Source organism: Leucopleurus acutus (assembly GCF_964270905.1).
Source record: "Leucopleurus acutus genome assembly, chromosome: 5".
Lineage (NCBI taxonomy): Eukaryota > Metazoa > Chordata > Mammalia > Artiodactyla > Delphinidae > Leucopleurus > Leucopleurus acutus.
This window is the reverse complement of record NC_139147.1, coordinates 6,560,752-6,704,930: the sequence shown is the minus strand read 5'-3', so window position 1 is coordinate 6,704,930 and position 144,179 is coordinate 6,560,752.

Below are 144,179 nucleotides of genomic sequence, written 5' to 3'. Positions count from 1 at the left end.
TTGTTTATTTAGGTCGTGTTACTATACCAAAAACTAGCAAAAGCCAAACCGCTCAGTGTAGTTATCTGGTGTTCTACAAACCTCTTCCCCAAATCCACACACACATTCTTTCATCCTTCACCTTTGAAAAGCCTTAAAACTTAAGGTGAAAATTAGTTTAAAACAAAAAATACTTCTGAATGGTAATTTGGCAGGACGCATCAGAAGATTAAAGACAAGGCTTCCCTGGTGGCGCAGTGGTTGAGAGTCCGCCTGCTGATGCAGGGGACACAGGTTTGCACCCGGGTACGGGAAGATCCCACGTGCCGCAGAGCGGCTGGGCCCGTGAGCCATGGCCTCTGAGCCTGCGCGTCTGGAGCCTGTGCTCCGCGACGGGAGAGGCCACAGCAGTGAGAGGCCCGCGTACCGCAAAAAAAAAAAGAAAAAAAAGATTAAAGACACACACCCTTGACCCCAAAAGTCCACTTCCTAGAATGTATCCTAGTCTTTGGTAAACTAGACCACTGGTTTGCAACAGTGACCTTAGACCCTCAGAGAATGTCAGAATACTGATTCCTGGGCCTCACCCCCAAGACAGCCTGATTTAATTGGACTGTGATGGGGCCAGGGCATCTGTATTCAGCAGCCAAGATGGAGAGCTCTTGGTTTATAATAAAGAAAACTGGAAACAGCCTAAATACTCAACAGAGAGGATAGGTGAAGTCCATCATGATAGGGCCATACAATGGAATCCTAGACAGTGTTAAAATAATGTGGCAGAAAAAAGATATTTCATTAAGCATATTTATTGACATGGACAGATAGTTACAATGTTAAGTAAAAACACAGGTTATAAAAGTATATGTGATATGATCCACTTTTGGAAAAAAATGTATACAAAAGAATTGCCACCATTCTGGAATTAAATGCAACATTGTCAGTAGCTATAAGGTCTGAGTGTGGAAAGATTTAATTTAAATATTTTTGTCTATCTGTATGTTCTAATATTTCCACAATGAAGAAAGTATTATAGAGACTGCCTATTACAGACATCGCCTTCCAAAGTTCAAAAATGCTTAGACATGTCATTTGTACGTTTTAAACGTTTTAACACTGTTCACATAGATTTCACCTCACGCCCCACTCCTGGTCAACCAATAAATCTATACACACACCCAAACTCTCACCCGAATCTTTCGGGGCACAGTGCTCCCTGCCAAGTCTCCAGGGTGAGAGGACAACTTTCCATGAGTTTCATCTCTCCTTTGTAGGTAATAAAGTTTGGCTGCCTCAAACCCAGAATATCCTTGTTAACTTCCTTACACCCACTGACCTTCTAAATTCAAGGGACGAGAGGGGAGCTGTTTTTACCATAATAATATCAGGAAACCAGAGAGTGGATTTGTGACTCTGAGACACACAATGAGGAAGACACAGCCCACCTCCAAATCCCCCCAATTCTAGCCCTGCTAAACCATTCGTGTAATAGGGAAGAACAAATCTGACTCCATATTGGATCTGTTTCTTTTACTTTAATCTTTGTATTCTATCGCTTTTGCTGCAAGTTAAGAATGTTGCCTATAGCCTGAAATATACAGGATAGCTCATTCTCAAGGCTCTGACCTTTAAAGGTGTCACACTTTTCCATTCATATCGAGATTAAAAAGTTGCAGAACAGAGAATAACATTTGTCTTGTTGGAGGTTTACAGGAACATCGTGACCTGACCCACACGGACAGTTGCAAGAATATAGGATCTGGCACCAGAAAGGTTGCAGCAAACAACTGTAATCCCCTCCCTTTTTAGTATAAAAGCAGCCTGAATTCTAACTCAGGTAAGATGGTTCTTTGGGACACGAGTCTGCCATCTTCTCGGTCAGCTGGTATTTCGAATAAAATCGCTATTCCTTGCCCCAATAACTCATCTCTCGATTTATTGGCCTGTCGTGCAGCAAGCAGTACAAGCTTGGACTTGGTAACATTCAGGATCATTGGTGGAGGCTGTTGGGAGAGGTAGGAGGGATGAACTGGTCCCAGTAGGCATTCAGAACATGCGTGTGTCTTCCCAAGAAGCTTTGAGCATGAGGAAGGGGCTGAGTTACAGATCACAGAGCATGAAACACCTGCAGGGGACAGACCTTCATATTCTGAGCAAAAGTTGCAAAGGCCTTCACCCTTCACTTTACCCACCCTGACACCCACTGCCTTCTCCATGCCCCCTTCCCTCAGTCTTTGCATCAAAGTTGTCCACTGAAAAGAACCAAGTAAGCTGCAGAGTTCTGCAAAACGCTATCTTCTGAAGTTTTTGAAACTCAAGATAAAAGCAGTCAGGGAATGAAGACCAAACGCCAAATATGTGAGAAAAAGGCTTGAACATGTGGTGCAGTGTGAAGCGTCTGCTCCCCAGGCCCGGGGAGCAGACTTTTGCCAACTAGTAGCAAACAAGCAGGATACTGGAGCAAGCAGGAAATCTAACGTTAGGTTTTACTACCTATAATGGAGGATTTATTGAATGGTTTAATTGGTAGTCTCAGGACAAAACCCCAAGGGGGGAACAAAAACATCTTTCTGGACATACCTAGTGAGCCTGCATGCACTCCATGAACCTCACCTACAGCCCACGGACCTGCAAGTCTGCAGGGGGACAGAGCCAGGACACAGCTCTTCCTTCTTCTAACCTTGACACACCCCAGAGCCAAGAGCACGGTAGTCCCTGGTTCTTTATTTAAGAGGCAAAATGCTTTCTTATGGTAGAACAGGCCTTCAGACCACACACAGAAACTCAGGTGTTCTGTGGAACAGAGGACCCATGTGATCAGCCCGCTCCTGAAATATCCCAACCCACGAGAACAACGCTCAAAAGGTCAAAGGTAGATTCGACTCAACCAAGATTGTTCCATTTCAGCGCTGGCAGGATCATCTGAAAATTTTCCCAGGTCCATTTTTGGTCAATGTAGAGAATCGTGACATTGTGTGTTTATGTAAATCCCATGTGTTCCGAGAGATTTCAAGTCAATATGAGAAGAGAAGCACAAAGGCCTTGACTGGAATGCTGACTGGTGATGTAGGGCAGGTAACAAACCCTCCCCTGCAGGGGGTGACTCACAGCCCAGCACCCAAAGAAACCAGCCACTGCCGAAGGCTGGGGTCCCCAGGGACTAGCATGACCATAACAGTCCCTTCTGTCACCCTGCGCCCTTTCTGTCCCATCAGCTCAACAAACGTGAGTGAAGCTGTCTGTCTTCCCTGGAAGGGTCTTTCCAGCCACACTCACCCCCTCTCTGGGTGGCACCCTGGATCCACTGTGGATGGACTTGGAGTTGACAGCCTGAATCAAGGCCAAGGCATAAAGAGGGGAGGGAAAAGCAGGGACGGTGACTGCCTTTCTGACTCCAGTGAAAATGGGGCTCCAGTTTTTAGAGCGGCATTCTGTCTGCAAACCAACGTGATGCTATCTTTACCCAGTAGAAGAATCCCTTTTAAAAGAAGCTTCTATTTATTACAACATACTAGAAAATAATGGGAAGACATCTTTGCTTTTAAAAATCTTATATTTTTAAAGGGGATTCAACTCTCCAATGTTAAAAGAACTTTCCCCAGGTTCCACTAGTCTTGTGAAGGCTTCTGTTTAGGTGTGGAGCCTTCCCATACACGGACGGCAGGTGCCTTGACCTATAGGAGCCCCGTAGAAGGAGATCACATAGAACATGGTCTTCTTCTACCTGAGTAATTAGCAACAGAGTGAAATTCAGTAAGACTGGGGTCCTCCTCGGACCTCTCTGCATGTGGTCGAAGAAGAGACAACTTATCCTGAATTCTAGGCACTGGTGAGAGGTTATCACAATATTTACAGGATTATTGCAATATTGTAATCTATGCAATAGATTATATGTACAGTACACATGAAATCTACGTACTAGATTATATATATGTATGAACGTGTGTGTGTGTGTGTGTGTGTGTATGTGTGTGTGTATATATATATATATATATATATATATATATGTAATAGCTTATGTTTATTAAAAGATTTGGGGCGGAGGAATGCCATGCAAAAATCATGTTAAAGACAATTGAGCCAAGCAGTGAAACAATGCTGAAATGGCCTAGAAAACCAAATGGTATTTGATATTTACTTTTCTGGATACAGACGTGGACTTCATGTTATCACTGACCCTGGTTGGTTAGGACCCTCAATGTTTTCTAAATTCCTAGACTGCTTTATAGTCAACAGTCTCAATTAGTAAGTTCAAAGGGAATTCTCCAGAAAAGGTGGAGTGAAGTAAGTGTCAACGATGGCTACAGAAGATCAGATACACAGCTTGTAATATAAATAAGTGTTTAGGCATACACTGTGGTGCGTCATCTAATCTGGTCCTATTACCAAAAAAAGTAAATAACACTGTAATTTTACTATGGCACGTACTGTGAGAGCAGTCATAGTTTGAAGAGGCATTCTGAGCGATTTTTAAGGGCAAGCACTCATCAACTTCCAAATCTGTTCTTCATGTGACCACGTCATAGCACTTGGTCAATTCTCCTGTTTGGTTTTCAAAATTCTGACTGTGGATCACCAGTGACTCTAACTATTTGTAAGAAATGAAAAAGAAGCCTTGTGTGAAGAAGAGGGGGAAGGGTTAGGAGAGAGAGCTTTCATAATTAAATGTGACTTGCTTGGAGGTTAGCACCTCTTGAAACGGAGACAACAAAGACAAAAAGAATCCATGAAAATGCACCTTTTACCTTCCAGATGCACAGCACAGACAGCGTCAGGGGTGGGGCAGAGGAGCCGCCAGGCTCTGCATCACATCACGGGCTCAGAGATGCTCTAGGCCCAGATACCCGCCTGGATCACCTATCTCAACAGAAGCAAATTTCTTGGTGACATTCCAGAAAGAAGCATACTACCAGAAAATATCATAACTCCTCCTATACCATGAGCTGGAGGTAAGCATTTTTTAAAAACTTAACCTTTGTGCGCTCTGCACTCACAGTAATGTTATTTATCATTTGATTATTCTAGAAGAAAAGGGACTCTGGATACTATTACTGACTTTGAGAACCAGAGGATTTGGCGGGACTGCTGGCGAGGAGGGGAAACTCAAATACAATGTGAGCTTCTCACCAAACTGCCCTGGTTTCACAGCTCGCACGTCTCTCCCTTCCTAAGAATCTGGTTTTTTCCCTCATCCAGTTATTCCTATTTTTGGTATCACTGGGTCCGGTCCCTTCTAGTAAGTATCCCGTCAGCTCCGGCCAGGGGCAGGCTGCTCAGAACACTCCCCCTCCACCTCTGAGTCAGCTGCCTGTTCATGGAAATACTATACAGTGATCATTTTCATAAAAATTTGTGCTGGCTTGGTTTTGTTTCTCTTGACACTGGCCCAAATGTTTTTCTCTTCTGATTGATTTTTGGTTTCAACTTGGCGTGTTTGGGGGGGCTGTTTATTGTTTAATATATTTCCATTTTTACTAGAGGGGAAACCTTAGCGCCAAAGGGATCCAGCTGCATCCAATCGGCCACACAACCTGTATTTCTACATCTGAGACTATGGGGAAGCGCTGTCTGCAGAAGCAGAGGAGGGGTGCTCCTGCCCAGATGGGGAAGTAAAGGTGGCCTTTCTGGTCACTGACACGCAAGGGTTCCCTGGCCTCGTGGGGACTTGTATTTGCAACTTGGGTGTTTCTGAAGACTTGCTGATCGTGTATACCCTAAGTCTGATAAGCACCCCATCACCTGTTCTCGTGCGGAGTGTGTGGTTGGCAGAAATACATGGTCAATGGAGCCCTTTGAGAAATACACAAGGAGCTATCAACTTCATTTGCTTGAAATTAACCCAACACTGTAAATCAACTATACTTCATTAAAAAAATAAAATTTTAAAAAATTGCCCTTGCTTTAATACCGTCAGTTTTCAGGGCACTCTGGATACAAAGGAGAACGTAATTCCCCAGCATAATGTCCTGAGTTCCCTTGGATTACCCCCCCTCTGTCAATCCCTTCTAAGATCATGGAGTGGCATCGGCCATCTCTTCTCTAAACAATCAGCATCTCTCTAAGTTAAGCCATGCATTCCCAAGGAGGCTAAAATCTGTTCTTGGAGGAGGAAAAAAGGTCTCACTCTTTTATGTATAAAGCACAGATACACCTAAATGTAGATATACATGTATATGTATAATGTAAGATTCCTAAACCGATATGCTGTGTAACTGTGGTGTTAAATTTTCAGGTGGGAGAAGGGTGATGAGGGGAAAAAATGTCTGAAAAGACTCCTTAGGGGATTGGTTATGAAAAAAGGTTGAAAAATAATTTAAGCCTAAGGGTAACTGCATCACAAAATATTATGACTTCTCGATATGTTTAGCACCAGTGCTTCAGTGATAAAGAAATCCTGTGTGCATTTACTCCAGTCTGTTTACGATGTGCCCATAACGATTTCTTTGTAAACTGGGAATTGGAAGCGTTATGCTACACTGAGATACTCTTTAACCAACAATTCACACACGTCTCCTCTTGTTTTAGAAGCCAATGGGCATTGAGCGCAAGAAACAAAACCAAAGAGAAAAACAAAAACTAGAAAAGGAAAGAGATAAAGAGCTAATACGCTAATGCAAATGAAGCAGATGCTTGTACTTATTTGAAAACAATGACCTATTTTTTTAAATGTCTACGAACTAAAGATCTCCCAGAATATCTTCTCATTCCATATTAAATATCCAACGCAGCAAACAATCTTTGCTTTGCCTTACTCTATTAAGAACCTTACTTATTCCAGAAAGGAAGCATGCGTTTATCTTTCTCAAATACATGATGTGCAATTCTTTTTTTTTACTTGCTTGGAGCGAAGACTAAAAAACGGTGTTTTATCTTGCTTCCTTTGCCAGTGCCAACGTAACTGATTCTCATCCTCATGTCCACTTTCTGTATCTTCTTTCATCTGGGTTAAGCCGGAACTCATTCCCAGCCCTTTGGAGAGAGAGCCTATATTTCCAACAGGGCCATCCACGATGCTACATATTTTCCTAACCTGCGCTGCCTGTGCCCTTGCTGGAGAGAGAAATGGAGTCATTTTGACTCGTAATCTCAGAGGTTACGTAAGCCAGCATCACAGAATACAGAAGTAACTCTGTGATGACCTCAAAATGTAATTTACGGACAGTAAGTGGGGTATGTTTTTGGTGCTAAAACTCCCAGACTAGGGCAGACTTATGAATAATTTTCAAATATCAGGAAGTCTGCGAAAATCCTCCCTGTCTGATAAAGATTGCACGGTGCCCATTGAATCTCCTAAGGCCTCTGACTCCCTCCCCTCTTCGGAAGTGCCTGGACCAGAGTCCTGACAGCCGGGGCCAAAGAACGCAGTCACCTGCCTCCAGCAAATCCACTCCGATTCCCCCTCATTCCCAGACACAAATTTCCATGAAAACCAGACACAGGACAGAAACCAGGGGCAGGATATTCCAAAATCGCTTCACATCTGCAGCCTGATTTCATTAGACTCACTGCCTTGTTTCTTTTAGCCCCTGTGTGTGTCCACTGCAGGTGACACTTCGCTGACGCTCACCATCAAAACCGTGCTCTCCAGACACTTAAGGAAATAAGACCCGTGCAGGAGGGACAGGGGCTCTGGCTGCAGAGAGGGGGATCAGTGAGTTTAGAGACCACAGGAACAGGGAAATGCTTAGCAACGCCTTTATAAGGTGACTCTACTGGGTGTTACTGGTCCTGTCACTGAATCCACCCACACATCCCTACAGCATATGAAAGCTGTTCATCCCGAAGGGGAGAAAGAAAACACTCCACAGTTGACATTCTTAATCCAAGTTACCTAAATACAGCAGTTTCCAAGAGCACATTTTAGCCATTTCACACCCACAAACACCCAACCAGAGAAGCTGGTGGGGAATCCATGTGGGGATGGGCAGACCCGCTGGGTCCCTGTCACCTTCTCTGTGCCCCAGCCCACAGCTGCAGCCACGAGCTGTCAGAGCCGTTCAGCAATTTGCCTCCAAGGTCTTGTCTGAGGATGTGGCAACTTGCAAGGACCCCACACAGAAGCAACTGGACCTCAACTTTCCCTACCGAGCCGTGCTGCCAGTCGAAGGCTCTGGGTGCCCGTGACGACACGGTTTTTCCTCCAAGATTTTAAGCACATGTGGCTCGCATCAGTGTGGTCTCGTATTCGCTCTGTTTAGACCACTTGCCTCGCACGTTCTCATATTTACGCATGTTCACTGAACATAACCCCGAGTGAATTATTTAAGAAGGCTTAATGTGCTTCAGACTTCTCAAATATAATTTAGACTTTAAATTAAATTTGTACTCCCTTGGGAAAGTGGTGCAATGAACGCGGCGTATGGCATCGAGTGGACACGCCGTAGGTCCTGGAACAGAACTGCAGTTACGTTAACAGGATCTCACCTGGCGACCGATGCTCCGCGTTGAACGAAACAGGACTGAGCTACAAGATTTAACGTGTTGCCTGTGTTTGAAAGCAGCAGAAACATACACCGCACAAACGCTCTCGCTTTTTGGTTTATTCCTTGCTGACCTAAAATGAAGCATCCCGACAATGAGAGATGCGGAACGTCTAGACCAGCACACAAAGCCACATTTGTTAGTTCTGAGTTCTCTGGGTTTTTTTAATAAATCGCAAAATCCTTTCTATCTGTGTTGGGATGCCAATAACTGCCCTGAATTAGGTGTTCGATTCTGCACAGCAAATTCGACTTGAGAAAAGGCACACATATCTTATTTAACACACTTTTGTTCTGTTTACAGTAAGCACTGCCCACCAGCAAAAATAAACCAGAACAATGGAGTGAAATGCCCTCCTGCACGGGTGGTAACGAACACAAACTATCTAGAAAAATGTGCAGACGAGGAGTTCACTGCCGACCGGGCCCTGAACTGAACACACACTTCTTATTCAGGGGAAGGTGAATGAGTAAGAATCTGTAGGGAAGGTTTTGACTTTGCATAAAAATTAAATTAAATCAGCTCTAAAACATGCAGACGGTAAAAGGGCTAAGTTATTCAACAACACATTACACATAGTACAACGGCAATAATAAGCAGCATGTGACTGACTTGGCTATGAACTTCAGCGTTACAGGAGAGGGAAAGGCCCACATTAGATGCAATCTGTCATCACCAAATTGTGCGAACGTGTGCTCTGAGAAGTTAACTCTGCAGCAATCCATCTGATGGCTACCCTTTCTTTCTCTGGGATTCTAGCACCTCAAGAATGCTACTCCTCAAAATGATAAATTGTATTATCCTCAAGACACTGTCCACGGGCAAAACAAGTAATGTGTCATCCTGCCGGGATTACCCTTAAACAGGGAATACTCAAATAAGATGTTTATACAAGAAGCTGTCAGAGCATGATTCCAACAAAAGCAGCACTATTTGTCGCCAGGCACATGAAGTTTCAGTCTGAAAGCAGATATTTGGCTTTGCCTCTTAAAAGCATGAAGTGAGTCAACAGGAAATCATACATACGTGATCTCTGCAATCTGAAAACTGCAGGTTTGATACAGAACATACCATGCTAGCATTCACTTTTTTTTTTTTTTTTTTTTTTTGCAGTACGCGGGCCTCTCACTGTTGTGGCCTCTCCCGTTGCGGAGCACAGGCTCCGGACGCGCAGGCTCGGCGGCCATGACTCATGGGCCCAGCCGCTCCGCAGCATGTGGGATCTTCCCGGACCGGGGCACGAACCCGTGTCCCCTGCATCGGCAGGCGGACTCTCAACCACTGCGCCACCAGGGAAGCCCGCGTTCACGTTTTTATTGCTATCATTTCTGGCTCCAGCGTGATATATTGGGCGATATTGACAAGGGGGACACGAAGTCACAAAAATTCTATTACTGTGATCAAGTTATACAGTAGACTTCACAGCTCCTAATTATATGAATCCTGAACACCTATGCTGAATAGTGTCGACCTGCACTGTCCAATACAAGAGCCACATGTGGCTACTGAGCCCATGAAATGTGGCCAGTGCAAATTGAGATGTGCTCCATGTAACCCACACACTTGATTCTGAAGATTTAATACAGAAAAAAATGTAAGAGAGCTCATCAATATTTTTATATAGATGACACTTGAAGTGATAATATTTTGGACATGTATTACGTAAAATAGATTCTTAATTTTTAATAATAGTTAATTATTAATTTCATGTTTCTTTTTCCTTTCTAAAAGTACACGTGAGACTCACATTCTATATCCCCTGCCCAGCGCTGCTCTGACCTTCCACCCCCCCTGCCTCCATGTCACCCTGCCCCCTTCTTGTCATTTCCGTAAGTGGACCCTCTGTGCTGACCAAGAGAACTCCCCGTAGCAGTGGGGATCCAGGGCCAAACCCCAGCTGGGTTCGGACTCTGCTCTGGCTCTGACTATCTGTGTGACTGTGGGCACATCACTCAGCTCTCCCAAGCCTCACTTTGCTACTCTGGAAAATGGGGCAATAAAACACCACCTTCACAGAGCCGTGGTGAGGATGCCCTGGGGCAACAGGGATCCCATGTCTGCAACGCCTGGTGGAGTCAAGGTCAGTGACCATGCTCTAAACATCACATCTCGCTTCTCCTTTGCAAGATTACTTTATTCCCTGCCTTTTAACTTCACACTTGGTGTCTAGCTTGGTCCTTCCAACACCAGGGGTTGGGCAGTTCCTGTGCTGTGTCCCCCAGCTCCCAGGGGGAACTTCCCACACTCCGAGCACCGCAGTGCCTGACTCTGCCACGCGGCTGCCTGCGGCTGCCCTCCCACCCCCATCCCTGCCTATCTAGAGCCAGGACACGCCATGGTGCAGGCCCAACGCACCAACCTTCGGGAAGCATTTTTTGGTCTTCCTCTGGCATGGTCTAGATCCCTTTTCGATTGTATGATTCTTAGGAGGTGGACTATTTTATTTACAATCTATCTTGTTCCGTAAAAGGATTTAAAGTGATCCACAAGGATACAGGTGATATAACAAGGTTTTTTAAAAATTCTGAAGTAGATGCAAATTAAACAATAGAGATGAGGCTAAAGGGAAACAAGGGCAAGAACGGGAAGAGGAGCTAAGAACATGGCAGCCCACCCAGGAGGTCACAGGATCCTGCACCCGTGCCGGAGCTGGGGCACACGCACACCTCCAAGCTGGATGAACGACATCCAACTCAGACAACTACTCCTCATGCTGAGTCGACCCAAAGTCTTGATAAGACCCAAATCTTGATAAGATAACAAGCTTGCCCAACAGCTGACCTACAGCAGGCATGGGGACGGTCTCTGTCATGGCCCCGAATGCAGCACATCAGAGGCCCCTAGGGACCACTCCCTCCATCACTGCACAGCCTAGGACCCTGGCTCACTGTCACACCGGCCTGGTTCAAGCAGGTGGCACTGATGAATGTGCCATTTTTGTTGGCCTGAGCATTCACCCCCTTTCTAGAACCCATGGCCTGTGTGTTCATCCCCCTTCTAGATCCCATGGCCTGTGTGTTCATCCCCTTCCTAGATCCCATGGCCTGTGTGTTCATCCCCCTTCTAGATCCCATGGCCTGTGTGTTCATCCCCTTTCTAGAAGCCATGGCCTAGGCTTTCATTCCCCTTCTAGAACCCATGGTCTGTGCATTCACCCCCTTTCTAGATCCCATGGCCTGTGCGTTCACTCCCTTTCTAGAACCCATGGCCTGTGTGTTCATCCCCCTTCTAGATCCCATGGCCTGTGTGTTCATCCCCCTTCTAGATCCCATGGCCTGTGTGTTCATCCCCCTTCTAGAACCCATGGCCTGTGTGTTCATCCCCTTTCTAGAACCCATGGCCTGTGTGTTCATCCCCCTTCTAGATCCCATGGCCTGTGTGTTCATCCCCTTTCTAGAACCCATGGCCTGTGTGTTCATCCCCCTTCTAGATCCCATGGCCTGTGTGTTCATCCCCTTTCTAGAACCCATGGCCTAGGCTTTCATTCCCCTTCTAGAACCCATGGCCTGTGCATTCACCCCCTTTCTAGATCCCATGGCCTGTGTGTTCACTCCCTTTCTAGATCCCATGGCCTGTGCGTTCACTCCCTTTCTAGAACCCATGGCCTGTGTGTTCATCCCCCTTCTAGATCCCATGGCCTGTGTGTTCATCCCCTTTCTAGAACCCATGGCCTAGGCTTTCATTCCCCTTCTAGAACCCATGGCCTGTGCATTCACCCCCTTTCTAGATCCCATGGCCTGTGCGTTCACCCCTTTCTAGATCCCATGGCCTAGGCTTTCATCCCCCTTCTAGAACCCATGGCCTGTGCATTCACCCCCTTTCTAGATCCCATGGCCTGTGCGTTCAGCCCCTTTCTAGATCCCATGGCCTGTGCGTTCACTCCCTTTCTAGATCCCATGGCCTGTGTGTTCATCCCCTTTCTAGAACCCATGGCCTGTGCGTTCACTCCCTTTCTAGAACCCATGGCCTGTGTGTTCATCCCCCTTCTAGATCCCATGGCCTGTGTGTTCATCCCCTTTCTAGAACCCATGGCCTGTGCATTCACCCCCTTTCTAGATCCCATGGCCTCTGCATTCATCCCCTTTCTAGATCCCATGGCCTGTGCATTCACTCCCTTTCTAGAACCCATGGCCTGTGTGTTCATCCCCCTTCTAGATCCCATGGCCTGTGTGTTCATCCCCTTTCTAGAACCCATGGCCTAGGCTTTCATTCCCCTTCTAGAACCCATGGCCTGTGCATTCACCCCCTTTCTAGATCCCATGGCCTGTGCGTTCACCCCTTTCTAGATCCCATGGCCTAGGCTTTCATCCCCCTTCTAGAACCCATGGCCTGTGCATTCACCCCCTTTCTAGATCCCATGGCCTGTGCGTTCAGCCCCTTTCTAGATCCCATGGCCTGTGCGTTCACTCCCTTTCTAGATCCCATGGCCTGTGTGTTCATCCCCTTTCTAGAACCCATGGCCTGTGCATTCACTCCCTTTCTAGATCCCATGGCCTGTGTGTTCATCCCCCTTCTAGATCCCATGGCCTGTGTGTTCATCCCCTTTCTAGAACCCATGGCCTGTGCATTCACCCCCTTTCTAGATCCCATGGCCTCTGCATTCATCCCCTTTCTAGATCCCATGGCCTGTGCATTCACCCCCTTTCTAGAGCCCATGGCCTGTGCGTTCATCCCCTTTCTAGATCCCATGGGCTGTGCATTCACCCCCTTTCTAGATCCCACGGCCTGTGTGTTCATCCCCTTTCTAGATCCCATGACCTGTGCTTTCACCCCCCTTATAGATTCAGTAGCATGTACACTCACTCCCTTTCTAGATTTCAGCTCCTGAAGGCCTGACCCGAGGCTTCCCCACAGTGCCTTGCACTGAAAGATCAGCTTGCCCTTCTAGTCTCTTCCTGGCGCTTGCCTCTCTGTGACTCAGAATGCCCCTCCTCTGCTGCAGTCCTGAACCTTCCAAGTCTGGGTCAAATCTGACCTCAGACAGGTCTCTCCCTGCTCGGCACTCCCTGCGTTCTCCTGCATGAATTTCCACCTGTGGATATCTATCCCAAGGACGTTGCGTTCAGAGTGAATGCTATTAGCTATTTGGAGTGGAAGGGGCTATAGTTTCCTTTACATGTTGTCAATACAACTAGTTGAGCAAAGAATACTTGAAGCAGGCCACTAATGGCTGGGATCAAACAGGCAGACAGGCAAGCTCTGAAATTTCTGGCTTTTCCATTACATGTGCAGTTGCTTTTCTAATCTCTAGATATGTCCAGTGTCTTAACAGTCCCTATGCGATCCACATTCCCATCTCTCTTTCAGGACAGTGCTCTCATTTAATAGGTGATCAATAAATTTTGATTGAGAAATGTGTTTCCAGGTTGCCTCAATTTAAAAAAGAAAATTCGACATGATTTAACGCTTAACGTTTGCAAAGAAAAACTTATATGCGTGCAAAACATAGTTACAAATGCGATCTTAAAATTAAAACAGATATAATCCCTTTTCTGCCTCCCAGGAGTTTACTGAGGGTTCTACATACTTAGGGGACGATTCTTCTGGACTTACCTCCAGTTTTACAATTTGGGAATAAAGTACGTAGGAGAAACTGGTCTTGTGGGATGTTCTGTTTAATCATCTATATTTACAAGCCTTAGAAAACTGCAAAAATCCATCAAATTTTCTCATGCGATGGGATTAGAAGCCATTTCGGACCTGATACTACTTCAGCTGTAAAACCCTCTCCCTTTGACCCTGCAAGCAACAATCTCTTTCTCTGCTTTAATGGCACGGTTTGGGGTGGGGTTTCAGAACTTAAATCCTGGTAATATGCTGACCTAACACCCCTTCTCCAGAAAAGACTCTCAGTATTCCCTGGATTTGAACTTCATTGTCATTATGTCTATTTTAAAACTCTGTAGAGAAGTAAATGTTCCTGCCAGGGTCAAACAGACTAGAAAGTACTTTTCACTACTGAAGAGGCAAATTTTTTCCTCCACTTCCGCTTATTCTGTCATCTTGCTACTGTAACTTGCACTCCAGAAAGCGCCAGCCTTGCTCAAGGCACGTTTAAATTTTGAGCAATTATAGACCCAGATCTGTAAATCCGGCAGCAGGCCCACAGCAGCTTCGGGAGGTTGGATATGATTTTAATGAGATTCCATTCTTCTTAAAATGCGATCTTCTTAAAATGTCCCTAAGACGCCAATTGGCGTCTTGTTTCCCAATAAAAAGAAATCTCGATTTTCTGATATATTTAATTTCAAGTTTTATGTTGAGATGGCAAGTGTGCATGGTTTGTGTTTCCAAACATTTCATTTTACTAGCACACACTTCAGCTATTATTTATATTCAGCTTGGTTCTTCGTACGTCCCGTGGAAGAATCCTGAAACCGTCCTTGTTCACTCCTGGGGTCCCAAGGTGCCACCGTGATCACCTCCCTCCCGCCAGCCTCCTCAAAACAGCTTCTTTCAACCTCTACTCAAAAGCCTGAGCTCTTCATTCTCTCCAGCACACGCAGAATTCCAAGCACCAGTAGCACAGAGAGGAGGGAACACTGCTTTTCCATTGCCTGTTCCAATCAATTGATTATATTAAGGCAACGGGTCGTTAACACACATAGTAAGATCTTGGGTTTCTCCTGTTGTTCAGAAGAGCACAGAGCCTGACGCCCAGCTTAGCTCAGACAGAAAGGTGCACGACACCAGTTAATCCATTTCCGCGATGGTGCTTATGACTTTTCGCAAACGAATCCTTCCTCAAGGTGGTGACACAAACCACCCTGCCTAGAGCACCGAAAAACTTGCACACGCATCTCTCTTTTACTTTGCAACTTAACTACTTTCGTAGAGCCCCGAGGATCCATAACCCACACTTCCACTCCCTCACGGAGGAAACGAATCTCCCCACCAAGAACAGAGAATCACTCAGTGGAAATATGACCAAACGAGTACATTACCGCTCAAAGCTGGGCCCCTTCATTCCCCTGTACTCAAACTAAGGGGCAAACACTCTTCTTCACTTTGAAATGAAGGTTTGGAAACCTCAGCCAAACCCTTAATCAAGTGAAAGTAAGGGTTTCCTGTTTTTGAAAAAATCACCGTAGATGTGCCTGTTTTTTTCTTTTTCTTTTTTTAACCATTCTTTAGGTTTTATTTTTCATTTATTTATTATTTTTTACAATATATGTTTTTCTTCCTATCCATTGCAGGCATGTTTTTCTCCCCCAGAGTAGGTTTTCCTGGGGGAATAATTATTAAAATAATAGTAGCACTAAAAGGAATCCGATATGAGACACTAACGTGTGAAAATCTCATTCCCACTGAAACAGTTCAAAATTAGGTGGTATGTTTTAACTACAGATCTAGGTTTTCAAATCCCTGAGACATGCTAACAGTTTGTTCTAGATCAGATCTCCCGTCTAATTCTCTAGGGTTGTGATTTTCAAAAGTGATAAATTAATTCAAAAGGCCTATTGTACGCACTTTAAGGAGATTGTAGGCTTCAGCCACAGCCATCCTGAAACGGGAAAAAGTCTCAGGACTAAACTTTCTTTGCTCCTGCTTCTGACCAGGCGCTGAGTCAAGGTAACTGAACCCCTTACTTTCATTGTTAAATTACTGCTTCTCACACGCAATCAGGGTCTCCCAGATTATGACAGGCCACTGTCAAAATAGAAGAACTTAAAAGTTACTTTAAATCTAAAACGCAGACCCAGTGCTCCATTTTTAGATGCACCCTTTAATTACTTGGTGGTGTCTACATCTTACTTATGCTTAAATTTAGCAAAGTAATTTTAGATCACTCGCCTTTAGATCACTTCACTACCTTCACTAGATCTGCAATGTTACAAACATAGAGCACCGAATCCTCTCTCTTCTAAATACTAAAGTGTTTAAAATAAAAGGTAAAAAAGTTAAAAGGGCAACATTTCCCCCTGGCTATTTTGAAAAACTGGTGCGAATGAGAGCCCAGCCATCGGAGACTTCTGTTTTTTTAATCTACAGAATAACTGCTCTGAATCTATCAATGTGAGGTGTATACTGACAATGCACAATGTACAGATAATTACCTGTTCCTAAGCCACGTGAGGGTGCAAACAAGCACCAAGGAAGATGCCATCGTGACGTCAACAACACAGGGGCAGCTAGGAGTCCGCCTGTGTGAGTGTCACCAACTACGGCAGGGACTTTCAAAGTCCCCCCCAGAACTCACACTGCTACCACCACGTATCAAAATTTTCTGAAATTGTGTCCAAAATATTTGAATCCCTCTGTTGCGTCAGCTTGTTTTTCTTACAAATGCAACTCAAAAGGTTTGAAGAGTTCCAAATTCAAGGTGCAGATCATAAACAAAGGCTGTGTTTTGAAGGACGATATACCCTGGGAATGCCCAAGTATCCCTACACTTTGGAGAAAGAAAATGGAACCCCTTTGGCATTCTCCTCCTCACTGGAAAAGCTTGTCCAGGAAGCAAAGGGTGATCAAGCCAGGAGGTGACAAAGAGACCTGCATTTAGAGAGATCGACCCCCAGCTTAAACAGAGCACTGACTTGCAGCATCACAAAGCCGGGATTCTGCTTATAATGACTTCCTTCTGATCTAAGTTACCTGGACCACTTCTTGCTTCCCAGGCTCCAGCAGTCTCACTAGAAGCGGGTGTCTCTCTGTCGACACCTCCTGAATGAAGTTCCATGAAAGAGTGAGTGGCACCGACATTTATTCAACACGACACTGTCTCCCCACCCTCCATATCATATGACTGATGCTGACCTGCTCTGGTTTTTCACTGGGGAAGAGCAAAAGATCTCAGGAACATTAGCTCCTCTGTCTTGTGAAGAACTAAATCCCCCTTTTATTATTTTTGTTGTTTTTGTTTAAGGACAGGTAACAAGGAAAGACCAGAGCTAATATTAATTTTAGAAAAAAAAGTTGAAAATTTCCTATTACCTACTTACAAAAATATATATTCTATATACGCACAATATATAAAATTTTAGAATAGTACATAAGTTAAAAATCAAGGTTGACATCTTTCAAAGAGGCTTTACTTTTTACTTATATATCCGGCACTCCACTGGGATCTCAGCCCTTACCACAAATAAAATAGCTGATTTTATGAGATGAGAAACTCAAGAATTTTCTTTAATACCAAAACAAAACAGGGGACTTCCCTGGTGGCGCAGTGGTTAAGAATCTGCCTGCCAATGCGGAGGACATGGGTTTGAGCCCTGGTCCGGGAAGATCCCACATGCTGCACAGCAACTGAGCCCGTGCACCACAACTACTGAGCCTGAGCTCTAGAGCCCGTGAGCCACAACTACTGAGCCCATGCACTGCAACTACTGAAGCCCACATGCCTAGAGCCCGTGCTCCGCAACGAGAAGCCACCGCAATGAGTAGCCCGCACACAGCAATGAAGACCCAGCACAGCCAAAAAATAAATAAATTTTAAATAAATAAATAAAAATTAAAATGAAGTTGCTTTTAAAAAACAAGAACAAGAAGTGGAGGAGGCAATGGTTATAAACACGTGTACATGCAGTCCTGTTACATAATCCAATGGTAAACAAGAATTCTCAAAAATTTACCTAAAGAAGGCGCATCAGAGTAAATCACCAAGAACTCATCATGAGAGAATAGATACATGGAAAATAATATATCACAACGCTACCCCAAATATTTAAAAATAAAATGAAGGAATTACAAAGTGTTAGAAAAGAGAAGAAACCAAAATTTTAAGTGTACCTGGAATTATATATTCTTAAATAACTCAAAAAGATATAATACCTATTTGCTAGCTTAGTGTAATTTCCAAAAGTCACTGAGTCAAATCGAAGCTGGGGTTACCAGACCGCAAACTGTATTTGTGATATGTGTAGAACTCATAATGCCTTTCTTCAGAATTAGAAAACTTTGCATAGTAGCCACAAATTTGCACAGCTCATCCAGTTTCCACTAGAATCGTACTTTCAATGGTATAATTAGCTCATTCATAATTTGACACATAGTGAGTTAATTTATCTGGTTGGATTTTTATGTAACTTCTAGTGCCTGGTCTTCCCACTGATGAAGCCAGTGCAAGCTGCTGCCAGCGAAGCAAGGGTTAACCCCAGGAATGTGACAGTTCTCCTGGTGATAAGGTGACGGGTAGCTGAGGCCAGGTCAAGGGCTCTAAGCTATTTGGAGAGAATTGAAAATACTCAAAAATAATCTCAATGGTAAATAAACTCTATGCCCTATGTATATCACCAGGGGAAGACTAAAAATTTTTTTAAATCACATTGAAAGTTTTCTGAACTACAGAAGCTCCAGAAACATGCACAGTGGGAAATCCGTGGAACATATGAATATGTTCTTTGGAAAGATAACGAAATTATCCCAACGAATAAATAAACAACTCTATGTATTAAGTTCACATCGGCATTAAAATTGTTTATCCATTTTATTGGGCAGTTTAGTCTGCTATTGGTAATAGCATCTAACTGCTTTAAAATGTTAAAAATAATTCTATGCAGTACCTTTTGTAAAGCCTCTATACAATATACAATAGCGATACATAGATGTTGGATTTCAGGTAGAAATCAAGAAGGCTAGCTGATATACATATATATATATATATAATTTTTAAACATGCCAAGTTTCCCAATTAAAGTGGTAAACGGGAAGCATATAAACATAACAGCTGCAAGCTGAGGTGTCAGAAGGTGAAAAGACAGAGACAGAAGTGCAGAGAAGAGACTAAGCCCAGGTTTAGGAACGCGCGGTGAGAGCGCCGTCGAAGGGCGACTCCACGCACAGAAGGACCGACCCGGCAGTGACAGCCAAGCCCACACCTCGTCTCGACTTTCAGCCAAGCGTGGGCTTTAATTCGAGCCTTATTTCTATTCCAGACAACAACAAATAACCTCTTTCTCGGTGTCCCAGACGAGGCCCCCGCGGTCAGCTTTCCCGGCCCTCGCCTATTGCGGGGGTCTCCACTCCTCTCCCTCCGTCCCGGGCGCGCGCGCCTTCCGAGGACCCGGGCAACGATGAGCCGTGCCTCCCGGCGTCCCACACCCCACCTGTCCCGGCGCCGTCGGAAGAGCCGGGTCAGCCCGCTGCCACCGTCCCCGCCGCCGCCTCCAGCGAAGGAGCCGGGCAGAGCGCGCGGGCCACGGGACTTACCGAGAGGCGAGCGCCGCCGTCGGGGGAGGGCGTGTCCCGCACGTGGGTGTCCGCGCGTGTCCGCGCCCGCGTGTGCCCGCGCGCGTGCCTGGCCGTGGGCGCCGAGCCGGGCAGCACTGAGTCCCTGGGCGCCGACGGGCTCAGCCCATGGTGTGGGCGCCGGCCTCCGGGAGGCTCTGGCTCCCGCCAATCGCCGAGCAGGGCTGCCGCCCCGACGCGCTGCTCGAGATCCGGGAGTGCACGCCGGGGGCGGGGCGGGGCGCGGGGGCGTGAGTGGCCCGGGGCGCGGGGGTGCGCGCGCGCGCGCGTCCAAGTGCGCGTGGGTATGCGGGCGCGCGTGGCCGTGAGCGCGCCCTCGGGCCGGGGAGCGCGGGCGGCGCGGGCAGGTCTGGACCCCGCTTGGCTTTAAGGAAGCATCTGGCGGCTCGGAGGAGGAAGAGGAGGAGAAGCGGAGCGTGGGACGGAGTGAGCCAGAGTCCAGGCCCCGGCGGCGCGGCAGAGAAACCCAGGAGGGGAGAGGAGCGAGGACCGGAGAACAGGCGAGGGGAGGGGAGGGCCCGGGAGGTGGGGGACGCCGCGGAGGTGCTTGCTCCTCGGAACTTGGTGAGAAGTAACTTTTTACCCAACCTCGGCCGTTACACACATTACAAATAATAAAAGTTAAAACTGGTTGTTTCGGGAGAAGTTTAAAATGACCATCGACTGCCTGGGATGCTGATCAGAATTAAGACGACGTTGCCCTCAGCGTAATGAAGAGACGCGGTGCCAGGCGCCACCGGCTTTCGTAAGACCTGGAGTCACTGCCCGCGCGTCCCGAGAGCGTTGGGACCCGATGGAGGAGCCTGAGGAGCAGCGGTATGCGGTCGCGAGGATGCCAAGATGTCCAGGGGACACCCTGGTCTGATGGACAGACGCGGTGACGGCGGCCCTCCTGAGAACAGTGTCTGCAAGATACAGCCTCCAAAAGGGGGAGCCGCGAGGTCTGGCTCATCGGCCCGGGGGCACTGCGAAGCCCCTCCAGATGTTTTAGTTTATAAGTGATTTCTGACATCAAAATCGCGCTTACCTGACTGCTGCTTCTCTTCACTCATGTCCCGCGGGGACCGTCCCTGCCTGATCGCTAGGAACCCAACCTAGAGCGTCCTCTTGCAGACTCTCCCCTTTCCGACCAAGTGAAAACTACTCGTGTCCCTCCCTCTCCAAACTTTAACAGCCAAGAATTTCAGCAAACAGCCAGAAAGAAAACTAAGCCCCCCCCCACCGCCTGCCACCCCAAGGGAAGGGAGGGAATAAGCACTTCTTTAATTTGAAAAATAATAATTAAAACTCCCTCAACGTTTAAGGCCGGGCAACATAATCTATTAATTGGTCGCTATTAACATGCAGTTTTATTGACCATAGCACACAGAAGTCTGATTGTGAAGGAGTGTTTTCAATGAAAGTGGAGTTATTTTAGCTGCAGACGTGTTTACATTTCTGTGGTTTAGTCTATAACTTTCTCTTTTTCTTGCTTCAGAATTCTGCTCCATGAAGCAAAGCCCTTAGCTCCCAGACATTCCAAAAAGTCTGCCAAAATAATAGAAAAAAAAAAAGAGAGGGAAGAAAAAACACACAGAGACCCCCAAGTCTGGGTCAGGCTCAGGGTTGTAAGTGGGCATCACCAGTATGCCCCCTCTCCACACAATTTCCAGTTTAAAGAAAAAAAAAAAAACCCTTCAGGCCTCCATTTCCTGTTTGCTGAGGAAAAAATAGGATGGGTCTAAGCAGCTGAGTTTAGAAACCGCCTTCTCCAGGACCTATAGATTCCGAGAGGTTCTTTAACCCTAGAGATGCCAAAATGAAATCATGGATATGAAAATCTACCATTCCACACTCTCCAAGGAAGTACCTCTCTTTTAAGTGGACAAGCTTCACAAACTACAAATGCGTTCCTAGGAAATTTCTTGAACAAACAGGCACACCATGGTAGATGGGATGCAAGCCCACCTCTCCATAGGTGGCCAGGAGAAGATACCAATAAAAATAAGTATGGAAAACAGATTAAGTTTCTGAGAGGCATGCAATCCTTTTCTTTCTGAGGATGCGGTACAAAAAAGCAGAATGCACATTAAAAAGTGCATATTTAGTACTAGGGTTATGTCAGTTTTCACAACCTGAGCTAGAATCAAAATCGGCAGAATTGGTTGACTCCTTTGAATTGCTCGCTAGTATCACAGAAGTCACAGTATTGCCATTCACACGATCTTCAAAAACATTCAACCTGCCTCCCCCCTAAACTATCAATTGCATATTTCGGTTCCTATTCTTTAGAACTATTCTCCAAAGATTCCAGATCCAAGAAACCTCCCTGTATTTTGAAATCTTCCTCTTAGCCACTCATGTCCAAAACTCACCACAGAGAGCCTTTGTCATTTAGGGGAGGGCTTTAAAGTGAATAGATTCTCAACCTGACCAATGAGATCCACAGTCCACGGCAGTGACTCTGCTTTGCAATACATTACCCTAGCAAAGTTCCTTCAACATCATCACTTGTACCGAATACTCTAATAATATAGAACCATGCCGAAAATAATATAATGTGTGCTAACTGACAAAGGAGCTTGCTTTATGAATTAAGAACTGTACTTTCATAGTAGAACATGATTTCAACAACCTGTTACCACTGTTGAGAACAGAAAAAATGAGTTCAGAAAAACCACAGTATTTGAAACAATGTCATCTGCGGCTCGTCCTTGCTACTCTCTCCCATTCCCCCAAATATACCACACGGGGTGGGGGGGAGGAGAGGAGAACAGAGAGAGAGAATCGCATAAAAGACAAAAGCACATACTAAGCCCACTCTCAAAGCTGAGGTTATTAACGTTGAAAAATCTTAGAACCCAGAATCCCAGAGTTTCACAAAGTTAGGACACCATCTCCTCCAACTGATTGTATCTTGCAGTTGCAGTTAGGAAGTTCTTTCTATTGTCTAATCTAATCCCCACCTTCTACCACAGCATTCCTTTGAGTCTGGTCCATAATCAAGGTCAAGTAGTGGGAAGTCAATTTCAACTAATTAAATCAATTGAGTTAATTTGAGAGGCCAGCAGAACACAAGTAATGGAGATACATTCACCATCTATCTGTGCTGCAAGACAGGAAATACAGTCATTCTAAGTTCATAAAATACAATTTAAGGGCTTCCCTGGTGGCGCAGTGGTTGGGAGTCTGCCTGCCGATGCAGGGGACACGGGTTCGTGCCCCGGTCCGGGAAGATCCCACATGCAGTGGAGCGGCTGGGCCCGTGAGCCATGGCCGCTGAGCCTGTGGGTCCGGAGCCTGTGCCCCACAACGGGAGAGGCCACAACAGTGAGAGGCCCGCGTACCGCAAAAAAAAAAAAAAATACATTTAAAAGGAAGGATTTTATAAAAACACCGCTTGACACGTTCCACAAGAATTAGTATTTTTAAGTATTTCATACATGAGATAATCTTTCTATGTAAAGTTTTGTGGTCGTCTTAATTCTTTTTGAAATCCCTTTTATCCAAAAGATGTTTTGGATTAATTTAAGTATTTGTTACTGGAGAATGTCAAGCTCTTGTTCAATGAAATGTCCTGAATTGGGTTGTCACACCTGTTAAATATAAGCCTCCTTTTCTTTTGATATTCTGAGAAGGGCCTTAAAAGGTTTACATCCTTCAATATGGAGATTTAATTGCTTTACCTATAATAAAAAATAATCCCTATAAAATTCAGATTGTGGATATTTCAAAGCTGAAAGAACTATTGGATTGGGATGTAAAGGTTGCAGTTCAAAAAGCCTTCCACGTTTAATATCACGTGCGTGGAGTTATGAGTTATAAACTCCTGGTTATCATTTTGTAAGGTCTGGCCTTTGTAGTCCTCGCAGGGAGTGTCTTTGAGCTTACTTTATGGCTTAGCAGTTCTGTGTGTGCACGTGTTAAATATGGAAAGGGGAGCGCATCCCCCTGCAGTAAAGGCTCTCAAGGGAGGAAGTCTCAGATTCCATTTTAAATGAGGTACTGGAGTGAGGTTCGCCACACTGACACTTTTCACATCTTGGGTGAGCTCAGACCTGGCAAGAAGGACAGCCCTGGTTTGAGAAAGGAGACAGTATGTGTGCTTCGGCCACTGGCCATTTCCCACTGTTCAAGCCCTGAGCATCTTCAGTGTTTCTCGGGGCATCCAGAGCCCCCAACCCAGCCCCTCCCCCCCCCCCCCCCCGCCACAGCCTCCACTCAATCAATTGGGACCTTCTTTTCATCCTGGAGGTGGTTGGATGGGGCTTCTACTGGGGCAACCCAAGACAGGAAAGGGAGGAGAATAAGCGTTAGAATTCTGGAGTTAGGGTCCTAAAGGTAGCTTCCCTGGGGGCCCTCTCCCCACCACCATCGTCATCCCATTCTCTGACTTTCTTCATTGATTGTAAGTGAACACGAGAGGGCAGAGGTGTAAATTCTCTTGGGAGAGTCTTCAACCCACCACAAAAGCATCCCCACTATCACCAGGATCTTTTATCATCAGCTGCTAAGAAGTCAGTTTTATGCGCTCCTTACCCTCCTAAACAAACTAATTTCATGCAACACTCTTATCCTCTGAAGCACTTTTTCAATCGCCGTCAGATGTAGTTTAAGCCTGCAGTATACACAGCAGTTCTTAATAACACGTGGTGACCACAAACTGCTCCATAAAATTGCATAATGCATAATTCCTATCAACTTGCATAATGCACACGACGAGTTGATATGAAACACATTGTACATCTGTCAGTGAGCTTTGGTGACAAAGGTTATACAAAATGGATCGGGAGACTGTATTTGCATTTTTAAAATGGAATTACATAGGACACATCAGGAGATTTGCTGCCGCTCTTCTGATGATTATACTTATTATACTTATTTGCTTGTGAGCTTCACATACATACTGTGACACTAATTCTATCAATGAACAGTTTCGTCATGTACATTTTCATCAATGGGATTACTCATGAGAGCGAGAATAGTTGCATTTTTAGAAAGTTGACACAACTCAGTGATTTTTTTTTGTATTGATAAAGGCCTTAGCATAACAGTGCCTCAGTGCAAATAAAATCAATATCTTAATGATTTTCTTTTGTATCCTAGAATAGAAAATTATTATTCTATGATTATGGGTGACCTGATATAATTTAAATGGGTGAAAAGTCTATTTCAGATAAAATACACAGACAGTTGACAAGGAATGAGTGAGAAGAGGAATCCAACACTTACCAGCCTTGTGACCTTGGGCAAGTCACGGCCTCTTGATTGAAATCTCAATTTTCTTATCTATTAACTGAGGCTACTGGAGTGGATGACCTCAAATAGGCTAAACAAAGGAACTCCCAGGGGAGAATTTGGGTTATTCATCTTTATCTCCCTGCTTTTTGCATTGTGACTAACTGATTGACTAATTGAGGGCACATATTAGAAATTACACCTCTCTTCAATAAGCCCTGAGCACACACTCCTGCTTCTCTCCCGTGCACCCATGCAGGGAGAACAGCACCCTCTGGGCAGAGGTTCCCTTACATTTCAGTCCAGGCGTGGGCGGAGAACTGAGGTCTACACAGCAGTGATCAGAGCCCTGCCTCTACGTCAAAACCACCGGGCAGCTTCAAAAATAATGCCGTTCTCTTGACCCCATCTCAGACCATGTGAATCAGAATCTTGGGGGACAGGGAGGTCTATGGCACCAATACAGATGTTTGAAACTCCCCAGGTCATAGGCATGGACCTCCAGGGTCAACGATCACGCTGTTGAAATGACAGCCATTCATTGAATAAGGACGGAAGTCCAGAATCTCTATCTAATGAGATAATTCAGAAAATGCGCTTCAGAGATGAGCTCTGTCCCCCAAAACAGTTGTCTGGCCAGACTGCCCTCCTTCTGTGTTTAGTGTCAATCTTCATTCAGTCCCCAAATCGTAGAACCTTAGGATTTCTTCCTCATTTTGCCCCCGTTTCCTGGAATGTTCTTCCTTTCTTCATTGTGGTCTACCATTCAACAGGCATGTTTATCATGCAGGTGCCTTTCAGTCACTTATGCAGTAGGAACAAGGCCTGAGGCACTCCAGTTCAAAGGGCTCCAAAGTGAGTCAAGACTCAGACCCAGATCTTGGGAGTTTTCACTGTGTGGCCAGTTCATCACCCTTCCTTATTCAAAGTCTCCTTCTGGACCTGTCTTGGCCAGCCCTGAGCCTAATTTAATTCCCGCCCTCCAGCAAGCCTTCCCAGCCTTGGGACAGCACCAATTTCTTGTAACTGCATCATTCACACTTTGGAACTGAAGAAGAATTGACCTTTGAACCTGCCCTTCACTTGGCCTATAGCTAAATGGTCACCATCGGCCATACTGAGTCACCACAGTTCCCATGGACAGCTGCTTTGTCTATTCCCAGGGTCCAGGCCTCTCACTTGAGCTTTTATAGCCGCTGGCCACGGAGGCTGTCTCCTAACTGCCCACCCACTCCCCGGCACTATGCCAAGTACCATCTGGCCAAAGGGCCTTCACCTCATCACACCACAGCTGGCTTCAGAAGCCTTCAGGAGCGCGTCTTGCCCATTGGGTAGATTCCAGATGCATTTCTAGTGCACCAGGTGAGAATTTGGAAATCATGGACAAGCCTTGCAGAGGGCAATCTCTTCACCTCCATGTCTACCTACCTGCATGGAGGGGGAAGGGGGATTAAGATTTGTTGCAGAAGAAACTAAAGGTAGAAGATTCTGACATGCAAGTAGGATTAAGGGACAGGACAAAAGCTCCTTTCTCGAAGACCCGCGGCCCTTATCAGCACTGCACAGGCCTGGAGCACCCCACTCAGGGAGTCCTCCCACGGTGGCGGAGATTAGAGTTCTCTTTGCCATCAAGATTTAGCTGGGCATTTGGATTCAGGAGAGGAGAACATAATATAGGGGAAAGCCCACCCCCTTCTGAGGCCCACGGATGGGTGAGAGATAAAGGGAGGAGTCGTGAATAAGAAAGTCTGGGTCCCTATTGCCTCATTCTGCTTCTGTGCAGAGATGCAGGGATGTGAGGCCAACAGTGGGGAAAAGGGGGTTCTGACACCCAATCCCTAATGAGGGACCTGGAAGTTCCCACACCCCAGGGCCCAGGGTGACAGAGGGGGACTCACATGTCCCCCCGTGTGGCATGGATTCTGAGTTGTGATCCCCGGAGCCCATGGTTAGGTAAGATCACTGTCACCATTGGAAGTTAACCTCTGGGCTCACAGGCCAGGTGGAGGTTTCGGCCAAGCCTCGGAGGTGCCCAGAAGGGGTCTGAACAATGGGCCCCACCAGCCACAGGCTCTGGTCATAAGGCTGCCAGCAGGGTGAGTGACAACCAGGAGGATAAGGGACCTTCCCCTGAAACCTCAGGGTTTATGTCTGAGAGCCTATCTCTTCCAGAAGACGGTGCTACTCCAAGTGTGGTCCCTGGATGGGTACCAGTCTGTGAAAGACTGGATGAGTACCAGTCTTTGGGAAGACCAGGGAGGCCTAGCCCTGTCTAGAGAAACTGTTTAATTTATTGGGTCAGGCTAGAGGTGCTTAACCACACCCACTCATAAAGCAAATATTTTTCCCGCTAACCAGCAGGTGGGACAGAGCAGGGAGCTCAGAGTCACTGAAGAAATCCCCTTTCTCTGAATGTGTAAATCATGGCATGAATTAAGATTTGTGATTCCTTGACATAGATATTTGTTTTACATAGATATTGACCCACAATCTGGGTCCAGGTTTTCTTTGTGATTTGATACCCATCACTTCCTTACATGAATCTTTCAATATACCCAGTCTCCTCTCCCACGCTTTTTTAACTGTGCACAGCCTACCATTTTCATTTTCGCAGCATCAAGCACAGCGTTGGGAAGATAGTCCATCTTACAAATGTCTGTTGATTCACGGACTTTAGCATCACATCCTAAATCTCACGCAGTTGTGACTTAACTCACCTCCTGGTACCTAAAGATGATCAAAGCAGTCTACACCCTGCCCTGGACCCCACCGGCCCCTCGAGCTCACCCATAGCCTGGTGGACCATTTCCTCCTGCATCCACAGTTTCTGTCTGAGCCTCTCTGGCTGCTTGGAGAAGCCTTCTCTGGGGTGCCCAGAGCTTGCAAGGCAGCCCAGGAGTGCCGGGGAGGCACAGATCCCAGCCCTCAACCGTGAGGGGTGGCACGTCATGGGCCAATGTCCCAGCTCAGAGACACAACTCTGAAGCATGTTCTACACGGCTCCTCAGATGGTTTCCATGGATTGGGCCCTAACTGCCCATTGGTGCAGAAATCACGCCCAGAACACGTTCTTTTCATTGGTTTGCCCTCCCCCATCCCTCTTCCCCACTCCCTCACTCTTGCTTGCTGGGATCACTTTCCAGATAAACTTCTTGAACCCAAAGCCCTGTCTCAAGTCTGTGTTTGATGGGAACCATACAAAACATCACCAAGGGGCCGTTTGTTGTCCACGTGTGCCCTGACCCTCATCCTGCCAGTGTCAGTACAGAGCAGACCTGTGGACCTGATCCAGGGGTGGCCCTTGCGGTACAAACAGCACAAGGTTCTAGAACCCCGAATGAGCCAGAAGGCCACGTCTATGGAGAATTGGACCTTGAGAGATTTGGGGCCTCACCCTCTCACAACCTGACTGGTGAGGATGCTGGTGACAAAGAAGGTGGCATCTCTGCCACTGTCTAAAAATGCCCAAAGCTCCCTGCTATCCCGGAGAACCTCGCCCTTCCAACCATCACCACCAAGGCAAACAGCACACCCCTGTCCCCTCACAGAAAGAAGTCCTGGGAGGTCAGGGTAAAATACACGCGGTGTCACCTGCATCGCCGACGGGTGACACGGACCGCATGACTCATGAGGAAAAGAGCCCCGCCTGGCACAGAGCACAGCTCCCAGTGCAACACAGACCCACCGGGCACTGAGAACGTAGGTGCTCGTCTTTCTGTGCACGTCAGAGAGAACATGGTGGCAGAGAGCGTCGCACAGGGCAGTCGGCAGTCGTGGCTGTTTCTCACGCCGCCCCTTCCACAGGCCAGGCTGCACCGTGTCCACCGTGGTTCACACACTTGTCCACTACAGAACTCAGCACAGGGCACTGATGACGTCTGCCTCTGTCTCCTGCCAAACAGGCAGGCTGCTCACTGCTTGGTTTTGTCCTATTTATCTTAGTATTCTCAGAGCCTGGCACATGGCCGATATTGAATAAATGTTTTTTAAATGGGTTTGAAAGGAATTAAATTGGATCTGCTTTGGCTTGGATTAAAATACACGAGCTAAGAACAAAGCATAATGTAGTTTGTGTGAGTTGTTTGAGAGATAGATAGATGATAGATAGATAGATAGATAGACAATAGATAGATGATAGATATGATAGATGGTAGACATGATAGATAGATATGATAGATGATAGATATAATAGATGATAGATAGATATGACAGATGGTAGATAGATATGATAGATGGTAGATAGATATGGTAGATAGACATGATAGATAGATATGATAGATGATAGATATAATAGATGATAGATATGACAGATGGTAGATAGATATGATAGATGGTAGATAGATATGGTAGATAGATATGTTAGATAGATAGATGATTGATAGATAGATATTATAGGTAGATAGATATGATAGACAATAAATAGATGATAGATAGATATAATAAATAGAAATAATATATGATAGAATAGATGATAGATAGATATAAATGACAGATAGATAAAAAGATAGAAAGACAGATGACTGATAGATTGATATAAATGATAGATAAAAAGATACAAAGATAAATGATTGATAGTTGATAGATAGATATTTAATAGATAGATGATTGATAGAAAAGAGATGATTGATGGATAGATAGATGATGATAGATAGATAGACAGACAGATAGATAGGAAGAATATATACTTCTGTGGAAACACACACTCTCTTCCAAATGTGTCTAAGTTGAGGCAGGTCAATTTGTGTTCATTCCATTAATCAATCAGGTCCAGATTTCTGTTCATTGATGATGGGGTTCAGCAGACAATTCCAAATCATCATCGTGGAAAGACAACCCCAGAACCCAGGGCCTCACAGCCCAGTTCCAAAGAAAAGAAAACGTGGACCTTCTCTCCAAGGCGTTCAGCTCTAAAGAGTAGTTTTCCCTGTGCCTATTGTTTCTAGGTCGGCACACGAGAGCCAAATTGCTAATGAATAGGCAGCCTCAGCTGTCCATTTACTCTTGGCAATTAAGATGAAAGTTACATACTTTTTATGATCTCCCCCCTAGAGCGGGTGTAAGCTGTGGCAGCTCTGCCTCTCCACAGCCCTGCCATTTCCCACCGCTTGTTCGGCCACTCCTGGGACTGAGCCCCTTTCATGAGCTCCAGCAGAGCCCCGCCAGCCCCCAGGTCCCACCGCGGGCCACATTGCCTCAGACCAGACCACGTCTGTTGAGCTAGCTGTCTGTTTCTATGGGGGCTATCACCAAATTAGTTACATTCTTTCACCACTAAAGTCACTGAGATTTTTTTTTTTAACAATCCTTGGAAATGATCCCAGTTTAAGAAGGAATGAAACTCAACTTTCAGCCAAGTACAACTTTTGAATAATTTAAATGAGTGCTACTTAAGTCTTCTGAAAACAACTCCAACCCTGTGTTCTCTGATGTGAACAGAAAAAAAAAAAAATATGCACCAGCATGCAGAATTTGAGCCCATGCAGATGGCATGCTTTGCACCGTAGGCTGTTGTTCCTGTCTTGGCAGAAGTGTTTCTATGACTGGCACTGTGGAGGGCTCCACGCCCGTCCGTTTGGCAAATTGGGTCTCGGGTTTTGCCGTGGAGAGATCTCTAAATTCTATTACAGTTAAATGCATCATCAGACTTTCCTGGGGTTTCGTTTCTCCTCATTTTAAATGAATACATCAGAGTCTGAGTTACAGCCAGAAGCCATGTTTCTCAGCCTCTGTTTGGCCAAAATGTCCTCTCACCTCCAGGACAATCTGTGGTGGTCATTTGACACATAAAGACAGAGTAGAGCATTTAGATATTTTCCAGAGAAAAATAAAGCTTAATCAAAAATTGCCTTTCTCTTGGCCGTGAGCACAGCACCGCATAAAGAAACACCCAACGAGATGACTTACTTCCCATGCACTTGCGACGTGCTGGGCAGACGTAAAAGAGAAATTCAAGAGATTATGGCCCCTGTGCCCACAACACACACTTTCCCATGCCTGGTGCAATGCGCAGTACAAAGATGTAGAACTAAATGATCCCAGTTTTCCCGAGCTCACTTCCTTATAAGGAAATTAAGTCGCCTACACAAGAATCTACAAAAAGGATATGTAAAATAAGGGCTCTAGAAGGAAGGCAGAGTATTATTGCAGAGTTTAGCTGCAGGCGAAATCTTTTCTGACCTCGGGAACCTAGGTGGGCTTCCTGTAAGCGGTTCAAACTGAGATTTATTGCCTTTGTGCTTTCTTCACTCCACTGAAAGTGGATCAGGCACCAACTGGAGAAGCACACATCCATTTAAGCACCTAGTGAGCGTATGCATCATGCCAGGCACTAAGGATGAAAAGATGATATGCCTTCCGCCCCCCAGGAATTCATGGTGTGATGGGGGAGAGAGGTATGCAAACTCATCCTTGCAGAGGACTGTGCTAAGTGTAATGAGAGAGAGAAATGGACTCAGTTCATGAGTCACTCTGGTGAACTCAGATGCAATAACAGATTAGATAAGAAGCTATTTAATTTTAAGTAGATGTAAACTATATCCATCTAGGAAGTATTTAGACATCCAAGCAAAATCACGGCAAGGCAGATGACAACTATTTTTTTTTTTTTTTTTTTTTTTTTTTTTGCCGTATCCGGGCCTCTCACCGTTGTGGCCTCTCCCATTGCGGAGCACAGGCTCGGGACGCGCAGGCTCAGCAGCCATGGCTCATGGGCCCAGCCGCTCTGCGGCATGTGGGATCTTCCCGGACCAGGGCACGAACCCGTGTCCCCTGCATCGGCAGGCGGACTCTCAACCACTGCGCCACCAGGGAAGCCCCGGATGACAACTATTGATACGAACATTATAAATAAAATCACTGTGTGCGTGAGCAGGGGTCAAAGCAGATAACTCTTGGAATACAAATTCCATAGATTAAAGTTAAACCCTGCTTTATAGACATATTATTATCCTCATCGGATAAAATCCAAACACACACATTTAAATTAGGAGTAAAGGCATAAAATGCATTCGACACAATGTATATGACACATATTTGGATTTTTGTTGTGTTTATTGATTCAAGATTTGGGAATTCAACCTGCGTTCTATAATCTAAGCATGAATTTGCATGGTCTTACGTAAAAGGCCAGCAGTGCCTCCTAAAGGGTTTATAATGTTTTTAAAGAAACATTTAGTGCTGGGGTCTAGCACTATTAAGAAAATTGGTCCTAAATTCAAAAGTGAAATTATGTTGTGGGGTGTTCCCGGACCTCCTTGGCCCACAAAACTCTCTTACTCAAGGTGTCAGAAACCCCCTTCTTCTCTTACCGTTTGTCTCTTTCCGCCTCACACAGCTGGCTTTTCATTTCTCAGATGTAAGGACTTTGGTCTTTTTGCTGAGGTTGAGGAGTTTTCAAAATCGAGTCAATTCTCCCCCTTTTTCTAGTTCTCAAGTTCTCTGGAACACTGGTAAATGCAGGAATTTTTAGTGTTGTTGGATCATTCGTTTCAGTTTAGTGGCTGCTGAATCGCCTTTGAAACAATTAAGATACAGTTGATTTTCTACAGCCTACATAGTACCAGCGTATAAAGCAGATTTTTAAAAAAATTGGCAAATTCACTGATTCTGAAGATTTGAAAATTCTACCCAAGTTCTATAATATAAGGATGATTTTGCATATTTTTAGTAAAAGGCTAGCAGTAATCCCTAAAGAGTTTATAACACAAACTACAACTAGGTTCTCAGGTTTTAAACCTCTAGTTAACAGCCCCATGGGTACCACTCTGTGGGGTGTATGTTAAAATAGACTAGAGAGGGGAGACAGAAAAAGAAAACATACAGAAGTATTTGAATTTTCTTATCATTTACTGATTGGAAGCTTATTTTCATACTGAGCGTTCACTACTTCTGTTTTGCTTTCAGTGAAAACTGAAACCCGTCTTCAGCTTTCTGAGAAAGTATTATTTTATTTTTGATACCCCATAAACAGCACGATTTTATTCATCCTTTTCTTTAAAAATGATTTTCTATATTATTATCTTTGTTTGTTGATCGCATATGGAAGCAGCTTGGTAAACAGAAGAATATGAACTTCATCTCCACAGAAACTGCAGAAGTTTGGGATGAGATTAAACAAGGCAGCTTTAAACAACCAAAATGTGAATCCACCCCAGCCAGTGTTGGTCAAATTACACGGACCTTCAACTACCTGTCTCATCTTTATAATAAGCATCTCATCTTATTAAATAAATTCAGTAATAATATGGGTTTTTTTAAGTCTAAGTTTTAAAAAATGACTTTTTTACTCCCCCCCAGAACAGGATACATAAAAATTCTTACAATTAATAAGTGGCATTAGTGTCATAAGAACTTCTCCATTTTCTTCTATTAAGTGACTAGATTTTAACCTGAATTATCAGCACACTCAACAAGATAGGCCCCTGGTAATAGAATGAGATGATTTTTTCACTCACCAAAAGCCCTTTTATAAGACAATGTACATTTCAGCAGCGGCATCAATAACGGCATTGTTGTTCCCCGCCTCTCTTCCTACCCTTCGCTCCCCAGCTCCAAACTGCACCACACCTCTCTAGAAATACTCTCTTTCTTAATGAAAACCATATTTAAAAAAAAAAAAAGGTTTGCATGACCCGCTGAAACGCCTGGACAATCTTTAATGCCAGCTTCAGATGACACGTGTCTTATGAAAGTCTGGGGCCCCTGCTTGTCTGGCAGAGCGAGCTCTGTCCCACATCTTTATGAGGAAGACGGACAAAACTTCTGTTTTTGGCATTTTATGTTGGAGTCTGTTTTAAGCAAGGAGGAAAAAAAAGTAGCAACGTAGAGTCTAGACAGAAGAGATGGGGGTGAAATCTGGAAGCCATTCACCCGACGAGGGCAGCGGCAGCCCGTCGGCAGCGGGGATCGCCTTACACTGCCTAATTACACATGAAAAATGTACACATCATTTCTCTCAACTGCTTGGAAAAATAGATGCTCAGATGGCGCTTTTGGATTGTGGCGACTGAACCAGCCATATATATTCTGGAAGTGGGATATATTCGTCCCTGCATTTTGCAATGCGAATTTTTTTTTTTTCAAGAAAGTCAGGATCCCTCCCAGCCCTCTCCCAACCAAAAAAAAAAAAGGTTTATCGTGTTCTAAATTTGGCAAGTGGTCACATTCTGTGAAGAATATTTCGATGTGAAAGTAGGTTATATGTGTGATGAAATGAGACACATTTCTATTCTAAAGACTTGCTCAAGAGTAAGATGAAGACTCAGAGGTCCGAAGGCTTATTTAAGGACCTAATTTATGGTCTGAGTTGATTTGTTGTTACAATGATAACTTCTAAATCATTAGCTTGGCCTGCTCACACAATCACAGCCTTCTTGCTGGGCATGGTTCTACAGTTTAGGCAGGATAATGATTTTTTAAGAATCCTTTAATATAGTGTCTCTTCGCAAGACTTCAAAGCATTTTTCAGGTATTAACACTTGGTCACATAATATTCTTGGGACCTGAGGAAGGAGATGGGGCTGTAGCCAGGAGCTGAATCTGCGGAGGGTGCTGTGTACGGGCTTTGATGCCATGGAGTCTCTTCATGCAGAGAATGAAAACGGGAGTGGGACTTAGACCTTAACTACTGTGTGTGTGTGTGTGTGTGTGTGTGTGTGTGTGTGTGTGTGTGTGTGAAAGAGAGACAGACAGAGGCACAGAGACAGAGACAGAGAGACAGACAGAGACACAGAGAAAAAGAGAGATACACAGAGAGAAAATGACTGGTTCATAAAATGAGAAATGAAATACGTTTCGGTGACTTGCCCAGGTTCACACAGTGGCCTTCATGATTGAGACCAAAATAACGTAATTCCTATTGTCTCCTTTACATTCTCCAGCCTCCACTAAGGAAACTAAACGGAAGAAAGTATTTCATGAGGATAACAGGATACGTGATCTGCCGACATGGATAACTGTTTTTTACTCTTTCTACATTTTCCTTCCTACCAACATCCTTTCTGCAAATCTTTGCTTTGGACTTAAGAGACTCATTCGTCACTACAGTTTAGTGTTCTGTTTGAACCTGATAGGAAAATTTGATCATCTGTCTTTATGAATTTAGTATTTGTCCAAAATAGTAAGGCTCTGTCTAGATTAGGGACTTGGGTGCCCAGGAGTGGCAGCTGGCTTTGTAAACACTTCCACGCAGGTGTCCTCACCCTGACAACCAGGGAAGGGCAAGGTCATGTGTCTCCCTCTATGACAGTAGCAAATCCTGGGAGGATACAAGGGGCCTTCATGGTGCTTAGTGGGGAGAGTTGGGGCTGGAATGGAAAGAGAATTGGAGGGAAGGGATGGGAGAGCTGACAGAAAGGCCTGGATAGGGGAAAGGTTTAGCTCCTTCATGCCAAGGCCAAGGTCACCCTTGGCCCAAGTCCCAGGACCTACCGGCAGCAAGGTTGAATGCGAGGGGCCGAGGCTTCTGGTCTGAAGGAGACCTTTTCCTCCCGACAGCCAAGGTTCCATCTTCTATCTCAATGGGACCCTCAACCCCATAGACAAGAACCTCTTCCTCTGTGTGTCGTGGATCCCCTCGGCTCTCTGGCGACACCTGTGGACTGCTCCTCAGGAAATGTTTCTAAATTCATAAAATAGAACACATAGGATCTCAAAGCAAATCAATGACATTGACATCAGATACCAAAATAGTACAAAAATTAATTTGTGGTCGACATGCTTCTTTATTAACTTGTTAAATAAAATGATCTAGTGGTGTCCCTGATAGTTATAACATGAGCAAAAAACAGATACCAAGATACCTGCAACAGCTATAATGTGCCCTGAAAACATGTGAATCAGTGACAAAATCACAAGTCCTGCCAATGACCATGGGGAGAGCTTAGCTCACATATAAGTCAAGAAAATGCTAAATATCAATGAGGCTGTGGTGAAAATGCAGATCATTTTGTTTCGTCATCCAAGTTCATCAACACCAGGCTACTAACCAGAGCCTTAGGGAGAGCTCTTCTAAAAATCCCTCGAGCAGGTCTTCCCTGGTGGCGCAGTGGTTAAGAATCCGCCTGCCAATGCAGGGGACACGGGTTCAAGCCCTGGTCCAGGAAGATCCCACATGCCATGGAACAACTAAGCCCGTACGCCACAACTACTGAGCCCGCGCTCTAGAGCCTGTGCTCCTCAACAAGAGAAGCCACTACAATGAGAAGCCCGCTCACCGCAACCAAGAGTAGCCCCGCTCGCCGCAGCTAGAGAAAGCCCGCGCGCAGCAACGAAGACCCAACGCAGCCAAAAATAAATAAATAAATAAAAATCCCTCGAGCAATAGCCCCACTCTGACACCCCCCTGCCCCGAGGAGGAGGCAGCAGAGAGTCACACGCCCACAGTCTCCCCCCGCAGGCCCAAGAGGACAGCCTCAGGCAGCCTTTTTTTTTTTTTTCAATTGAAGTATAGTTGATATACAATGTTTCAGGTGTATAGCAAGGTGATTCAGTTATACATAACTTCTTTTCCATCATAGGTTAATACAAGATATTGACTAGAGTTCCCTGTGCTCTACAGTAGGTCCTTGTTGGTTCTCTATTTTATATATAGTCGTGTGCATGTTAATCCCAAATCCCTAATGAATACACCCCACACATTTCCCCGCTGGTAACCGGCAATGGAGAAAACAAATTCTGGCTCTTGTGGAGTGTGCATTTGACGTTAGGTGGAGGGGGAGATAGACCACAAAGTGAGAAACAGGTGCCAGGTGATGAACGTTGAAGGAAGACCAGGCAGGTGAGGGGTCAGAGAAGCCGTGGAGGGACAGAGATGAGGGAAGCCCTTGGATAAAGTGACTGTCGCACAGCAGGGACCCAGGAAGGGTGGAGCCTCGTGGACAGTGTTCAAGGTGCCAGGTGCTCTGGGTCACCTCGTGGAAGGCTCCCTGGGGACTTCGGTGAGCAGGGACAGTGGGGCACCGAGGGGGATGTTGCTGCAGCGGCGCTGGCAGAGTCGGTGAGTCTGGACCAGAAGGAGGAAGGGTCTAGAAACACTTCCCTGACTCTGATTCAGGACTGACTCTGCTACCCCACCAGGACCCAGGGGTGATGCTGGTGGTGGCAGCGGCAAAACACCAAAGATGACGAGCCCCTTCTAACATTAGATTCTGTGTGCCCTGCAGTAAGGGTTGTTGAGTAAACTGGGGCAACCCCTGCCATTGACCACGCACTGTGTAACCACTGGAAACACACCGGGGGGTGGTACCCACACGAGTGCTGCACTGATCAAAATTCATCCAACTGTGCACACTTCATTTTTGCTGACATAACTCATGGTCCATTAATAAATAGCAAATTGATTAATTTAAAAAATCAAGCCTAGTCCAAGCCTTGTGCAAGCCTCTGAATTCCCCTGGTCCTCTGTTTCTGATTTCAGCAACAGCAATAGCTAACTCTTACATTGTCTTTGCAATGTGACCACCACTCTTCTGAACATTTGCATAGGTTAATTCAGTTAATCATCAGATAGATACAATTAATATCTTCATGTTGCTGGTGAGGAATCAGAGGCGCAGAAATTTCGTGAGATTCAGCCAGTTTCTGGTAAGAGAGTAAGTGGCAAAGCCATAAGCATCCTTGCCCTCCCTCACAAGGCAATTCCAAGAACCAAACGAGAAGCAGATACCAAAGGGCTCTGGGAGAGCCTGGACCAGCGAGCAGTAACCACATCTGGCCAGAATGCCCCCTTCAAGGACAAATTCCTATTTGTCTGTAGAGTTAGGAATCGCTGGTCAGTGGTCAGAATCCAGCCAAGACTCTAAGAATGATAGCCACCCCTTAACTTCCCTCCAGGAAACGAATAATCACCTTAATCCCCTGTCCTTAGAGGCCTGTTTTCCATCCTCAGAGTCATTACTTTTGTTCTTTTCTGAATTCTATCCAATTTTCCTACAACCCTCTACAATTTTTTTGGAACACCCTTGACCTTCAAAGAAAGTTTGAAATAGTTTACAATGAAAGACACCTGCAGTAAGACCGGCAATAAACAAGCCAGGTTATCAGAAGATTTTGACACCCAGGAGTGACATATTCATTTTACCAAAACCCTGGCTTAGATGCCAAACTTAGATCCCAAGGGTTTAAGACACCAACGCTGAAATGTTTCTGTTATGAGACCAGAGGTCCAGCGGGCTAGGAAGGTGGGTCAGTGATATGGAGGTTGCCGTCCAGGGTGGTTTTGGAGGTCGTGGCCCCCTGAAGTCTCCAGGAGAACCCAAGGCCTCCAGCGTCCTACCCCAGCTGGGGGCTCCACTTTCTAAGCGACCACTGGCAGGCTTGACTCTGGCCAGGCAGCTGCCTTAGGGCCACACGGCGTGACTGCAGAGGCCAATGCCTCCTCGACCAGGTTGGCAGGGTGCAGTGTGAAGGGCACAGGGAGACCCCAAAAGGAATTCTGCTTCTACCATGAAGCTGTGCAACGTGGGACAAGTTCCTTAAGCTCTCTGGGCTTTATTGTCCTTTTCTATAAAATGGAGATAGTAATACCTCCCTCCTAGGGTTTCTGAAGATCAGAGGTGATAAGAAGTAAAATGCCTGAGTGTACTAAGGGTTCCCCAACAGCAGCCTTTGTGATGATGGTGGAAATTGGCACCCCGTGTTCCATCCCAAGGTGTGGTTTCCAAGGGCCAGAACTTGGGTTTCCACAGTTGTCACTTACAGGCAGACACAGAGAGAGTGAGCTGACATTTCAGGCCTTTCCCACAAGCAGATTTTTCACATCCAAGAGCGTCAGAGATTGGATCACTCAGGCTGGGGTCGGGGAGAGGAAAGAGCATCACAGCACGGGAGGTACAGAAGGGCAACTCGGCTGAGCTGACATCCCGCCTGGGAGAACATGCCCCCTGGCAGCCCTGAGAAATAGCTCCCATGACGGCTGTTTTCGGGCATTTACTGAAAAGCTCCACCTGACCAGGGAGAAGCTGGTGGGTTTAGCCAGAGATAACCCTGCAGTTCTCTCTCTGGACCCTCAAGAGTGCCTAAGTAAATCTTAACAGTGCTGAAGTCTTAGGACCAATCATGTTTCTTTTTCTTGTACTGTTTTGATTCCAGTACACATAAGCCCAAATTTAAAAAAAAAAAAAAATGAAATAGATGTTATGTACTGACATGGCAGTGTATCCACTATTTGCCATGAGGTGGCAAATAAAATTAGTGAGTTGCATACAAAAGACGTTATCCGTGTTTATGTGTGGTATGTTTCATATGTTTAACTCTGCATATATATATATATATTTAATATATTTATTTATTTATTTATTTTTGGTGCATTGGGTCTTCGTTGTTGTATGCGGGCTTTTCTCTAGTTGTGGCGAGCAGAGGCTACTCTTCGTTGTGGTGCACTGGCTTTTCATTGCAGTGGCTTCTCTTGTTGCAGAGCATGGGCTCTAGGCACACGGGCTTCAGTAGTTGTGGCTCATGGGCTTAGTTGTTCCACGGCATGTGGGATCTTCCCGGACCAGGGATTGAACCCGTGTCCCTTACATTGGCAGGCAGATTGTCAACCACTGCACCACCAGGGAAGCCCAACTCTGCATATTTTCAATGTGGAAGAATGAATGGATATATCCCAAATGTTGAACAATGATTATCACACAGGAATGGTATTAAAGATGGTACTCTCCTCTGTTATTTATACACTTTTGAACTGCTGATTTACTTTTTACATGTTTGAATTTTATAATTAAAAAAAAATTTTTAATGACACCTATCAAGAGCTCCAGTCTTTTTTGTTCAATCACAGAACCAGAGGTGGTTATAGAGCTGGAAATGACCTGGGGATTGCAGTGCATCTACCTTCACGATTTCCTGCTTTCTCTTCCTGCTGGAAGGGGTTTATCTCATTGTTGGGCAGCCCCGCTCTCCCTGGGTGCAGTCTAACTCAGCGATCCTTTAGGAGGACAAGCGCCCTCTCCCAGGAAAACACTCAGTACCTGAGCCCTTACAGGTGGAGATATGATGTCTGGGGGGTCATACACCCCAGCTTAAGAACCTCTGGCGGGCTGTCTTGGAGGACCTGTACACTGAAGGGCCCTTTGTCCTTCCGTCCCTCTTACTCCAAACCTTGGGGGTTATTGCTCTGACCCACTGGAGGGCATCCTTCCCAAGCTGTCTGAAACCATCCATTTCAAATGCCACTTTGGCTTGCTTGTGGAAGAGCCATTGAAAACTTCCAAATGTTGGGTGACTAGCCAGTCTGCTTTTCAAATGGCAGTCATACGTATAGGATGGGGCGAGGGAAGGCCCGCAGGGCCGGGGACCAGACTGCAGTAAGAATAATCTACAAGCTCTTCAGAATGTCCCTGGACTTCTAGCTCCACCCTGTCCCTCATACTACGCTTCTTTGACTTCATCTGTGGGTCCTGCTGCCCTGTTTTTTTTTTTTTTTTTTTTCTTTTGCGGTACGCGGGCCTCTCACTGTTGTGGCCTCTCCCGTTGCGGAGCACAGGCTCCGGACGCGCAGGCTCAGCAGCCACGGCTCACGTGCCCAGACGCTCCGCGGCACGTGGGATCTTCCCGGACCGGGGCACGAACCCGTGTCCCCTGCATTAGCAGGCAGACTCTCAACCACTGTGCCACCAGGGAAGCCCCCCTAAACTCTTTACTAATGAGAATGTGGAATGAAAACACTGGTTTTTGTATATTGGATTTAAAATAATGCTTCTAATTTTTTAACTTTTAAAAATTATTTTTCCAACATCTCAAATGATTTGAACTTCTTTTTTCTCCTAATGGCCCTTGATGGATTTTTTTGTAACTATTGTGATTTGATTGCTCATTTCATTTCTTTATTTTTAATCCACCTTATTCCAAAATCTTCATTGGGTGATTTTTAAAAATCTACATTTATGTCTTTCAAAAAACTGTTCTTTACTCAAGACTTAAAGATTTAATAGAACAATAATGTGTGACACCCGTTACTGAGAATAAGAATAAGAAAGGAGAATTGAAGGCTTCCAGGAGCCCAGACCCACCCTGCAGGAGTCTCCCCAACTGTAGCTCACCTATGTTTAACATGCTGGGTAAAATCATATTTCCCCATTTTTCAGGCTGAGTGGTCCACAAGGAAGGTTCACTGTCAACCTGTGGGGTCTTTGAACCCTGTTCCCTTGCCCAGATAGTAAATCGAGTGTGGGGCGCCCATGACCTTCCAGAATTGATGCACACTAATGAGATCATGTTGGAGAAAACACAATCTGTAGATACCAGGCAAGGCTCAAGATTGTCATAATTATACTCGTCTGGTCATACCATTGTCTAAGAGAAGCAAATGGAGTCTAGGATCAAGACCAGGTAAAATGGTTTGAACCATTGTGAAAGGTTTGCTGAAACCGGATTGAAGCACACCAAGGACCACCGATGGGAACACACACCACCAACGTGAGCCCCCATCATCTCCCCAAAAGCAGAAGGGAAAGTGTCTCTGCTGCAGTTAAAGTCCAGTTTTACCAACTGTGCCAGATACACGCCAGAGTGAAGAATCAGGTTCCCGGGGTAGACGTTAAGCGTGATCCCAGACTTCAAAGACATACAGCCTGGGTGGCAAGCAGAAGCACATCCTAGATTGGGCTAGTCTCTGGCAGAAAGAAGAATCGAGAGATAGTGCCATGACTTTCCAACATGAATCCTTCCATTATTTGTATTTCTCTGGTCTTGGTAGGTGTCAGAGAAACCGACCAGAGGAAGTGAATCACTTCCTGTGGTCATTCCTCTGCCCACAGTTGCACTATTTTTAACAATCTGCATAAAAATAATAAATCCAACCCTGGGCGTGTATATTATTTGCTTAACAAGTACCCAGTAGGATGAGGTGGGAGTGGAGACAAAAATGGGCAGAATCGAGACGCTGAGGAGGCAGCAGTTCAGAAAGTCCCTCTAGATAAAGACAATCTTTTTGTTAACTTCTTCTGGAAAACTTGGCACAAAGAATGAGAATCAACTTTTTAGAATCACTTCTCAGAGTAATTTTCCACTCCCTATGGAAGAAACTAATGTTTAAAGCAAAACAGCTGCCCGACTTTCACAGTGTCTATAGTAAATTACTCAAAATATTCCAGCCTTCAGCCAGGATGACTTTTGAAAATCTCTCTGCCCTTTATCAGTGCTATTTCCCTCACTTCAGATATGTATCATCATTTATACAAAATCTGTGAATAATTAGACAAGAAATGTGAAATGATTTATGAAGAAATGTTTACATATTAAAAGGAGAATTTCACTCTAACATTGAATGAGGTGGTGTCTTCGTTTGCTAGGGCTGCCATGGCAAAGTACCAGAGACAGGGGGTTTTAAAACAACAGAAACTGATTTTCTCACAGCTCAGAAGGTCAGAAGTCCAAGATCAAGACGTTGGCTTGTAGATGTCATCTTCTCTCTGTGTCTTCATACCATCTCACTTCTGCATGTGTCTGTGTCCTAATCTCTCTTCTTAGAAGGACACCAGTCCTATTGGATCAGGACCCACCCCAATGACCTCATTTTAACTTAATTACCTCTGTAAAGCCCTGTCTCCTAATAAGGTCAGATTCTCAGGTACTGGGGTCAGGATTTCAACATATGAATTCAGGGTAGAGAGAGGGAGGGGCCACAATTCAGCCCACTACAGATAGAAAATCCAAGCAAGAGCTAAATGTCTCTGTTACATTGTAATTTCAACACATACCAGGGTTTCTTAGTCATTAAATATCTATCTAACCCCTCTAGGTTCTCTGCTTCAACATTTAGCCCCCAAGTAGATGTAGAGCGAGGAAAACCAACGTGAATTCTGGAAGGGGTGCTGCTGCCCCATCCTGCCCACTGCAGACACCATAATTCAGAGACCAGGTCTCCTCCTGTTAAACCGGATGCAGGTTCACGTGCCCGATGCACAGCGAGGCCAAACAATACCGAAACGTTGGAATTTGGAGCAGAGAAAGGTCATGCAAGGGGAATGGCTGGCTCATGCCCCACAAAACCCCGAACTCCCTGAAGGGTTTCAGCAAAGCTTTTTTTTTTTCACACACACACACACTGTATCTTATTTTTACAAGAGATAAATAAACTAACACCAAGCATTGTAAATGGATGACCGCAAAAAAAGCAACAATGATTGCAATTACCAAACACGAAACACACTCACACTATGTCATAATATTGACATTCAGTCCAGGAATCCTCCACTGTAACAGCACCTTTACTTTGCAGTGAAAATTGATTTGTATATTTTTTGCCTCTGAGTCCTTGTGGGATTTTTTTTTGTTTTTATTCAAACAGAAAGTCACAAAAATTATAATCATCCTCATCAGTTCACTCAGTCCCATGTAATTAATTTTTTTTATCTTGATCTTTTGTTAGCACTTTTATGAATTCATCAGTTTTCCATTAGAGTTCTGAAAAGGCTTATTCATTCAGTTCAGCAGTATAGTCAGTTACCAGAAACCTGTACTTGTCAGAGTCTTTTCCATGAATTCCTTGAAGATGAAACCCTTTTATAGGAACATATTTGCGAAAGCATCAGGGTACACCCAGAACTGTCTGTAAATGACAAAAGACTTAAAAATGACCACGGTTAAAGATTTGATGAAAGTTCATAATAATGCAATTGACAAGGAAATTTAGTTATTTCTGTGATATACATTTTAAAGTAATAACTAGAATTATGACTTATAACATTATACCAGAACATATAAGATTTTTAGAAATTTCATGTAATCTCTGAAACATTTATATTAACATATTTCCATACAAATAACCCAAAGAAAGTTTAGTATTAGTTGTTTTTTGTGTGTTTGTTTGTTTGTTTATACTGCAGGTTCTTATTAGTCATCAATTTTATACACATCAGTGTATACATGTCCATCCCAATTACCCAATTCAGCACACCACCATCCCCACCCCACCACAGTTTTCCCCCCTTGGTGTCCATACATTTGTTCTCTACATCTGTGTCTCAACTTCTGCCCTGTAAACCGATTCAACTGTACCAATTTTTTAGGTTCCACGTATGTGTGTTAATATACGATATTTGTTTTTCTCTTTCTGACTTACTTCACTCTGTATGACAGTCTCTAGATTCATCCACGTCTCAACAAATGACTCAATTTTGTTCTTTTTTATGGCTGAGTAATATTCCATTGTATATATGTACCACAACTTCTTTTTTTAATTTATTTTTTTAACATCTTTATTGGGGTATAATTGCTTTACAATGGTGTGTTAGTTTCTGCTTTATAACAAAGTGAATCAGTTATACATATACATATGTTCCCATATGTCTTCCCTCTTGCGTCTCCCTCCCTCCCACCCTCCCTATCCCACCCCTCCAGGCTGTCACAAAGCACCGAGCTGATCTCCCTGTGCTATGAGCCTGCTTCCCACTAGCTATCTACCTTACTACGTTTGTTAGGGTGTATATGTCCATGACTCTCTCTCGCCCTGTCACAGCTCACCCTTCCCCCTCCCCATATCCTCAAGTCCGTTCTCTAGGAGGTCTGCGTCTTTATTCCTGCCTTACCCCTGGGTTCTTCATGACATTTTTTTTCTTAAATTCCATATATATGTGTTAGCATATGGTATTTGTCTTTTTCTTTCTGACTTACTTCACTCTGTATGACAGACTCTAGGTCTATCCACCTCATTACAAATAGCTCAATTTTGTTTCTTTTTATGGCTGAGTAATACTCCATTGTATATATGTGCCACATCTTCTTTATCCATTCTTCTGTCGATGAGCATTTAGACTGCTTCCATGACCTGGCTATTGTAAATAGTGCTGCAATGAATATTGGGGTGCATGTGTCTTTTTGAATTATGGTTTTCTCTGGGTATATGCCCAGTAGTGGGATTGCTGGATCATATGGTAATTCTATTTGTAGTTTTTTAAGGAACCTCCATACTGTTCTCTTTAGTGGCTCTATCAATGTACATTCCCACCAACAGTGCGAGAGGGTCTCCTTTTCTCCACACCCTCTCCAGCATTTGTTGTTTGTAGATTTTCTGATGATGCCCATTCTAACCGGTGTGAGGTGATACCTCATTGTAGTTTTGATTTGCATTTCTCTGATAATTAGTGATGCTGAGCAGCTTTTCATGTGCTTCTTGGCCATCTGTATGTCTTCTTTGGAGAGATGTCTATTTAGATATTCTGCCCACTTTTTTTTTTTTTTTTTTTTTGCGGTACGCGGGCCTCTCACTGTTGTGGCCGCTGCCATTGTGGAGCACAGGCTCCGGACACGCAGGCTCAGCAGCCATGGCTCACAGGCCCAGCCGCTCCATGGCATGTGGGATCTTCCCGGACCGGGGCACGAACCCGCGCCCCCTGCATCGGCAGGCGGACTCTCAACCACTGCGCCACCAGGGAAGCCCCAGCAAAGCATTTTAAAGGCAAGGTGAGGGAGGGGTGTGGTTGCTTGTTGCAGACTTTTTGGTGTCATAGTCCTTTGTTCTTGCAGCTGTCCATGCAGGTCAGGTCGGGACGCCCCTGTAAACCTCCAACAAGACAAATGTTATTCTCCCTGCTCTGCAACTTTTTATCTCTATAGGAATGGGAAAGTTTTACACCTTTAAGGTCAGAGCCTTGGGAATGGGCTATCCGGTATATTTCAGGCTCTAGGCAACATTCTTAACTCCAAACAAGAGCAACAGAATACAAAGGTTAAAGTAGAAGAAGCGGATCCAATGTGGAGTCAGATTTGTTCTTCCCTCTTACGCTTCTGACAACACCTCAGATGCTCTAACACTAGACTCCAGAAAGATCACCGACCATACTCTGAGGACTGTTTCTGATTTAACATACATGACATCCTGTAAAAGCCATGCAATGGGCTGGGATCGTTCCCGGTCTCTTTGGTGATGCTCCGGATGAGGAGTCAGCAAACTTCTCCTTGAAAGTTATTTCAAGGAGATCAGGCAGCAGATACTCCAGGCTTCGGGGGTCATTCTCTCTCCTCACAGTTTCTCCACTCTGCTGCTGTCCCATGAGAGCAGCTGTGTGCAAAAGAAGGAGCGGGACTTAGTTTCAGGGAGAGAGAGGCATGGACGTATATACACAACCAAACGTAAGGTAGATAGCTAGTGGGAAGCAGCCGCATAGCACAGGGAGATCAGCTTGGTGCTCTGTGACCACCTAGAGGGGTGGGATAGGGAGGGTGGGAGGGAGGGAGACACAAGAGGGAAGAGATATGGGGACATATGTACATGTATAACTGATTCACTTTGTTATAAAGCAGAAACTAACACACCATTGTAAAGCTATTATACCCCAACAAAGATGTTAAAAAAAAAATTATCTCAAATCTCCCAAAATAAAAAAAATGAAAAGAAAAAAATAACTTTTTAAAATAAACACTAACATTTGACTCGTATACGCTCTGCACATGTCAGATTCCTCATCCGGTTCTCTTCCAATCATTTAACAATATCAAGCCCTTCTGAGCTCACAGGCCATTCAAAACCATGGTAGTCAGACTTGGCTGGAGGGTCTTCATGGGCTGACCCCATCCCTTTTTGCTCCTAGTGAAACACAGTCATCTTCACCTTATGTCTGTTTCTTCCTTTCAGGTCCTGATTTATGCCTTTTGGTCCATACTGACCTGCTTGTCCCAACACAGCCCTGCATCCTTTTCAACTGATTTCCGCAAAGGTGTTGCTTCAAATGCATTTTGAGAGGTGATAGCTCAGGGGGAGCCTCCACCACTGTCTTCCAAGTCTTGGCTTCCCTTGACCAGACTGTCCTTTAGGATCAGGATTTTTCCTTGCTCTGGCCAAGGGGTGGTGGTGAGAGTTGAAACCTCTGCTTGTAGGCAGGGTCATTTTTCACTTTGAGAGGAGCTGAGAACAGCTCTGCTATGGAGCCAAAACACAAATACCATGACGCTTCCTGTGAAACAGCCTCCGCACCCTCCCTCCACCACCTGCCCTCTTCCAGCAGCAGCCCTGGGCATCCCCCTTTAGCTGTTTTAGGCTCAATATTATGTTACTGATTTGCCAGCTTAGCAGATCTCTGGGTAGTACCTAGTGAACCTTCCCTGAACGTTGCCGGAGTGGGGATTGAAAAGCCACAGTGTGATGATATCTCTTTATGGTAAAAACCATTTCCTGAACTACAGGTTCCCCTCTGCTCTGTGCTGAAGGCAAATCCAATCCTCTGTGTGAAGGAGAACAGTTACGGAAATCTCTTAGGTGCAGAATAGCGGCTCGGATTTGCAGGCTATAAACGCAGAGACTGGTGATGTTATTTTTCATTCTAGCCACTAATTAATCAGCAAGTGCACCTCTGGTAAATACACACGAGAGGGCGACCGCCTTTCAGAGGAAGCATAAGGCATCACGAAACCCTTGTTATGGAGATAAGTTACAGATTGTACTTGTGATGTGTCCCATGACAAGGAATTTTCAAATAGCATTAGAAACTTTGGTTTGGATGTTAAAATTTGCCTTGTCCCGTTCATCTTAAATCATGGTGTTAATTATGTTTTCATCATACTCACACGCTGCCCATATTTGAAAAATGAAGACATATCCATGGGATATTTTCCCCAAGTACGAAGTCCAGTGGCGAGGATGAGACACTGCCTGACTCTGCTCAGACCTGGCGTGTCGGCTCAGACCCGAGACAGGTCATCGCTTCAGCTCCATCTCAGACTGTAAGATGTTTGAGGCCAAGGGCTGTGGGCTGAAGATCTCACTCAGGATGCCCAGGCCAGCAGATTGCAGCAGATGCGGTGATGTGGGACGACAGCTCTCTTTGCATGGGAACCAAGTTTGGCAACTGTCCAGGTTAGGTGTGCTCAGCTCCATCAGGGCCTCTCCAGGCCACGAGTCCTAGGCAAACCTTGGGATTGCTTGCTGGCAGCTTCCCACTTCATCTGTTTGCCCACTTGAGTTCCCTGGATGACTTTGTAACTGGATAGCAACTTTTTTCACAAGGTCACGGGTTCAAGAGCAGCCCAGGTCCTCTGGACGTGGCCATGAAATGCTGCTTTCTTCTCCCCACACCCGGTGTGCACAGCATCGTGCAGACACCTAGGGCTGCCTGTCCCTGCTCTGCCCCTTTCCCAAGGTGGGGCATAAGCTGAGCTCAGAGCCGCCTTTGAAGCACTGAGTTTCCGCAGAGCTCCGTGGTGTGAGGCCACCATGAGGAGCCAGACCGCAGAGACAGGAGTAAAACCAAGGGGTAGCAGGAAAATGACATGACCTGTGGGGATCCGACACCTCCTGGCCTCCAGGCAGCCAGGGCCCTCTCCGCCAACAGCACCCCACAAACGAGAATGGTCCTGGAAGGTCAGCACGGGCCACAGAGCCTTTCCATCAGAGAAGGAGACCAAGAGGGACTTGCTAAAAACGAAAGTGTACGGACTGGTAAAACAAGTATGAGTTCACCAGGGGATAAGATATTTCCATTCTGAGACTGTAATCATTGTTCCCATCATCTTCACGATGCAGCCCCATCCTCGCCTCTGACCCCCTTAGATGAATTTTTAAAAGATGAATAACATTCAACGTTGCTGTTCCCAGGACGTTAAACTGCTCAGGATGTGAACTTGGGGTGCTGCCCCCTAAGAGGGCTGTGTGAAATGGTATTGTTCTGATTCCAAGAGCTAAAAGGAAACTAGTTTTCCTGAGTTACTTGGCAGTTTTCCGCCAAGTGCCCTGGTCCTAAGTTTGATTTCATCTAAGGGAAGGGTGTGACCCCTGTTACTCCAGCCCTGAGACCACAGCCCTCTGCCTGGAGCATCAGCTTTGCTATTAAGAGAGAAATTTCTCATGATTTATGGATAAAATGAACTGAAGAGTTCTCACCAGGGACTGCTAACCAGCCAGCTGTTAGAAGCCAAAGAGAGCTGATTCTAGAGTCCACATTCCAACTGAATTCCAGGAGATATACAGTCTGCTCTGCCTGCAACACACCATAGACAGGGAGGCTTAAACAATGGAAATGTATTTTCTCACAGTTCTGCAGACGCCAAAGTCTTAGATCAAGATTGTGGTGGAGTTGGGTTCCTGGTGAGGGCTCTCTTCCTGCCTTGCAGATGGCCACCTTCTCACTATGTCCTTATATGGCCTCTCCTCACAGAGAGACAGGGACAGAGCTCTCTGGCATCTCTTCTTATAAGGGCACTAATCTTATTGCATCAGGGCCCACGCTTTGACCTCATTGAACCTTAATTACGTTCTTCAAGGCCCCAATGCCCAATACAGCCACACTGGGAATTGGAGCTTTAACACATGAATGGGATGGGGGGAAGCATTAAGGGGGACATCAAAGCTCAGTCCTGAACAGTTATGTGAAAAAAGCACTTTCCTGGACCACTTTCACTCTTCATTCGTTCATGTGTTTGCTCGCTTATTTAATACCTGTTCACCAAAGTTTCCGTTCACCAGGACCTGGGATTACAGTGGTGAGCAAGCGGCTGCCCCCCAAGGAGCTGTCATCCTGGGGCAGGGGTCAGATGAATAAACCTATAAGGAAACAAGAAAATACCATGTGATCCACCCCACAAAGAGAACACGTTGCTCTTCATTTGTTCTCAGCTTTATGCCAGGCCTGAAATAATCTGGCTTACAGTTTCTGATAGAAAGTCTGTCCTTATCCCTTCTTTAAACTTTGCCAAACAGGATGAACATCTTTCAATTTTTGGAAGTGATGTCCTCAAACGTTTTAGACTACACATCTCTCCTCTGCAGAATCGGAACAATGTCTCTTGCTGCTCCGTGTTGTTCATAATAAGTCATAACAGTCATGGCCACAAGAACTGGGTTTGAGCACAAAAGTGGGTATGATGCTAAAAATAAGGGTATGAATATATTTCTCCTCTGAATACCCATAAATTATCACAAAGAAGCCATTGTTTCTTTCTTCGCTAATATCATTTTACTATGTGGATCTCTACGTTTTTCCCCCAGATTTGTTGCTCTGGAAAAAAAAGTACCATAAGAAGGAAGAGACACCAGTGGGTACGGTCATTACAGACTTGACATTTCTAAACTGGGTTTGACAGTGGAACTTTGAAAATATTTATCTATCAGAAAATAGTTTCAGCCGTGGGCAATTTGGCGAAAAGGTTTAGTTGATGGAAAAACCATAACTCAGTGTGACTGGCTTTAATGTAAGATGCTCTTGAAGGCCACAGGATAACCAGCACTTCCAACAACCTGGAAAATTTAGACCAGCTTGGAAAAATAACAAGGGGCTTGGGGAGGTAGCCAAAGCACTGTACAGGATCAGATAAATTTATGTGCTTTAGAGACTCAATTTTTAATATTAAATTATAAACGAAAGCAACACTCAGGTTAAGTGCTTAAGCAGGTCTCTCTGCCTATGTCCTATTCTTCCTCCCTCCAAAAGACTGGGGCAATTTTTCAGGAAAAGGTGTTCTGCTACACCTACATGTAATTCTTTTCCATTTGCATTTTTGTGTACTTTTATGGCTCCTTTACAGAGTTAAGAAGGATTCTGCCTTGGGGCGCTGGCTTGTGTCTTGGTATTTTTGTGTGGTTTCCAAGCTCAAGGCAATGGCTTGCCATCCTTGCCATGGCTGGTGGCTGGACAAGCTGCCCCACAGCTGCCCTGCACAGCTACTTGAAGAAGCTGTGCTGACTCTCTGAGGTCCTCCCTTCTGCCAGCCCTGGCTGGCCCACTACATAGGCAGTGGGCCGGGTCACTTGAAGCTCTGAGGCCATTTCTTCTGCCTTTTTCACCCACACCTTCCCTGGAACAACTCCCTTCCTGAACTGTCTCATGAACATGATCAGATTTTCTCCGTCTTTTTTCTGCTCCACACCAAAATTAAATAAAGTGACTCCCCCAAGAACAAACAAACAATCAACAGAACAGAGGAAAAGCACACCCTGGCCTTTATCCCAGTGGTCCTCCCCGGCACAACTCTTGCTCCTCCTTCTAGCCCTCAACATGGGTACAGAGTGGCATAAACTAGGCTTCAGTTTAAAACTCTCCTCCCTGTTACCCTGGAATCATTTCCAAAGCCGTATCAAGGTTTACGCACCCCCACCCATCTTCATAGCCTCAGAACTCCCCAACGCCCCCTTTACACTATTTCCACCACAGCCAAGTATGTTCTGTTCCCCGTAAACCACCCCAGGCCTTGGAACATTCCAAAACAGAAGTGTTATTCTTACAATTCCTGCTCCTCCTTCAGTTGGCCAACTTCTACTCCTTCGGCAGGGTCACTGCTTTCCCTAAGGGTGGCCCCAACACTGGCTTAAGTGCCCCACCATGACTTCTCTGCTGTTATTACCTGTTTGTACAGCTGCTCCCCATCAGGGTCTTGGAAGGCAAGGCCTCTGTCTTATTCCCTGTTGTATCTTCACAACCTAGCACTGTGTCGGACACACGCGTGATAAGCGTTGAACAGCTACTTGACTTATGGATGAATACAAGAACAAGAACCAATGTTTAGATTAAGCCAAATGAAATTGCTGATATGTGATGAATTTTGACCTACCAAAGAATTGGCAATTTTATGGTTCTATCTAATATACAAACTGTCTTAGAAATACTGTCCCCCAGCACTAAAAATTGCTTCCAAAAGACTGGGGTTTAGACCCCATGAAGAGAAGCTTCAAATAACACAGAAGGGGACAAAGGTGAAAGTAAAAAAGGATATTGTTTAAAAAAAAATAAAAAAAAAGGACTGGACAGGCATTTCCAATCAATTATATGCTGGGAAGTTTTCCTAATCTCCCAAATATTGCCCCTCAGCCTTCCAAACCATCTGGAAAGTTCTTTCTTCTGGATGAAGCATAATCATGCCAAATGTGAACTCTGTACCCTCTGACATTCATGAGGAAGCCTGTCAAATTATGTAGCACTATGGGAAAAAAAGAAAGAAAATCTTTTCTAAATCAGAAAATGATTCAATCTTGTTCAGTCTTCAGAGAGCTCAATAACAATGGGGTTAATATGCTGAGTGTGTGGCATATTGTGGGCTTATAAAAACTAATGTTCTGAAAAACTGGATTCTAGGAGGAAAATGAAGCTCAAAATAAGAAAGGAGAAAACATGAGATGGTCTAATTTGGGTGGAAGTTGAGAACATGTCACTCTTGTCATGAGTAATTGAGAGTTTGATGGTTAAAAAGAAAAAGGATCTGACATGTTTCTCCTCCCCTGTAGGTAAGGTAGTCAAGGACATAAATCCCTGCTCAAATCCAGTCCCTCCGACTGCAATCAAGGGGAAGCTGAGAGTGTTCGAGCAGCAATCACAGTTCTCCAGGGTGGGAAGTTCTCCCAGGTAATCAAATGACACAATTTTCGAAAATACTAGGAAACCGACCCCAAAAGTAAACTACCATGTTTATGCGTAGAACTCATCAGAGTAACGTGCATTCAGGTTGCATAGATTCTGTTTTAGAAAGATGCTCCTAAGAGCTAGGGTGTGTTCAACAGTGTCATCCACAACACCACCACCCAGGGAATATCATTCAACCACCCACCAGGGAATCCTACCAAAACCATTTACCAGGCATCCATCAGGAACTTGGCTGTGGGGCCAATGGGCACACAGATGAAGGAGCAATGACTCTGGTCCTCCAGGAGTTTGTGCTCTTATGCAGGAGCTGCACGGACAGAGCCCCCGAAGCCAAGTGGAATGGGCAGGTACAGAGCAAGGATGCAAGGAGACAGGCCATGATTAGCGACCCAGTGTGAGTAGTGGACCTGGTGTGCTGAAAGTCAAGAAACGGATGGCAACCGGTGAAGACTGACAAGTCTGGGAAGACATCTTGCAGGAGACAAGCTGATCAGTGCTGAAAGGTGATAACTGATGTGAACCATTTCTCTGATACGTCTCTTAAAGAAGCATCCTCGAAAAGGAAAAGGGGGGTCCAGGTGCCCTATGCTTTAGGCCTAAATCAGGGATGAGAAATACAGCTGGGGTTGTGAAGTCTAATACCCTTTGCATTGGTACGAAGCCAGTAAGAAAGTCCAGCTTTGTCTAACATACAGGCACAATTATCTGTTCCAGTTTTTTTTTTTTTTTTTTTTCCGGTTCGCTGGCCTCTCGCTGTTGTGGCCTCTCCCGCTGCGGAGTACAGGCTCCGGACGCGCAGGCTGAGCGGCCATGGCTCACGGGCCCAGCCGCTCCGCGGCACGTGGGATCCTCCCGGACCGGGGCACGAACCCGTGTCCCCTGCATCGGCATGCGGACTCTCAACCACAGCGCCACCAGGGAAGCCCTCCAGTTTTTTTTAACGGTTTTCCTTTTATAGCTAAATTTATCTCATTTACTTTTATTAAGATGTTTAGAATTAGTTCTATTTTTTAAATTTCCTTGTTAGCTTTCTGAATTGTCTTTTGACCTTTAATTACTGTATAACATAAGTACAGAAAAGTGAACAAATCAAAAACGTGCATTTGAAGGATTTTCATAGAGTTAATGCACCTGAGGAGCCAGCACTCAGATCAAGAAGCTGAACATGACCATCATCTAAGAATCTCCCCCTGGTGGCCCTTCCAGCCACTAACTCTCCCCAGAGGTAACCATTAACCTGACTTCTAACTCCATAGATGAATCTTGCCTGTTTTTGAACCTTATATAAATGGAATCTTATAGTATAGACCTTGCTCAATATCGTGTTTAAGAGATTCAATAATATTGTTGCATATGGTTGTATTTTACTCATCCTTATTGCTGTGTAGTATTCCGCTGTGTGAATATACCACAACCAATGTATCCGTTCTACAACTGAAGAGCACTTGGATAGGTTCCTGTTTGGAGCTATTATGACTACTACCACTATGAATATTCATGTACTTGTCTTTTTGTGAACATGTGTATGTATTCCTGTGTGGCCCCCACCTAGGAATGGAACTGCTAGGTTATAGGGTTTGTGGACTGTCAGATTTAGTAGGTTCTACCAAGTAACTTTCCTAAGCAGTTGCACAAATTTATATTCCCACCAGCAGTCAGAAAGTCAATAAGATTTGGTTAACAAAAAAACTCTGATGCTCCCTCAGGCAATACATGTATACTGAAGAAATCTCTTCTCTACCAAGTCAGCATGGCCTGAGAGCTTAAGTATTAAATATTTTTTTCTTTCTTAGAACAAAAGTAAGAGTTAGCTGTACTGTTTTTAAAAGGAAGGAGACTAGAAAGAAGGGTGTTCTGATAAGCATTGAGGACTCCTTTTCAAGATGAATGAATAATGTAAGATAAATAAAGGTTGATAAAATGGCACAAAATAACAGTTAAGAGTAACCAAGATCACGCCAGACAGTGGTTAGAGAGCCAGATGTTTCCAGGAAACTATGGTTCTTGTTTTGAACTTAGCTGGCTTAAATCTGGGTAAAATTGTACATGTCAAACTCTCAGGGCTATCTGACAACAATGCTTAGCCTATTTTGCAAAGAAAAATTTCCTTGGGTGCATCAGGAAGAAAATGCTGATGAAAATTTTAAAACTCTTGGGATAAATTTTTAATAATTTTCCAATTTTTCTCATTGATGCAGCATTTTCTAGCATTGTTAGCTCAAAAAAAAAAAAGTTTAAGCAAATTGAAAGTGAGCATGCAGACTGGCTGGAGGCTTTAAAAGGTGAAATCTCTTTTAAACTGCAGGAAAATACCATGGAACCACAGCTACAGAGACACACCTCTGTGATGATTTCCCATAGATGAACAAAGCGTGTACAGTGTAGGCGTGCAAACCTACATACAAAGGCATAAAATATTTCCAGAACAAGATACAAATCTCACCACATTTGTTCTCTCCTTAAAATCCCCAGTGTTTTTCTTCCCATTGCCTAAAATCCCAGCTTTTTGGCCTGGCATCCAAAGACCTTGATGAGCTAGCCCTTGCCCCTCTGCTCCATCCCATCGTCACTGCCATTCACCCCTCCCCGCTTGCACAGTTCGTCCCAGCAAGAGCAAACAATCTCCAGGTCACACAATCTTCTCTGCCATTTCAGAAGCCCTCTCTGTGGAGCCCACTCTGGCCTGACTTCGCTTCCCACTGCCCATCTGATTGTCCTCATCGAGGTCACCAGGAACCTCCATTTTGCCCAAACGGGTGCTCCTTTCTTGGTCCTCCTCTTACTTGGTCACCCTGTTTCCAGTGTATTCTGGGAAGCTTACTGCCCAGGCTGTCCTCCTACCTCACCGGCCTCTTCCTCCTCTGCCTCCTCTTCTAAGCCCTGAAAGTCGAGGTGCTCAAGGTGCGAGTTCTTGAGGCTCTGCTCACCTTTATCCATATTACCTCCTGACTTGATCTCAGCTGGTTTCATGGCTTTAATTGGCACAACATACACCGCCGATCCCCTAACTTTATATCCCCACCCCAAGTTCCTTTCTGAGCTCCAGGTGCCCCTTTCACACTTCTACTTGGTGGTCCGCTAGGTGGTGTCCTAGACCTTCACCAGGCCCGTGTGTCCCTACCCCGGGGGCTGTTGGCTGCTAATAGCACACAGCTGCACTCCTTCTGGAGTGTTGCCTTGCCTGATAAAAGATGCTCGGGATGATGAAAAACCCCTCACCCAGAAATGCTGGGGGGATTATACCCTAGAAGGGATGAACGGGCACCCTAGCCAATGACTGGCTATTACAGGGATACGAAGCCCAGCCCCTGTGCCTCCAGGAGGGGCAACTCCACAGTGCCATTCATGCCCCAGAGTCCCCTGTGGGATCAGGCTGAGACGAGACCAGACTGCAACAATGGCTTTGCCCAGCTGATTCTCCTGCTGTATCCCGCATCACTTTCTGTGGAGAGCTCCTCCTCTATAAATCACTTGCACAGGAATCCCCAGGTCAGGCTGTGCTTCCAGGAAGCCCAGTCTAAGAGCTACGTTTCCCACCAACCAGCCCAAACCGTGCTACGGATCAACTCCTCCCACACGTGTCCTATGACCCCTGGATCCTCTTCATGGCCATACATGGCACCTTTCCCCAGTTGCCAGGTACAGAAACCTAGAGCTTGTCCCTGTTTCTTCTCTTCCTCTCATGCTCCAGATCCAGTTCATCAGAGAATCCTGTTATCCTCACCTTTAAGAAACATCCTGAATCTGAGCCCTTCCTGCACCACTGGAGGAGCCTCTGTACAGGTCTCTACCTCCCCATTCTTCCCAAAATGTAAGTAGAAGCAAGTCTCTCCTCTGCTCAAAACCCCCGGAGGCTTCCCGTGTAGACCTGGAATTGCCTGACCCCCACTACTTCTCTCCACACTTCACCACCAGAGGGAACATGACATCTCTAGAATGTTTTAAAATTCCTGTTTAAAGTGCAACTATACATATTAATTTCATGAACTTTATAAAGATACATGATTACTTCTGTTACCATCACGGCTCAATGTTCATCCTTTAAAAATTCAAAGTGAAAAAACATTTCAAGAGGAAAAAAATAAAACAGTACATATCGTACCAAAAAAATATATTAATTAGCAATGTCACCTGCTTTATCTTTAAAGGAAAACAGAATAACAACTGGTGATGGATGAAAGTAAAAAGTGGATACTCACAATAGTGTTAGAATCAACATGTCCTTTTAATGTTTCCTGGATCTAAATAGGGTGTGGGAAGTGTGTGCCGTGTGTTTTCTTGTGTCATCCTCTTTTCTCCACTAAGGAGAACATCAACTGCACATGTTGAAAAGATTCTCAGTCTTGTAAAAAGAATGACCTTTTAAAAAAGCTGAGTGTGATACTTATGCAATAAGCATCCCTTGGCCTTACATCAGATACTGCTATACCTCAACGCCTCTTCAAGACCCTATGCAAAAGTCACTTCCTTTTGCAGCAACACGGGTGGACCTAGAGATGGTCATGCTAAGTGAAGTAAGTCAGAGAAAGACAAATATCATGATATCACTTTTGTGTGGAATCTAAAAAAAATAATACAAATGAACTTATTTACAAAACAGAAACAGACTCACAGACATAGAAAACAAACTTATGGTTACCAGGGGGGAAAGTGACGGGGAGGGATATATTAGGAGTTTGGGATTAACAAAAACGCACTACTATATATAAAATAAACAACAAAGTCCTACTGTAGAGCACAGGGAACTATATTCAATATCCTGTAATAACCTATAATAGAAAAGAATCTAAAAAAGAATACATGTATAGATGTATAATGGAATCACTTTGCTGTACACCTGAAACTAACACAACATTGTAAATCAACTTTACTTCAATAAAATAAATTTTTTTTAAGTCACCTCCTCTGGAAGCCTTCCTGACCTTCAAAAGAGCCCAACCTGTTGCCTCTGCATTTCTATTTCATTTTGCCCTGTTCATCTTCTTCTCCTTGACAATAAGCCCAGGCCCTGTGCACAGATGGTGTTAAATAAATGTTTGGTGAATAAATAATTGAATGAAAGTATTAATCATCTAGAAAAGTGACTGTGGAGTGGGCTGCCCCCTCTCCTCATTTCCCCACCTCCTTATGAGGAGATGAGGTGTCTAAAATCTAGGAAGATTAGAATTTGTTCACACTGAACTGTTGTCAATGAGCATGAAAGGAAGCTCCTTCTGTGCTCTGCCTGGTTCAAGAAACACATCTAGTTCAACACTCTGCTGGTACAAGAACATCGAAGTAAAAGCAAAGTTTTGACATCTCCAGATCAAATGTACTATTGCCTGCCAAGAGATTCATTCAGCACACTTGAATAAAAACACCTTTCTAGAAAGGCTGTTTGCCCACCTGCTTCTGTTTGCAGCACCCAATATCCATCACGTGTGTTTTCAGGAATCAGTGAGGATGAACAATAAAAAAAGTGACTCAAACGCTCCTCTGGGCAGGTGCTTGTGACCGGCTCACTTAGAAGGTTTGCTCTGGGGGTGAACGTGATCCACCACCTCTCGCCAGGTGTCCACACCTAGACAAATAGGGAAGAAGGGATGAATCTCTCCACAGTTCTGGAAATAGATTCTGGGTGTGCAAGCCATTTGGCCAAGTTAAGCATTAAACATTTGGAAAGTCCGGTTTTGACAGAGTCCGACGAGTTGCATTTTCATGCACCTCCCATAATTTCAAACCAAAAAGAACAACGAACAATTCAAATTAGACAAAACATCGGAGTCTTGTGAAAATGCCAAAGAAAAATGTCTAAAAAATTGTTCTTTCTTTCCCTTTTTTTAAAAAAATAGACCCTTGTAGATTCTGGTCCTCTTTCAAAGGCGCTTTGAACAGCGTGGGGTGTCCTACAGAGGACCGCACAGGAGCCTCGGAGAACCCTGGGACCTTGCAGAACGGCAGTCAGCACATTCACAAAGCTCTGCTTTTAGGTTTAACTGCAGCGTCTCTGACAAGCCACTCGGTGACAAGAATTGAATAAGGACAGAGGAGATCTGTGTTCACTCCTACCTGCAGGTGGAGAGAGCCCTTTCCCCGTGCTCACACCCTAATGGGAGCACAGCCGTTTGCCCTCCTCCAGGTGGCCTCCCCCCTCCACTGTCAGCCTCAGCCCACCTGGCTCATCCCCTGTGGAAAATGGCAGCAGAAGGTCCACCTTCTGAAGCTGGCGATGCTGTCAGTAAACATCCAGACCCTTTCTGCAAAGCTCTGGTTGAACTGGTCCCTGTGGTCCACCACCAGGGGTGGACCTTGAGAGCCATGCACCCATGGTAAGTCCTCAAAGATTCAGAAGAACTATCCTTCCCCAAAGCCTTAGCCACAAGAGCAGAGCATCTTGTGCCAAGTGCTGTGCTAGGTGTGAGGGAGGGATGATGCTAAAAATCAGGATGAGAGAAAAGTTTCTCTCAGACTCCGGGGAACTTCGTGCCCATCTCTCTCCCACCAACTGGAAATTAAGGAGCATCAGCCCTGACTTTTCTTAGGTGACCACCTTCAACACCGGCTGTCCCTCAGACCCTACCCTATCCCACCCACCCCTTGTCTCCACATCACCAGCCCCCAGGATGCTTCCTACCTCTTGACACCTAGGAGAGTGTAGAGAAAAACCTCCTGTTCTGTCTTCCAAAAGGTAATACCAAAAGCCATGTTCCCCATCCTCAACAGGGTGAAACTTAAACAACGGGAAAGTATAATTCAAATTGGCAAAGATTAAAAAAAGAAACTCACTAACTTAATATGGGTGAAGTTTGAACATATTCTCCTATGCTAGGAAATATAAACTCATTTAACCTTTCCATAGAGCTATTTGGTTACAAATATCAACATTTTAAAACTTTTGTAGCCCCCGAATTTCACTTCAAGGAGTTTATTAAGAGGGAATAACAGAAAATCTAGACAGAGATGTAGTCACTGGCATGATCGTCTCCACCTTGTTTATAAGAGTAAAACTTTGGAAACAATCTAATTTTCCAATAATAGGGAATTGGTTAAACAAAGTAAGACTTGTGTATATAATGGGATCTCATGCAGCCCTCAAAAGTGATGTATAAACATGATCACGGCATATTATCAAGTAAAAGTTAAAGCAACTACCAAACCAAACACGCACCATTACATCAGTCTTGTAAACATCAGAATACATCTACAGGTGTACCTCAGAGATATTGTGGGTTTGGTTCCAGACCACTGCAGTAGAGCATATCTGCTTTCCCAGTGCATATAAAAGTTATGCTTACACTATTCTGCAGCCCATTAAGTGTGCAATGTGTTATGTCTAAAAAAGCAATGTACATACCTTAATTTAAAAATACTTTATTGCTAGAAGATGCTACCCATCATCTGAGCCTCAGGAGTTATCATCTTTTTGCTGGTGGAGGCCCACCTCGATGTTGGTGGCTGCTGACCGATCAGGGCGGTGGCTGAGAAGGTAGGGGTAGCTGAGCCAATTACAAACAATAAGACAACAATGAAGTTGCCGCATCCATTGACTCTTCCTTTCCCTTGAACACTTAGCAGCCATCGTAGGGTCCTTAAATGGCCTAATTTCAGTATTGTTGTGTCTCAGGAAATAGGAGGGCCAAGGATAAGGGAGAGAGATGGGGAACAGCCTGTCGGGGAAGCAATCAGAACACACATAACATTTACTGATTGTTTGCCATCTTATACAGGCAAAGTTCACGGGGCCCCAAAACAATTACAATGGGAACATCAAATATCATTGATCAAAGATCGTGTAACAAATATCATAATAATGAAAAAGTTTGCAATATTCCAAGAATCACCAAAATGTGACACAGAGACACAAAGTGAACAAATGCTGTTGGAAAAATGGTGCCAACAGACAAATGTTGCCACAAACCTTCAATCTGTAAAAAACACAACTATCTGCGAAGCACAATAAAACGAGGCACGATCAAATGAGATTTGCCTGTATTAGCAGGAAAACCAAAATCCTGAAGACTCACTGTTGAACTTTAACAATGATATCTGTGTCTGGAAACATTATCAAAAATATTTTGCTCTTTGCATTTTACGTTTTTCTTATTTTAAAGATTAACAAACCTACAACACCCATTACAATGGCCAAAATCTGGAACACTGACAACACCAAGTGCTGACAATGTTGTGGAACAACAGGAACTCTCATTCATTGCTGGTGAGAATGGAATACTTAGTAGGTGAGTGGATAAATAAACTGTGGTACGTGCAGACCATGGAATATTATTCATCGCTAAAAAGAATGAGTTATCAAGCCATGAGAATACATGGGAGAACCTTAAATGCATATTACTAAGTGAAAGAAGCCAGTCTGAAATTGCTATTCCAACTAGATGACATTCTCCAAAGGCAAAACTATGGAGACAGTAAAAAGATCATTGTTGCTACGGGTGAGGGAGTGGTGACTAGGCAGAGCTCAAGGGGTCTGAGGGCAGTGAAAACACTGCGTGACACCCTAATGATGGGTCCATGTCACTACATATCTGTCCAAACCCATGGGATGTGAAACACCAAGAGTGAACCCTAATGTAAACTATGGATTGGGGTGACGATGGCGTGTCACTGCAGGTTTATCGGTTATGACAGATGTTCCCCTCTGGTGGGGCATGTTGACAGTGGGGGAGGCCGTGACATGTGGGTGCAGGGGGCATATGGGAACTTTCTATACTTTCCCCTCAATTTTGCTATGAACCCAAAAGTGCTCTAAAAAATTGTCTTCAAAAAAAATCAATGAATCTCTAGTCCAAGTCATCAAGTAAAATGTTAAATGATATCTTCCAGGACTAATGACAAATTTTCTCCCAATTTGCTCTGTGCATCAGTACTCAGGTAGGAAATGCTCTGCTCCACCATCAACTGTCCTATCAAGACATGGAGAGGGAGGACACATAATTAAATAAAATGGTAGCAAAGTGATAACATTTTGTCTGTGAATAATGTACTCTTTTTAGGAAAATTGTTCCACTCTGCCTCTCCAGCACATTCTTATTCCAACATATTGATTGATTCTTTCATTCATCAAAATTTTTGAGCCTACTGTGTGCCGGGCACTGTTATAGAAGAACAGGACAAAATCCCTACCTTCGTGGGCTTACATCCGAGTGAGGGCAGAAAGGAGGAGGGAGAGAGAATGGCAGTAAACAAGTGAGCAATGCTATGAATAAGAAAATTTCTGGTTGTGGTGTCATGAGAGATATAAGGCAGGTGACATGATGGAGAAAATAGTAGGGAAGGGGGCTGCTTTAGATCTGGAAAGGGCTCTCTGAGGGAGTAACTATTAGGGAGTAACGGGAGGGAAGAGCAGTGGGTAGCAGAGGAGAGGAGGGGAGGGGTGTTCCCAGCAGGAGAGACGTCAGGTGCAAACATCCTGGGGTGGGAAGGCTTTGGCATGTTTGAGGATGGGTGGAAACCAGTGAGTTAGGGTGAGGGTGGGATGAGGCATGATGGGAAGTGGGGCAGAGTCTAGACCACAGTGAGCCTTGTCTGGGCCACCTCAGCTTAGAGATTCTGACAACACATCAGAATGGAATTAGGTGTTAGAGTCTCGTGTCTGGAGCTCAGGGGAGAGACTAGGGCTGCAGATATAAATTTGTGGAGTTTCCAGCATTGGGTGGGACTTAGAGTGACCAGCTCATCCCAGTTTGCCTGGGACTTCCCTGGTTTTCAGCACTCAAAGTCCCACATTCCGTGAAACCCCTCAGTTCCAAGCAAACCATGGTGGTTGGTCACTCCAATGGCATTAAAGTTATGAAAAGGGATTGTATTACCTGGGAAAAGAGTGTTGATGGGGAAACAAAGAGGCCTCAGATGTGGTCCTGTGCATTTCAACACTTACAGGTCAAAGAGAGGAGAGGCTCTGAGTCCGTCTTGCCGTAAGAGCGGCCAGCGACCTCTCTTAAAATCAGATCAGACACATTCCCTGCAGTGAAGCGGTGGGCAGAATGCAGAACAGGCATGAATTGTATTACACTGAGCGAAGAGGGCTTGGGGAGTTGAGGCCCCCAACATCATCCAGTGGGGATCATGGAAGTGGCGTTCACACTGAGACCTGGAGGATGACAAGGCTTGCCCTGCGGTGGTGCGCAAGGGAGAGGATGGTTTTCCAGGCACATCGAGAAGGACACAAAGGTCAGAGAAAGAAGTTCAGAGACACGTGGGTCCAAGGGGAGGTCGTCAAGGCCGGGAGGCAGGGCCATGACTTTGAACTTCATCCTGTGGGAGAAGGGGCACGATGGATGGCTTTTAGTGGGAGAATGATGGGATCAGATTTGCATTTTATTATTTTTTAATTTTATTGAAGTAAGGTTGATTTACAATGTTGTGATAATTACTGCTGTACAGCAAAGTGACTCAGTTATACATATATGTACATTCTTTTTCATATTCTTTTCCATTATGGTTTGTCACGGGGTATTGAATATAGTTCCCTGTGCTCTACAGTAGGACCTTGTTGCATTTCAAAAGGATCAACGGCTTAAGTGCAGAGAAGGAATTCATTTGAGCAGGGTAAGGATGAGAGGTGGGGACAACAGTCCTGGTGAATGAAAGGTTAACATGCATGTGACTTAGGGCTTTTACTTTTGTGTCCCTCTGCTTTCTAAAATTGCCCCCGTGAACATAAATTACTTTTTAGAAAAGAAAAATCAATACAATGCCATTTTTAAGGGGAAATTGTACAGAAGTCATTGAAAAGGAGAGAACGTGATTGAAAGACGAACACGATGTCGTGGGTGTAAAAGGCCACAGGGAACCCCCCCCGTTGTCCCCCCCGGGCACACCTGTCAAAGACAGGCATTCGTTCACCCCTGGACTCTGCACTTTTAACTACACGCAAGATGAGTCTCTTCAGATGAGTTTCCTTTTCTAGAAGCTTCAGCCCTACAATCATTCTGATGCACCCACAACCTAGAACTTCGCCCCCATCGCCATCCTGGTTCATCTATCGCTCTATCCTTTACCAGGATAAACTAGACACCATCTGTGTGTGCGGCAGGGCAGAGGGGAGAGGATAGAGAGGGCCCTCTTATACCAGCCGGTCCTTTTCTCTCTTTTCACCTTCACAGCCAACGGAGTCTCAGGCTCCTGTTCAGTTTAGAAACTGAGACTCATATATATCAAGTCGTTGGTCCCAAATCACAGAACTAGTGAGTAACGGGGCCAGGATTTGCACTGCTGTCCCCCGGCCGGCAAAGCCATTGAAATACAATATGGTAAATTGCAGGGTGGACTCAGGAGTGGGACTTCCTGGTTCAAACATCAGCTCCACCACTTATGAGCTGTGTGACCTTGAGAAAGATATCGATACCTAACATCGACAGACCGCCATCTGTGCAGTGGGTTGCCGATGAGGGTATCTACCTCATAGATTTCTCGGGAGAGCGGAACTGGGAATTCATGGAAGGTGCTTAGGACCCGCCTGGAACAACACAGACTTATAGTTGTTGTTTCCACTAATCCATCCTGCCTTCCCACCTATCCCAGACCCCCAGCCTTGGGAAACTTTTGGGCATCTTGCTAACCAGCTTCCTCAGAGAGGCTCCAGGATGGAGGCTTCCCTTGGTGAAGAAGGTGGGAAGAAGACACCAGCTTACGAATTAAAGGTCAGTTAAAGCTAAGCTCTCTACTGTCTCTGCCCTTTCAGGAATATTTCTCATGCTCGGAGACGTTGGAAACATCCACCTCGATTCTCCTCAACACGTGTTCACAAGCCCCAGCCTGAGCTCTGAACAGCCCTAGAATCTCCCTGAGTCTGACAAAATGACTTTATGTCACCGAGTCACTGATAATCTAGTGACAGAGACAAGAGAACTGTTGATGAACAGGGACTGCCTGAGGCAAAGGAGAAGGAAGTGCAACCCGAGAGAAATGCATGGAGGAGGATGTGCAACAAGGGTGCAAAGCCGGATGCTGCACAGCCGGGGGCGGGAGAGAAGAAGGAGCATCTTGCTGCGAGCGAGCGCAGCGCTTACTGAGCTGAGGCACGTAAGTTTCCACGTCTTTCCAGAGGTTTGTCAGACGAAAGCATGGCGTGACACTGATGCATTTGTTGCAGGGAGAAGCATAACCATCAGGTGGCTGAGTAGCGCTGCTTCACCCCTTCCAACCCTACTCAGGCAGATACACGAAAGAAGACAAATTATGATTGACAGGCAGCTTGACTAGCCTGAAATCGCAGCCATTGGCTGTGTCATCAGATTAGGATCCTGATACTCTTTTGTCCCCTGAGGGGCTTCCCCGTGGCCCAGAGCCCCCACTTAATACTGTGGTCAGGGCACAGTCTCCCTGGGAGACGTTACAAAGTATTGCCAAGCTGTGGACCTGATACTATGTGGGATGCTTTCCCCAAGGCACCCAGGGGCGGTAGATTTCAGGTTACAAGTGAATGGCAAAATCGACTTCAATGTAAATATTTTAAATAGTCAAGATCTAATTGGAGAACTCACCCACATCAAGGCTATAAAGAGGTCAGGCTTGGGAGATGCAGGTTTTGTGACAAGGATTTCCCTGGAGAAAAGTACAAAACACCCCTATAGGGGTGGTACATGGAAGTGTGCCTTTTCTCTTCCTTTCAAACTTCTGTAGGATGGATTGGAGCTGGGGCTCCATGTGCCCTGAACTCTGGGAGGCCTGGTGGACTGATGTCTGACACCTGTGCAAAGAGCCCAAAGATGAGAAGCTGTGGGCTGTGGGTTTGCAGCAGCAGCAGGGCAGGAGAGGGGGACGGGATGCAGCGAGCATGAGGTCGCTCCCATCAATGGGCGCACGGGACTCCAGGCTGTTTCCCACGGACCATGTGTGGGCCATGATGGAGAGACAGAAGATCTTAAAGTGTGCTCAGGGGAACATTCTGGAAGGGCACTGGTGCCACAACAAAGAGATTCTGGGAGAGGGGAACTCCAACAACCAGGGGCAGGGCCGAGCTGCACCAGGGGAGCCTACAACACCTGCCTCATGGAAAGGGAGGTGGATGCTTGAAGTGGGGCCTCAAAGATTCCCCCGAGAAAGGGTCAGCTGCAAACAAAGCCAAGCCCTGCTCCTCCAAAGGCTTGGTGACATCAGGAAACCAGAGTTGTGGGCCAGTGTCTGGGAGAGACGGTGGTCACTGCTCAGGTATCATTTCAAAATCTATGAAGACAGGGAAATATGGAAAGAATCCAGAATTCGATCAAGCGACAAAGAATTGAGAGAAGGAAATTACCTGGAACCTTAATGGGCTGCCTTGTCTACACAAATGAGATGGAATCATCAGACAATGGAATGACTTCAACCCGAGGGGTATCTGAAGAGTGTACACCCGGAGCTGCCTGTTACATAAACGCTCAGTGGGTCCCCATCTAGTCTTGCAAATAGGATCATGCTTCTATCAGTTTGATCAGAGAAACAGAAGCACTTAGGAAGTGACAGATTCAACAAGAGATTTAACTGTATACAGTTGTGGGAGCTGGTGAAACGGTCTCCCAAAGGCTGTTGCCTTTGTGTCTGCTGCTGGAGCTTGAGGTCTGCAAAGCAAGCAGTCAGACTGGGAGACTTAAAAATGGTCTCCTAAATCATAGCTACGCAAAACTAGAAAGAAATGTAGTGATGCTCTTGGCTAATTTTGTCTGCAAGAATAAGCACAGAGGGCTTCCCTGGTGGTGCAGTGGTTGAGAATCTGCCTGCTAATGCAGGGGACAGGGGTTCAAGCCCTGGTCTGGGAGGATCCCACATACCGCGGAGCAACTAGGCCCATGAGCCACAACTACTGAGCCTGCGCGTCTGGAGCTCGTGCTCCGCAACAAGAGAGGCCGCCATAGTGAGAGGCCCGCGCACCGCGATGAAGAGTGGCCCCTGCTTGCCACAGCTAGAGAAAGCCCTCGCACAGAAACGAAGACGCAACACAGCAAAAATAAATTAATTAATTAATAAACTCCTACCCCCAACATCTTCTTAAAAAAAAAAAAGAAGAAGCACAGAGAGTTCTGTTTTGGGGGGTGGTTTGGGGTGCCTGATGTGGTCTTCACAGATCCCCACAAGGACCCTGGCCACGAAATTCTTCCTGCAGGTAGAGTTTGATAGGAAAAAAAAAAAAACACTTAGATTCTCGTCCACCTTTTCCAAACCCATTACCCATCATTAATGGAAATAAAGGACCTAATTAGGGGCAAGGGAATGAGTTGGAGGGAAAGAGGACCCAGGTCCGGAAGTGGAGAAAAGAGCTTCTGCTAAACTGTACAGTTGTCAAGACACTTTCACATTCCTGTCCTGTTTCACTGGAGCCCCAAGTCACCCCACAGGGCGAAATAATCAGGCATTATTATCCTCCATTTATAGAGGAAGGGACAGAAGCCCACAGATCTCACCCAAGGCCACACCACTGAGGGAGGGAACACACAGATGCTTGTCTGGGCCTCGTGGTCCTGACTCGTGGGGTCTCCACTTCACTCCGAAACTCTCAGCCTCCCAGCTCGTCAAACTGGATATAACAGCGCCGGAAAATGACAGGCCTTGGTGAGATGTGTCCTCTCCCCCAGGGCCCCCCGACACCCCAGCACCTCTCACCCTGAATCTAACTTCACGTGTACACGCTCCCCGACCCCTGGTCTGCCAGCACTATTGCTCACTGCGTGGATGAGGAACAGGACCGGGGCCTCAGCATCCCAGGCAGAGATCAAGTAGACTGAGGCCAACACAGTGAGACAGGGCGTCCTCTGCCTCTACCCTCAGCTCAGAGCCAACACACCGTACAGAGACCTGGAGTCTTCAGCACAGAAACGATTCCACACGTGACCTCTGTGGTGCTCAACACAGTCACTTACGGAGATAGTTCAAAATGCAGATGCCCAGGGCCCCACGCAGAGCACCTGATCCAGGAGGTCTAGGATCGGCTTCAGACTTTGCATTTCTAACAAATACCCCTGCAAGAGTCTCAGGGAGTACTCAGAGTCCTTATTCCTGTTATCAGAACAGAGGGAGGGAACACAGCTGGTGTAATGACGGGTCCCTGGTCCCATGGCTCCGCCCCTCCCCCACTCCCTCCCTCCCGGTGAGAACCGCATCACCGTCCCCTGTGCCCCGGGCAAACGGCATGGACCACATCCAGGCACACTGCTGTGCGTCCATCCGGGGACAGAGGCAGGTACCAGAATACACATTTAGGGACACTGGTGGGTAGCAGAAAACACCAAAAGCGAGTGAGTTCTTGTGTGACCAACTCATGATGTTTTGCCCCTTGGATGGTTGTTCTGAAAGAAGAATGCCTGTATCTTACTGTGTTCATTTTGAAATATTCACTCTTCACTAAGACTCTGGGAGGAACAGACAAATGACAGGAGTAGAGAACTGGCATTTATTTTCCTCCACACTGCTTCCCTCGCCTGCCCTGGGCAGGCTCACAGGGTGAGAGCAACCGACTAGAGACGCAAAGGACACTTCACAGTTGAGACACATGGTTTGGTGTCTTCATGGATTCCAGCTTTGCTTTTTCGGTCAAGCCAACAGACAAACAGACTTTTTAGCTTTCATCTCCCCGGCCCCCAGAATGCAGAGAGTCTTTATTTTAATTCAGGGAGCAGACTCACCCTCCACCTCATCCTCCTATGACAGTAGGAGGTGACGTTTCCCTGACGCGTCCCTTCAGTTTAAGCCAGTTCGACTGATTAATTGAAGAACTCTCCCCAAACCTGACAAAAGACATCTGCAGGCTGTGATACGGTCTCACTGCTTCTGCAGGGAGATGGTACTGCCTTCAGAACACGTTTATCAGCGAGCCAGGGGCTCCCAGAGGGCCACCTGCCAAACCCAGCAATTACACTTTGCAGTTTCGCCGATTAAAAAGTGTTTAAACATCTGCTACTTAAAAGATACTTAAAAAGTCATAAATTAAAACCAGGGGGTAAAGGAACTCAAAGTGAACAGAGAGTGAAAAGTTCTATGTAAATAGAGAAGCGGTATTTTTTCCTTTCTGAAGGTATCCCTTGACAACTTAAAAATAAGCGCTAACTCAGGTGTCCATAGTGTAAAATAAATCTGGATAAGCTTAACAAAATTCAGGTAGTCGTCCACAAGAAAATGTAATAGCCTCACTCTCTTAACTTCTAATCGCGCGGTTTGCTTTGCATTGGCTTTTACTGAGAGATGGGGGCCGCCTAGCTAGTTAGGGCAATTGTGGGCTCCAGGAGCCCAAGCCCATGCAGGAAGTGGGCTGGAGCATTGCAAACTTGACACACAGAAGATAAGTTTGTTGTGCCTGGTTAATTTTCAAGAAACTTGCCAGCTTTCCGTCATGTATGGTTCAGTTTTAAAGGACCCTATTAACTATCACTCATAACTGGCAAAGACTCTATTACTGCTGCTTCATACTTCGGCATTTATTTTCATCTCTCTTAAAAATTAGATAACATCATATTGTCCCTTGCAGTCTAAGCATCTCTTTCCTACACACGACATTATTTAAGAATATTCTACTAAAAAAAGAGTGGATGTACGTATATACATCTACTTTGCTGTGCAGCGGAAACTAACACAACATTGTAAATCAACTATACTCCAATAAAAATTAATTTTGAAAAATAAAATAAAATTCTGGGGGAAAATATAATATTCTAACCTACAGCCTTTTCAGTCACACCTATCTGTGAAGGAAAAGTTAATTTCCAAAATGAAAAGTTTGGCCGTGGCACCCCATGTACATGGAGAGAACGGGAATTAATGGGAACGCAGCCACGTAAAAATTCTGTCCATCATTTATATAAACCCAATTCTGTGGGTCTTCTGGGTCACACACAATTTCGATTCCCACACTCTTCCAAATACCCTGATGGAGGCCTGAACAGTCTAATGCACTTGCAGTTTATTCTCTTTTAACAATGGTTGATTTAGTATTTAACTCAAAACTAGATTTCTTTTTTGCATATTGGTTACGTTATAGTCGTGGGTGGACGGGTTTGTATAAATAAGCATTCAGAGTGTGTATAATCTGTGTAGCTGGCAGTTCAGTTGCCTCCCTCATCCTTTTCCTGTCTGGATGTAAAACCAGGTTTTCTCCTTGGTCTCTTTTGCAATTACAGGGAACTTCAGCTGTGGCCCTCACTGGGTGTGTGTTTCACCCATGCAGGATAGAAATCCTGGTGTCAAAACGGAGCTCAAGGTTACAATCAGCCGACCTAGGTCAGGTCCTGCCTCTGCCACTCACAGGCAGACTGACCTTCAGGAAGATACTTGGCTCCTTTCTTTCCCTTTTCAAAAAGTACAATGGGAATAATAACATCCTTTCATAACTCCCAGAGTCACCGTCAAGTTCAAGTGAGTACATGCAATCATACCCAGAGTTTTTTTATATGATGACTCTGTTTAGTATCTCAGTAATAAATTTAAAAATAAATGAAAAGGGCTTCCCTGGTGGCGCAGTGGTTGGGAGTCCATCTGCCGATGCAGGGGAACACGGGTTCGTGCCCCGGTCCGGGAAGATCCCACATGCCGCGGAGCGGCTGGGCCCATGAGCCATGGCCGCTGAGCCTGCGTGTCCGGAGCCTGTGCTCCGCAACAGGAGAGGCCACAACGGTGAGAGGCCCGCGTACTGCAAAAAATTAATAAATAAATAAATAAATAAATGAAAAGAAGGACTTGTGGTCAAAGACCTGTGAAGATGCTTCATTGTTATTTCCACAAAGGACAGAGACTTGAGCATTCAGTGGTATTATTCTTTTAAATGACTTCTGTTGTCTATTCCTAATTCCAAATGAATACATGTTCTTTCTTAAAAATTGGAAAAACAAATGTCACTCAGAACAAGAGATAACAATTCTTAACATTTTTGTACCCTTATCTAAGTCTACATCTATGAAGATAATTTTTTTTTCTTTCTTACAAAACTTGGATCATAATGCATGCAAATCTGGGTTCCTGATACTATTTCCTCTGGAGAGGTTCTCAAGAGTGAAATTACTTGGTCCAAGGATTGAAAATCTTTGAAGGCTCTTCATAAATTCATCCACATCTTTCGAGAAAATCTGTACCCGTGTATAATGGCACCAGTAGGGAACAGGTACACTTATCTTGCAGCAGCGTCCTAGCACTAAGTGTGATCATTATTTCAAAATTTTGGTCAAATTTCACTTATTTGATTATTATCGAAGCTGAATTTTTTTCATATCCTATTGGCCATTTGTGATTCTTATTTTTCACATTGTGTTTTCAGGAATGCTCTGAGCTGAAAGTTAAGAGAAAAATCTGACTCACAATGATGCAAACCAATAGAGTTTTTCAGAATTCTGCAGAAATTGGCTGCCATTGTTGGTTCAGTAGCTCAATAGTGTCAATGACAGTGTTTCTGCCAATCTCATGGCCTCGCACTCATGGTGGCAAAATGGCTGCCCCAGATCCAGCATCACATCCAGGAAGAAAGGAAGAAGAACAAGGCAGCCATATCCGTTCCTTCCCAGAACCCTCCCCATGAAGATTTATGCTTATGTCCCATTGAACTATGACACATGGCCATGCTAGGCACAAAAGAGGCTGGAAAAGATGATCAGTTTTTCCAGCTCCTAACATGGAGTTGGGCAAAAGTGAAGGGGGTTTGAAAATGAATGTTGGGTTAGCCAACAGTCGTGGTCTTATCTTTTATACACCACCACAATAAGATTTCTAAATGGTGTGTAAAACGCCAGCCTTCCCAGTAGTCCTTAGAAGTAGTAACTACCATTAAATAAATAAAATTGCTGATAATCACCTTAGCCCATGCTACATAGGTTAATCACATGAGAGGCAGCTGGATCACAAACCAATGTCTCATTTCCAAGGCACTCTCCATGTGACTCTTTGCCTCATTGGAAACCACTATTCTTTTTTCAGTCCATGACATCTAAACACATTTGCCATGTTTCTTCAGTGAAACTTGCTTCTTACCAGATGGCAGCTTCACTCACAATTCACACAGTCACCATCCAGTGGGAAAAAGAAAAAAGGGTAACCAGATGAAAGGCAAAAAAGTGATTCAGGAGGGGCTGCCTGTCCTGAGTCTAGCAGCTACGTCTCCGTGCCTAAGCTATGCCCATGGCTTCCTCAACAGCAGAGAAGCCTGGGGAAGTGACATTTCCTTAGCTAGTGGTTGGATTTCTAGGCCATAGGAAGGTTCTGTTAATAAGAAAGAAAGGGGAAAACATGAATATTGGGGGAGCTGCTGGCATTATCTACTGCAAACATATACAACTACAGCACAAGAATCCTCCTTATTGATATATTGAATTTTTAGTCTCTGCTTTCAAATGGTAGAATGGCTATCGGCCAGGGTTCTCGGCCGTCCCAATCAACAGAAATTGATGAGAGGCCAGACAAGAAATTCAGGCAAGGCTTTACTGGGAGACCCGCCTCAGCAGGAGGGAGTGAAAACAAGTATGAAAACAAGTAACAGTTTCCCCAGCTTGCTCCCCAAGGTTGGGGGCGGGGCGAGCTGTTCCTGATATGGGGTGAGGGTAGGGGTGAGTCCAGGGGTCAGGCCAGAGGGTGGCTTAGGTGTTTTGCCCACCCCTTTACTGGTGTCGAGTGTAGGGGGCATGCACAGTACCCTGCTTTTGCTCCTGGCTCTTCAGAAGAGGCAGTGGATTTTGAGGGGGCGGGGGTGGGTCTTTTTGTATCATTTTGTCTATAATTTGCCCCGACTGTGCAGGAAGCCAGTTATTTTTAGTCCCGTATAGTTTCTTTGTATTTTTTTGCTCCAGGAGATGTTTGTCCAGGTGCAAGCACTGCAGCAAAGGATCCCAGGTCCCAGGTCCCTGGTCCCAGCCTGTCTCCAAATGAATACAAACTCCCAGATTCTGGCTAACTATCACCCACCCGACTCCGTTTTCAGCCTGTTTCCTTATATTAGGCACTCCTTTCTTCAGCCCTCATCCCTCTCACAGACAAGCCTGCAGAGGTGCAGACAAAGCCCCCAGGGGCCTGTAGGTTCATTACTGGGCCCTCAGCGGCTCATCAGTGGAGAGGCATGAAATCAGCCTTTCCCACAGTTATCTCCCCCATTACCGGGAGAAACAATTTGTATCTGCAAAGACTGCCCTCTGCCCTTTATTTGATGAGCTATATACCCTGCATTGTCTGTGTGTATGTGCGTGTATGTGTGTGAGTGTGTGTGTGTGTGTGTGTGTATGTGTACACAGGCATGCACACCTCACGGCTCCTTAAAGAAGTCCCAAAATGCAGAGATGAGGCTGCCTCCCTGGTCCCTATGATTTTGACTCACCTAGCAGGACCACTTTCAATTTCTGAATGGTTTCTCCATTGTACCATGGAATTCTGCCAGGTATTTCTTAAATGGTTCCAACTTTCTTTCTTCCCTGAACATTTTAGCAACATAAAGAGCAAACAAAACATGCACAATCTTTAAGTAAACTCAACAGAGCTTGTTTCATAAAAGTATTACCCTTTCCAAATGTTTTTCCTTCCCCCCAATTCCTCTTCAGTATTATGAATTATAGATGTGGAAGATTAATCATATAAGGTCTCTATATTTCAAGCCTGCCAATGACTTCATTTCTCAGCGGTGGTCAAATTTACAAATGAAAACGGGTGCATATTGCTATAGGACAACTGGACACAGGTGGGAGTGTCCATCCCCCTCACACAACTGGTCCTTTCCATCACCTCCCAACGAGCTATCTTGAAGGTATTTTGGGGTATCCCTTCACTAATTTAGCAGAACCTGAGGCAGAAGTTTCTGAGAATTGTAACACAGGGACCTATGCCAATGAATTCTAAAGTGCTAGAGCTGAGAAATGTCCCTAGGGATCCCCTAACTTTTTAATTTTAAAGATTAGAACTCCAAGGCCCCAAAATGTCAGGGTTCCCAGACCTCTCCTTCCAATTTTAATGACTACATTACATTAAACAGTGCAATTTGTTCGTGCTCTCTCTTCCTGTGTTGGGCTACTATTGGCCTAGAAATAAATACCCCCCCCAAAAGAAATACCCTGGTGCATTTATGAGTTTTACACTCAATCAACCTAAAGATAATAAAACAGAAAGAAAATAAGATCAAAATAAAATACTCTCCCACTTGGCCACATGCCTTCCCCACCACCATCACCACACCAGTCCCAGCCCAACATCCAATGGTCCAATGTCTATCTCTGCTCACCTTCACTCTGTTCACTCTGCCAGCTCTTCGTGCAAATTTCTCTCTACCCCACAGTGGTGTTTGCCATTTGCAAGGAGAATGGGAAAAGTTTATAGAAGCTTTGACTTCCAGTCATCACTTGTAAATGTTCCGTGCATGTTCATGTAGCCAACCAAAATCATGTGAACCCACAGATTCACACTCTCTCACACCCCTCTCCAGAGTCCTAGGGGTTATTTCAAAGGGGCTGGATGGAAAGCTGTTTCTGGTTTTGGTTTAGGGTTATATTTTATTTTTGTTTTAAAAAGGCAGCTCAAGGAAGCAGTTGGCTAAATGTCTCACCTAAAATTAAGACTGAGAGACACAATGAGTGACCTAAAAGAGATAACCAAGTAGTAGAGATTCTAGAAAGTTCTCAAGATGGGAGAGAAGTCTACGTAGAATTAAGCCCAAGAAATACTGAACTGATTTACAGCTGATTTAATATATTTCAGAGAGAGGAATAACTTTCCTCTCACAACTCTGCTTCATGAATTTGCAATGCATATTATAAATGATGCAAGGAGGGAACTGATCTCTATTTCCTGGTGTTAATTCCTGGAAAAGAATGCAATCATCTAAGGGTTCCAGAGGAGATTCTCTATCTCCACATGAATATCTAATGTATTGCAGTTTCTGAAGTTGTAAGACATTGTTCTTGTTAAAGTCGTTTATTATTAATCATCACCACCACCATCATTGCCATAATGAAAGCCACATTTCTTGAGTGCCGTATGAAATTAGCCATCACATCCATATCACAAAGCACACTGACGACGTTTCATGTGGTCTGTTGAATGCACGTTTCAATTTGCTCCTACACCATGTCACCAGTGTGTGCACCCTGCAACAAAAGTGTATTTGGGGGCTTCGCTGGTGGCGCAGTGGTTGAGGGTCCGCCTGCCGATGCAAGGGACATGGGTTCATGCCCCGGTCCGGGAGGATCCCACGTGCTGCAGAGCGGCTGGGCCCGTGAGCCATGGCCGCTGAGCCTGCGTGTCCGGAGCCTGTGCTCTGCAGCGGGAGAGGCCACAGCAGTGAGAGGCCCGCGTACCGCAAAAAAAAAAAAAAAAAAAAAGTGTATTTGGGGCAAGGATAAAAGCAAACAAATAAACACAAATGAACATAAATTACTAATAGGGAGATACCTCCCACTATCAACTCAAATGTATCCATTTTTAATACAAAATTGACCCGAGCTACAAAAGGCTACAGTCTGGAAGAGGTCAGACTGTGGTGAACAGGTCGCAGGGCCTAGAATCGGGAGACAGGTGTTCTCAAGGGAGACTGACAATGCTGGTGTGCAACCAACAGTAATTCCTTGCATTTGTTTTGCCCTCAGTTTTGCAATCTATGAAATTCACTGGATGTTCCCTAGGCCCTGCTCAGGTGTCCTGTGTTATACAAGCACAGGTGCATGCAGCCCCATGTGGCGGGGTTTGAAGAGGGAGCAAAGAAGAAGAAAGAAAATACGATGTAGTTGATATTTGTTATTGGCCTTTCCAGCACTCATTGCTGCCTCGTTGAGTAGATATCACTCTGAGTCCACGAAGCCTGGGTGAGGCTCAACCCTCATTTCCAGGAGTGGAGAATGCAACTCAGGCTTAGCCAAGTAAAACACCACAGTCCTCCAGCCTTAAGGATCAGGTGAGGGAGAGACTCATGACCTAAAGGAGTCAAGTTAGAATTTATCTCAGAATGTGAACAGAAGTTACTCTTTCCCCATAGAATTGAACCTGGAAGGTTGTTGGCTTAGTTGGAGTTACCTTAGCCATTGTGCCAGCTGTGACAAAGGTTGTGAAAGGAATAGGCAAGGGACACAGAGAAACTAAGTCCTGATGATGCACTGGAGTCCCCAGGCCAGTGGTTCTGAGTGTCTAAAATTCCCTTTTAGACAGCGTTCTGGCTTGGATTTCTGCACAAGCAGACTATGAGATAAGACTTCTAGTGCAAGTAGTTAATTTGGGAGATGGTCCCAAGAAAGACCAATAGGGAAATGGGATAGTGAGACAGAGAAGGAGAGGAAGCCAATAAAGCGTGTTCTGGTAGGAAGAATAATGGTCCCCAAGGATGTCTGCATCCTGAGATCTGTCCATAAGTTGGATTACAAGCAAAGGGGAATTCAAGTTGCAGAGGGAACTAAGTCTGTTAATCAGCTGGCCTTAAGATAAGGAGAGTATCCCGCATTATTTGGGTGGGCCCAAAGTAACCACAAGGGTCTTTAAAAGGAGAAGAGGGAGCAGAAGAGAGAACCAGAGATGGTAGCAGGAGAAGGACTCAGCCCAATGGTGCTGGCTTTGAAGTTGGAGGGAGGGGCAACAAGCCAAGGAATGTGGGCAGCCTCTAGAAGATGGAAAAGGCCAGGAAATGGATTCTCCCCTGCAGCCTCCGGATGCACCTGCTGGCACCTTGATCCTCAGCTCATTTCTGACTTTTAACCTCCAAAACCATAAGATAATAAATATGTGTCGTGTTAATCACTAAGGCGTGAACATTTGTAGCAGCAGCAACAGGAAACTAATACAAGCGTGTTAGGAGTCAGCTACCACGTGGGCAACTGGAGCTCAGGCACACTGGGGGCTTCTGGAAGGTGGTGGACAGCATGCTTCCAGGTCGCCCAACCAAGGGTGAGGATTTGGGGCATCCACCACTGGTCTACAGCCAGCAGGGTGAACGCTCCAGCATTTCCAGTTGTTCTGTGCGTCTGAGAGGGCTCTGCAGTCATCCAGCAACAAGCCTGCAGGCAGGAAGTCTCACGTGTTCACAGTAAGCAGCCATTTGTGTCAGAGATGACATCCAAGGACACCAACAGCGTCTGCGACAGACGACTTTTGGAAATAAAGCGTGTGCGTGTGACTGGGAGTGGGTTTTACTTGTCACAATAATTGGGAGCTCCTATCTGTATTTACTGGCTGAGGCCATGCTTGGCGTGATTCTGCACCAGCAAGAAATGTCTCACCCAACATGAAGAAGCACCCCCGTGAGAAATGCTGGCTGAGACCACTGGCTTCTACTCTATCCTGTCAGACTAGCCGGATATTTCCTCCCCGCTTGGCTAATGTGGAATGAGTTTCCCTTCGGTTAGCCCAATGGCTCTCAAGATATACACAGAGGACAGGGATAGACAGAGATACATGGGAAGATCTAGGTGTTGCTTTTTGTAAAAATGTCCAACAACGGTTTCCGAAAAAAAGATGAAGGATAGCCAACAATTCATAGCAGCTGGGACTCAGTTCCCACCCATTCTTTACACTTTTGTGCATAGTGTTGAAAGGGGCATAAAATCAGCCCAGCCCAGTTAGAACACTGTGTCATAAAGTAACAGAGACACATTTCAAAAAGAAGGAGAGGGGATTGCAGTGTGCTTTCCTACTCCCTGAAGGCGTATAGACAATAAACAAGTAAACGTTTAAAGATCAAATAAGAGCCTGAACAAACTGCTTCCTAATGTCTGTCTAACACCCCTGTCAACCAATAACGTGCAGGTAAGGGAGGAAGAATGGAAGGAAGTTTACAAAAGGTCGGAAGGAAGGGCGGGGGGATGGGGAGGGAGGGAGGGAACTGTTTCCTTTTCTCATCTTTCTTTAAAATACGCTGTGGAGTTTTTTGACCACAGGAGACTTTTGATAGGCAGGCCTTCCACCTGCCCTCTGGAATGGAAAGCTACGTCAGTAGCACTTGTTTCAGACATGGGCGACCCCGGAGGACAGGAGCAGAGGGAAGAATCTGGAAGTTGGGGGGCAGGCCCAGAGCTACCCAGGTGTTAATTCTCTCAGACAATCACCTTTGCTAGATACCTCGTGGATGAGCCGCCCCAGGGCCACCATAACAAATGATCCTAAACTGGGGGGCTTAAAACAACAGAAGTGTGGTCCCTCCCGGTTCTGGAGGCCGGAAGTCCGACATCAAGGTGTCAGCAGGGCGGAGCTCCCTCTGAAGAATCCAGGGGAGGGTCCTTCCTGCCTCTTCCAGCTTCTGGTGGATGCCCGCAGTCCTTGATGGTCCTTGGTTTGTAGACACATCACAGCAATCTCTGCCTCTGTTGTCACGTGGCATCTCCTATGAGTCTGTGTCTCTCTGTGTTCAAATTTCCCTCTTCTTTAAGGACACCAGTTATTGGGTTAGGACCCACCCTAACCCAGTACAGCCTCATCTCTATATGATGACATCTGCCAAGACCCTGTTTCTGAATCAGATAAATTTCACAGATATGTGGGGGATGGGGGGCGGGGGGGGGCGGTTAGGGCTTCAGTGTATCTTTCTGGTGGACACAGTTCAACCTATAACACCTCCTCAAATCACACTGGGTAAACAGCCCCTCTGTCAGGCAGCTCGGACATAAATATTTTAAGTTATACTTGTGATGTCAAATGACCAAGACCTGGTGTAAGGATAACAAAGGTCCACCCCCACCATTGTGTCCACACAGCACTCTGTTCCCCAGAGTCGTGTGGCCCCAGTGGACCTGATCCTCCAATACCTGCAGCCACCAGGACTTAGAAGAATGGCTTTTAGAGCACATGGAAGGAATGAGGGAAGGCATTTACCTGCAATGGTACTTTGACCAGGTCGTGGTCCTGTCTTTCCAAGAAGCTCTCTTTGGCAACGTCTTTCCCAGTCTTCATCTGGCAGGGATGCTCTGAAAATTTCTTCCAAGTTTCCTGCCTCTGAGTGGACCCTCAGTCCCCTTCTCATGCTCAGCTCTGCAGGCCGGGCTTGCCTGCCAACTGCGTTCCAGCTGGGTTTGCCTGGGGGGAGCTTAGGCAGGAAACTAGTGGAAGTATTAGGTTAACCATATTAAATCACCCATATTTGTCCATTTTGTACCTGCAAAGGCAGTTTCATATCAACTTCTCACCACTTCTGTTTTGCTGATGGGGGTCTCAGTGATACACTGACTGAGCTCAACTGCAAAAAAAAAAAAAAAGAAAAAAAGAAAATCCACCTTGATGGAAAGATTGGCCAGCAAAGCTGCAAGTCACTCCCAAAGTCAGAAGACGCAAAACTATCATTTTTCTTTCAGCATGTGCTAATTTGTTGATCATATCCTTTAATTCCCTGCAGGACAAATCAGCCTGTTTAAACTTTGCTAGAAAAGGAAACAATAACTGTCAAGAACAGTGTGCTAGTTCAGAAGTGAAGGGAATAGTAGTTTGAGGTATAAGAATTTTCAATAATGGTTTTTAACCAATAAGACCTACTAATAAAAATACAATAGAGGTCTCAGGCTTGAGAAAACCTGAACGATTTTAAATGCTAAGACTTAACCTCTAAATTCACGTATGCCTCTTCAGAGCTGTCTCTCTGAAAGACTGTGACCTTTTCCAGGGTTAACGTGAAGGGATCGAAACAGCTCTCAAGAACCCCTTTGACGTGGCTTTTCAGAACCACCTTCTGATTTCTGTAGTAATTTCACTCACCCTGACAGCTCCCTTTATTCATCAAGTTGATCACTAACTGACTTCTGGTTGTTTCAAAAGATCCAGCTCATCTTTACGTGGGATGAGTTGCCATCGCTTACTAGATTCCAAACGAGGCCTGTGAAAAGGTACTGAGACTTGCTGCGAGGTTTCCTATGGGTAAGTGTGTAAGCCCACAACGCGGCTACTTAGAAAAGGTCTGTTTATACTTTAGAAATTTAAGTTATACATTGATTTGTTTTTAAAATACCTGGATTGTATAATCCCACCTATTTGTGACAAAACCTCCCTGTTATTCAAAGGAAAAGCAAAACTCATTCAGGCAAAGAAGCGTAAGAGTGGGCATAACCCTGCTCCAGCCCAGCTTCTGAGGAATCCAACGCCGCTTATTCCCTAGGGGACTCTGCAAGGCCCTAACGGGTGCCTGAGTGGCTTCCTAGGGACTGTCACAGAGCCTGAAACTCACGTCATCACTTGTCATTGTACCCAGAGGTCCTGCTGAAACATATAGATGTAAAATGATGAAATGACCTAGTAACACTTTGGAATCCGCTACAAAACGGGTATTGTCTTGGCTTGCTGAACCATGGCGAGAAGAGAGCGGGAGCCTATTTAAAGGGACATAGGAGGGGAAACGGGGGCGGGGGGTGATAAGTTAGGAGCTTGGAATTAACATATACAAACTACTATATGTAAAATAGATAACCGGGCTTCCCTGGTGGCACAGTGGTTGAGAGGCCACCTGTCGATGCAGGGGACATGGGTTCGTGCCCCGATCTGGGAAGATCCCACATGTCGCGGAGCGGCTGGGCCCGTGAGCCATGGCCACTGAGCCTGCGCGTCCAGAGCCTGTGCTCCGCAACAGGAGAGGCCACAACAGTGAGAGGCCCACGTACCAGAAAAAAAAAAAAAAGATAACCAACAAGGGCCTACTGTATAGCTCAGGGAACTCTACTCAATATTTTGTAATAACCTATAAGGAAAAAGAATCAGAAAAAAATAGATATATATGTATGTATAACTGAATCACTTTGCTGTGCACAACATTGTAAATCAACTATACTTCCATAAAATTTTTTAAAATTTTTTAAAATTAAAAATAATAAAGGGACCTGGGTGGAGGATTGTTTCAGGAAAGGAGGGAGCATTTAAGAGTTAGGTGTTGAGCTTTTAGCAGCTGATATGGACCATTTTATTGAATTTGTTACAATATTGCTTCTGTTTTTATGTTTTGGTGTTTTGGTCGCGAGGCATGTGGGATCTTGGCTCCCCGACCAGGGATCAAACCTACACCCGCTGCATTGGAAGGGGAGGTCTTAACCGCTGGACCGCCAGGGAAGTCCTCTGTTGAGCAGTTAAGAGGCAGAAGAAGGACACGGGGTCCGTGGCTGAGTCATGGGAATGGAGGGAGCACAAGGTTGTGGACGGCTTGTGGGCTGTTGCAGTTGGGTGGGACTCAGGCAGGGGAGCAAGGTCACGGTGAGTGTCACGGGATAGAGGAATTACAGGAATTAGACCTTCCACAATTGTGGGAGGACCTGAGTTAAGCCAACGTTGGGGCAGCTGGTGATGATCAGTGTTAGAGACCCCAGTCCATCAACCTGAGAGTCAATCTTCACATTGCTAAAATGAGAGCACAGAGGCAGATCTGGGGAGAAGGCTGCTATCACCTCTGCAGCCAAGAGCCTGAGAAAGCCAGCAGTCAGGATCAAGAGCCGGCAGGGAGCAGAGAAGGGAGATGATGACTGAAACCCACCAGACCTCTGTGTCTACCCACCTCCACATCCAGATTCTCCAAAAACCTCAGAGAGTAACGGCCGCTGCTTCACTGCCTTTCAGAAATCACACACATTTCTCTTCTGGTTAACTCTAAATCAGACCCACACAGGACCATGCAACTGGAGATTCTGGTGAAACATTTTATAGAAACACAGCATCACTGGAATGATTGGGGAGTGGAAAGATTAGATTATTGATCAGACGTATTCACTCTCTATCCTTCTCTTAAAGGGTGGAGTATATTTCCTATCCCTTGGCTTTAAGTTTATTCATTGCCTTGTTTCATCAATGGAACCAGGAGAGATGAGTACCCATCCCGAGCCTCAGCCTTAAGACACTTCACGTGTTTCGATGCACCCTCTTTTACTTCTGCCACTGGCAGGAAACTAGACCGCTAGGCTGGACTGTTGGCTGGCCAAAGGGGAGGAGGAGAGACGCATGGAGCAGAGCTGAACCGCCCCAGATGAACCAACCACAAGTCGGTTCATCACTAGCTGACACCCAGATGTGTGAGTAAACCTGGCCAAGATCGTCAGACCCGCCTGGCCAAACCCAGCCTAGATCAGCTGACCCCCAGCTGACCCCAAGATGCATGAGTTAAATAAGTGCTTACTGTTGTAGGCTACCGAGATTTTGTAGTTGCCTCTTACACAGCATTGCTTTGGCCACACAAAACCAGAACAAAAATTGGTACCAGAATTGGAGTCCTATTCTAACAAAACCCAAGGTATGTTGAGTTGGTTTGAGGGATGAGTGGCAAGAGGTTGAGAAACTTAAAGAAGGTAAGAAAATGGTTAGAAAACAATTTTAGGGGGCTGAAATAGCGATGATGCATGGTGGGAGTAGAAAATGGAAAATGTACCTAATGAACTTGTGAACCTGGACAAAGAGATCTCCAGGCAAAATACCAAAAGTGTGAGTTGGTTCCTTTTAGCACATGTGATGAGTTACTTCAAGAAAGAAATGAGATCAGGAAGAACCAGCCAGTCTACAAGCAGAGTTTGGAGGGAATATAGGAATTCAGAACTTACTGAGTTAGAGAATAAAAGTGTCTCTCATTTCCAGCCTTTCCAGGTAACAAAATATTTTCAAATCAGGATACAACCTGGCAACAATGATTAATCCAACAACACCCCCAGTAAGACCTGGCCTCAGAGTAAAAACCAAATTAAGCCTATGGATGTAAGTGCTTTTGTTATGAATTTTGTAAGAATTAAGGTAAAGTCTGATGTACTTTCTCAGTTAGACAAAAAGACTTTTAGAAAACATAGAGTGGGGTGCAAGGGCAGCCTGATGTGACTATAATAGCAGTAAGTACATTGAGAGATGAATATCTCAAAATGAATTATGTGTGTGATTTTTGGTACATGGAGTAGACTGCAGCCAAATATATGTAAGACATACAACATTTTTGAGGCAGCCACATAGACGTGTTGGCAACCAGGGGTAAAAGTGATTGTTCAAAACACAGAAAAATCTCTGGGACTGTGTACCAGTCTCCAAAAGAACAGAACCAATAGAATCTCTTGACAGAAGATAGATGATAGATAGATAGATAGATAGATAGATAGATAGATAGGTAGATCCTTTATTTTGAGGAGCAGGCTCATATGATTTTGGAAAGTAGCAAGTCCAAAATCTGTATGATAAGCCGGCAGGCTGGTGACCCAGGGAAGAATTGGTGTTGCAGCTTGAGTCTGAAGGCTGTCTACTGATAGAATTCCCTGTTCTCTGGAGGAAGTCAGCATTTTTCCTACTAAGGAACTAGTTGGATGAGGCCCATCCTCATTATGTAGGGCAATCTGCTTTACCCAAAGTGTACTGATTTAAATATTAATCTCACCTACAGAATCTATTCACAAAAACATCTAGGATAATGGTTAACCAAGTATCTGGGTACTGTGGCCTAGCCAAGTTGATCTGTAAAATTAACCATCTCAGCCTCCAACTTTCTCCTGACAGAAAGTACACCAAGAAAGTTTCTGAGTCACCAAAAATAGCTTATTTTCCAAAGTCCTCTTCAGAAGTGTCCCTGAAAAGGGATGCAGAAGAGAGGACAGCTCAGAGAACATAGCCATGAGCCATAGTGAACAATGGAATGAGGAACCACACCCAGTGAACTGAACCTGGTGTTAATCGGGGAAAACTCACCAACCCCAATGTCGTAGGACATGGAAACTTTTGCCGAGCAAGACTTTAAAATTGCGGCCATTCTTCCCTCTTTTAGATAGGCATATTTTACTGGGCTTATCCTGTCTGTTTCACTGTATTATTTTGTATATGTGTAGAGAGGAGGGATCAACTTGTTCTTTAAAGCCTCCAAGAAAGAGGAATTCCATCTGGCCCTGATGTAGATCATGAGATCTTGACCTTCAAGTCTAGACCATGATTGGATGAAACTTTGGGGATTTTTGAATAAGGGTTAACATATTTTGCATGTTGAAGAATAATTAATATTCATCAAGAAGAGGGTGATTATAACTTAGATTATTGTTGACAAATATTCACTTCCCACCACCACGAGCCACACACACACACAGACACACACACACTAAGGCAGAATATGTTTTGCTGTCTCTTGGCTTTAGGGATAGCCACGTGACTTGCCTTGGCCAACTGAACAAACGTGGGAGTGATGATGTATCGGGTATGAGCCTTTCTGAGGCTTCATGTGTTTCCACTTGCTTTCTTGAAGAAACAAGCCCAGACTAGCTTGCTGGTCCCACAAGGAGGATGAGAGTCACAGGAGCAGAGCTGAGCCCGGATCAACTGCCCTCCAGCCAATTCCTAGATGCATGAGCAAAAGCCCAGCCGAGATCAGATGAGCCTTGATTAGGCCACCTGGTCCGTGGACATAAGATGCAAAATAAACCCTCTTTGTCGTATGAAGCTGAGACTTTTGTTTGTGACACAACATTATTGTGACCATAGGACACCTATACAAAAAGTAAGCTGGGAAAGTGAATAGGGTAGGGAAAGTAATACTTACTGAGAGCTCATAACACTGTACTGATTCTTTTTTTTTTCTTTCTTTCTTTTTTTTAATTTTGCGGTACGCGGGCCTCTCACTGCTGTGACCTCTCCCGTTGCGGAGCACAGGCTCTGGACGCGCAGGCTCAGTGGCCATGGCTCACAGGCGCAGCCGCTCCGCGGCATGTGGGATCTTCCCGGACCGGGGCATGAACCCACATCCCCTGCATCGGCAGGCGGACTCTCAACCACTGCACCACCAGGGAAGCCCTGTACTGATTCTTTTAATTCCCAGAAAAAAAAAAAAAGATGAGATAGAGTACTAATATATGCCTCCAATTTAATAAATGAAAGCCAAACTCCTCTTTCCCACTCTTACCCTCCCATCATCACCACCTCCCGCCATCCTCACCATCTTGAAAAATGGCTACTTTGTTCTACCAGTTGCTCAGGTCAAAACTTTAGAGTTTCCTTGATTCCTGTCTTTCTTTCACTTCTCATCCAATTCATCTGCAAATTCACTTGACTCTTTGTTTAAAATATATCCAGAATCCCAAAGTATATCTCATGCCTATTGCTCAAATTCAAATCACGATACTCCCTGACCTGGACTTTGACTGTTATGCACCGACTGTGTTCCTGCCCCTCCACTTGCCCTCCAACATGCTGTTCTCCACGCAGCATCCAGACTGTCCTTCTAGAACAAGTCAGATCATGCCATGCTTTTGCTCACAACTCTACAATGACTCATATGACTCAGAATAAAATTCTTTATAATGGCCCACAGCACCCTACGTGATTCACACCCCCATCCCTTACCTCTTTGAATGCAACTCCTGCCACAGTCAGCCTTGCTGGTTCCACTGTAGCTACAATGGCTTTTGTGGCAGATGCTGGCAAAATCCAGAATCCATCCTTCAGTACTCAGCTCCTCAGCCTGGGTGATGACTTCCTGCTGTAAGAACCTGCAACTCTCAGCTCCAGTGCTTTCTCTGGTGCTTCTTCTGGTGCTTTCTCTGGGGTGAGGGGCCCGTACTCAGCGAAAGCCAGCCCTCGGCTAACGACAGACTGGATTTGGAGGATCCATACTCCTGTTTCCTCATCCCTCAGGTGGGACAACACAGAGGGCATATTTGACACTCCCTGTGGTTCTGGCCAGTTGTCTCCAGTGACAGCTCACTCATTAATGCCCCTCAGATTTTCTTCCTTCCCTTCCCTATCTCACTTCCCCACTTGTGGGCTCCACCTTCCTGGGATCATTTTCCAAGCAGTCTACTTGCACTTGAATCCTTGTCTCAGAGTCTGCTTTGGGGATAACTATCTTATATAGTTTCCTTACTGCTCCTTAAACAAGTCGAGCATACCTCAGGACCTTTGCACTGACTTTTCATTCTGCCCCTATTGCTCTTCATCCATATACCTGATTGGCTCACCCCATGCTCACTCATTCTCTCAATGTTACTTTATCCAACACCTCCCTGAGGAGCACACCTCTCCCATTCTTTCTCTCATTATTCTTCTTACCACTCTAGCTCCCCTGTTTATTTGTTGTTGTCTGTCTTCCCCACTAAAACACAGTTCCATGAGAGCAGAGTCATTGCCCACATTGATCATTCCTACACGGCTGCGTATCCAGCACCTAGGACAGTGCCTGGCACAGAGTAGGTGCCCAATAAACATTTATTGAATTAATATTAGTTTTTCCACTTTACAGATGTTAATGATAATAACTAACATTCATTGAGTATTTGGTACGGGTCAGGGGTTTACATATGTTGACCGTTAACTCTCTCAGCAGGTACTATTACTATCCTCACTTCACAGTTGAAGAAACTGAGGCACAGAGAGGCTAAGGGGATCACTCCAGCCATGCCAACAAGATGAAGGGCAGCCAGAATTCGAACCCGAGTAGTCTGGTTCTAGAGTCCGTGGTCTACAGTGTTTTCCTACTCTTCCTCTGAGTCCCAGAAACATCCACAATCACACTAGTCACAAAGGTGATCAAACCACAAACACCATGTTGTTTTGAGTTTGGAATTTTACTTTTATGTTTTTTCCAATTATAAAAAAATACATATTCATTGAAGAAAATTTGGAAATTCAGGGGGAAAATAAGAATATTAAATCACCTGGGAGCACTGTTCTCATGTGGTTGTTTTTATTCCAGACTTTTTTAATACAAATGTATGTCTCAATTATCTGATGCAAAATTAGTACTGTGCAATTCAACATTCTGTCTTACTTTTTTTTTTGTTTGCGGTATCCAGACGCGCAGGCTCAGCGGCCATGGCTCACGGGCCCAGCCGCTCCGCGGCATGTGGGATCTTCCCGGACCAGGGCACGAACCCGTGTCCCCTGCATCGGCAGGCGGACTCTCAACCACTGCACCACCAGGGAAGCCCCTGTCTTACTTTTTACAATCACAATTTTATATAATGAACATTCGTTGTGCTAATATGCTTTGAAACATAATGTGTAAAGTCTACACGATATTCCATTGAACAAATTGACTTAATTTATTTAGAAATGCCCTTACTTTTAAACATTTAGCTTGTCTTAAAATTTTGGGAGTAAATGAGCATGTACATGAATCTCTGTCTCCATCACTAGACTATTTCCTTAGGACGAATTCCTAGAGGCAGACCTGCTGGGTCAGAAAGCGTGCATGTGGCTAACAAGGCATGTGATTCATGCTTCCAAATGGTGCTCCCAAAAGGCTTGACTAGTATTCATCCCCACCAGGGCAGATAAAACCCTAGAGCCCCGTCGCTAGAGGTTTCTTGGATGAATCATGCTGCCCTCTCAGTGCACCCAAACCCAGATTTTACAGATGAGGAAAGAGGGCCCAGTTTAGCTGGGTGCCTTGCCCAAGATGCGTGTCAAAACCAGGCAGGCAGGAACAACAAATAGTATTTCCTCAGAAATAGGAGAAGGTAGACCAAGAGCCAGGTGAGATTCCTCAGCCTGGGATGTTACCTCTCCACCCCTCAACTTCTGGCCACCCACATACTCTCTTGCAAAGCAAATAACACACTGCGTCTTTAGTGATTCCAGAAACTGCATCTCTTGGAAACTTCCAGAACATTTCCAAATCATGGTCAAATTATAATTTTTCTTACCCACACAGTCACCAAATGACCCATGTGATGAGGAACTTGCTATTCACTGCAGACAAGATCCAACACCAATAAAATATCCTGACCTCAAGCTGTTCAAAGGGAAGCCTCTGTTTTCATATCTAAAATAAAAATAATAACAAATTTGACAGCTGTCAGCAAGTCATAGGTAAATGAAAAACACAGGTCTTTGTCTTTTGCCTTTCTCTTAAAATAAGACAAGATTTCTGTCCAGTACAGTGCTTTGGGTCACATGAGTGGGACCATACTGGTTTTAGAGTTTAATCAAAGCTGTCACTTGAAGAGCAATTTATATCACCATTCCAAAGCCTGGGCTGCATATTAAAATGTTCCCACTTATCCTTTTAGAACTGGAGTTTCTAGTTTCTTTGTCCAAACATATAACAAAAATGATCTTTGAGAAATGGCTATTCAGCCCATGGATCATTAATCCTGTTTTCGCCATCCACTTTGGAAAAGAAAAAAAGATATAGTCACAAATAGATATAATGCAGATTTATCACACAAGATTCTCATTTTTGTGTGTGCTACTATTTTATTTTTTAATTGAAGTATAGTTAATTTACAATGTGTTAGTTTCAAGTATACAGCAAAGTATATTATTTCAAGTATACAGCAAAGTATATATTTTTATATTCTTTTTCAGATTCTTTTCCATTATAGGTTATTACAAGATATTTGAGGTGTATGGGTCCCTGTACTATAGAGCAGGTCCTTGCTGTTTATCTATTTTATATATAGTAGTTTGTATCTACTAATCCCTAACTCTTACTTTATCACTCCTCACCCTTTTTCCCCTTTGGTAACCATAAGTTTGTTTTCTATGTCTGTGAGTCTCCTTCTGTTCATTTGTGTCATATTTTAGATTCCACATATAAGTGATATCATATCTGTCTTTCTCTGTGTGACTGACTTCGCTTAGTATTATGACCTCTAGGCCCATCCATGGTGCTGCAAATGGCAAAATTTCATTCCTTTTTATGGCTGCGTAATATTCCATTGTATATATGTGCCACATCTTCTTTATCCATTCATCTGTCGATGGACCCATGGGCTGCTTCCATGTCTTGGCTATTGTAAATAGTGCTGCTATGAACATTGGGGTGCATGTGTCTTTCCGAATTAGAGTTTTTTCTGTTCTAATTTTTTTAATTGGTAAGGATATTCTACACAGAGGGCATCAAAGTTCTGTAAGCAAATGCGGGGTCTTCAAGAGCTTGAGAGTTCTCTATAATTCATCTTCTTTTAGGCATTTTAGACCCTTTCCTTTTAATCTTGCTTGTACTTTTATTTTGTACTTTCATATAATTTTTCAGTTCAACTGAAAGTTAGCCTTGACTGCAAACGCCTCAAGATAAGCTCCATCTCCTGTCACCTATTATCTTCAACCCACCCACCCCATCTGGTGCCCAACACTTAGCTGATTCTCTTACACATTTGTGTAGCAAGGGAGAGACCTCACGGTTGTGAGATGATTTACCCAGGTTTCGTAATGAGGCTGTCAGAGGCAGATTCAGAATCCCCTGCTGAGCCTAATCTCATTCTAGATCCCCACCCAGAGGGAGAGGCTGGCTACAGGACCTGCAGGCCAAGCCCCATTCCAATTGCCTGGGTCCATTATGTTGTCTTGTAATGCCAGTTAGGACTGTTTTGAGATCATCCTTAATTGTAATGCATTTTTAGACATATAAAATGTTAATGCATTTTGGTCACAAACTTCTATCAATAAGACATTTAACCCACACTCTTAATACCTTTTAAAATGCTGATTTGTAAATGATTTACAACAACTGTTCTAATAATTTTACATACATTATAAAATATAAATGTTGAAGTTTGAGATACAAAATAAGTATAAGTAGAATTCCTAAATTTTCTTTTAGCACTCCAGGGAGACAACTCACAAAGCATGTGCACACACACTACACACACACTCTGGGGTGTACACACTTTTTAAAACCTTCTAATCCTGTTCATTCTGGAGCCTGGGTCTGTAAAGTCAGTGCTATAACTTGGCTATCAACCAGCTGTGATGCCAGGTGATTTGGGGACCGTGGGGGGAGGGTGAGCTATTTCCATTTAGATCTATCCCAACATAGACAGAATGCTGAAAAACTAGGTGAGAAAAAGAGTATTTCCTGAATGGTCCTGTTATTGTATTTTTATATCACCAAAGCATATCATATCCACCCATTTATAAATAATACAATTTATATGGTTTTTAGTTGATGATGCAGATTCTTATTTCAGTACCTTTAAACTCAAACTATTGCAAGAGAAATGTGTAGAGTTATTCAGAAGAAAACTACCTACATTAATCAGGAAGAATATCCATCATAGTCACTTTACAGAAAGTGGGTAAGGATGAGGATTGTACGAAGGCTAGAAGAGCCACCTCAGCAACTTTCCAAGTTGATCCTCAGCGATGGGCAGAGGTCGTTCCCGTTTCGGCCAGGCGGTGGCGCTCCAGGCAAATGGTGCTTCTATATTGGCCCTGGAAGCGCAGATCCTGAAGATGCTCTCCAAACAGGATCGTCAGAGAATGGACTTGAGATGGTCAGAAACATCGCGTTGGGGTGAATGGGAGAAGCATCTGGAAGCCATGCCGGGAAGACGAATAAAAGGGCCCCCAAAGAGTGGGGCGCCTCAGAGGGAGACAGGCTGTTGGATACGAGGAAATGCCAGAGCAGCCAGGACCAAGCGCAGCACCTGCTGCAGCTGCTGTAAAAGAAACGGATTGACTGAAAACGACTGCCCCTCGGTGGCAAGAATGCCAGGCCCTGCCCTGGGAGTAAGAGGGCGCCTGGCAGAGTCCCTGCGAGCACCCCGCAGCTTCCGGCCCAGAGTGCAGCCTAGAAACCTTTGTGCAGGTAAAAGCTAGGAACAAAACCTAAATCTTAGACAGACTTATTGGGACTAAGCATTTGAGAATTAACCTCCGTTACGTTTGTTCTTCTTTCATATGCAAATGAATTCAAAGTGATTGTTTTTCCCCAGTGTCTTATTACCTTACAAAATTATCATGGCCCTTTGCAAGTAAAAAGATCTGTCCTTCCGGTAACTGTTAAAATATTGGTAATTCTTATCTCTATTTAAATAAACATAGGAAAATAAAATAGGGCCAAATAGGCAAAAGCTCATTTTAAGGAAGGAAGTTCTCCTAAAAGCTAGGACTGTACATTTAGCTTAAGTCTGCTTATTTTTTCAAGAAAATACTTCTCAAATGGAATGTTCCTGAAACCCGGCATTTTCTAGTCTTTTCAATAAGCAAAGCATATTCTGCAACCCTGCCCTTTATAAGAATAAAGTAAACTTTCTAGAGATATGTACATTTGGATTCATTTCTAATTTCTAAATAACCTCTAATTGGAGGCATAATTGTAAAAACTTCATTCAATTCCTTGAAAATTTGGGCAAGGACAAAGAGAGAGGCTTGTGGCTCAAAATGATGGATTAAGGAAGAATAATGACAAGAATGAGAAAAGGCCAGCATCCGCCAGGGCAATAACCACTTTTTATGAGACTGAGCCATGAAATAAAGTGAGTGGAATAATCACACACCTCTTCCAGAAACACTGAAGTTCAAGATAGACTTTTCAGTAAGAGAAGAGAACAAGATCCTCTGTCATGCCATTTCCTATATTTCTGTTTCATTTTGTCCCTTGTCCCTTGCAAATTCTCTGTGACTTAGTTTTCCAACTCACGAGGGCTCTCTCTCCTGGGAGGAGCCAAGTCCTATAAGAAAGAGAAACTAAGACTTTTTTCTCCCAGGAAACACGCTTTGAATATCTGTGCACATGGAGTCTCTTCCCAAACTCAACTTGCCTGTAACCACCAAGAGTGTACACAGATATTGAGTTATGACCTATTCATTGTGCAATTTGAAGAAGGAGGCAGAAAAATGTGTTTTTCAAATTTGTTCTGGGTGGCTGATTAGAAAACACCTATGCAGAAAAGACAGTCGATGCTCTATTTTTAACAGCTGCACACATTCTTTACAGGAGATGTACACTTCTGTGAAATACAAGGTCATGGTGGGTTAAAAAAAAAAGAAAGAAATGCTTATTTGAAGACAGTGTAGACTTTTCTCAAAGTTATACATAGGGAGGATGGAAATCAAAAGAAAGTGGAAAATCAAAAGAAAGCTGGAGTAGCAATTCTCATATCCGACAAAATAGACTTTAAAATAAAGACTACTACAAGAGACAAAGAAGGATACTACATAATGATCAAGGGATCAATCCAAGGAGCTATAACAACTGTAAATATTTATGCACGCAACATAGGAGCACCTCAATACATAAGGAAAATACTAACAACAATAAAAGGGGAAATCTACAGTAACACAATCATAGTAGGGGACTTTAACACCCCACTTTCACCAATGGACAGATCATCGAAAATGAAAATAAATAAGGAAACACAAGCTTTAAATGATACATTAAACAAGATGGACTTAATCAATATTTATGACATTCCATCCAAAAACAACAGAATACACTTTCTTCTCAAGTGCTCATGGAACATTCTTCAGGATAGATCATATCTTGGGTCACAAATCAAGCTTTGGTAAATTTAAGAAAATTGAAATCGTATCAAGTATCTTTTCTGACCACAACACTACGAGACTAGATATCAGTTATAGGAAAAAATCTGTAAAAAATAGAAACACAGGGAGGCTAAACAATACACTACTTAATAACCAAGAGATCACTGAAGAAATCAAAGAGGAAATAAAAAAATACCTAGAAACAAATTACAGTGAAAATTTGATGACCCCAAACCTATGGGATGCAGCAAAAGCAGTTCTAAGAGGGAAGTATATAACAATACAATCCTACCTCAAGAAACAAGAAACATCGTAAATAAAAAACCTAACTTTACAACTAGAGCAATTAGAGAATGAAGAACAAAAAAACCCAAAGTTAGCTAAAGAAAGAAATCATAAAGATCAGATCAGAAAGAAATGAAAAAAAATGAAGGAAACAAGAGAAAAGATCAATAAAATTAAAAGCTGGTTCTTTGAGAAGATAAACAAAATTGATAAACCATTAGTGAGACTCATCAAGAAAAAAAGGGAGAAGACTCAAATCAATAGAATTAGAAACGAAAACGGAGAAGTAACAACTGACACTGCAGAAATAAAAAGGATCATGAGAGATTACTACAAGCAACTATATGACAATAAAATGGACAACCTAGAAGAAACGGACAAATTCTTAGAAAAGCACAAGCTTCCGAGACTGAACCAGGAAGAAATAGAAAATATAAACAGACCAATCACAAGCAATGAAATTGAGACTGTGATTAAAAATCTTCCAACAAACAAAAGCCCAGGACCAGATGGCTTCACAGGCGAATTCTATCAAACATTTAGAGAAGAGCTAACACCTACCCTCTCAAACTCTTCCAAAATATAGCAGAGGGAGGAACACTCCCAAACTCATTCTATGAGGCCACCATCACCCTGACACCAAAACCAGACAAAGATATCACAAAGAAAGAAAACTATAGGCCAATATCCCTGATGAACATAGATACAAAAATCCTCAACAAAGTACTAGCAAAAAGAATCCAACAGCATATTAAAGGCATCATACAACATGATCAAGTGGGTTTATCCCAGGAATGCAAGAATTCTTCAATATACGCAAATCAATCAGTGTGATACACCATATAAACAAACTGAAAGATAAAAACGATATGATCATCTCAATAGAGGCAAAAAAGCTTTTGATAAAATTCAACACCCATTTATGATAAAAACCCTCCAGAAAGTAGGTATAGAGGGAACGTTCCTCAACATAATAAAGGCCATATATGACAAACCCACAGCCAACATCGTCCTCAATGGTGAAAAACTGAAACCATTTCCACTAAGATCAGAACCAAACAAGGCTGTCCATTCTCACCACTATAATTCAACATAGTTTTGGATGTTTTAACCACAGCAATCAGAGAAGAAAAAAAAATAAAAGGAATCCAAATTGGAAAAGAAGAAGTAAAGCTGTCACTGTTTGCAGATGACATGATACTATACATAGAGAATCCTAAAGATGCTACCAGAAAACTACTAGAGCTAAGCAATGAACTTGGTAAAGTAGCAGATTACAAAATTAGGGCACAGAAATCTCTTGCATTCCTATACACTAATGATGAAAAATCTGAAAGAGAAATTAAGGAAACACTTCCATTTACCACTGCAACAAAAAGAATAAAATACCTAGGAATAAACCTACCTAAGGCAACAAAAGGCCTGTATGCAGAAAACTATAAGACACTGATGAAAGCAATTAAAGATGATACAAACAGATGGAGAGATATACCATGTTCTTGGATTGGAAGAATCAACATTGTGAAAATGACTATACTACCCAGAGCAATCTACAGGTTCAATGTAATCCCTATCACACTACCGATGGCATTTTTCACAGAACTAGAACAAAAAAATTTCACAATTTGTATGGAAGCACGAAAGACCCCAAATAGCAAAAGTCATCTTGAGAAAGAAAAACGGAGCTGGAGGAATCAGGGTCCCTGACTTCAGACTATACTACAAAGCTACAGTAATCAAGACAGTATGGTACTGGCACAAAAACAGAACTATAGATCAATGAAACAGGATAGAAAGCCCAGAGATAAACCCATGCACATATGGTCACCTTATTTTTAATAAAGGAGACAAGAATATACAATGGAGAAAAGACAGTCCCCTCAATAAGTGGTGCTGGGAAAACTGGACAGCTACATGTAAAAGAATGAAATTAGAACACTCCCTAACACCATACACAAAAATAAACTCAAAATGGATTAAAGACCTAAAGGTAAGGCCAGACACTGTAAAACTCTTAGAGGAGAACATAGGCAGAACACTCTATGACATAAATCGCAGCAACATCCCTTTTGACCCACCTCCTAGAGAAATGGAAATAAAAACAAAAATAAACAAATGGGACCTAATGAAACTTAAAAGCTTTTGCCGAGCAAAGGAAACCATAAACAAAACCAAAAGACAACCCTCAGAATGGGAGAAAATATTTGCAAATGAAGCAACTGACAAAGGATTAATCTCCAAAATATACAAGCAGCTCATGCAGCTCAATATCAAAAAAACAAAAAACCCAATTCAAAAATGGGCAGAAGATCCAAATAGACATTTCTCCAAAGAAGATATACAGATTGCCAACAAACACATGAAAGGATGCTCAACATCACTAATCATTGAGAAATGCAAATCAAAACTACAATCAGGTATCACCTCACACCAGTCAGAATGGCCATCATCAAAAAATCTACAAATAATAAATGTTGGAGAAGGTATGGAGAAAAGGGAACCCTCTTGCACTGTTGGTGAGAATGTAAATTGATAGAGCCACTATGGAAAACAGTATGGAAGTTCCTTAAAAAACTAAAAATAAACTACCATACGACCCAGCAATCCCACTCCTTGGCATATACCCTGAGAAAACCATAATTCAAAAAGAGTCATGTACCACAATGTTCACTGCAGCTCTATTTACAATAGCCAGGACATGGAAGCAAACTAAGTGTCCATTGACAGATGAATGGATAAAGAAGATGTGGCACATATATACAATGGAATATTAGTCAACCATAAAAAGAAACAAAATTGAGTTATTTGTAGTGAGGTGGATGGACCTAGAGTCTGTCATACAGAGCGAATTAAGTCAGAAAGAGAAAAACAAATACCATATGCTAACACATATATATGGAATCTGAAAAAAAAAAAAAGGTTCTGATGAGCCTAGGGGCAGGACAGGAATAAAGACACAGATGTAGAGAATAGACTTGAAGACACGGGGATGTGGCAGGGAAAGCTGGGACGAAGTGAGAGAGTGGCATGGACATATATACACTACCAAATGTAAAATAGATAGCTAATGGGAAATAGCCACATAGCACAGGGAGATCAGCTCGGTGCTTTGTGACCACCTAGAGGGGTGGGATAAGGAGGGTGGGAGGGAGACACAAGAGGGAGGGGATATGGGGATATACATATTCATATAGCTGATTCACTTTGTTATACGACAGAAACTAACACAACACTGTAAAGCAATTATACTCCAATAAAAATGTAAAAAATAAAAAAAGAAGACCTGAGGGAGTGAAGGAGCCACCGTGATGGGTAAGGGTCAAGGCCACAGAGAGCCTAGTTAGTGTTTCCAGACTGGAGAGGTCAGTGCAGCTGGAGCTTAGTGGACAGAACACAAGATGACATCCCTAGACAGAAAGAACCAGCTCCTGCGCAGCCTCAGACATTGCACGGCAAGTGTGGGTTTTATTCTGAGTGAGAAGATCAGCCACATGCAAGTGAGTCTAGTGCGTCTTCCATCTGCAAACACCCGGGCTCCCAGGACCTCCCCACACCCTTCTCCTTCTCCCTAGACAAAGAGGCACCCTCCACACCACTTCCGCTCTCCTCCACCTGCATGTTGTATGTATCTCAGTCACAACTGCGACTTGGTATTTATGTCTTATTTTTCATTGTAGCACAGAAGGGTTTGGCCTCTGTGATAAAAATTCAAGATCCCAGTCATTTGAGGAAGGAAGGGGGAAGAAGGGGAAACAGGGTAGCTTCCCCTACCTCACTTATGCTAAACCATCGTGGTCCCAAACGGTCCAATTACAAGAGCTTCCCTGCAGTTGTTTTAGAGAAGCTTGGGGTCCACTTTGACTGAATTGTTGGATTTATTAAAAGGCAGTATTTCTCCAAGTGTGGACGATGGATGTTTTGAGAGATGTCAAACTATGTTATATGGAAAAGTTTGGCAAAGATGGAATGAAGAGAAATGAAGTAGATTTCTTCACCACAGGACTTGTCAGAGCCCTTGACCTGGAATGGCAGGGTGGGTGTCTGTCTGTGTCACCATAGCAACTATATTGGTCCTACCCCTGGGTACCCTGCTTTCCTTCTGTATCTACAGTATAAGCACCACGAAGGCAAAGTCTGTGTCTTCTTAAGTATTCTGTGTCTTGGACAGTGTCTCAAACATAGTAAGATCTCAATAAAGATTTATTAAATAAATAAATAAAGGATTCACCAACAGATGGTCGTTTCCCAAACTCATGGAACACATCTTGAGACAATTGTTCTAAAGAACAGACACTTTAGGAAGTTCTCAGGAACACTTCTTTAGGGAAAAAAACAACAAAGCTATGATGTTGTCCAGGTTTTTTCACTGCTGTGGAAGATCCCAGAATTCATTCTTGTATCTTGTGCTTTTTTTCTCTTAGAGAATTGTTCTGCCTAAAATTTACTTCAACTAAAAATATCATCATCATCAGTCAGAATAGCTGTCTTGCTGTTACACCCCCTCCCTCTCCTTCTCTCTCTCTCTCTCTCTGTTTCTCATGCAAACATGCAATGATGCCTAGCCATCATCATTAAAAATTAGTTTAGAATTGAAAATGCAAAGAAAAAAAAATTGGTAATCCCACCACAGCTAAGACTTTGGCATCTTTCTTCTGGCCTTCTTTTTTTTCTTTTTTTTTTAATTGAACTATAGTTGATTTAAATTGTTGTGTTAGTTTCTGGTGTACAGCAAAGTGATTCTGTGATTTGCATATATATATACACATATGTATGTGTGTGTGTGTGTATATATATATATATTCTTTTTCATATTCTTTTCCATTATGGTTAATTACAAGATATTGAATATAGTTCCTTGTGTTATACAGTAGGACCATGTTGTTTATCTGTTTTATATATAATAGTGTATATCTGCTAATCCCAAACTCCTAATTTATCCCTCTCCCATCCCTTTTCCCCTTTGGTAACCATAGGTTTGTTTTCTATGTCTTTGAGTCTGTTTCTATATTGTAAATAAGTTCATTTGTGTCGTATTTTAGATTCCACATATGAGTGATAACATATGCTATTTGTCTTTCTCTTTCTGACTTACTTCAGTTAGTACGATAATCTCTAGGTTCATCCATGTTGCTGCAAATGGCATTATTTCATTATTTGTTATGGCTGAGTAGTATTCCATTGTGTATATGTTCCACTTCTTTATCCCTTCATCTGTTGATGGACATTTAAGTTGCTTCCATGTCTCGGCTATTGTAAATAGTGCTGCTATGAACATTTGGGTGTATATATCTTTTTGAATTACAGTTTTCTCCAGATATATGCCCAGGAGTGGGATGGATGGATCATACGGCAACTCTATTTGTAGTTTTTTAAGGAACCTCCATACTGTTCTCCATAGTAGCTGCACCAATTTACATTCCCACCAACAGAGTAGGAGGGTTTCCTTTTCTCCACACCCTCTCCAGCATTTATTATTTGTAGACGTTTTAATTCCAACCAGTATGTCGTAGTACCTCATTGTAGTTTTGATTTGCATTTGTCTAATAATTAGAGCATCTTTTGCATCTTTTTACGTGCCTATTTGGCCTTCTTTATTTACTTCTTTTTCCAAATCAAATTTTTCCATACACACACAGAAAAGGCCATGGAGGGGACCCCCCCCTCAGTTACCTTCCTTCCCTCTAAGAAGTCCAGTGTGCCTACCAAGGCCTTAGCCCCCTACTTGGGCCAACCCAAAGTGGTTCCTTACACACAAGTATCACAAGGCTGCCACAGGTCACCAAGGGTCATCACCTGACCAGAGGCACATGGGGGGCACTGAGATGAGCTGACACAAGCCTCCTGCCTGTGGGCCGGGGACAATGCTACACGATGCCCCTACAAAGTCTAATGGGAGGCCCAGGGAGCCAGTCCACAGAGCCAGAGCATGACTCAGAGACCCTCAGACAAAAAGCAGAGAGCATGGGTCTGAGAGGGGGTCAGTGAGGCAACAGCAGGAGCACAGAAGCAGAGGAGGATTGAAGCACCATCACAGGGTGGCCACCTCCATGGAGGAGGGAGCCGCAGGAACCTCCATGCACACCCAGGATGCTGTGCAGCTGGTGCCACTGGTCCAGCTGCATCCAGAGCTCCCGTACTGAATGACTTCCACACTGGTTGCTAAGTGTCTCACCCCAGCTGCCCAGCCACACCAGCCCTTCCCCTGGGACATCCCTCAGCCCCACTTGGTCTTTAGGACCCTACTCTCGGCATATGGCCCAGCAGCCACTCTGACTGGTGGGAGTGCAGGGGCTGATGGGAGACAGGGGTTTCAGGTGAGCACTGTTTCTCTGTGATGCCAATTTCCAGGGGGACTGTTTCTCTGTGGTGCAGGTGGAGCTGGGCTTCCTGTTGTCTCCATGCATCCCTCCTCCCCTCCCTGTATCCTTAGAAGGAGCCCAGTCACTGAGGTCACCCGGACATCCCTTTCCTCCTTACAGCAGGATACCACCTCCCTGGCACAATGACACGTGTGGGATACACAACTGTGTCTGGTGCACTTCAAGCAACTCAAAACAAAAACTAAAATAAAATAAAGCAAAGCTAAAAAAATAACACCATTACTAAGAAAGAGAGGAAGCATTACCCTACCTGTGAGACTTTGTACAATTGAAAAGATAATTCTGTTCTGCAAAAGTAGCTAAATACTCGATAATCTCGTCTATAAAATCAAGCCCTTTTCATCTCCAGGAAGGTGTCACTTGGGGTTCCTACATCACAGGCCTAGGAGGATGCTGAGAGGTAGATAAGAGATAACCATGCCCAGTAAACAAACTCTCTCGATTCTCCTTCTTTGAGATTTGATGACTAATTGTATTGCCTAAAAAAACCAAAGGACAATATCAGTATATCTCTCTTAATTCTATGAAACCCAAAGTGTTGATTGTTGTTTGGTTTGTTTTTTATCAATAGAATCAATATTTCATTAGCATATGTTCAATATGTACCTCCCTTGCCTCAGGCCGTTAGGACAGAAAATCTTGAGCAGGGTAACTAGCAAATAAAGCTAGGCTTACAACCTCATACCTATGCTTTCTCGTGCATGTCACCGAAGTATGTCACAGATTGCACCAGGAAACTTGTACCATTAATTTACCTACACTCTTAAATAAGATGTTGTGTCTCCAATGTCTAGCCCGGTGCCTGCATGTAGCAGATGTTCAGTAAATGTTAGTTCCTGTCTATTTTATCCTGTTTTATTTTATTTTATCTTAATTTACTTTAGAAATGCATTTTTTTATGTAACTTAAAAAATTTTTTTTACTGAAGTATGGTTGATTTACAATGTTGTGTTAGTTTCTGCTGTACAGCAGAGTGATTCAGTTATACATAATATATGTTCTTTTTCATTCTTTTCCATTATGATTTATCACAGGATATTGAACATAGTTCCCTGTGCTCTACAGTAGGACCTTGTTGTTTATCCATTCTATACATAGTAGTTTGCATCTGCTGACCCCAAACTCCCAATCCCTCCCTCCCGCCTCCTCCCCCTTGGCAACCACAAGGCTGATCTCTGTGTCTGTGAGTCTGTAGAAACACACAGTTTTAAAGCTCTTTACAAATATTAACTTGATGAAGACTCATAACACCCCAGTGGGGCAGTTACTATTACTAGCCCATCTTACAGCTGAGGAATCAGAAGCACAAAGAAATGAATCATTTTTCGACCGTGGTGCTGGCTTCCTCCACTCCCTTTCCCAGTTGTGGCTAGAAATCCATGATCCTTTGTCTACCTGGGATTTCTTACAGGGTTTTCGACTCTCCTTCCATTTATGATCCAAGGAACAGGCATTTAACATGGTGCCCGCACTTCCTCCCTTCCCTCTCATCCTTCCATCTCCAGGACGATCCTTGAAGGGGCCCCAGTGGTCCATGCATTGCCCTTCCCCTCAGCCCTTGGCCTCCCGGGCTTCTCCCCATCCACCACCAGCTCCTAAGAACCAGCTCTGCCTTGGCTGCCATAAAAAATACACCACAGACTGGGTGGCTTAAACAACAGGCATTTATTGGCTTGCAGTTCTAGAGGCTAGACGTCTGAGATCAAGGTGCCAGGAGATTGGTCACATGGCCTTCCCTCTGCAGGTGTGGAGCGAGAGGTCCCTCATGTCTTTTCTTCTTCCTATAAGGACACCAGGCCTATATGTCCTGATCTCACCTTTGGTGCCTCTTTAACGGCCCTGTCTCCAAATACGGTCACATCAGAGGTCAGGACTTCAACATAGGAATCAGGAAGGGGGAACGTAATTTAGTCCATAAGAGGCACCATGGTCCAGTGGAACCATGGTGTGAGTTTTTAGTGACATGTGGACTTGTCTTGGGACAGGTCGAAGGGTCTTCCTCAGTCCCTGACTGGGTCAGGCCCCTCACATTCCACCACTTCCAAAGACCCCAATGACTGGGGCAAATGGGCATTCGGCCACTTTTCTGCTCACTCTTGAGAAATTGAATAAGCATGCTTTTTGTGTCCCCCTCTAAACATTTGAATCCCAGCGTTTGTAAAGTGCAAGCAAGCCTTTCACAGCAAAGCCTTATAATCTTATAATGAAATTAGGTGCTTGTGGGAAATAGCACAATTAAAACCAGCAAATAATTTAGAAAGATTAAACCCATTAGGGTAGGACATTTCTTCTTTAGTGGAGAGCAAATAAAATTAGGTAAACTAACTTATTAAAAACACCTACACAGATATCTGAAAGTCTCCCAAATGCACTGAAACGCCTTGCTCTCCACGAAACAGAGATTCCACTTCCTTTTTTTGCTAAATCAAATTAGAAAGCCCAACCCAATGGTTCCCCTGGAGAAATATTTACACCTCAAAGTAGATTGAAAGAAATTTAATCTGAAGCTGCCTGGAAATTATTACAGAACTCAGTTATTTCCATCGTTTCAGGGTGGTAAGCTCCGGATTTTGTGCTAAGTAGATCTCTTCTAGGACCTAAATTTATATAAACCTTAAAGAATAAACCGGAAGGCAGAAATCAACTTTTCAGGATAGACAGTTCTTGTGACCATGATAACAACATAAGGACATGTACAGATGTGATCTAACTGATTGTACAATAAATAATTTGGGTATGACATTGACCTAATGTACATGCATGTTAACTGGATATATGGGAAATGCTATCAACCAGATATCCTCAGGGTTTTGATGATTGAAGAAATATAACATAGTGATTAAAAGCTTGGCTTTTCGAGTCAGACAGATTTGAGTCCAATGTGGCCGTGGAAATGTTACATATCTCTCCAAAGCTCAGTCTCCTTATCTGTAAAATGGGGGTTCTGGAAACTTCTTTTAGTACTGTTATGAGGATTCGATAAGGCAATGCCTGTAGTTTTCTTAGCATTGCCCCTGAACTCAGGAAATACCCAAAGTGAGCTATTTTTAAAGAATAAAAATAACAGTTCACGCGTTTACAGCTTGTAGTGTGATCCAGGCTCTACTGTAATTGTTTTATGTATATTACCTGATTTAACCCTCACAAATACCTTGTGAGTAGGTGTTGTGAATTCCATCCCCATGTTACAAAAGAGGAGACAGAGGTACAGAGGGTTTGGGTAACGAGCCAAAGTCGTACAGACAACAAGTAGCTGAGGCTGGGCTCAGACCCCTCAATCCAGTAGCGTGTTATAGGAACTCAGATTATCTTCAGCAGAAGGACAAGGAGGTCTCCGGAGCAAGGACACAGCTCTAGGAACCCCAGCTAATCACCGCATTTCAAAAAGCAGTGTCATCACTGTTAGCTGGTTAAAGCATGGTGGGGAGGTCCTCATTTTGTTACTATACATACAAACTTCACTCACCATGGTCTAGTTAAACAACACTGGTTTCCCAGCAACATGGTTCAAATTTTGGTTACCAGGGTGCATTAACTGAGTAACTGCATGAAGTACAAACCTTGATGCTAGCTCCTCACTCCACAAATGGCTGCTTAAATAATAATCACGTCGCTTCTTTCCGTCTGTGGGGGACTGGTCACTGCATGTCTGTGGTTCAGTTCACACACAGGCAGCAAAATGTGAAGTTGTGTTGCTTCCTTGTACCCCACTGATAAACCCACGTGACATTTTACAAAAATGGACAATTGAAAAAGGGAATTGGCAAAAAAAGAAAAAAAGAAAGTACATCAAAGGAAAAAATGGATAATGTCGAAGTGAAATATATGTACACGGAGTTACAGAAGAAACAGCTGATTATGGAATGTCAACACCACTGCTGTTCCAGAAACTTCTAGATGTGCAGCTAGAGGAACCGAGTGAAAGCCGTTTAATGACATTAAGGAGCTAAGTGGTTGTAATATAAAGGCTAAGGATGTCCCAGAGGAAGTAAAAATCTTGTCATTAAAGGAACTCGCATAGATATTTCACAACATTGAAAGCACAAAAGCTAAAATGTGGGCAGCTGATCCACACTTAGAATGGAGTATGCCAATTTGTCAAGGCAAAGGAACGATGCTCTCTCACTATCACAAACTCTATGATGAGCAGGCTAGCACCGTTCAAACTGCCCTCGATGTGTTCTCTACAAAGAAATAAAACACGTTGATTCTCAATGTTTCTAATGTTTAAATTACAATATATAAAGTCAACGTTAGTTTTATGTTTTTAAAAATTGCCCTACATATTTATAACTGATACTTACAACATTTAATGTCTGACAAAACCTTTTTAAGGTCACAGGACAACTGAAATGTTTCCCATTGATTAATAAGATCACTTTGTACAGCGTGTGATCGTTTTTTCCGGTCCTGAACGAATGTGCGAATGCTGTGTATGCTAAAGGTCTATACACGTGAAGTGGTTCATTTCTTCCCAAACGGATCATAGTGCGACGTGAAAGCGGACGCCTCCTGCACTCTTGGGATCCTTGTTATTTCCACTTGTCAGTGTGCCTCGGGCTGGGTCCCACCTTCAGAAGGGGTCATTCCTGTATCAGAAGAAGCTCTCCTTCCTTACACCTCCTCTCGTGTGGCTTGCCCTACCCCCCAACCCGCACCCCACCCCCGTCTCCTCTTCTTTCCTCCACTTCCTCCTGATGCCACCCCCCGCCCCGATACATGGGCCCTCCCAGGCTGTCCCCAGCACCCTTCCATCCCATCACCACAAGAACTAACATTTATTAATACCTATTTCAAATTCTCCAACACAGGCTCTGCTTTGGTTGGAGGTTGTTTCGTGTAATAAAAAGTAGAATTGGTCAGCCGTGAAAGAAAGAAACAAGATAATAGAAGAGGGAAAACACACACACATTAGGAATAAGAGGAAAACATGAACTAAAAGTCTACTTTAAAAAAACTAGTGTTTGTCGAGTGCATGCTTACTTGTAACTCATTTCATCCTCACACTCACAAGCCCCTACGAGCCTGGTGATACTAGCATCGCTTCCACTTTGCTGGAGAAACTGAGGCACACAGAGAGAGAGTAACTTGCTCAGGTCACCAGAGAGCCAGGGCTCTGGCTTCAGAACCTGTGGCCTTGACCTCTAGGCCTGGCTCCCATGAGTGATCTTCGCTCAGATCCCACTTAACAATTGGGTCTTCAAGCTACTTGCAAGGCTACAAAAAACATTTTAAATTTGGTGAAAGAAAAATATATACAGTCTCCAGAATATGAAAACTGCAGCAACAAAACTAATCTGCTTCAGTGTGTACATAACACAGCATTTATCAACTTAAAAAATAACTAAATCTGGTGTTCAAAAAATTCCATTATTTTTGAAAATCTTGTGTAGGTTTGATTTTATGATTTGAAAGCATCTCTATGTATACAGAGTAACTGCCTTGACATCTTAGCCAAGCATAACGCAACTCATTTTTAAAACAAATGGTATAACAAGTCTTTCAAATTATTTTATAGCCAAATACATATGTATGTGAGGTGAGATGTGGCTGCATTTTAAAATGTGTGACTTGATATAGGCAGGGGTCTCCTCCTTAAAGAAAAAGGAGAGCTCAGGGCCTCAACATGGTCTTGTCTTGCCCTGGACCCTGGCTTCAAACACCACTCACTTGTAGATGGTCCCCCCCAGGACCTAGATCTGCATTTCTTTGCCTGGGATCCCCACCCTGCCCCTAGCTGTACTTCCGCACAGGGCAGTCAACCTTTGGTCCAAGGCCAAAAGGTTTCAGGGCCAAGACACTGGAGCCGGGCTGTGTGGGTTCGAATCCCCATTCTCCTGCCGACACAGAAGGCAACCTCAGGTGGGTTACTTAACCTTTCTGCTCTCAGATGAAGATGACAAATAGCCTACTTCTAGGGGTTGTTTATGAGGATTGAGTTAATACATGGCACATGGCGAGCACTCAGTACATTCATTCATCCAAATATATATATATATATATATATATATACACACACACATATATGCAGCAGCAACCACGTGTCAGGCACTGTTCTAGGGACTGGAACAGCAGACAAAACAGAAAACTGTCTGCCTTTAGGGAGCTTACCTCTGGTGAGGGAGACGGATGATAAACAGGAGACGTGGAAGACAGAGCATGTTGAGGGGTGATCAAGGCTAGGGAAAGAAGTTAGGTGGGGAAGGCATCGGGAGAGTTGGGGGCTCCCAGAGGTCATGGAAGGTGAGGACCTGAAGCAGATAAGCTATGAGGAGTCTGGGAGAAGGGTGTTCCAGGCAGAGGGTACAGCCTGTGCTAAGGTCCTGAGGCAGGAGTCTGCTGCCCGTGTGTCTGAGGAGCAGCAAAGAAGCCAGCATAGCTGGAGTAAAATGAGGGAGGTTGTATTCGTCTTCTAGGGTGGTCACAGCAATTACCATGGCCTGGGGGGCTCACACACAGCTCTGGAGGTTAGAAGTCCCAGACCAAGGTGTTGGCAGGGTTGGTTTCTTTTGAGACCTCTGTCCTCGGGTTGTAGATGGCGTCTTCTTCCTGTGTCTTCACAAGGTCTTTCCTGTGTGTGTGTCCCATCTCCTCTTTTTATTTTATTTTTAATTTTTTTTGCGGTACGCGGGCCTCTCCCTGTTGTGGCCTCTCCCGTTGCGGAGCACAGGCTCCGGACACGCAGGCTCAGCGGCCATGGCTCACGGGCCCAGCCGCTCCGCGGCATGTGGGATCTTCCTGGACCGGGGCACGAACCCGCGTCCCCTGCATCGGCAGGCGGACTCTCAACCACTGCGCCACCAGGGAAGCCCCCCATCTCCTCTTTTTAAAAGGACTGGGTTGGGGCCACTGTAATGACCTCATTTACTTCTTTAAAGACACTGTCTCCAAATACAGTCACATTTGGAAGTCTTAGAGGGGAGGGCTTCAACATGTGGATGGGGGGAGGGAACAGGGGAGGTGCACAGTTCAGCCCATCACCCAGGGGAACGTATCAGATGTAATCTGAGAACACAGGGCACAAGGCTCGGCAGCTACTGTAGGTGAGTCACACGCGGAGGAGCTGGAAACAGGGGCGCTTGCCTACAGAGCATTGATTGGATGCACCTCAAGGAAGGCTCTCTGAACCACACAGGGCTGACAAGCAACCCCGCCCCCCGGGGGAGCCACGAGCCACGACGCCACCACTGGAGTGATGAGTCCAAGAACATGTACCGATAGGCGCCACCTAGGGTGTGGTTAAGTTTCGTACCTGCTGATTTAACAAGCACCGAAACTCAGCGCACGAGGAGCTGGCGACCTCTGGATGAAACCGAGCTAAGAGCTTGCTTTGCTCTGTTGCACTTTTTCAAGTACCTACCTGTTAACCTTTCTCTTTGTTTCGTTCATCTTTTCCTAGACCTCTTCTTTTCCTTTCATCAGATTCTGGAAAGCCTGCCGGGTACCTCTCATCTACTGCTGCTGCTTCTTCTCTAAATCTTTCAAATCACCCCTTCCGTTGCCTCATTTTTTTTTCCTGTTCCGATCACGCTTGCAACTATCTCCTCCAAAATCCATCCCGTCCATAGCATCATTTCCAAACTCAGTTCTATTCGGTCACATCCTTTCACTGCTTCTCCCCCCTCCCCCCTGCAAAGAGCCATTTTCTTATTCTCCCAGCAGCCAAGACTGTGGCTTCCGTGGATGGCTGCACCAGAGCAAAGAAAATCCCTCCATTGGGAAATGAGAACAGATGTCTCCTGACCAGGAACGATGCTGATGCGCCCCACAGGAGGCTGCCACCGAGCATCCGTAAGGCCCTTAGGGGGACCGGACACTAATGCACACCCACGGCGACTCAAGCCAGGTGGGGGGATTTTCACCTGCAGCAACAGCAGCAGATCAAACACATCACTTAGCTCCCTTCTCCCTCCCGCATCAGGACCATATCGCTCCCCTGCCACCTGGAGGAGAGCACCTCGTACCACAGCATCCCTCCCTGCGCCGCGGCTCGGGGTAGGAGTCAGTCCCCAAGAATGCGGCGAGAAAGGCGGTGAGTTGGTGGGAGCCGACCTTGCCCTTGGCCTCCGCGGGTCCCCTCTGCTCCTGCTTCCCCTGCTTTCTGCTGAGACCTGTGTCCTGAACGGTAGCAGAACGGCATCTCTCCAACCGGTTGAGCCATCTTTGAAAATGACTCGGGGTGAAAGCCACCAGATTCGACACTGACGACCTAGCGAGAATTAAGTTGGCACGTTCTTTGCATTCCCAGGCTCCTCTTTTGTCGGGAGGGAACGGTGCCCTGTTGGGGGACGCTTCAGACCCCACCAAGCAAAAGGAGCTGTATTTAGGGAAGGCGGGGAGGATAGGAACTTGTGTTTTCCAGCATCTTCTGTGGCTTGGCCCTTTGGTGGGTCACAGGGATGAGGTGGAGAGAGGGCCCCCAGCCAGCACCTGGGGCACATCACGTAAGTGATCCAGGGGCTCTGGACTCTGATGGCCTCTGCAGGCTCCCCTCCCACGAGTCAAAAGGCCCCTTTCCCCCTGAGATCCTGGGCTTCTGCCTGTGATACACAGATAAACGCTCCCCCCACCAACCAAAGGGTCAGCAGGCAGAAACACCTTCCACAGAGTGGCTCCCCTTACCCCCAGGACCATTTCCTCTGTGTCCCTGCTGTCACCCCAGTAAGACTGAAAGGATAGATCCGATCGGGCCAGACTCCCCAGGACAGGACACCGCTGATCTGACAAGATCAGGCCTGGACAAACCTCCACCTCCCCCAAGAGGGGGCCCTTTCTCAGAGACCCTAGTGACAACTTGGCCTGCTGGGGAAAATGGGAAAACACACATATATTCACCACACAATAGGGCACAGGGGACTCCATGCTTCCTACAGCAATTCTGTTGCTTATATCTCTGGGAAAAATAACAATATACTTTGTTTTTGAAAAAGCTGATGGGCAGTGAAATTAGCAGGGCTGCTCTAATGCATGGAGAGCATGGAGAGCAAGTGGTTCTTCCAAGTGAGAGGAGAAGGGGCAGGTGACTGCCTTGGGGACCGGCCAGATAAGCGGACAGCCACGCAGGCAGCTCACACCGCATCTTCAGGAAATGGAGAAGATGACTGATCTCTGCCTTTGCCACAGTGGACAATTTCTGAAAACTTTGGAGGGAAAATCAAGTTGATTTTCCTAAAAAGGTAATATCTTGGAGCAACATGGATAGACCTAGAGATTGTCATGCTGAGTGAAGTAAGTCAGACAGAGAAAGACAAATATCATATGATATGGCTTATATGTGGAACCTTAAAAAAAAAACTGGTACAAATGAACTTATTTACAAAACTGAAATAGACTCACAGATGTAGAAAACAAACTCATGGTTACTGGGGGGAAGGGGGAAGGGATAAACTGGGAGATTGGAATTGACATATACGCAGTACTATATATAAAATAGATTACTAATAAGGACCTACTATATAGCACAGGGAACTCTACTCAGTACTCTGCAATGACCTCTATGGGAAAAGAATCTAAAAATTAGTGGCACAACATTGTAAATCAACTATACTCCAATTAAAACATTTTTTTAAAATGTAATATTATCTCATCCCTTTAACTCTCTCTCAAGTCTTTTTTAATGCCGCACTTGCCTTATCATTTCCTTGTCTTAACTAGGATTGGTTAAAGTCTGGGCTAAATTGGTTTAAACAAGCTCTATAATATTTTAAAAAAGAAGAAGAAGAAAGCAAAGTACATAGAGTTTCCAAGTCTCAAGAACATTCCGTTCCCAGCTGAATATGCTTTAAGTTCAAAGACAAGCTATAGCTTCTACAAAGAATGTGGAAGTAATCTGAAGTATGAGACATCCATTATTTATTACATAATTGGAGAAAATTCTGGCTAGGAGAAATCTTTGGCTGAAAGCCAAGATGATCCATCCTTAATTGTTCTTAAACAAAATTAAAATGTATCTGTTGCTTTAATAATATCTTGGTGGAAGGCAGTTCCTCTTTTATCCTGCCGGGTGTCACTTGCCAAGTTGGGTGTCACATATGTAATCATAATGATGGCCAAGTGAGAGTTCCTTGGGCAAGAAAGTCAAATATTTCAAGTGCTGATGTTTTTGTAAACTAGGTTTTTTTTTAAGCACACTCAGCATCTTAAATTTATAACTGTGACGTTTTGTCTCCAAAATCAGTCATCGTTAACAGCATCCAAGATAATTCTCTTCGAGAACTGTCTATGATTTTAAAGCATTGTGATATTATTCCATAAACTGCCCCCTTTTTGCCCCCCATCTCTTCAAGCTATAAAAATAGTTCCATCAAGGGAAATAAGTGCTTTTAATGACTTTTTTTATCACTTTCCTTTAACAAAACTGTTTCCCTAGCGGCCCCTCCCTCCTGCCAGCCTGGACTTGTGGAGGTCCAACATCCCGTGAATGGATGTTGATTTTATAAAATGATCATCCTGCATCTCTTGCCGCTGGGGCAAGCTTTGTGGAGGGCTGGGTCATTCTCAGCTTTGTGGAGTGGGGCGTCCCCACAATCCTCACCTCCACCACAATCACGCTCTCCCCTAAAGCTGCTTTATTTTCTTCACAACACTTAATACCCTCGCAACTATATTACTACTCAACTCATGTATTGACTTTCTCTTCTGACAGGAAATGAAGCTCCAAGGGTACAGGAACTCTTTCTGTCTTATTCATTTCTGTATCCCCAGCTTCTAGAAAAGCACCTGACGCATAGTAGGTGCTCAATAAATGTTTGTAGGGCTGCTTAATTAATGAAGAACTATAATGACAAAAGGCACTGTGAATTCATTAATGGCATTGAAAGATTGTGTCTTTTATTACATGCAATAAATACATACATGTAAAAATGGCGGTATATGTGTATGAGTGTATAAGTTATTATTTAATCACTGTTATGGATTTCTGAACCGCTAGAAGTCACTCCAAGGCAATCCATTGAGAATCATTGATGCATGGGGGCAAGTGATAAATTGAAATGCAGAAGAATTGATCCTATTACCAGTTATGTAACCCTGAGCAAACCCATGTGATCTCCCAGGTCTTGGTTTCCTTGTGTGGCAGATGGGAGTGATAATAGCAGATCTACCTACCCAATAGCGCTGAAAAGAAAATGAAACTGATGTATGCAGACAAATTCTGTAGGCTACAAAGCACCATATACATGTAGCTAATTCTTATGAAAGTTTATTATGATGAACCGTTTGGTCCATGATACCTGTGAGGCAGAGGATTGCCCTGCCTGCACCTTTTGTCAACTTGGTCGCCATGGTCCATCATCACCAACATTGCAATAGGAGCACTTTCTCTCTTGGAATCTGTTGATCTACCACATGCAGGAAAGCCCCATGTAGATTTGCTTTGAATGTAGACACTCCATTTCCCACAGTGGTTGTATACTGGGCTCCTGCTCTGTGGATTCAATGACTCATGGAACGTACATTTTTGGTCTTTTAGCCTTGGCGACTGCTCAAAATGTTGTCTCTCGCAGTTCCCCTCAGCTGTAGTATCGTCTCCGTAGCACTGCTGTTTCTTTAGGCCAAGTGAAATTTTAAAGCACGTTGGAAACATTTTACCTCTGACCTTCCTTTTCTGTTTAGTGCCCCCAAAAGTGCTGTGCGAACATAAGAATCATAATGATTGGTTGTTCTCCCCCATTCTGACCAATGTGCTCTTTATTACCACGGTTACGTAACGACTAACACACACAGCGGAACCCGGCCTCATCAAGGCACCCTGATATAGATTATGATTTTCCTCACTGGGGATACCTAAACATTGCCAATACCAGACCCAAATAACTCTGCAGCTTTTAAAATGTAGAGAGACTGTGCTATGAATTTTCATGTTACATATACTACACAACAGAAAAGTGTGAAAATAAGAAATGAACAGCTCAATGAATATAACACACACACGTACACACACACACACACACACACACACACACACACACACACCCCTGTGTAACAATGCTGCAGGTCAAGAAAAAGAACGTTGGGAACACCCGGTAGCCCCTAGTGTCCCCTCTCGTACTACATCCTCCCCACCTCCAAAGACAACGGTTATCCTTTCCTGACTCTTGCTAAACATTGTCTTGCTCTTCTATAGTTTTACCACCTAAGCATGGCTCCCTTACCACCATAGTTAACTTCTGCCTGTTTTTAAAACTCTGTGTCTATGGAATTCTCCCACGGATTTTCTTGAGTATCTGTCTGACTTCTTTTGCTCATCATTATGTTGTGAGAGCCGTTCATATTCATGTGACTGTAGTTCAATTATTTTCACTGCTGTAGAGTAGTTTATCATGAAAACATTTTCGTGAATCCATTCCATTGCTGATAGACAGTTAGGTTGCTTCCAGTCTAAGGCTACTAAAAATAATGTTGCTGTGAAGACTCTTGTCAAGTATCTTGGTGAACACAGACCGGCTTTTCTCCTGCGTATCTACCTAGGAGTGGAGCCACTAAGAAAGAATGTATGCATATATTCACTTTAGTAGCTCACACCAAACTGCTTCCATCAGTTATTAGCACTGCAGTGTATGGGAGACAGTTTACATTGCTCCCCGTCTTTTTCTTGATGTAGACACTCCCCTTAATTTTACCTACTCTGGTGAGCATGTCGTAGAATCTCAATATGTTTTTAATTTGTATTTTCTATTAATAATGAAGTTGAGCATCTTTTCCCATGTTTATTGGCCATTTGAATATCCTTCCTGGTCAAGCATCTTCAAGTCTTGTCCATTTTTCTATTGGGTAACTTGAGTTTTGTATAGACACCTCATATCAAGGAGTCTTACTAAACTTACTTATTGATATGACTCAGTAACCTGAATCCTAATTCATTTTTTGATTCTCTATATACATAATTATATCATTTAGGAATACTGACGATTTTATTTACTCCCTTGCAAACCTTATATCTTGTGTTTCTTTTTCTTGCCTTACCACACTAGTTTGTGTTTCTTTTTCTTGTCTTACTGCACTGGCTAAGATCTCCAATGCAGTGGAGAATGGAAATAACAATAAAGATGTCCTTGCCTTGTTGCTGATTTCAAAGGTAAAGCTTTCAACACTGTACCATAATGGATGAGATGTCTTTATAGGTTTCCTATCTATCAATTGACAAATCAAGGACGTTCCTATCATTCCTGATATGCTAAGACTTTTTCTCATGCCTGGATGTTGAATTTTATAGAATGCTTATCCTGCATCTACTGAGAAGACCTTATTATTTTCTCCTCTATTCTGTTAATGTGGTGAATTTACAATGATCTTTTCCCAAAGGTTTTCCACCTTACATTCTTGAATTAAACCCAACTTGGTCATTGTGTGCTATCCTATTTCTATATTGCTAGATTTGATTTGTTAAGATTTGGTTTTGGATTTTTGCATCTATATTACATTCATGAGTTAGGCCTGTAATTTTTCTTTCCTGTGATGTCTTTTTCAGGTTTTTGTATCAGAGATATGCTATTGTGAACAGTTGAGAAGTGGTTCTCTTTTTCTACTCTGTGGAACAGTTTGTGTAATTTTAGTGATATTCCTTCCTTAAATATTTGTTAGATTTGCCAGTGAAGCCCTCTGACCCCAAGAATTTGTGTGTGAGTGGTGGGGAGAGGGGTAGGTAGCCAGTGTTAAATTCTGGATTCGATTATTTTAATAGTTGTAGAACTATTCTAACTTTTCTTCTTTTTTTAAATTTATTTATTTTTGGCTGCATTGGGTCTTCTTTGCTGCGCGCAAGGCTTTCTCTAGTTGTGGCGAGCGGGGGCTACTCTTCGTTGTGGTGTGTGGGCATCTCATTGCAGTGGCTTCTCTTGTTGCAGAGCACGGGCTCTAGGCGGGTGAGCTTCAGTAGTTGTGACACATGGGATCATTAGTTGTGCCTCACGGGCTTAGTTGCGTCATGGCATGTGGGCTCTTCCTGGGCCAAGGCTCAAACCCGTGTCCCCTGCATTGGCAGGCAGATTCTTAACCACTGTGCCATCAGGGAAGTCCTACCTTTTCTTCTCTTAAATGTTACTTTGGTAGGTTGTATTTTTCTAGGAATTTGTCAATTATTATCTTAATTTTTAAATGTTTTGCAACAAAGTTAACCATTGTATCCACTTACCATAGAAACTGTAATGTTATCTCCTTTCTAATTCTTATAATTGATTATTTATGTCTTCTGTCTTTTCTTTCCCCTTAATCTGTCTTGCCAGAGATTTATCAATTTCATGAATCTTTCTAAAGAACTTTGGCTTTGGCTTTGTTAATTTGCTCTATTAAGTGCTTGTTATATAGACATAAGTCTCATTCATTCCTGCTCTTATCTTTACTATTTCCTCTCCCCTCTTGACAAACCCTGGGTTCCATAGTTTCATCCCCAGAGGCTCAGCCTCTTTACCTTTCTGATGCCCTTGCAGGAATCAGAAAAAAAAAAAAATCAGCCTAAGATCCAGGCTACCATCTTGGAATTTCATCCTCCCCTGCATTTTGGCCGGGTAATTCTTTACTATTTTGTTGGCTTTTTGATGCTCCCAAGAAATTTTTTTTTTAATTTCCAAATATATTGGTCCTTTTATTTACTAGGAAATTCCAAGAAATCAATATTAGGGAATCTTTCTTTTTTTATTGGAGTATAGTCGATTTACAATGTTGTGTTACTTTCTGCTGTGCAGCAAAGTGAGTCAGTTATACATATACACATATCAACTGTTTTTTAGATTCCTTTTCCATATAGGTCATTACAGAGTATCGAGCAGAGTTCCCTGTGCTTTACAGTAGGTCAATATTAGTTATCTATTTTATATACAGTAGTTTGTATATGTCAATCCCAATCTTCCAATTTATCCCTCCCCCTTCCCCCCGGGTAACCATAGATTGTTTTCTACATCTGTGACTCTATTTCTGTTTTGTAGATACGTTCATTTGTACCATTTTTTTAGATTCCACATATAAGCGATATCATACGATATTTGTCCTTCTCTGTCTGACTTACTTCACTCAGTATGATAATCTCTAGGTCTGTCCATGTTGCTGCAAACAGCATTATTTCATTCTTTTTTATGGCTGAGTAATATCCCATTGTATATACGTACCACATCTTATTTATCTATTTCTCTGTCAATGGAAGAAAAAATTTTAAAACTAGTTTCACTGAATTTCTGGCTTCCCTGAATTACCTAGCCAACTATTACAGTATAAAATTCCTCTCTTAAACTTAAGCCTGGTGTGTGCACAGGAATGCTTGTTTCAGTGGCAAAATAATGTGTCGATGATAAAATCCATGTTCTGAAGTAAGAACTATGTCCATTTTCCTGTTCATCAGCTTGAGGATAAGCATATACAATAGCTATAAAATTGTACTGTTGGATCGAGGTAGACCCTTCCAGGCTCTGCTTTCTAAGGAACTCACAGGAACTCCTCATTAGTGAGATTATGAAAATACTGTAGTATTGGCCCAACCGAGATTCTGCTTTTTCCAGGTTAGAGAGATCTTTTTTCTATCTTCTTTGGCTTTACTTTGTTTCCTCCACATTCCATGCTGGTCTGCATGGCATTGCTCCCATTCCTGTTTCAGGACCTTGACTGTTTACAGAGTTTTGTAGATTGTGCTGATGCAGTTGCTCACAGTTCACTCCAAAGACTAAGTTTTCATCGATTCATTTTCATGAAAGTTTGTTCTTTTCAATAACAAGTAAGAGAAAGACCTTGTCCTTGGATGGAGGAACCCCAAGCCTGGTCTTTCTCACACTTCAGTAATAGGAGGGAGGTGGTCGAGTCCACCCTTTTGGCTAAAAAAATTACTTCTGAATTGGTAGCCAATCTGAAAACGGATTTTCCCAAATGTCCAGAAACATGAGCACCTGTAATATCACCCTCCCCCTGCCCATCTCCCGCCACCCTGTTTCTTGGGATCCCATCATTCTTTAACCATTTTATCTGCATTTACAGGCATTATGCTGCTTTCGCTGTGGCCAGTATTACTGTCAGGAAGCACCCTCATGGTATCTTTCTTAATGATGTGATAACATCTCGCTTCATGAATGTTCTGACAAGTTCATGAACACATTTAAGAAGTACAAGTTCCAAGAGTTCCTGCAAAATAATGACAGATTCCACAGGCCAAAGAAATGGTCAGTCTCATTCTTTCATGGCCATCTCCTAAACACACTTCTTTTGAGGAGGTAGAGATGTCAGGAAGGCTTCTGAAGTTCTTATGCCTCTGCTATTCCTGCAAACTATTTACGTTCACCTGTGTGGGCAGCAGACCCCTGCCCTGCCACAGCCCAAACAGGAATCCTACAAGGCAGTGATAAGCTGTATGTGCTTGTGAATATGTGCGTGTGTCTATAAAATGAAACCATTTTTAAAGGCTAAACAAAGGCAAGTGTTTCCCATAATCCTACCATCATAAAGCAACCAACGTTAATACCTGACTATTATTATGTAACTTTGAATATTTTGTCTACCCTATCCTTGCCAGTATTAGAGAATAGCATGACATTTTATCCTTTTCTTGTGAATTTCATAGGTTAAAAACTGTTTTTCTCCTTAAATTCCCATTTCCTCCACTGTTAGTGGAACTATTTCTCATAAACTAGGTACTAGTTGCACTTCCTCTTTTGTTCACATCCCATGCCCATTCACATGTTTTTGTGTGCCTGTATCACTTACCCAAGAAAGATTTGGAAAATGATCTTTGGATAACACAATATTTTACCTATCACAGTGTGATATAAAGATGCACACAGTTTCATTTTTTTAGCCCAGACTTTCCACCATTTAGTGGAACTAGAATCCTCGGTTCCCTCAACCTTGTAGGTGTAGGACTCTCGAAATTTGTGTCCCCAGCCTGCCGGGGGATTCAGTCCCTCCCTCAGGGGCTCTCATCTTGTGCTTGTCCTTCTGTTTTGCATTTGTTCACTCCACACATATTTATGGTGCCTAAATATACCGGGCATAGTTCCAAGTGCTGGGGATGAAAGAAAGTACATGCCTTGGTGGCATTTACAGCCTGGAGAGGGATGGAGACACCCAATACAGTAAACAAATGAATGTGTAATGTAACATCATGTTCCATATGCTCTGAAGAAAAATAAAACAGGACAAAATAAATCTTTCCTGGTAAAGAATGACCAGGAAAAAAGGGTGGGAAGAGCTACATTGAGAAGAATTATACATTCCACCTTGCCCTGTTTTATGATCAGAAAAGCCATCTTGAGACTGTGCTTTCTGCCCGATGCTACACACACACACACACACACACACACACACACACACACACAGGCAACCCCCTGACAACAGTGACAATGTCTGTCTCACATTTGAGTGCCCACAAGGCCTAACACAGCACTTAGGCATGACTGATAACAATTTTGTTAAACAAGAAAAGCTTTTTGGGATGTTTCCATTCATTTAACCCGACCAACGAGCAATTTCTGGAAGTTTCTGGAATTTTCTGGAGCACACCCCCTCCCCTCCACGCACACATACCTTTCTGCAGCCTCTGTCTACCCAGTTGGTAGTTTCTGGGGCTTTCCCACAGCTGTTCATGTTTATCTGGTATTTGCTGGATGTTGCTCTGTAAGATGACATTTGTGGGCCTGGAAGGTCTCACTCCATCAGTTTGGTTGGGTTTCAGGTTTGCATGTAAACAGCTCCCACCGCGATGCCAACAAACTTGGACTCTATTTCTCATTAGAAGGCGCTCCTTTCCACCCACACAGTCCCACAAAAACTTCTGACTCCAAAAACTCATCCTTAAACCCCATGTTACATGGGAGGCCCTGAAAGCCAGGCAGGGAGGGCGCTTCACTTCTAAGAAAAAGGGACCCCTTTCAACGTCCACAATAAAATGCCAAGTTTGGCAAAAAACGTAAATAAGAGCCTTGTTTCAAAACTGCAAAAAAGCACAAACTTCCATTTGTGCTTCTGTTTATATTAAATAAGAAGCCTATTTTTCTATGAATAAAGGCTCTTGTGTGGGTAGTGAGAAGAGCTGTCGAGACGAACTTCTGCTTCTTACGCTGTGCTGGACCGGACCCAGCCTGCCCCCAGCCAGCCACAAGAGAGAAACTGCCCAACCGAATGATCGGGCTCTCTCCGATCAAAGCAACAAACCATGAGATGGCATGATGGAGAAACATTTTAAGATAAAACCCTGCTAAAGTGGTTTCTGATGAAAAGGAGGGACTAGTTCTAGCAAATTATCTTTAATAAGATTAAGCATCATATAAAATGGGTCCTTGACCTGCAGAAATAATAACTGAGGTGTGTTTGGTGCTTTAACTCTGAAAAGTATACTCTTACACACTTTATCCAGCTGATTCTCAAATACCTCTGAGAGCTTCGCACTGTTATTTTGTACATGTTGTAGGTGATGAAACTGAATATCTGAAGGTTGTCTGTCCAGCTGTTATGGCCTAAAATGTATCTCCCCAGATTCATGCACTGAAGTCCTAACCCCCGGTACCTCAGAATGGGTTCTTATTTGAAGATAGGTTCTGTAAGGATGTGAATAAGTTAAAATGAGGCCATTAGGGTGGGTCCTAATTCAAGATGACTGGTATCCTTATAAGAAGAGAAACTTAGGACACAGTCAAACACAGGGGGCTGATCATGTGAGGACATGGGGAGAAGAGAGTCATCCACAAGCCAAGGAGACAGGTCTCAGAAGACACTGAAGCACCCAACACCTTGATCTAGGAACCCAGCCTCCAGAACTGAGAAAACAAGTACCTGTTGTTCAAGTTGCCTGGTCTGTGGTGCTTGGTTATGGCAGCCTGAGTGGACAGAGACACCAACACAGGGTCTCCCAGGGCTACTGTGGGGCTTCTGCTGCTTCTTGAAAGCTCTTCAGATTCTGCAAAGCTGCAGTCCTATTTTGAGATGACGTCAGTAAAAGGCACAGGGCACAGGCACGCCACCTGCTCATTCCCCTCTCCTCTCATGGCTCCTCACTTTCCCTCCCGTCTCCACCCTCTTCCCTTTTCCTTTCTGCCCCCTCCACACCTGGCTTCACATTTGCAACCATCTGTGGGATGCACACTGTATTTTGTGTAAGCCCTCGTACCTGGTGTTATTTATTTCACTATGTTTCTGACTCTTTTTCTTTAGGACTATTTTGAAGCTCAGTTGGTATTGTAGGATGAATACCTAACTTACTGTAATTGTAAATTTCTGAAAATATCTTTCTTCTGCTTTTGCACTTGATTAATAGCTTCTGTGGGTATAGCATTCCAGGTTGAAAATCATCTACCTTCAGGACATTCTGTGATCTTCTCATCCCAGAGTTGCTGCTGGGAGAGCTGAAGCCATTGTGAGTCTCGATTCTTTGTACGGTGCTTTTTTCTTCACTCCCTGGAAGCTTGCAGAATCTTCTTTTGTCCTGGTTGGTCTGAAATTTCACAACACTGGGCCTTAGTGTGGGTCTATTTTTACCCATCGCACTGGGCCCTTTCAACCTTCATTCTTGGAAAAGTTTCTTGAAGTGTGTTTTAAAGACCTCTCACCATCTTCCCTGTTCCCTCCTCCTGGACACGCACCTCCTGGACTGGGCCTCCCATTTCTTATATTTTCTCCCCTTTTTCACTCTGTCATTTTGTTCTATTTTCTGATAGAATCTTTCAACCACACCTTCCAACACTTCCACTGAGTCTTCCATGTCTGCCATCATGTTGTTACTTTCCCAAAGTGCCTTTGGATGTTGTTGTTTCCTAAATGTTGCTTTTTTATAGTATCCCTTTCTTGATTCATAGCTGAAAATCTCATTTCTCTGAAGATGTTAAGGGCAGGCACAGTCTCTGTTTCCTCCAGAGTTAAAATTTTTTTTCATTGAGATATAATCCACCTAATATAAAATTCATCTTTTTAAAGTACATAATCCAGACTTCCCTGGTGGCAAAGTGGTTTAGAATCTGTCTGCCAATGCAGGGTCTAAGCCTTGGTCTGGGAAGATCCCACATGCCACGGAGCAACTAAGCCTATGCACCACAACTACTGAGCCTGCGCTCTAGAGCCCACGAGCCACAACTACTGAGCCCGCATGCCACAACTATTGAACCTGCTCCCTAGAGACTGCGAGCCACAACTGCCGAGCCCACGCACCACAACGACAGAAGCACACACACCCTAGAGCCCGTGCTGCAACTACTGAGCCCACATGCCGCAATACTGAAACCCACATGCTCTAGGGCCCATGTGCCACAACTACTGAGCCCACGTGCTGCAAGTACTGAAGTCCATGCACCTAGAGGGGCCATGCTCCACAACAGGAGAAGCCACCACAATGAGAAGCCCGTGCACCGCAGTGAAAAGAAGCTCCCCCTCACTGCAAATAGAGAAAGCCCATGTGCAGCAACGAAACCCAACACAGTGAAAAAAAAGTACATAATCCAGTTGGTTTTTTTTTTTTTAATATATTCACAAAGTTGTGCAACATTTAATCTCCTTTTTGGATCTCTAGATTTGTCTGTTGGGGACATTTCATACAATTGAAATCATATGTGACTTGTGTTATATTTGATTCTCAGGCCCCTTCAGTTGAAATGCCCTCTTTAGAGCAATTCATAGTCAACCTGCTTCCGGAGATAATTGGTAGGGATCGCAGGTTTTTCTATTAATCACCCTTATTAACAGATCTAGGAAGGGAACTGGGAGACTTTCTAGACCAACATCCTCATGTTTCTCCTAGAGAAACTCAAAGAGGCCAAGTGGGAACCCCAAGTGCATGGCAGGTGGGTCGCAGGTTTGGCATCACTTCTGTGGGATGAGAGGACGGTGTGGGAGAAGATGGCTCCAGCACCTGAAGGGGGACTAGGAAAGGCGCTGTGAAATGCCAGCAGAGAGGAAGCGCGAAAAGGGACTCATCACCCTCCCCAGTCCCCACACCTAGGTCTGACCAGGAAGATGCAAGGTCCAGAAAGGAAGCCTTTGGAGGACTCTGTCACTGGTTGAATCTTGTCCCCCAAAATGATGTCCTAGAACATGACCTTATTTGGATTATTTGCAGTTATAACTAATTAAATTCAGAACTGATCATACTGAATTAGGGTGGGCCCTTCCCTAATCCCACATGACTGCTGTCCCTATAAAGAGAAGAGACTCAGAGACAGAGATGCCGGGAGAAGGCCAGGTGAAGATGGAGGCAGAGATTGAAGTGATGTGTCTACAAGCCAAGGAGTGCCAAGGAGTGCCAAGGATTGCTAGAAACCAGTAGAAGCTGGCAAAGTAAGGAAGGACCCTCCCCTACAGGTTTCAGAGGGAGCACCACCCTGCTGACACCTTGATGGGCTCCAAAACTTTGAGAATAGCTTTCTGTGGTTTAAGCTTCCCAGTTCGTGGAACTTTGTTACCGCAGCCCCAGGACACTCACACGGCATCCAAGGCACGAGCGTAAGGCTTGGGTTTAGCTGCTACTCTGCCTTTAGCCTTTTTCCTCATCCTTATTTTGACTGATCTTACAAAAGTAACTGCTTTCAGACCCATTGCGTTCACTCTCCATAAGCATAAATGGCCCCACTTGCCTTAGTCGATTCCCCGCCTGTGCTCTGCAGGGGCCTCGAACTGTAGGGAACTTAGCTCTGAGCCCTGGGGGCCAGCCGGGGAGGAAATGGGGGGAGGACTTGCCGAGCCTGCTGTGCCCAATACCTCTGCTGCCACATAAAAGGCACGCTGGACATATTTAGAATGATGTCAAATTCTACCCCCAACATGCCATTACACACGTGAGGTAGGCTGAGGCCAGCCTACCTGACTGGTATCCTGGGCTGTAGAGCATTCTTGACTAGTATCCTTGGCTAGTGAAAAATGATGCCCTTATTCAAACTGTAAGTGAAAGACAATGTCATAAGTGGGAGGGGAAAATGGCAAAAGTGAAAACCCAAAAGTGCCACTTGTCTAGTAAAAGAGAAAGTGTTTCACTAATTTAAGTTGTAAAGTCAGTACATGATGATTCAAAACACTAAAATTACATAGAAGCATATAGAGTCAAAACAGAAGTGCCTCTGCCTCTGTTTTCACCCCCAAAACCTGTCCTCCACATTCGGACTCCCCAGGAACTACTATATATAATATGTGCTGAGTCCGCCTAGCGGAAGACTCTCCATTGCCCATACAGACATGCCGTAACACCGTCTGTTTCATTTCATTGTATTTTAAAAGCACAGTGTCTGACAACTTCCTTTTTCACTCATTAGTACGTTATCGACATCTTCCCACATCAAGGAAGAGACTTATCTCAGAAAGTAACTGTGAATCGGTCTTGGGGTAGCTCTAGAAAATATCTGGGTGATTATAAATTTACAGTGTGCCTTGGGGAAACATACCACATGTTTCTATGGGTACAATTTGCAGCACGTGAATCTGACACACCACAAAGGCTGGGGAGAAATAGATTTGAAGGAGATCAACAGGAGAAATGGAAAAAAATTAAGCAGCCAATTTTACCGCTAAGACTTCTCGCCATATATGTCAACAGTTATGGATGATTAGACATTTTGTCAATGGAGAAAGGAGTTGAAAAGCCAGGGGAAATGATATATTTTTATCTCAGGTCAAGTAGAAGGTAGACCTAATTTACCCAGTGCGAGGATGGCTAATGTACAATTTCATTCCTAAACCTTAAAACTCGGGGAGGTAAATTGCATAGAAAAACAAAAATGTGACCCAAAAACGTATTTAATAAAGTAAAAGACTTTATCTTCTTGAAGAGGATAAACAATCCTGAGATTCAGTAATTCCTTGAGAACCTTAGAAAAACAAAATTCAAGATATTTTAGACACGGAGAAGGGCAGAATGAATTTTCCCTACCCTGATAAATCATGTTATATGAGGTTCTCAACCAGGGCAATTTTGCCCCTCAACCCCCCGCAGGGGACATGTGGCAATGCCTGGAAACAGCTTTGAATGTCACCCTGGGGTGGGGGGGAGGAAAGAGTGGTACTGGCATTCGTGGGTGGAGGTCAGGGTTGATGCTCAACATTCTACAACATATAGGACAGCCCACAATGATGAAAAATAATCCAGCACAAAGTGTCAGAACTGATGAGGCTGAGAAGCCCTGTGTTATAGCTTTTCTAAAGGGATTGCTTTTTGTCTTATAATGGGTATGAAATCCTATTTAACCAACTTCATAAACACATCCAGAACAGATTCATACCATTTTCTTGTGAATCTAAACCAATCCAAACTCTACTCCCCGACTCTCCCACCAAAAAAGTTGGAGTGAAGCTTTCGAATGAGATTTACTGCACTTGTAAAACTATGAAGTAAGGGTAAACAGTGGTACCCAAAACACAGAACAGGATTTCTAGGCGGGCAAGACACGAGTTCAGATGCTGGAGGGGAAGGCTGATTCTCAGGGAGCCGATCCGGGCACCATTGTGTACCTCACAATAAACCTATTCGTAGCTTGAAATGACACTCCGAGCCTGGGGAACATGGTTTAAAATGATTTCCATCATAGAGCGAAGGAATAGAAACTCAGCCTCGTCTGTGGTTAGTTGCCTAATAGGACACACACACACACACACACACACACACACACACACACACACACACCCGACTTATTCTGGATTTTTGTGAATACAGTCCAGTTCAAGCCTAGGAGAAAATCATGGCCAGAAAAATCTCCCCTTTTATCACTGGGTACCAGCCATAGGTATTAGTCTCTGGAGCCCTGTATGAGTTTAACTTGTCACCACTCTACCTCCACCCCACCCGGGAACAGCTATGGATTTTGTACTCCTGAGGTCACCTTGGGTATTAGTACAGGTTGCGTATCTCATTGCCTCACACGTGCTTTCAAAGTCACCACTGTCTTTTAGTAAGTCATCTGAAGCTCTTTAAGACCCCCAGCAAGGCAAAAGAATGTAGCATGTCTCAGACAGACAGCAGCAGCATCGTGTACTTAAACTGTTTACTTAAGGGCAGGGAGTCATAGACAGTGGGTGAGCCAGGAGTTTCATCAATAGGTTCACAGTGGCCTTAGAAAAATCCATGCAGTAACCACAGGACCAGAGATGACGGAGAATTAGTTCCACGAGGCCTCTGAGGGAATGAGGGCTGCCACCCAGCACTGTGCAGTTCAGACCCAGCTTGAAGGCTCCACCCAGGGGTCCGGGGAGGCTGACTCCAGCCCCCACTGGCTGTCCTTGTTCTGCCCCAGGAGCGGGGCTTTCCTCTAACCCTCACAGGACACAGTATCGACTCACAGAAGCCTGATGAAGATGTTTTGGAGGAAAATGCAGAACGATAGCCATTCTCGGTCTTACAATGAGGGGGTCCCTCCAAAGTAGCTTTGCTCTGTCCTCTGTGTTTCCATTAGAAATGAGAAACCTGCTGATCCTTATTTATTTTTAAGCCTTCATAAACTAAATAATCAGTGCCCATTAATGACTCTAATCATTCAGCTCCTGTTTTTAAATCCTGGTCTTTCAGCATGCTCTAAGTGGGTGGTTTTAGTTAAACCTAATTGCAGATACATCACATCCAAATATATACCCTACACAAACGATTAACAACGCTTGGAATCTAGTTCATTAAATAGGTGTTTGCAATGGGATGATAGTGTACCTCAAACTTAAACATATCATATAAGTTACCCTTCTGGTAACTATGATGGTGAGAGGGTTGTTTATTAGAGTCATTTAGGATACAGTCTAGCGTCAGTCTCAGAAGTTCAATTCTCAGTTGTCAGGTTCACAGAAGTTTTGTTTCCTTGAAGCTCTAAGTAGGAATGTACTGGTTTTGATTTTCTTTCGGATTTGTATGCCCAGATATCTTCTTCCAAAAGAGTGTCTTCGAACATGGCAACATGATATTATCATTAAAGAAGTTCTAATCTTAAATTTAAAAAAAAAATCACTTTCTGTGCAAAATGTGATCACTCCTCACCAGCCCTTTCCTAGAAATCAGCTTTTTATCACTAACAGCACACTCTCACATCCTTTATCCAGATAAATCTCACCTGACTCTAGAATACTTCCAGGATCCCAGTGTTGCTATTTTTTACATTAGAAGTGAGGAAACCGAAGGTGGGAACAGTAATTTGGCCAGCACGAGATCTCTGCAGGCCGGCCTTTAGGTTCACCTACTTGGAGAACTCACTTGCAACAGTCCAATTTGTATTGGAGACCTGATTTCCTTGCTCTGAACCATTACCTCACTCAGGGTCACTCCCCATGGGCGGGGCCATGCACCCCAGGAGCCAATCAGGGGCCGCCATAACAAGCACCCCGTGACTCCGCTCCCTCCCACCTGCTCATGCAGAGTCCACATTGTACATTCACCATCGAGGAAGGATTTGACATTTTTACCAGAGTCTTTCACAGAACACAGCCAGAGCAAGTAAAAATCGTCCTCAGTGCCCGGCTGCAGACTGCCTGATCTTTGCAACAAAGACGCGCAAAATACTGTTGGAAAGTTCGTCAGAAAACTGTCATAGCTGTGATGTTCCTGCAGTGCCTTCGTCAGAGGAGATGTCAGCTAGTTCGAATCCAGCAACAAAATATACATGGTGTGTAGAGACAATCACTGCCAGGCAGGGTTTCTGTTGTTCTTGGAAAGTTATTCCTTGCGAGAATATGTTTCTGATGCTCTGAAGTACAGATAGATGCTCCGTGACAGTGCGAGAATTGGACTGGATTATAACAGAGGCACATAGAATTTAAGTTATGTACTGTTTCAGGCGTGTGTGGCCTATACCAGCTTCCACCATTGGCCTTACCTTTCAGCTGAATTGGGAGGGGTTCCTTTTAGTCCAGGTCAGAGGTCTGGAGGAGGAAAAGCGAAGGCTGGTTACTGTCAGTGGTTAGATTTGACCCTTACCTATTTGGCCACCCAGCACAGTTGACTTGGATGAACTGTGTAGAGAAGTTAGGGTGGATATCATCTCCTCCATTATCCACTGTGTGACATCAGGTGCATTAGTCAACCTCTCTGAGCCTCTGATTTTTGCATCTATAAAACGGGGCAGTCACACATAAATTACTGAGTCATTGTGCGGCTCAGATGAATTAATGGGAATAACGTGCCTTGTTCACAATAAACACCAACATGTATCAACAAGGGGTCGTTTTTTAAATCAGGGTATTCCTCCTGAACTTAGAATTAGGACCATGTTGCAAAGCAAAGCCAAATTAATCATAATCCTTAAATATTCTCTAATGAACTTAGGGAAGTAGATGACACTCAAATCCCTCCACACCCAACACCAGCCTTGACTGCAGACTATTGTGTCAGTGTCTACACCAGTCTCATATATAACAGACAAATACTGAAACCACCAGAAAACAATGTGCAAAAACAATGCAAGCTGATGACAAAGTGGAAATTCAAACCTTGCCTGGGATAATAAGTTTCCTGAAGTTAAAGAACACGACTGAGGAACTACTGGAATTGTTCAGTGTGTGGTGAAAGCTGACGTTGTAATTATTACTTTAAATGTATTAATAAAAAAAACAATTATTTATTTTCGTCATTTTTTAAATGTTTATTTTCAAGATGATGTCCCAGTTATCCATTTCCTCCCACTGGTTCTGTGAAATCATGTTCCCCATCCTAATTAAGTTCACTTTAAGTGGGCTTGATTCAGTTGAAAATATCCTCCAAGAAAAGAGGCCCTTGTGCCTATAGACTCCATAGGTCATTTCACAGAATAAGGAAGAAATGGCTTCATAAATTATATTCCATCAATAGGAACTCTCTTTGGGCACAAATACAAGACAAAGATGCGTTGAATAGGATTACATCTCCTGTGTGCCACCGGTGAATGGGATGCATATGGGACAAGATAAAGACAAGGCAGCAAGAAGAAGAATCAAACAGACAATACACAGAACAGGATTCTGTTACTGAATCTGCTTCCCTGAAAAGCAGTGCAGACCTCCCAGGGCCCCTGAAAGCAGGAAGCCCTCCCACCTGAAGCCAGCAGAGCCCTATGGAGAGGAGACCAGAAGACTTAGTCTGCTGTGTGCAAGAAACCTCACTGCCTGAGCGTGGCTTTCAAATGCAGCAGAGGGCGGTTTCACCCTGGGTCTTTCCTTCTCCAACTCCATCAGTGTCTGATTCGTTGGCATTGTCGCACTCCATAATGCCAGCCTCAGCCTTCCCTACCCACTTCCAATCTGCCCAGGCCCCATGCTCCATGCCAAGGCAGTGGTTGTATAACATCCCTGGAAATGCAGCTCCCAGCCTTCATGCTGGTCTCTATTTAAATGAATAATCCCATTACCAGTCTTCTAAGCAAGCCAGCTCCCACAGGAGTACCGTCCTCCAGCCCTCGTAATACAAAAATCATTCATTCGTCCATCCATCACACAATAATGTGAGTCGAGCGTTATAAAAGACAAAAGGATGTACATTGTGTACACAGAAATCTAAGGTTTGAAAATTTCTAAGATTTAACTTGACTGGGGGAAGGAGTGGGCTAGAAATGAATGCCACATTTCTTCAAAGTGAATTGTATTAAAAACCCACGTCATGCAACATCTGTGTGAATCAGTCTCCCAGGACTCAATGTAAACAGTTGTTGATATAAATAGATGTGCTTTTAAGCAAAGACAGATGTCCCAGACCAAAATGTTAAGAAAACACATAAAACAGTTAAGTTCAAAGACATCCTGGCTTCCTTTTATTTTTTTTCTCCTATAGGTGAATCTTCACTGAGTTGTGACAGTAAACGGTGGAAGAGAGAATATGTTGTTTTGTGCCACAGAAGCAGATGTGTGAACAGCACACAGTCGAGAAGAGCGTCCGCTAGCCTGTGTCGTGATGCGTTCTCCTACTCACACATTCTCATGGTATTCATTGATTAATTTGAAGAACATTCTGGAAGCCTCCTGGACTTGGACTGCCTCAGAATATTATTTCAGGGAGTACTAAGTGGGAGGCGTTGGGAAATAAGTCACTGGGAATTTGGGGTCAGTCATGCTGACGTCAGTGGGAGAAGAATCTAGGAGCCGGCCGGATTCTGGAGTGAGAGCGGCTGTAGGACCACAGTCCTCACTGGCAACAGGCCTGCCTCTCATTCTCCTGGGGCAAGAACTGATCAGAAAGTTGATAAACGAATCCACATTTCAGTGGGAAGGATACTCTCAGTGAGATTATCAAGAAAACTAGAACCAGGCAGAAAGGTCATTTATAAATAGAGCAATTCACATTTTTTGCATGTCAGGCACTGTGCTAGGAAACATTTTCACATGCATTCCCTCCCTGAATGTGAGCGATGTAGTAAAGCATTTAAAACTCCAAAGGAATTAGAGACAGAAGACAAGTATGGATTTTTGACTCTACTACCCTTTATATGGTAAAAAATTCTACCAGACTCTGCAAAGCAGGTTCCCTTCCTTCCAGGAGTGTGTGGCAAAGAAAATTGCCCTTGGATGGAGGTTTCCCCAGAAGGAAACTGTGGCTACTTTGCAGGGGCTGAGGACTGAGATGGGGGGCCAGAGCTGGAGGTCAAAACAGGCTGGAAAACCCCCCAGGGGTCGTCTTTGCCAGTCACCTCCCCATCCAGTCAGTGGACACAGGAGACAGGGCTGGCACCCCTGACCTTGAGGGCATGGCAGCCTTGCTGACCATATGCAGGTGTGGACACACAGGCTGGCTGAGGTTTAAGGTAGAAAAGCCCCACTTTCGTTTCATTTGTCATGAAGCCAAATGACCTGGAACATGGTTCTTTCTCAAACTGTAAGAAAAGAAAGTCAAAACAAAGCCCCAATCACAATACAGATATGGATATAGATATAGATATCTATATTGTGATATATAGATATAGATATCTAGATAGAATTTTTCATTCTTTTCCATTACAGTTATTACAAGGTATTAAATATAGTTCCCTGTGCTATACAGTAGGCCCTTTTTGATTATCTATTTTATATATAGTAGTGTGTATATGTTAATCCTAAACTCCTAAATTATCTCTCCCCTCCCTTCCCTTTTAGTAACCACAAGTCTGTTCTCTATATCTGTGAGTCTGCTTTTGTTTTGTATATAAGTTCATTTGTGTCATATTTTAGAGTCCACATGTAATCTCTCTCTGTCTGACTTACTTCACTTAGTATGATAATCTCTAGGTCTGATAATCTCTAGGTCCATCCATGTTGCTGTAAATGACAGTATTTCATTCTTTTTTATGGCTGAGTAATATTCCATTTTATACACACACACACACACACACACACACACACACATATATATATATATATATACATACCACATCTTCTTTATCCATTCATATTTTGATGGACATTTAGGTTGCTTCCATGTCTTGCCTATTGTAAATAGTGCTGCTGTGAACACTGGGGTGCATGTATCTTTTCAAATTATAGTTTCGTCTGGGTATATGCCCAGGAGTGGGATTTTTGGATCATATGGTAGTTCTATTTTCAGTTTTTTAAGGAACCTCCATACTGTTCTCTATAGTGGCTGTACCAATTCACATTCCCACCAAGAGTGTGGGAGGGTTCCCTTTTCTCCACACCCTCTCTAGCATTTGTTATTTATAGACATTTAATGAAGGCCATTCTGACTAGTGTGGGGTTATACCTCGTTTGTGGTGTTGATTTGCATTTCTCTAATAATTAGAGATGTTGAGCATCTTTTCATGTGTCTGTTGGCCATCTGTATGTCCTTTGGAGAAATGTCTATTTAGGTCTTCTGCCGGGCAGTATTATTTATAGGAAATTACCTCTGGGTTGCATGCACAGGCTGAGCACATTGTCAAGAGTTGCAGAAGCATCTCTAACTGTGTTGATATAATACTGTCACCAGTCAGTGACCTGAAGATTTGGTCTCCTTGCTGCTAGACATCTGTGAGTATTGGGATAAAATGTCATATTAATCAAATATTCAGATGCGGTCACAGGTGATGCTTGGTCTGTGTGGACAGGCTGTAGTAGAGGTGGGTGAGGCAAGATATTCATAGTTGCATGTCCTCAGCCTGGGCACACAGGAGGATGCATTTCCCGGCCTCCCTTGTGGTTAGGTTGGCCATTTCACTGGGTTCTGGCCAATGGAAAGTGGGCAGAAGGTCTTGGAGTTATGACTTGGCCTTAAAGCTCCCTGCACGAACTCTGATGCGTGCCCTTCTTCCATCATGACCCTAGAGGTCATGCGTGAAGATGATGGCTTCACAAGATATAAGGAGACTGGATCCCTGGGCTACCACTTGGAGGAGAGCCCAGGAGAGCTGCCCAGCCTGCATCAGACTGTGGAGGAGGGAAAGCAGATCTTTATGATGGTAAGACAATGTTACAGCAGCTAGCATTTATTATCTGACCGATGCATCTAGTTCTGGGAAGTATAGATGGATACCACTGAGCAGGGTGCTTACAGGTGACTTCTTTTTCAGATTTTTTTTCCCGATCAGGTGTGTAGTTCAAAATCAGTCCCAAAAGGTCATAGCTGGGAAGAGAAAGAGAAGTAGGGAATGAAAGTAGTGCGGTGATGCTCACTCTGGACCTGATTCACATACATTCCTAGAGCAAAAGTGTTATTCAGTCCACTCCCCGCTTCTAAGTAAACACAGCTGTACCCAGGTCATCCTTGAGGGGTAGTGTGTAACCCTATTCCTAAAGACAGCCAAGAGTGAGATTCCACAGCCCACCCTAGTAATTCAGTGACCCAAATGTCGGGGACCAGGGGCTTCTCTTTGAAAGCTGAACCAAGCCCATTGGCAGACACACCTTGTTCTCACTCATTCCGTTCAATGAAGGACAGACTGTTCACAATTTCCACACTGTATGTCTTCATTTATTTGGTTACTGACACCACATGAATGCCTCATGGCTCTTTCCTCACTAGGTAAAATAATGCGTTGCTCTGAAATTTATTTAATTAAACCAGCAGTGGCTGAGGCTCAGTCTCTGCCCTAAAAGAGATAAGGCAGAGACATAAAAGAGCTAACGGGATCTTATGTTTACAATGAATGAGAGATATCTGAGGAAGAGGAGGAAGAGATGGGCTACAATGGTCAAAGAGGGATTCCTGGATGAGGTGGGCTTCCAGAGGCCCTAAAAGATGATGAGAACATGGAAAAGTCAAGAAAGGGGTAAGGTCATTATAAGAAAATCTGGAGGCCAAGACTGTGAGAACACCAGCTTGGCTGGAGTGGAAACTTCCATTGGGAAGTAGAGAAGAAGGCTCAAGGGAGTGAGAAGACTCAAGAAGAATGAGATCTATACTTGGAGGGTATGGGTGGTAGAACGATGGCTCCCCAAGGGTGTTCAAGCCCTAATCCCCAAAACTATGAATGTTGCCTTCCATGGCAAAAGGGACTTTTACAGATGTGATTAGGTTAAAGAACTCGAGATGGGGACATTATCCTGGATCATCCAGGTGGAACCTAAAGGTAATCACAAAAGTCTTTATAAAAGCGAGGCAGGAGTCTCTGTCTCAGAGAAGGACCTATCACAAGGGAAGCCAAGGTCAGAGAGAGAGATTTCAAGGTGCTGTGCTATGACCCTACGCCTTGAAGACGGAAGAGGGACCATTAGCCAAGGAACGTGCATGACCTGTAGAAGCCGGAGAAGGCCAAGAAACAGATTCTCCACTAGAGTCTCCACTAGGAATGCAGCCCTGCCAACACCTGGATTTTAGATCTTCTGACCTCCAGTACTGGAAAAGAATAAATGTGTGTTGTTTTGAGCCACTAAGTTTGCAGTAATCTGTTACACTAGCTGTAGGAAACGAATACCCAGGACTTTGAATTTGAGGCTGGTGAGACTTTAACCTGTAAAGCAATCAGGGTCTTGGACTCAGAAGGCATGACATCACTCATCCTACACGTGTGCATTGCAGGAGGTCTCTGTAAGCACCACGAAAACAGGTCCTTGCCTGTACTTGTCCCCAAGAGCCCCAGCATGGAGAGCAGTGCCTGCCACCCAGTAGAATATTTTCTGGATGAATGACAACGTGGACAGTAAAGGCTACAGTGTCTCTAGGAAGTTCTCATGGCCTCCCACCCGAACTATTTCACTATCCACCTTGTCGGCCGCTTGGCCTTTGATCTTGTCTCCATTCCAACCTGCTGCCATATTCATCCTCCAATACAAGCTCTGGTTCTGTCATTTTCATTCAAATAAAATTTAAATTCTTTCAAATATTATTTAAAGTGCTCCGTGACATAGCCTCAGATTATCTCCAGGAGCAGAAACATCTACACCCACACAGGTTCCTGTCTACGCAGACGTGGCTTCACTGTTCAGCAGCCCTCCCTGACATGACTGCACCATCCCACTGTGCCCTGGAAAGTAGAAGTTACTAGCTTTTATTGTTGATTCCAGGAACTTCCCAGAAAAATGAATTTAAATAAACATCAAGCTGTCCCACTCTTCAATAGATAGTATCAAGGATCGTTTATTCTGAGACTCTTTGGAGTATCCTGCTTTAAAACCCTCATCTTGCTGTTCATATTCATCCTACACCATTATTTCATGATGCTTATTTCATAATCAAGCTTCCTCCCACACTGAAATACCTGCCAAACCTCCCAAACCTATAGACATCCTAATTTGGCCTCACCCATCAAAACACTACTTGGACTCTGTCAGGATTATTTGCATAGTACAGAAGAGACACCAGAATGGAACCTGGTTCTCAGACTGATTTATCCACTAGGTATCGTGGGCTTAAACTTTTAGCTGAGAACTTTTTGAGAGGCCTGTGAAAACGTTTGAAAGCCTAGATGAGAGAGGAAAATTATGAAATCCAAATTGTTTCATTGAATATCTACAAACTGTAATGCTATCTCAATTCATTAATTGTTGAATTTCGAATAGGTACAAATTCCACTATGTTTTAAAACAATTTGTGAACTAGATTTTCTCAATTTACCAGAATACAGAATTCTCAGCTATGCACAATAGATTAAAGTAGCTACTTGCAGCCAGCTCATTTTGGAAGCAATGTTATTTTTTAAAAACATCTCAGGTTATTTTACATTCAAGAAACATTTAAGATGGGAAATGAGTACATTTTAATATATGTGATATAATGCATTATGCCTCCTTCAGAAGTGAGGGAGACCCTTAAAACAAGTCTGCTGGTAGATAAACAAGGTCCTACTGTATAGCACAGGGAACCATATTCAATATCTTGTAATAAGCTATAATGGAAAAGAATCTGAAAAAGAACATATACATACATATGCGTGTGTGTGTGTGTGTGTGTGTGTGTGTGTGTGTAACTGAATCACTTTGCTGTTCACCTGAAAATCAACTATACTTCAATTAAAAAAATAAAAATAAATGGAAAAACAAAAAAAACAGGTCTGCTGGTTATGGGGCAGAAAGGACACTGGTAATAATAACTGTGGTTAATAGTCATCGCCACTTATCATGTACCATTGATTCCTTTCATCTTTTTTTTCAGTTGAGGTGAAATTCACATAACATAAATTAGCCATTTTAAAGTCTACAATTCAGTGGCATTGAGTACATTCACTAAATGCTTCGTAGCCACCACCTCTCTCTAGTTTCAAGTCTTTTTCATCACCCCAGAAAAATACCCAGTTCTCATCAAACAGTAACTCTCCATTCACTCCTCCCCCCCGCATCCCCTAGAAACCACTGATCTGCTCTTTCTTTATGGATTTGCCTCTTCTAGACATTTCATATGAATGAAATCATACAATATGTGACCTTTTGTGTCTGACTTCTTTTTTAGAATAAAATTGACCTTGAACAACATGAGTTTGAACTGTGCAGGTCCAATTATACCCGGAGTTTTTTCAACAGTAAATACTATAGTACCATGTGATCCTTGGTCAGTTGAATTCACGGAATTGAAACTGTGGATAGTGGAGGAACCAGAGATATGAGTAACCGCATATACAGAGAGCCGACTATAAATTACATTTGGATTTTCAAGACCACAGAGGGTCAGCACCCCAACCCCCATGTTGTTCAATGGTCAACTGTTTTTACATTACCTCAAGAAAACCTGATTCTCATTATCTATCACCCCATTATCCCTCCAGTCCCACCAGTCATAAGCAACCATTAATCTACATTCTGCCTCTATAAACTTGCTTATCTATAAACTTGCTTATTCCGGACATTTCATATGAAAAAAATCATGCAATATAGGATCTTTTGTGACTGGTTTCTTTCACTTGACATAATATTTCCAGGGTTCATCTATGTTGTACTTCATTCCTTTTTATGACTGAACGATGATGTTCCATTGTATGTATACATCACAATTGGCCTTTATCAATTTGTCTTTTGATGGGCATTTGGGTTGTTTCCATCTTTTGACTCTTATGAATAATGCTGCCAGAAACATTCATGTTCATGTCTCTGTATGGACATACTTTTTCATTTCCCTTGGGTACATACCTAGGAGTGGAATTGCTGGTTAATATGGTAACTCTATGTTTAACTTTTTGAGGAACAGTTCCTTTCACATTCCTTCACAATAGCAATGTGAGGAATTGGAAATAGGTATGATCATGTGCCCAGGGTGACACACAAGTAAGATGTAGGGCCATAATTTAAACTTGGGTCAAACTGAGTTTAGAGTCCCCCCATCCTTCCACTCACCAGTGCACAAGAGATAGTGTGTAGCGGGAAGAACACATGGGCCATGTGCAGGGCAGGACAAGAAGTAAAGACTAGCAAGTATATGATGTGTCCAGGTGCGTCCTGAATGGAGGACTCTGAAGGTGGACGGTGACCAGATCCTGGGGGGTACTCAATGTCAGGATGGTAGCCAAAGTCAGGTAGCCAAAAGAAGATGGGCTTTGAGGACCAATGTGGCCAGGATGTACCATTAGGGCCTTTTAGGGACACGGGTAGTAATGGTGACCAAGAGTGGGCCAGGTTTGAGAACCCATACCAGGGGACAGACCTGAGCAAAATGAACAGCACCATAGGCTGCCTGCATTACTTTTTATGATTATATTAAGATTGTCATCATCTCTTTCCGAGAAAGAGAAATGAAAAACAGTGCAAACACAGAGACACACGTAAAAGAAGTAACCCCCAGAGCCACAGCCACAGTGGCTGCAGCAATTAAGGAAACTAAATAAAGAAGTCAGAAAAATCTGTGCGACCAGCCCAGAGAAACTTTGCAAATCTGTCGAGATATGTGGACTCTCTCCCACATACACACAAAATCTGGCAGTGTCAGGGGTCCCACTGACTTCTTGAAGATCTAATCTGCAAGTTTGGGTCCTAAGTTTATTTATTTTGCTGTTCTTTCTCTTGTGATATTAAGATGAATATTTAACTCATTTGTTTTCAGCCTTTTTCCCCTCAATGTGAGCATTTAAAACGATGAACATACTTCCAAGTTCTGCTTTAACTGCATCCCCCAAGTTTTAATATTTAGTATATTCCTAGTCGTTCAGTTGTGAATATTTTCTAATTTCCATTATGATTTCTCCTTTGACATTTTGCTTTGGTTATCTATTGCTGCATTAAAAAAAAAAGCACAGCAGCTTAAAACATCAATCATTTTATTTTCTCTCACCAGTTTGTGGATCATGAATTTGGGCAACTTTCAGCTGGGTGACTCTTTTGCTCCCCTCAGTGTTGACTGAGGTAACTGGTGGTATTCAGCTGGTAAATGGACTGGTCTGGAGGGTCCAAGACAGCCCCCCCGTACATGTTTTGCATCTTGGGAGGGAAGGGTAGGCTCAGGTGAGACTGTTGGCTGGTATGTCCACACATGGCATCTGCCACACAGTAGTCTCAGGATGGTTGGACTAATTCAAGGTGGCTCAGGGTTCCCAGAGAGAGTGCTCTAAGAGGAAGGAAACTGCTAGTCTAAGGTTCAGACCTGGAAACTGGCCCAGCACCACTTCAGCCATATTTTCTTCCTCAAAACAACCACAGAGACCTCCCAGATTCATTGGAAGGGACACAGATCCTGCCTCTGGATGGGAGAAATGGCAAAGAATTTCTGGTCATCTCTTTGGGCTGAATTGTGTCCCCTCAAAATTCATATGCTGAAACCCTAACCTCTAGTACAGAATGTGACAGTATTTGGAGATAGATTCTGTAAAGAGGTAACTGGGTTAAAATAGAGTCATTAGTGTGTTACTTAATCCTTATAAGAACTGGTGTCCTTTTAAGAACAGGTGATTGGGACACAGATGCACAGATGAAGAGGTGATCAGGTGAAGACACAGGAAGTAGGCAACTATTTGCCAACCTAGGAGAGGGGCCTCAGGAGAAACCAAACCTGCCAACACCTTGTTCTTGGACTTCTGGCCTCCAGAACTGTGTGAAAATAAGTTGTTGTTGTTGTTGTTATTGTTACTGTTTTTTTTAAATGAAAGAGAAGGAACTGCTAGAAATAACACTGGGACAACACTAATGAGAAAAGTAACACCAATTGTATAGAAAGCAGTTCTAACAACAGGAATCATACTATTAATAAACTCTGACATTCTGAAACATATTATTACCCTCCCATCAAGTTTTTATAAACATAAACAACTAATACAAACAACTCTAACAACCGATACAAAAGAGACAAGTACAAAGAGAATAGCTAACAAAGATGGCATCCTGAGAGTGACACTCAAAGGGAAAGTTTAAAAAGAACTGGCAACGTATGTAGTGTAAGGTAAGGACTTTTTTCCCATTTATTCAAATATATTCAGGATCTTGACGGAGTAGTAGCGATGACTAACTGCTTTGTTCTTCTTGAGAGTCAGGTCATAGCAAGAGAGTTATATCATCTAGCTTCCAGGAAAAGATGTTGTGAATTCCTCGAATTTATGCCAGGAGAAGTTCTCTCCTCTCTGGCAATTCTGAAGGGAAGTGTAGTCAGCTATTCTTGTTGATATTCAGCATAAAATCTAGCTTAGAATCGTGGTGCTCATTCTACTGATACATAATAATTATCCCTCTGCCCTATTGAGCTACAGCTCCCTTTTGAGATTCAAGGATGGATATTTCCGTTTACATGTTTTGTCTAATTTAATCTTCTCAACATTTTTTGCATTGCTTGTTTTTATTATTATGCTTCTTTCGCAGATGAGAAACTTAAATCTCAGAGAGGTTAAGTTCCTAACATGGGGTCATATGGCTATTAAGTGGTTGAGCAGAGATGAAAATTCCAGTTAGTTGTCGTTCTGGGAGTGTCAGTAGCAAAACCAACTCTGGGTAACTCAAGCAGAATAATATGTGTCGTACTCAGGGTTTTCTGGAAGAACAGGACCAATTGGATATATACAGACATATAAGAGGAAATCTATTATGGGAATTGGCTCACAATTTTGGAGGCTGAGAAGTCTTACAATATGCCATCTGCAAGCTGAAAAACCAGAAAAACCTGTGGTAAAATTCAGTCTGAAGTCCAGAAGTTCTGAGGTCTGAGGGCAGGAGAGATGGATGTCCCAGCTGAAGAAAAGAGAGAGAATTTGCCCTTCCTCTATCTTTTTGTTCTGGTCAGGCCCTTAATGGATTGGATGATGCCTGCCCATTGGTGAGGGCGAATCTCTGGCTCACTCTACTGAATCAATGCTAATCTCTTCCAGAAACACCCTCACAGATACACTCAGAAGTAATGTTTTATCAGCTATCTAGGCATTCCTTAGCCCAGTTAAGTTGACACATAAAATTATGTAAATAAAATAAAATAGATTCAATGTATTTGGATAAAACTAACTAACCAATAGAAAGATGTGAGAAAGGGTAACATTTTGTTGTTTCAGTCACCTGATCTGTGGTACTTTGTGATGGAAACTATAGCAGACAAAGACACCACCTTTGACCTGTACATCCATAAATGATGTATAACTGTGTTTCTTCAACTCCAGTCACATGGGTTTTCTTCTAGTTACCTTTTTGTTATTGATTTCCCATGTAATAGCATTGTAGCCAGAAAATGTGGACTCCAATTTACCAATCATTTGAAATTGGTTGAGGCTTGTCTTTTAGCCCAGTATGTGTACAACGTAGGTAAATATTCTGTGCATGCTTGACAAGAAGGTGAATCTATAGTCATGGTTCTGTGGTCCTTCTATAGCTGTTGGGTCAGGCAAGGGGACTCAAGAGAAGTAAGAGATGGTGGCCAACTTCCTTGCTGCCACCAGCTAGAAATAAATAGCCTTTGCAGTCTTTGTTATTTCCACACATGTTTAGCTGTTTTGGTTATTTTAACCAGCATTTTCAGTTGTTTTGTAACCTGTCATGTGGTCTGGTACTTCTCAATTGAAGGTTTCTTCTTACCAATCTCCACAATAAAGAACTTGTTCTCTCGACATGGACTCAGAAATGCTCCTTTGCATCTCCATTTCCCTTACCTCACAGCCCTCTTCTAACCTGGCCTCATGGCAACAAGCTCCCCTCCTTCATCTGTTCTCCACACAGTAGTCAGAAAGATGTTTCTAGAATGAGAGTTTGCTCACCTCACTGCCGATCCACCACCTCCAGGCCAGCCCCGACCTCCATGCCTCTTGCTGTGTATTCAGGAGACAACTGTTAAGACCCCACCCAGTTCATTGTGTTGTGTGTAAATCTGCATTAATTCTCCCAAGAAAGGCAAGAACCTCACAAAGGGTGAAATTAACAGGATCATGGTGGGTTCTGTGTAACACTTGGTGGTGAGCATCTGAAGCCAGGAATGGAGCACTGAGTGAAGTGCTGGGGTTCAGATCTGTCTCCCTGGCTTTCACGACCTGACATGACGGGAACTAGAAGAAAGATGTTGCTTAATAACCGAAGCCAGACCTCTGTGGGAAGTTGGCCTGTCCGTGGGCATCACTCATCCATCTGGGGAAAAAGCCAGGATGAAGAATCTGCCTGTAGGAAAAGGAACTAGTATTTGGAACACCCCAGTGGCCCTGAGCATCTGTTCCACCACCCACTGCCAGAAGCCTTCCTGGGTCACTTTGCTCAGAATGGAACCTAGCCTGAGGTCAGAAAGGTCCTCCCTGTAAGGTGATACTTAAGAGAGAGACCTGCAGAAAAAGTCCCAGTTAGAAAGGAAAACTCTTGCCCAGAATTTCCAGCTTTACTGACTGAATGGCTGCAGGGCTCTGATCCACCATCTTAAGTCTGAAATCGTAGATAGAAAACTTTTAAATGTAAGGGATTCATTTGGCATCTTAAATTGAGTGTGCATTAGTCAGATTTGGTTCTTCAGGAAAAAGAGAGAGAACCCTCTCCCTGGAAGGTTATCAGCCTGATCAAGTACTTATCAAAGAGGAAGGCTTTCAGGACTGTAATTCATTTTTACCCGATGGTCTGCCTTGGGCTGCCAGAAACATCCCTCATTGCTAACCAAGCAGCAGGTTTATTTAAATCAAAATAGTTTCTATTTACATAATTTAAAGAAGGTCTTCAGAGAAGGAAGAAACAGGCTTTGTTAAAAGCATTTCCTCCAGCCCGGCTCTGAGCAAACATTGTCTCATCAATCCTTCCCACTACAGTAAAGGGAGGCTCAGAACTTCAGAGTTCCATTTTTATAGAGTAAGAAACGGGCTGTGTGCCCAAGTGGCTACCCACAGCTTGGGGGCCATAATCACTTACTTAAAACAGTAGGTTGATTCACTTCACTGTCCGATACAATTAAACTGAACTTTTAAAAAGTCATTTCTGCTCTGTTACACAGCAGTAGGACAGAACAAAGACCAGAAAATAGTACCTTACAGTTTCTTCTCAGTTTTCCATTTTTACGATGTTCTACTAGATTCTCAAACTTCCATCCATCTAAGATGTTCTCAAATTAGAGAAGTAAGCAGTCCTACTTTGCACAAAATCACAAGGAGGTATCACCTCCCTCTGGCCAGAATGGCCGTCATCACAAAGTCTACAAAAGATAAATGCTGGAGAGGGTGTGGAGAAAAAGGAACCCTCCTACCATTGGTGGGAATGTAAATTGGTGCAGCCACTATGGAGAACAGTATGGAGGTTCCTTAAAAAACTAAAAATAGAGTTACCGTACGATCCTGCAATCCGACTGCTGGACATATATCCAGAGAAAACCATAATTCGAAAAGATACGTGCAACCCAATGTTCATTGCAGCACTATTTACAATAGCCAGGACATGGAAGCAACCTAAATGTCCATAAACAGAGGAATGGATAAAGAAGATGTGGTACATATATACAATGGAATATTACTTAGCCATAAAAAAGAATGAAATAATGCCATTTTTTGGCAATACAGATGGACCTAGAGATTATCATAGTAAGTGAGGTAAGTCAGAAAGATGAAACTGAGCAGGATCCTGCGGGGCTCCTGGGCATGGAAGCCTTCCCGTGTCCCCCATTCCTTGTTTGTAAGGAACAGGCTCCAGCCTCCATGACCTTCCCTGAGTCCCAAAGGGCAGATTCGAACAGTTGCTAATCAGGGAAGGGAGGGGATGCAGAGACAGGGGAGGAGCAGTCAAGAAACAGTAGTGCAGCCTTGGGGCAGGTCCTGGTTCTGCCTCAAGGGATGCACATAACAATATCTTTGAGCTCTTCTGCAAAACTAAAACCCCCAACTAATGGAAGATGTAGCATTCTTCAGATTAAAGGAACTAGAGAAGCTCATCAAGAGATTACTTGAGACCAGATTAAAGGAGTACAGGCCTTGCACACACTCCAATCTTATCAGCAACCCCGCCCTTCAACCATTGCTATAAAACTCCTCACCAAATTCTCCCAAGTGGGACACACAGTTTTGAGGGGCGTGATCCCACTGTGTCCCCCTTTGCCTGGCAAAGCAATAAACTATTCTTTTCTTCTTCGCCCAAAACTCTGTCTGCAAGATTTGATTTGGTACTTGTGCCTAGAGGCCGAGTTTTCGGCATCAGAGAGAAAGACATATCATATGATATTGTTTATATGTGGAATCTTAAAAAAAAAAAAGATATAAATAAGCTTATTCACAAAACAGATAAAGACCCACAGATATAGAAAACAAATTTACAGTTACCAAAGGGGAAGTGGGGGAGGGGAGGGATAAATTAGGAGTTTGGGATTAACATATACACACTCCTGTATATAAAATAGATAACTAACAAGGACCTACAGTATAGCACAGGGAACCGTACTCAATATTTTATAATAACCTATAAGGGAGAGTAGTCTGAAAATATACATATATATGCATAACTGAATCACTGTGCTGTACACCTGAAACTAACACAACATGGTAAATCAACTATACTTCAATTAAAAAGAGAGAGACAGAGACAAAGGCATAAAATGGAATGATCTTTGGAGGCAGTGTAGTCAATGACAGCATTTGTATTTCCTGCGCAGATTGTGCCAGAACACTGTAGCCTGGTCTACAGACTGTGTGATAGACGGGTAGATAGATAGATGATAGATACATAGACAGGAGGTGGATCCATCAATCAATCATCAGGGTGGCTACTTACCCTCACAACACCACTGAGGTAGGTGTTACGATCGCCGTGTTACGCCTGAGGCCCAGAGAGGGTCAACACCTAGCCCACGGTCACACGGCTAGTGAAAGGCAAAGCCAAGATCTGATCCACACCAAAATCTAATCCACACTGTCTGGCTGCCTCTCAAAATACATCCAAGACAGAACTCACACTTTGTATAGTGTGAACAGTTAATTCTACTGGGTCGCTACTGAATTGAATTACATCCTAGTGCACTGCAAACTAAAATATCCAGTAGCAAAAAAAATTTTTTTAAATAAATAAATAAGCCAGCATACTGCATATTAGTCTAAGTGCGGCTGTTTCGGGGCCAACTATTTCTTTTAAAGCTCTGTCCTAAAATTAAGTTTTTATAGGTTTCTAAGCCCAAATGTGGCAGTTTAGGCCCATTAAATTGATTCAACAAAGAGGCCGTTAGTCTGACGTGGCCTGATGCCGTGGCAGCTTCATAAGCAAACCAGAACCTAAGCCTGTAAATGCCTCGAAGTTCCCAAATCAAAAGCTAAGGACAACCAGTTGCAAACAGCCAACTCTGCCTCACGCTACAATCAGCCAGTGATTTCCTGTCTTTGCCTCTGCACTCTCTCTATACGTATCTTTCTTCTCTGGGGACAGTGGGTGGGGGCTTGAGAACAATTTCCAGTCTGGTGCTGCACGATTTGAATAGATTTTTGCTCCAAGAAACTCAAAACATTTTAATATGTCTTAGTTCCTCCTTTAACAGGCCCCAAAGGTACTGTTAAAAAATGATTAAAGACAGCTTAGGTGATACAAACAAATTTTACTTAACCCTTCATGAAGCAGACAGTCTCCATTAGGAAAATGGCAAAATGCGGCAGAAGGCAGAAGGCGTTTACAGGATAAAACATAAAAAACAAGGACTTGAGTGTAGAGCCCAGAGCTGGCTTGGCATTTGGGGAGTGGCTGGCCAGAGACACTGCGTTTCTGGTCAAGCAGAGCATTTACGGGGCCACCAAAGTTATGTTGCGGTTTGCTGACGTGGTAGCCCCGGGTCCAGAGCATCTCCACCTGGGGCCTGGTAATTTATTTCAACAATACCTAAAGCTGCAGAGTTCAGTGATCACCTTGGCCCTCGAGGCTGGGGGGATGGAGGTTCCAGGGGGACTTATATTATCTTTTCCTGTGAGGGCCAAGCCAGATGCCTGGGAACGCAGTCGGGTTACGGACTCTGTATCTGGATGTTTACTGCCTAACTTTTCTCAAGTTTCTCCTGAAATTCCTGCTCATCCTGAGTATCCACCACTAAGTAACCATTTTGTTAAGTGTTTTTTTTTTTTTTTTTGATCAAGATAGGAATTTCCTTGTAAAATTTATGGTTTAATGACTTTGTAATATATATTGTTTCTTCTACAATCTGTTTCTGACATTCATTCAGTATTTATTGAGCATCTACTACCTGCTGAGTGAATTGACATAAGGAGAAGCAGGAACCTGTGTCATTTAAGAAGCCTGCATGTTCTCATTCACTATATTATACCACTGGGCAAAACACAGTGCATCTGATTCAGGTAGATCTAGAATGTTATGATGAACATGCTAAATTGAGTAAGGGGTCCAAGTCCTTAGGATACATGGAACGATAGGCATTAACTTTCCCAGACACGAACAAAACCAAAGCTTCTCACCTTACACACTTCCAAACACTGACCCAATGCAGAGAGCTTAATGTCAGGGTCTTAGGTGTGTGACTGTCCCCAGTCATAAGTGATACAGATGAGTAAATGTCACTAATGAGAATGTCCGGCTCTTATAGTGGGAGTGATAAGGGTATTTAAATGTCATTTCAATAGAAATAAGTCAATAGTTCTTTTAACATTAGCATTAAATATGGTGTAAAATTAGTTATATATTCTAACTTCTGTCTAGATCATTTCTCTAGATTTTAAAGCAATGACCTTTTTTAAGTTGGCATTCGTATTCAGCCCTCTCATGAGACAGTATTTACAGGCCCAGATTTTCTCCATTTATGCTTAATTATAGTACAGCTTTATGAACAAAGAGTTGAAAATTTGAAAAGGGAAACATGAAAATGAATTATTTTATAGAGAACAGTACATTAAATGTCACCTTAAACTTACCCTAGAGTCTCAGTAAACATGGTAACTACTTAATAATTCAAATTTATGATGGCTCTAAAAGTCTTATCAACCAAATTATTTTATGATCTCAAAAATGTCTGAAGAAAACAAGGAACTGAAATCTTAAAATATAGATCCTTAGTTAAAGCCGTTGAAGGAATAAACTTCAGAACTCTGGAGTCACTCTTCCTAATTCTACTAACAACCCATTTCTTTCTCTTGCAAAGCCCCCTTCCCTTTCTTCCTTCCCAGAAATGCCTCTGCCTTACCCCCATGAGGCTGGTTTTACATTTTGACACTCTAAAAGGGGTACAGACCACCTTAAGAGATCAGAGACGTAGTGGAGGAACATAACAGGTCGTGGGCCTCAGCTTAGAGATCCCCACCAATTCCCTGGGCCCCATCAGCTGGGTACAGGGGACATCACCTTCCTTCCAGGTGGTGAAATCTTTGCTTGCACAACCCCTGCCGGGCCCATCGGGTGAAGGGCACTATATTGATTTTTCTGCTTCATTTCTGTTTGTCTCATTGGTCTTTGATGGGGCCCAGTGACTCACTCCCAACCCAGTCAGGACTTTCTACATCTCGATAACACCTAGATGACTAATGCCTACAACACCTGGGAAGCTCGGTGAAGGCACTGTTTGTTCAGACCACACTTGCTCCAAGGGCTTGTCCTTCCTGGAACAGAGATCAAATGGTGCCGATTGGTAGCTATGTCCCTCCAGTCCCAGAACAAGAGGAGTTGATCCATTCACTCTAGTTGGCTGTGATTGAGCCGACTTGGGGCCTCCCGGGACGGAAGTCAAGGTGTGTCAAATACACCTGTCCAGAAGGTGAGAAGCTCTTCTAAGTGTGACCAGCTGACACAGAGCAGCCTATTACCTCTCCTCCTTCCATCAAGATGCAGCTTAAATCACCTCTGCTCCATTCATCAAAGGGAATATTTACTGTGGTTGTAATGACCCTTCTCACTGTACCCAAGGCTACACTTAAGACACACAGGCCTTTCAGAAAGCACAAAGGGGCATTGTGTAAACCAGAGCCCAGCGAGATGGAGGAAGCAGTAAACACGCCGTTGACAGCTGTGCTCCTCCGGCACGGCACGTATGACTTACCTTGGGCTGTGGGTGGCATTGCGTTGATACCGTATTTCTTACAAAAGTTGTGCCTTCATTTTAAACATAATTAAATACCTAGGCATTTGCTTTGCATTAAAATTATCAAGCAACAAACATGCTGGGGAGAGAATCTTGGGCTAAGGTAAGAAGCTGTGCATCTGGTCCTCCTTACGTGGTACTGATCAGCTGACAGACCTCATAAACTCACATTGGAATCTCTGTTTTCTCATCTAAAAAATGAGATTAGAATACAACAGGGCAGTAGTTCTCAAAGTGTGTTCCAGGGCACCTATGGGTCCCCGAGCCTTTTTCCTAGTGTCTGTGAGGGCAAAAATTACATATTTGCTTTTTTCATTCTCACTCTCTCCTGAGTGTCCAGTGGAGCTATTCAGTGACACGTGATATTGCAAGGGATTGAATTCAGAAGCTGATATGAGGACGTCCCTGGTGGCACAGTGGTTAAGAATCTGCCTGTCAATGCAGGGGACACGGGTTCGAGCCCTGGTCCGAGAAGATCCCACATGCCCTGGAGCAACTAAGCCCGTGCACCACAGCTACTGAGCCTGCGCTCTAGAGCCCGTGTGCCACAACTACTGAGGCTGCATGCCACAACTACTGAAGCCCTCACGCCTAGCTCCCATGCTCTGCAACAAGAGAAGCCACCACAATGAAAAGCCCGTGCTGCAACAAAGAGTAGCCCCCACTCGCCGCAACTAGAGAAAGCCTGCGCGCGTCAATGAAGACCCAACGCAGCCAAAAATGAATAAATAAAATTTAAAAAGAGGAAAGAAGCAGATATGAGAATCCAAATGCCTTCCACGAAGCCAGACATTAAGAAGATTCACAAAATTGTAAAACAATTCCATGGGTCACACTAATGTTTTGCTGTTTTAGAGCATTCAGTTACCTTTCATTAAGAAATGTTATTCAGGTGAACATGTAATAGGTCTATCGTCATTATTATAATAGGAACATGTAATCGTCATGTTTATAATAGGAACATGTAATAGGTCTATCGTCATTATTTTTAAATAAATAAATGTTTTCAACATGTTTCAGTTTTGATTTCTAATATGGTAAAAAAAAAAACAAGAAATTTTAAGAATATAAAGGCATCCTGAGACAAAAAGATTTGACACCCATTGCACTAAGTCATCTTAGGGTCCCTTTGTCATTCATAATTTAGATTTCTTTGCCTTGTCAGTTTTTTTTTTTCTCTTTACCCACAATGCACTTATGGTCATTTTAATTACTCAATACTTTACTTACTTGTTATGCTTCTTATCTGTCATGTGTATTTCTCTGCTGATGTATAAACTCCATGAGGGCTGAGATGTTTGTCTATTTTGTTTTAAAGTATCCCAGGCTGCTTAGAACTGGGGCTGGCACGTGGCAGGCACCTGATAAATATCTGTGGATGTGAGGGAGGGGGAGGGGAGAGGGAGGAGACAGGGGCCTAGCTCTTCCAGTATCTGTATAATTGACAGGGCAGGTTGCACTGTCACTGTTTTATGGGAGAAACCGAGGCATCGGAAGTGAAGGTTCCTGTTGGAGGTCCCATGGTGGTGGTAAAGCCCAAACTTCCTGTTGTAGCTTCCTCTGTAACGTGGCTCTATAATCTGACCCCAGAAGGCAACCCCTTCTCTAGTCATCCTGGGGGTATCTGAGCCCCCTGGAGTTGGTAGTAACAGAGAGCCTGTGTCCAGTTGTCACTGAAAGATGCATAGATTCCCAGGAAAGAACTCAGAGCCCTTTGGA